Here is a 144,179-nt window from a genome sequence, read left to right on the forward strand (position 1 = left end):
TGATTAAAAATGCCTTATGAAATATGATATCATGCCTAATAAATTTATTTTTTTAAGTAATGCATAATGATCATGCTTAATGATGCATTTTTTGATTTGACATAAAAGTGACTTTAAAAAATGATGTATGTTTTGATTTGACATAAATGAAATAGGCATGCTTATATGAAATAGTGAAGTGTCATGCTTGACAATTGTATGCTTAATGATGCATAAAGTTGTAATGAAAATATTAATATTTTAATACTATGATTTGATGATTTTATGCATGACATTGTAAAGTTGTATATAATGATGCATAATGATTAAATTGTGTAATAAAAATATTAATCATTTTGAAACCATGTTTTGGTGTCATGCATATTAATCATGCTAAATAAATCTCGAAATTATGCATGATGAATCTTACGATTTTTGGATTATTGATTTTTTCCATAATGAAAGTACCTTATTGATCTTTGTTGTAATAAATCTTACTCTTTCGGTTTTAAACATGATACATGTTTTTATTTGGCATAAATGAAAAAAAATCATATGTTTTGAAACAATAGAAAAGAGGGAAACATTCTTGAAAATTATTTTGCTCAATCTTATTGATTTTGATGAATCCATTTGTATCATTTTTGTGAATCTCTTGGATTTTGATAATGATTTTGATGATTTAAATTTGAATAAATTTTTATCGAAATCACGATCTTGATCTTTTGAAATTTATAACATGAAATCCTTTATGAATCAAGATTTTTTTCTATTTAAAAGGAGATTTGTCGAAATATTTCCTAGTTTTTTAGTATTCATGATCTTGATAATTATGTTTTGAAACTTTATGTAAACCAAGAATGTTCATCATGATTCTCTCTTTGAATATTTAAAAAGGAGAATTTTCTAGATGAATCATGATTTTGATGATTGAATATTTGATGTGCATGAATTGAGATCATGCTCTCCTACTATTCTTTTTGCTATTCACCAAAAGGAAGACTAATTCTAATAAACCATGATATGCTATATGAATTTTATTGTATTCATGAAGTAATATCTCATCACTAATTTTTGTTTATATTCCTTCATGTGATAATATGAATGTATGAAACACTTATGATATGATTTTTTATACAATTCCATGTATTCATGAAATATTTATCTTATCACCCAATTAATTCCTCTTGATACTCCTAATGTGATGAAGTGAAATTATGCATGAAATACAAATGGGGAGAAGTTTTGATCATGCATGGTAGGATATAATTTGACAAATTGATACCATCATGATATGAAACATTTATGATTTGCAATGATGTATGCAATACTTGTGCTTTCTAATTATGATGTGATGTATTACATATGATGTAAATATGATTTAAAATACTATGAGTTGTTGCTAAAATGATGTATTATAAATATTGATTTAATGTTTTGTATCATGAATACTCTAAATGATGAATGTTTGGTATCATGATCAAAATGTTGACAAATAGTTAAAAATTTTAGTATCATGTATGATATCCTCCCAATGTTGATCGATTTATTCAATATCGTGCATGAATGAATATAAGGTTTTTGAAAATGTGCATATTCTAATTTGAAAATATGATGATGCACAAATAAGATTGATACTTACCTTTGTCATAATTGATGTAAAGGGTCTTCCTTTCTTTTTGACAATGACAAAGGGGGAGATAGCTAGCTTGCACAAGTCAAAAAGATGCAAAAACTTGATTGCTAGCTTGCCTATCTTAAGTAACAAAGATTGCTAACTTGCTTATTTCAAAAAGCAAAAGTTGTCTTCTTGAACATCACTATCTTGCCTATCTCAAAATACAAAATATGCTAACTTGTTACGGAAGCAAAATTGCTAGCTCAAACATTGCAAAGGAAGCAAAAATTTGCTAGCTTGAAACTTGCATATCATAAAAATTGCTAGCATGTAGTCTAAAGAGAAGCAATTAGTTGTTATCTCAAGAAAAGCAAACATGCTAAACTTACACATCTTTAATTGCTAGATTGCATGATGATAAAATTTGATACTATGTTTTTCATGTAATGTATGGAACTTTTTATCTCTAAACACATAAGAGTAGGAACTTCTCCTTTTTGTTGATGATAAAGGGGGAGAAGTATGATGACATGACATGTTATGCATAAGTTTATGATGACATGTTCCTTGGATTCTTGAATCCAAGTGTTCTATCAATGGCATATTGATAGGGGGAGTTTGTGTTAGGATCGGAGCGACACTAAGAGGGGGGGGGGGTGAATTAGTGCAGCGGATTAAAACGTCGGTTTTGACAAATCTTTCGTACGATAAAAATCAAACTCGGAATAGCTTAACTTGAAAGCATATTCATAAAGTTGTGCAGTAAAGGTAATGAGGAAATAAAGCATGTAAGAAGGTTTGCAGTATTGTAAATAGCAATAATGAAATGCAAACCAGAGATCACGCCGATTATAAAGTGGTTCGGTCAAATGACCTACATCCACTTGCGAGGCCCTCTTTGATGAGGCTCCCACCTTCCACTAGCAAATCTCTTGAAAGTGAAGGGCAAATACCCCTCTTACAACTTTTTACAAGTGGTTCACTCTCATACAGATTTTCAGCAAGAAAGTGTTGAATCTCAGATTTTGATGATGAAGTCAATTGTCATTTGTTGCCTAACCTATATGTTGAGATAAGTGTGCAGGATTAACTACGATGAAATTAAGACATGCAGCAGGAGTTGCGCTGGAGTCATGACAATGATCATGTTGGGAGTTCGAGAGCTCGACGGAAGTTCGGACAGTCGTCGGATGTTCTGCGGGAACAAATCCGAGATATCCATAAGCATGCCAAAGAAGCTCGTCGGAACTCGCCAAGTGTATCGTCGCAAGTCCAGGAGTTTTCCGGAAGTCCACATGAGAATCACCGAGGGTTCATCGGATGATCGACAGAAGTTCGCCGGAAACTCGCCGGAAGAAGCGATTGACGCACCGGAGCAAGCTGCAGAAATTGTCTTAGAATTTATCATAGTTAGCACAATGATTAAGTTGGAAATGGGAGATGATCCCATTAGCTTAATCTTGGGGCAATTGGGTGTTAGAACCCTTGCAGATTCTAAACTTGGGGTTGATCTCTTTAGGGGATCGGCCTCCTTGGAACTCTATAGGGGTTCCTCCCTCCAAGTTGCTGCTCAAAGGCTGCAGAAAAGATTCATCTATTGCTTATCAAAAGAGATGGAATACATGGATATTTATAGGGCTTCTAAACCCTAACTCCTAATAGGACTCCTACTTAAGACTCTTACTTCTAACCAACTCCTAATAGGACTCCTACTCAAGACTCCTATTCCCTTACAACTCCTAATTCTTCTCTAAGAAAAACCTCCTACATGAATGCCCCTCTCAATTAGGACTCTCCTAGCTAGAGTCCTAACATAATGTCCCTCTCAATTAGGACTCTCCTAGATAGAGTCCTAACAGTTTTACATGAATGTCCCTCTCAATTAGGACTCTCCAAGCTAGAGTCCTAACAGACCCGCCCTCTTCAAATCAGCCTTGTCCTCGAGGCTGATGATTCGTGAATTATGGGAATTTGATCTTCAAGTCGTCATAGTTCTCCCAAGTGACATCTTCTATTGGTAGGTTCGTCCACTGTATTAGCACTTCATTAGTGGGTCGTCGTCGTCGAGTCACGATCCGTCGATCAATAATGGCACTTGGCTGGGTCTGGAGTTCTCTTTGGGTAGTCATATTTGGTGGGTGGCTTTGGGCTGTCTCCAAGCACCTATTTAAAACTTCCATCTGGCTCTTGGTTTGTGGGTGATATGTTGTACTCCTTTCTAATTTAGTACCCTGCATATAGAATAACTTTGTCCAAAATCTGCTCTTGAAATTGCAAGTAGAATTTGTCACAAGCACAATGCGTCCCTTATAACATAATTCTTTTGAGTCCCGATTGTAATGAGCCACGGAGCTTGGTGCTTCCTCTAATTTTTTTTGTATCTTACTGGTCTCCGAATCTTCTTGCCATTCCATCTTAATATCCTCAAGAAAGTCGTTGGTTGGAAGTAAAACGACCGAAAATTCAGCTTGCTCAAGTAGCTGCGAAAGCGCATCTGCAACAATATTCTCTTTCCACATTTTGTAAGTTATTTCATAATCAAATCCAAGAAGTTTTGTTACCCATTTTTGCTGCTCAGGGGATGGTATCTTTTGCTCCAAAAAGTACTTGAGGCATTTATGGTCGGTTTTATTTTGAAATCGTCGACCAATCAAGTAGGGTCTCCACCTCGTTGCTGCGCGCACAATGGCGAGCATCTCCTTATCATATGTTGACTTATTTTGATGGGAGGGAGATAATGCCTTGCTAGTATATGCGAGTGGTCGACCATCTTGCATGAGAATGACTCCAATTCTGACTCCAGATGTGTCGGCCTCAATAATGAAGGGTCGGTTGAAATCTGGTAGTGTTAGCACCTGCGTCGTCGTCATGGCTGCCTTAAGTTTGTCGAAGGCAGTGGAGGCTCTGTCCAACCATTGGAAGACATCTTTTTCTAGTAAGGAAGTAAGTGGTGCACTGATCTTTCTATAGTTTTTCACGAACTTGCGGTAGTAGCCTGTTAAACCCAGAAAGCCATGTAGCAATTTTATGTTTCTCGAGGTCGGCCAGTTTTGCATTACTCCAATTTTGAAGGGGTCCACTGCCACACCTTCCTCTGATATGATATGCCCAAGATATTCCACCTTTTGTTGAAGAAAGCAAAAATTCATGGTTGTTGTGTGTTCAAAAGGTGGTTTTCCGTATGTCTTCTTCGCATGCTCGTATTTGATGATACCCGGATCAAAGGTCCAGCTTTGTAAAGATTTGTGCTCCCTTTCATCTAGCAATTCATCTACTATTGGAATAAAGTATTTGTCCTTGATGATTATGCCATTGAGAGCTCGGTAATCAACACATATTCGCCTTGTTCCGTCCTTCTTGCATACAAGTAGCACCGGCGAAGAGTAGAGGTTGCAACTTGGCTGAATAACTCCTGTTTCGAGCATCTCTTTTATAATCCTTTCTATTTCATCCTTCTGGAGATGTTGATACTGATATGGCTGAGCATTTGCTGAAGATTTGCCTGGAAGAATCATTATACAATGATCATGCCAACAGGTAAGAGGTAGGTTGCGCGGTTCGTCAAATATATTTGAAAATTCAGTAAGCAAAGGAAGTAGATTTGGATCTTCAAATTCTGTTGGCTCTCCCTTAGTTTGCTGCTCAAGTTGTACCAAAAAACCGCTGTATACTTTATGCAAAACATTCTCCATTTGTTGTGTGCAAATCGTTGTTATGTCGCCCCCACGTTTCCCATGCAATGTCACCTGTTTCTCCTTACTGTAAAATTTCATAATTAGTTTCATAAAATTCCAGGAAATATCACCTAATGTCGTCAACCATTTAATTCTGAGCATGGCCTCATGATTATTAAGAGGGAGAAGGAAGAAATCTGCAATTATCTCTTGGTCCTGCAGCAATAGTTTCTCCTGCGGGTGCCTATGATCACAATTTAAAATCCGTCCATCTGTGACCTTAATATCAAACCTGCAGCGATTCTTGATAGGTAATGATATTCGAACAGCAAGCTTACTATTTAGGAAGTTAGTAGTACTTCCCGTGTCGATGAGAACAGTGATTGGTTGTTGTTTGAGAAGGCCTTCAACTTTCATCGTTTGCGGGTTTGAGTAACCAGCTAGTGTATGTACCGTAACTTCAGTCGGTTGTGGCTCTTCTTCTGCATCTTTTTCTTCAAGGCTCTCTTCTGAATGTTCAATGACCTCTTCTTCTATCGGTTCAATCATAAGAAGTCCCCCTTTACTACAGCGATGCTCACGGCTCCACTGCTCGTCACAATGCCAACATAACCCCTTCGTATATCGCTCCCGAAGCTCTTCTCTTATTAACCTCTTTGGTGTAGGGACTTGGTCGACAGTAGGGGGGGTTGAGGGCTTCAATATTACTGGTTGAGGAACGACCCTAGTCCTCCGAGCTTCATGGTTCAATTGCTCCTCTTGATGTCGTGCGAAAGAGATGGCTGCCATAAGCGTATACGGTTGTCGCGCTTTAACTTCTCCTCGGATCTCCGGCTTCAAGCCCTCAATGAAGGTCCTCAATAGCTATTTTTGAGACCAATCATGATTTTGATTAGATAACCTTTCAAACCTGGTTTGGTACTCCTGAATGGTGGAGGTTTGTCGGATCTTTGCTAGTTGTTCGTCAATATTCTCGTAATCGGTTGGTCTGAAGCGGATCAGTAGTCCTTCTTTGAATTTTTGCCATGAAAGGACTCCATAAGTATGTTCAAACTGTTTAAACCACTGTATAGCATCCCCTTCAAGATGTATAGCTGCAATTTTCACCAAAGATGCATCTGCGATTTTGTGGTACCGAAAATATCGCTCCGCGTGTGAGATCCAACCAATCGGGTCTCCTTCTTCCCATCTAGGGAAGTCCACTCTCATGCATGGATAGTTGAGGTTGGTCATAGAGCTTCTCCTCTCTTGGAAGTCATATCTTTGGGCTTGGTGCGATTGGGTAAAGCTCTCTCCTTGATGTGATTTCTTCGGGCTTAGTGGTCGGCCCAATCTGAGTTCGGTAAAGAGCATCCCAATCTTATCCTCCATTCGCGCCTCGAAGGCTTCGAATTTAGCATTGAATACCTCCTCAGATATCATAGTATATGCCGTCTAATCTGTGATATCAAGATCTCTCTTTTGTTGTCGGGTTAAAGGTATGTATTGGTTAAGAAAGGTGATGGTCGAAAGGGTTGGTAGATTGGTGGATGTAGGCTACGATTTAGGCTCGTTTTGTGGCTATTTTGGGTGCAGGTTGAGGGTGTGGTTTGGTAGAGTTTTAGGGCGGTAGTTAAAAGTTTTGGATATGTGGTAGATGGTAGCAAAGGTTTGGTAGAAATCAATGGAAGTTGCAGTAAGTATGTGCTGTCTTGTAAGAGTAGAATTGTCGTCGAAGAAACAACGGTTTCTCGACGTAATTCCCACCAAAAACGTGAGAGAATTGAGGAGGGAATTGATAGCAAAATCACAATTTATATGACAGCAAGGATATCTAATTTAATCAAGAAAATTTCGGCAGTATAACAGCAAGGAAATTGGTGCAAGTTGCAATTGCAGAATTCTCGTCGAAAGATTTCAGCAGGATACGACGAAAATTTGCAGCAACATAAAATCGTTTTTTGAGATGAATTTTCTTAATAGATTAATCTTAGATAGAAGCCAAGATGATATATGAAGTGTATAAGAAATTTCATTCAAAAAAGATTGCAAATAGATGGGTTAAGGCAATAATATGCGGCTGAAATTTTCTGCAGCATAGATTTTCAAGTGCAGCAGATTGGACATAAAAGATCAGTAGTTTATATTTCGAATTTTTCGATGAAACCAAAGGGAAATCTACTATTAGGAAGTGTCAAAGATGTCATAAAAATTTCGTAGAAATTTGGATAGAAAAAGCATAGTAGCAAGATCAAACATATGGTTTTATGCGGCTTGAATTCTGCAATTCAAGTGCAGCAGATTGGACATAAAAGATCAGTAGTTTATATTAAGAATTTTTTGATGAAACCAAAGGGAAATCCACTATTAAGAAGTGTCAAAGATGTCATAAAAATTTCGTAGAAATTTGGATATTAAAAGCACAGTAGCAAGATCAAACAGATGGTGCTATGCGGCTGGAATTCTGCAATGTATCTTTCGTCGTAGAGATGAAAACTTTGTGACGAAAAGTTTATGCAGCAATATAAGAACGATTTTTTTTTTTTTTTTTGATTTTCAAATAAGGATAACTAAATTGCAGCAGCAGTAAGGTAGGAAACCAGAACCTGTTGCAATTCACGGGGAGATCAAAGGATGATCCGCGGTGGTGGAGATGATGGCGGAATTCGGTGACGATCTTTTAAGCAATTGTGGGAATTGCTTGGGATGGTTGTAGAGGGTTGATGGATGGCTGTGGAAGGGCAGCGAGACGCCAAGAACGCTGCTCTGATACCAGGTGTTAGAACCCTTGCAGATTCTAAACTTGGGGTTGATCTCTTTAGGGGATCGGCCTCCTTGGAACTCTATAGGGGTTCCTCCCTCCAAGTTGCTGCTCAAAGGCTGCAGAAAAGATTCATCTATTGCTTATCAAAAGAGATGGAATACATGGCTATTTATAGGGCTTCTAAACCCTAACTCCTAATAGGACTCCTACTTAAGACTCTTACTTCTAACCAACTCCAAATAGGACTCCTACTCAAGACTCCTATTCCCTTACAACTCCTAATTCTTCTCTAAGAAAAACCTCCTACATGAATGCCCCTCTCAATTAGGACTCTCCTAGCTAGAGTCCTAACATAATGTCCCTCTCAATTAGGACTCTCCTAGATAGAGTCCTAACAGTTTTACATGAATGTCCCTCTCAATTAGGACTCTCCAAGCTAGAGTCCTAACATTGAGCCCTTGAAAAACCTAATTTGGGCCGAATGGATCTATCCATTCGGACCCTGATTGCTATGGGAGGTGCAACCGCCCAAACCAGGAGGTAGCTATTAGGATCGGAGCGGCACTAAGAGGGGGGGGGGGGGTGAATTAGTGCAGCGGTAAAGTGTGACAAACTTTTTATGATTTAAACACTTTGGAAAACTTCGTACGATAAAAGTAACGTTTTCGTTTGAAACTGTTTCGATTGTGTTTTAACTTGAAGAGATAAGTAAGACGGAGACAAAGAAGTAGAGCATTAAAGTGCAAATGGTTTGCAGTAATGTAATTGACAATAAGTAAATGCAAACCAGAAATCACGCCGATTTTACAATGGTTCGGTCAAATGACCTACATCCACTTGCGAGGCCCCTCTTCGATGAGGCTCCCACCTTCCACTAGCAAATCTCTTGAAATGGAAGGGCAAATACCCCTCTTACAACCTTTTACAAGCGTTTCACTCTCTTACAGATTTTTAGCAAGAAAGAAGGAGGTGAACACTAGCAAATTGAAAACAAGACTAGCAAAGACTTTTCTAAGACCTTTCTCTCAAATAATTGCTGCTCAAAAAGTTATCTTCTCAGCTGAGACTTGAGGGGTATTTATAGGCCTCAAGAGGATTCAAATTTGGGCTCCAAAAATTTGAATTCTCTTATGTTCCCGATGCTGGCGGTGCCACCGCCCAACCAAGCGATGCCACCGCCCAGTGCTCGGGTGTTGGGCGGTGCAACCGCCCAGCCCAGGAGGTGTCACCGCCCAGCTCTCGGGTGCTGGGCGGTGCCACCGCCTAGGCCAATTCAGCTCACTGGTTGGACTCCAAACTTGGCCCAAACCAGTCCAAACTCGGGCCCAATTGGCCCCTACTTGGGTTATAAGATTAACACCTAATCCTAATCCTAATTAATATGCTAACTACGAATTTAAAGACATTTTCTAAGCTATTACAAAGTCCGTAAGTCAAGACTTTTTCCGACGAGCTTCCGGCGAACTTCCGACGGTTTTCCGATAAACTCTCAGAAACCATTCTACAGACTCCCGGCAAGCTCCTCCTAGACTTCACGATTTGATCTTGACGAGTTCCAACGAGCTTCTTCGGCAAGCTCCGATCTTTCTTGGTGAGCTCCGCGAACTTCCAACGAACCATCCAGCAAGCTTCCGAAAAACCCTTCTACAAGCTCCCTACTCATTCTCGGCTAGTTCCGGCAGCATTCCCGACGAACCTTCGGACTTCTATCGAACTCTTGAACTCGCAATGAATCCTTCGTGCTTGACTCCGACACTTTGTTTTGCTTTATATCTTCATCGTTATCATAGTTAATCCTGCACACACAAGCTAAAACTCTACTCCGATCTAGACAATTATTACAACGCGAATTGACATTCTGTTGCCCGGCAAGTCATTGGTTGGCACTTCGTCCGATTCTTCGGTGCATCGTCCTCTCTTGTAGCTTGTTGCCCAATCGGCGGTTGACCTCCACAACCCCGATATCCTTGGCATAATTTCGCTCTCCTTGGCCCGATGCCCGACGTCCGAAGCCTTCTACTGTCCAATATCTTGATGTGATCTCCTCCGACGCAACGTCAATTCCTCCTGCGTTAACTGTCTAATCCTGATCGAGTAGACCTACATCACTCAAAATGTAGTTAAACATAAACATAATTATCAATTGGTTTCATCATCAAAATACGAGATTCAACAATCTCCCTCTTTTTGATGATGACAACCAATTGATGACGGAGTTAAACTTGACTCCCGGAGTTTAAACAAACTCCCCCTATCAATATGTCATATTGATATAACCTTGAATTCAAACTGAATTCAAGTCATTGCAATATTCATCATGAATACTTGCAACACGTCGTTATGAACTCATGCATAGACTTATGCATATCATGTCATCAACATACTTCTCCCCCTTTGTCATCAATAAAAAGGAGAAGTACAACTATTCTTTGTGTTTGTAATATAAGTTCAACTCATTGCATGAAAAACATAATATTAAGTTTTATCATCATGCAGTTTTGAAGCTAGAAAATTTAGCAAGTAATGCATCATGCTTAGGACATTCAAGCTATCAAGTTTTCGATATGCAAGTTTTACAGCATACAAGATAGCACTTTTGGTAATATTCAAGATAGTAAGTTCTACATCATGCAAGCTAGCAATATTGAGATGTTCAAGAAAGCAACTCTTGCTTCTTGAAATATGCAAATTTGTTAAGTTTTGCTAGATGTGCAAGTTAGCATTTTTGCCTCTTAAGATAGGAAAGATAGCACATTTGCTTCTTTGGAGATAGCAACTTTTTGCTTCTCTTTAGACTACAAGCTAGCAATTTTTACGATATGTAAGTTTCACAATATACAAGCTAGCAAAAATTTCGAAAGCAAATGCAAGATAGCTTTCTTGTGTAAGCTCATAATTCTTGCTTCCTATTGCAATGTGCAATTTGCAAATTTTGCTTCTTGAGATAGGCAAGATAGCACTTTTGCAATTTTTGTTTCTTAAGATAGGCAAGCTTGTGATGTTCAAAATAATAAGCTCTTTCTTCTAGAAGTGCCATTTTTGCTTTCTTTGCAAAGTGTAAACTAGCAAAATGTTTGAAAAAGTGATCAAGTTTTGTAACATACAAGCTAGCAAAAATGTCAAACTAGCAAGAGATAATGTTTTACATGAGGCAAGCAAACAATTTGGCAAATGTTACATTTGCATCTTCTCTTTTGAGAAGTGCAATTTTTGCTTTCATCTTGAATTTTGCAAGCTAGTTAGTTTGCCTCTTTTCATGATGTCCACGCTAGAAATTCTTGCTCCCCCTTTGTCATTGTCAAAAAGAAGGGAAGACCCTTATATCAATTTTCATATTATGACAAAGGTAAGTATCATTCTTATTTGTGCATCATTATATATTCAAATTAAAACATACACAATTTCAATAACCTTATTTTTCATGCACGATAGCGAAAAATAAATCAATCATCATTAATAAGCATATCATACATGATACTCAAACATTAAAATTTTCAAGCATTTATCAACATGTTGATCATGATACCAAACATTCATCATTTAAAGCATTCATGATACACATCATATGCAATAAATACATCATGTACATCATTATCATAAGTATTGCATTCATCATTTTAACTTTATGAATATTTCATCATCGCATGCATCATACCAAAACATTTCAAGCCATGCAAGCCATAAATACAAAGAAATCATGTCACGAAGGATAAAATCATTTGAATACCAAAAGACATGATTCATATAGTAAATATCTTCTTTAAATAAAATATCAAGAAAAATCATAGGAGTACAAAGAAGAGACCTTGTTTTAAAAGAAAAATCAAGTAATAACTCCAAGAACTCACAAGGAAAAATCATGATTCATTTAGAAAATCTCCTCTCAAGAGAATATCACGTAAAATCATAGAAGATAGATTAATGAGAAATTTTGATTTATAATAAAATCTCATGTATCGAATGTCGAGAAATCAAAATGATGATTTATATAAAAAAAATATCACAAGTTATATTCAAGAGAAAAATCATCATTCATTTTTAACTTATTCAATTTGTCACATCAATATTTCTTAGATATGCATGATACCAAAACATGGTTTTAAATCTTTAACATATAACATGCATAAATTGAAAGGAGAAGGGAAGAATTCAAACGTATAAAGATTTCAACCATCTCATAAACAAATGTAAGACCAAGTAATGAATCCAAAATTCCATGAATCAAAATAATCATCAAAGGTAATCTCATGTTATTCCAAGAAATCAATATCATGATTTTGATAAAACTCATTTCAAATTTAAATCATCAAAATTATCAAAATATCAACATTACATACAATAGACTATGAAAAGAAGAGGTATCTATCATGTTAACCGATCCCTTTGTTTGCAATAAGAAGATACTGTTGACCACCTCTATTTTGCTTGTGATTATACAAAATGGATATGGAAGGAGATTCTCCAGCGATTTGAACTCAATAGACTGCCGCAACCAAACTTGCACCAAGAACTAGGTGACCTTATGCAATGTTTCTCAAGAAAAAGGCCTCTTACACAATTGGCAAAGGTTATTTTTAGATGCGCTATTTGGTGGATGTGGACGAAGAGATGTAATAGAATCTTTGAATGTCAACACATAAACAATGCTCAGCTCTTGAAAGAGATTATTAGAGACACAAGATCCTGTATGGAGCATGATCTCAAAACCGAGCACTTCACCCGAAGAGAAAAAAATATTTTTATCAAATTTAATTTTGCTATTAGCTAAAGATCTTGGGAATAATGCCAAATAATGTACTCACAGGTAGTTATAGTCTACAGCATGTGTAGTCATAACTATCGCATTCGCACTCTATGAGTTACTTGGCTTTGTCTGTGACTTGTATAGATAAAGCTATTTGTAGAAACTTTACACATAATCAATTTACTTTTACTTACCAAAAAAACATTACTTTCAAGAGATTCAAAATGGTATACATAGATTTATCATAATAAACATCAAGATCAATAGGATAGAGAAAAATAATTTTTCAAGGAAAAAATATTTTCCTCTTTTTAGTTGTTTCAATTCATATGATTTTATTTCACTTATACCAAATAAAAACATGTATAATGTTTAAAATCGAAAGTGTAAGATTTATTACAACAAAGATTAATAGGCCACTTTCATTATGGTAAAAATCAATAATCCATAAATCACAAGATTCATATGCATAATTTCGAAATTTATTAAGCATGATCATTATGCATGACACTAAAACATGGTTTAAAAATGTTTAATATTTTCATTACATCATTATGCAATGGTTTCATTGAACATAATTTTGAATGATTCTTATAGATAACTAAAACTTCTTTAGTTTTAATTTATGTGATTGACTTTATATTAGCATGCTCAAGTTTTGTTTTTATGTCAAAAACATACATCATGTTTGAAAACCAAAGACAAGGTTTAAAATACCCCTCTTACAACCTTTTACAAGTGGTTCACTCTCTTACAGATTTTTAGGAAGAAAGAAGGAGGTGAACACTAGCAAATTGAAAACAAGACTAGCAAAGATTTTTCTAAGACCTTTCTCTCAAATAATTGCTGCTCAAAATGTTGTCTTCTCAGCTGAGACTTGAGGGGTATTTATAGGCCTCAAGAGGATTCAAATTTGGGCTTCAAAAAATTGAATTCTCTTATGTTCCACATGCTGGCGGTGCCACCGCACAGCTCTCGGGTGCTGGGCGGTACCACCGCCCAGCCTAGGCGGTGCCACCGCCTAGGCCAATTCAGCTCACTGGTTGGGCTCCAAACTTGGCCCAAACCAATCCGAACTCGGGCCCAATTGGCCCCTACTTGGGTTATAAGATTAACACCTAATCCTAACCCTAATTAATATGCTAACTACGAATTCAAAGACATTTTCTAAGCTATTACAAAGTTCGTAAGTCAAGACTTTTTCCGACGAGCTTCCGGCGAACTTCCGACGGTTTTTCGATAAACTCTCGGAAACCATTCTGCGGACTCCCGGCAAGCTCCTCCTAGACTTCACGATTTGATCTTGACGAGTTCCAACGAGCTTCTTCCGCAAGCTCCAATCTTTCTCGGTGAGCTCCGCGAACTTCCAACGAACCTTCCAGCGAGCTTCCGAAAAACCCTTCTACAAGCTCCCTACTCATTCTCGGCTAGTTCCGGCAGCATTCCCGACGAACCTTCCGACTTCCGTCAAACTCTTGAACTCGCAATGAATCCTTCATGCTTGACTCCGACACTTTGTTTTGCTTTATATCTTCGTCGTTATCGTAGTTAATCCTACACACACAAGCTAAAACTCTACTCCGATCTAGACAATTATTACAACGCGAATTGACATTCTATTGCCTGGCACGTCATTGGTTGGCGCTTCGTCTGATTATTTGGTGCATCGTACTCTCTTGTAGCTTGTTGCCCAATTGGCGGTTGACCTCCGCAACCCCGATATCCTTGGCGTAATTTCGCTCTCTTTGGCCCGATGCCCGATGCCCGACGTCCGAAGCCTTCTGCCGTCCAATATCTTGATGTGATCTCCTCCGGCGCAACGTCAATTCCTCTTGCGTTAATTGTCTAATCCTGATCGAGTAGACCTACATCACTCAAAATGCTGTTAAACATAAACATAATTATCAATTGGTTTCATCATCAAAATATGAGATTCAACAATAGCACCGCCTGAGTTAAGTCTCCCAGGGAGACTGGGCGGTGCAACCACCCCAGCCAGGAGGTGCAACCGCCTGGGCTCAATCTCCAAGCGAGACTGGGCGGTGCAACCTCTCTTGACAAGAGGTAGCACCGCCTGAGCTCGGTCTTCGAGCTCTGGCAGGCGGTGCAACTGCCCTAGTCAGGAGGTGCAACCGCCTGAGCTCGGTCATCGAGCTCTGGCAGAGAGGTGCAACCGCCCCTAACAGAGGTGGCACCGCCTAGAGGCTCAGTCTTCGAGCTCTGCCAGGTGGTGCAACCGCTCCAATCAGGAGGTGCAACCGCCTGATCACAGAAATCCGGGAATTGATAGTTTTGAGCTCCAAATTTGAATTGGGTTGGGGCCTATAAATACCCCACCCATTCAGCACTGAAAGGAAAGACTAACACTCGAAATCTTGACATCTTTCTGTGATTCTTAGAGCTCAAAATTGTTGTAAAGGCCAAAAGTTCTCCTCCCTCTGTTCTTTAAAGTTTTGAGTTGTAAAGAGAGGAGAGAAATTTTTTGTAAGGGTTGTCTCCTAAGCACGTCAAAAGAAGTGAAACTGTAAAAGGGTGGTTGGCCTTCGCCAATTGAAGGAAGGCCTCTAGTTGACGTCGGTGACCTCGTCGGTGGAGGAAGCCAAAAGTGGAGGAGGTCAAGATTGACCGAACCACTCTAAATTTCGGTTTGCATTTACTTTGAACATTTTATCTTTACTACAAACCTCCTAAATAGCTACTGCCTTCTGTGCTTTTACGAACGAGTTTCTAAGTTCAGAACTTTCCGAATCTGCGTTTAGACATAAATCGACTTTTTCATACGATCATTACATTTCAGTTTACGTTTACGTTTTGATTTCAATCATAACTGCAAACTGCCTTCTGCGCATTTATAAAACGTATCTCAAAGTTCAGTATCCTCAAAATTGGCATTTAGACGTAAACCGGTTTTATCGTACGAACGTCGCATTTCAGTTTGCGCTTGCATTCTGATTTTTTTATCATAAACTGTAAACTACCTTCATAGATTTACTTTAAAGTCATCTCGCTTAATCTTAAGTTAAAGTAATCTTAGAATCCGCTTTTACATCGAAATCGTTTTTAACAAACGAACGCAGCTTTTGGTTTTAATCGCAGAAAGATTTCCGCTGCACTAATTCACCCCCCCCCCCCTCTTAGTGCTCTTGATCCTAACAATTGGTATCAGAGCGGGGTTAACTCTCAAATGGATTAAAACCCAAGAGAGATGGCTTACGTCGGAAACCAAGAGGGCCATTCTATTACACGTCCACCCATGTTCAATGGGACGGACTACACCTATTGGAAGACCCGAATGAGGATCTTTCTTATTTCTATGGATTTTGAACTTTGGAATCTTGTCAAAAATGGTTTTTCGAAGTCTTCTCTTCCAATGATCGATTGGAATGATTTGGAGAAGAAAGCTTTCGCTCTTAATGCAAAGGCTATGAATGCCTTATTTTGTGCATTTGATAAAAATGAGTTTAATCGTGTTTCGATTTGTGAAACCGCATTTGATATTTGGCACACACTCGAAGTGACTCATGAAGGCACAAGTAGAGTGAAAGAGTCAAAGTTCAATCTTTTGCTACACTCTTTTGAACTTTTTCGGATGAAACCGAGTGAGACTATTGGTGACATGTTTACCCGTTTCACGGATATCGTCAACGGTCTAAAAGGACTCGGAAAAAGTTTTTCGGATTTTGAGCTCGTAAATAAGATTCAAAGATCCCTTCCTAAAAGTTGGGATCCTAAAGTCACTGCTATTCAAGAGGCGAAAGATCTAAACAACTTCCCTCTTGAAGAACTAATTGGGTCATTAATAACGTACGAAATGACTTACAAAGCTCATGAAGAGCAAGAAGACATCCTTCCAAAGAACAGGAAGGATATGGCACTTAGAACTTCAGAAGACCACTTGAGAGAAAACTCAAGTGATGAGGACTGTGACGATGTCTTAGCACTTCTAACAAGAAAATTTAAAAAATTCATTAAAAGAAATAAGTTTAAAAATGACACAAAAAACAAACTTGAACCCAAAAAGGACCAAGTCATTTGCTATGAGTGCAAAAAGCCGGGACACTACAAGAGTGATTGTCCCCAAATCAAAAAGAGAACACCAAAGAAGAAGGCGCTCAAAACAACATGGGATGATTCAAGCGCATCCGAAGAAGAGGAGTCCAACACCGAGCAAGTTGCTCATTACGCCCTAATGGCCATTGGAGAGGAGGTAACGAATTTAACAGATGCAGATTTATCTTTTGATGAATTATTAAATACCTTCCATGACTTATATGATGAATGCAAGATTATCAATAGAAAATACAAATTGCTAAAAAAGGAGCATGATAGTCTTACTTGTGATTTTGATAAGTTAAAAACTGAATATCATGATAGTTTAAATTCATACATCAAATGCCATGATCTAGAAACTCTCCAAAAAGAAAACTTGCTACTTAAGGACACCTTGAAGAAATTCGAGGTTGGTAGCAAGTCATTAAACATGATCCTTGCAAACAAGGGTCACGTTCCCAAAAGAAGTGGAATTGGATTTGTGAAAAGTCCTCACCAAAATCCAACTACCTTCAAAAGAGGCCCCATCTTACATGTTCGACACCAAAGCAAATGCAACTTTTGTTGCAAACTTGGACACAAAACACATTATTGTCCATTCAAGAAGATTAGTCCGAATAAATTAATTTGGGTCCATGATAAACTCAAGTGATGAGGACACAAAACACAAAACACATTATTGTCCATGATAAACTCTATGCAACATGATAAACAATGTAGATCTATCTTTGAGGCACCCAAAAGCAAATGGGTACCTAAAAATTATCCTTTCTTGTAGAAACCCATACCATCGCAAGCTAGGAGCAAGAGATGGTACCTTGATAGTGGATGCTAAAGGCATATGACCGGAGATCCATCTCAATTCTCTAAGCTCACTAGCATAGACGAAGGCTATGTCACCTTTGGAAACAACAAGGGTAAAATCATTGGCAAAGGAACCATAGGTAACAAATCCAACTTCTTTATTGAAGATGTTTTGTTAGTTGATGGTTTAAAACATAACCTCTTGAGCATTAGTCAATTATGTGATAAAAGATACATTGTTAGATTCGAATCTAATGCCTGCATCATTGAAAAACCACACAAAAATATGTCTATGATTGCATTAAAACAAAATAACATATACACTATTGACATCAATGATTTGTGTAATGAAATGTGTTTTTCGGCTTTGAATGAGGATGCTTGGCTATGACATAGAAGATTAGGACAAGCTAGCATGAAACTAATCACTCAAATATCATCTAAAGATCTTGTAAGAGGAAATCCTCATATCAAATTTATCAAAGATAATGTATGTGATGCTTGCCAATTAGGTAAACAAATTAAGGGTAATTTCAAATCAAAGAATCAAATAAGCACCTCTAGGCCCTTACAATTGATCCATATGGACTTGTTCGGACCAATCTCTACATCAAGCTTAGGAGATAGCAAATACGCCTTCGTCATTATGGATGACTATAGTAGATACACATGGACTTACTTCTTAAAACAAAAAAATGAATGCTTTAGATCTTTTACCAAGTTTTGTAAACTTGTTCAAAATGAGAAGGGTTCTATGATTTCGTCAATTAGAAGTGATCATGGTGGAGAATTTCAAAACCATGATTTCCAAGAATTATGTGAATTCAATGGATACAACCATAATTTCTCTACTCCAAGAAATCCTCAAAAAAAATGGAGCAGTAGAAAGAAAAAATCAAAATTTACAAGAAATGGCAAGAACCATGTTGAATGAACATAGCCTACCCAAATATTTTTGGGCCGAAGCCGTAAACACTGCATGCTATATTTTGAATAGAGTTCTAGTTAGACCCTTTCTCACCAAAACTCCTTATGAGTTATGGAACAACAAAAAACCCAATGTTTCATATTTTAAAGTCTTTGGGTCTAAATGCTTTATCTTGAATGAAAAAGATAACTTAGGAAAATTTGATGCTAAATCCAATGAAGGAATCTTTCTTGGTTATTCTTCAGTTTCTAAAGATTTTCGTATCTTCAATAAAAGAACATTAATTATTGATGAATCCATTCATGTTATTTTCAATGAGGTTTCCGAAATCAGGAAAAACGATTTTGATGATGATGTTAATTTTGATTCCTTGAATTTAAATGAAACCCCTTCTCCAAATAGCAACTTGGATGCATCCACTTCCGAAACATCCTTACCCAAGGATTGGAAGTATGTAGATGCTCATCCCAATGAGCTAATTTTAGGAGACATGTCAAAGGGGGTTCAAACACGGTCTTCTCTTAAAAAATTTTGTGTGGACGCCGCCTTTCTCTCCCAAATTGAACCCAAATGTTTGACGAAGCCATGAAAGATGATTCATGGATTATCATAATGCAAGATGAATTGAATCAATTTGAGAGAAATGAAGTGTGGAAGCTTGTTCCTAAGCCAAATGACCATTTAGTTATTGGTACTAAATGGGTCTTCAGAAACAAGCAAGATGAAAATGGTATCGTGGTTAGAAACAAGGCTAGATTAGTGGCTAAAGGTTTCAACTAAGAAGAAGGTATCGATTATGAAAAAACCTTCGCTCCTGTGGCTTAATTGGAAGCCATAAGGATGCTCCTTGCCTACGCTAGTAGTAATAATTTTAAGCTGTTTCAAATGGATGTTAAAAGCGCTTTTCTAAATGGCTTTATCTCCGAAGAAGTTTATGTTGAACAACCTCCTGGATTTGAAAATAATAGCCTCCCTAATCATGTGTTTAGATTAACTAAAGCTCTCTACGGTTTAAAACAAGCCCCAAGGGCTTGGTATTAGAGACTTAGTTCTTTTCTTATCGAAAATAATTTCACAAAAGGCAAGGTTGATACTACATTGTTCATCATGAATTTTGAAAATAATTTTCTCATTGTTAAGATTTATGTTGATGATATTATCTTTGGCTCTACGAATGAATATCTTTGTGAATCTTTTGCTAAAACTATGAGTCTTGAATTCGAAATGAGCTTAATGGGAGAATTAACATTCTTCTTAGACTTGCAAATCAAACAACTAAGGAATGGCATCTTTATTAGTCAAACTAAATATGCTATGAATTTATTAAAAAAGTTTAATATGAACAACTCAAAGGCTGTTAACACTCCTATGAGCACCTCCACTAAGTTAGAAATTGATGAAAGTGGAGAAAGCTTCGATCAAAAAACTTATAGGGTTATGATAGGAAGTTTACTTTACCTCACTGCAACTAGACCAGACATCATGTTCAGTGTAGGACTTTGTGCTAGATTTCAATCAAACCCTGAGATATCTCATCTCAAAGTAGTTAAAAGAATACTTAGATATCTTAATGGTACCACAAATCTAGGATTATGGTACCCAAAATCAAAGAATTTTGAGTTAATTGCTTATGCTGATGCAGACTTTGCTGGCTGTAAACTAGATAGAAAAAGCACATCAGGATCATGTCAATTTTTAGGACATGCCGTTGTTTCCTGGTCATCTAAGAAACAAAACTCGGTTGCACTATCAATAACCGAAGCTGAATATATTGCAGCAAGTGCATGCTGTGCACAAGTTGTATGGATGAAAAACACCTTAGAAGATTACAAAGTTAATCTTAAAAATATTCCCATTAAATGTGATAACACACGTGCTATATGCTTGACTAAGAATCCTATACAACACTCAAGAACAAAACACATTGATATTAGACATCACTTTATACGAGATCATTACTAATCATGACGTAACCATAGAGTTCATTGATACTAAATATCAACTAGCTGACATTTTTACAAAACCTCTAAGTGAAGAACAATTTGATTTCATAAGAAGAGAATTAGGAATGTTGATGTGTCCAAATAGATAAACTCGTCAAAATCATTTTTCTGACTTTATTGAATGATCAAATCACTTGATTGCCATGTGTTGAAATGTTTTAATTTTTGAAAAACTGTAGCATAATCTTGTCCGAATGCATGAAAGAATAACCGTTTTCGATCATTGGAATGATTTGCTTAACAATTGGAATGACAAAAATCAAATACACTCTTATGAAAAATATTTTGAAATGGATTTGATAAAATGACTTTCCTCCTTCATGCACAAAGGATTATAATAAAAAAAAGGAGAAGAAGTATTCAAAGCATTATACGAATCATGCCTTCCTTTATATGCTTGATAACCTGCTTATATTGTTCTCCTAGTATCACATCTACCATGCTTTTTGTTGATGACAAAGGGGGAGAAATATATGAATTGATGCTATAAACACTGATGCTATGATTATATCATGCCTGCATCATCAAGAGATATATGAACAGATGCCATATATAGAAATGCAACACTTGCTAAAATATTTGAAATGTGTACATCATGTAATGATATCAAAATCTTACTTCACAGCTTTACATGTTGATATCTTACAATATGATGAATTGCTTCAATTACATTCATTCAAATTGTTATGTAAGAATGAATGTCAAGCATTGACATCATCTTCAGAAATGTTACTTGAATTCTTAGGTCTTGAATTCAAGAATGACTTATCTCAAGTATGGCATGTAGATAGGAGGAGCTAAGGTTAACTTCATTATCAATTGATTGTCATCATCAAAAAGGGGGAGATTGTTGAATCTCATATTTTGATGATGAAGTCAATTGTCATTTGTTGTCTAACCTATATGTTGAGATAAGTGTGCAGGATTAACTACGATGAAAGTAAGACATGTAGCAGGAGTTGCACTGGAGTCATGACAATGATCACGTTGGGAGTTTGAGAGCTCGACGGAAGTTCGGACAATCGTCGGAGGTTCTGCGGGAACAAATCCGAGATGTCCAGAAGCTTACCAAAGAAGCTCGTCGGAACTCGCCAAGTGTATCGTCGCAAGTCCAGGAGTTTGCCGGAAGTCCGCAGGAGAATCACCGAGGGTTCATCGGATGATCGACGGAAGTTCGCCAGAAACTCGCCGGAAGAAGCGATTGACGCACCGGAGCAAGCTGCAGAAATTGTCTTAGAATTTATCGTAGTTAGCATAATGATTAAGTTGGAATGGATCTACCCATTCGGACCCTGATTGCTGTGGGAGGTGCAACCGCCCAAGCCAAGAGGTAGCACCACCTAGGCTAAGTCTCCCAGGGAGACTGGGCGGTGCAACCGCCCCAACCAGGAGGTGCAATCGCCTGGGCTCAGTCTCCAAGCGAGATTGGGCGGTGCAACCTCTCCTGACAAGAGGTAGCACCGCCTGAGCTCGGTCTTCGAGCTCTGGCAGGCAGTGCAACCGCCCCAGTCAGGAGGTGCAACCGCCTGAGCTCGGTCTTCGAGCTCTGGCAGAGAGGTGCAACCACCCCTGACAGAGGTGGCACCGCCCAGAGGCTCAGTCTTCGAGCTCTGCCAGGCGGTGCAACCGCTCCAGTCAGGAGGTGCAACCGCTTGATCCCGGAATTCCGGGAATTGACAGTTTTGAGCTCCAAATGTGAAATGGGTTGGGGCCTATAAATACCCCACCCATTCAGCACTAAAAGGAAAAACTAACACTCAAAATCTTGACATCTTTCTGTGATTCTTAGAGCTCAAAATTGTTGTAAAGGCCAAAAGTTCTCCTCCCTCTGTTCTTCAAAGTTTTGAGTTATAAAGAGAGGAGAGAAAATTTCTGTAAGGGTTGTCTCCTAAGCACGTCAAAAGGAGTGAAACTATAAAAGGGTGGTTGGCCTTCGCCTATTGAAGGAATGCCTCTAGTTGACGTCGGTGACCTCGTCGGTGGAGGAAGCCAAAAGTGGAGTAGGTCAAGATTGACCGAACCACTCTAAATCTTGGTTTGCATTTACTTTGAGCATTTTATCTTTACTGCAAACCTCCTAAATAGCTACAGCCTTCTACGCTTTTACGAATGAGTTTCTAAGTTCAGAACTTTCCGAATCTGCGTTTAGACGTAAATCGACTTTTTCATATTATCATTACATTTCAGTTTATGTTTACGTTTTGATTTCAATCATAACTGCAAACTGCCTTCTGCGCATTTATAAAATGTATCTCAAAGTTCAGTATCCTCAAAATTGGCATTTAGACGTAAACCGGTTTTATTGTACGAACGTCGCATTTCTGTTTGCGCTTGCATTATGATTTTTTTTATTCTAAACTGCAAACTGCCTTAGTAGATTTACTTTAACGTCATCTTGCTTAATCTTAAGTTAAAGTAATCTTAGAATCTGCTTTTACATCGAAATCATTTTTAACAAACGAACGCAGCTTTCGGTTTTAATCGTAGAAAGATTTCCGCTGCACTATTTCACCCCCCCCCCCCCCCCTCTTAGTGCTTTTGATCCTAACAGAAAGAAGGAGGTGAACACTAGCAAATTGAAAACAAAACTTGCTAAGACTTTTCTAAGACCTTTCTCTCAATCAATTGCTTCTCTAAAAGTTGTAATCTCAATTGGGATTTGAGGGGTATCTATAGGCCTCAAGAGGATTCAAATTTTGGCTCCAAAATTTGAATTCTCTTTGGTTCCCGATGCTGGCGGTGCCACCGGTGCCACCGCCTATCAGTGGCGGTGCCACCGCCTGTCAGTGTCTGACACTGACAGTGGACTGGCGGTGCCACTGCCCAGCCAAGCGGTGCCACTGCCTGGTTCTCGGGTGCTGGGCGGTGCCACCGCCAAACACTTCGGTTCACTGGTTGGGCTTTAAGTCAAGCCCAAACCAAGTCTAATTTTGGGCCCAGCTGGCCCCTAACCAGGATATAGGATTATCTCTTAATCATAATCCTAATTACATGTGAACTACATAACTAAAAATATCCTAAGCAAGTTTTCAACTACGAACGTCGAGTCTTGTTCCGACGAGCTTTTCGACGAACTTCTTACGACGAACTCCCATCAAGCTCCCGATCTTGTGATGACTTTAACGAGTAGCCAAGCCTTCTCGGTGATCTCTGCGAACCTCCGACGATCTCTTCGGTGAACTTCCAAAAATTCCGATAGGTTCTCGATTTCTTCTCGGTTGGTTCCGGCAGCATCTCCGACGATTCTTCGGTCTCTTAAACGTCCATCGAACTTGACTCCGGTATTCTTGCTTTGTGTTTTCTAGTTATCATAGTTAATCCTGCACACTTAACTCAATAATATGGATTAGATCAATTAACCCATCAATTGATTTTATCATCAAAATTCGAGATTCAACAGTTTGGTTAAACTCTGAGGAGTTAAGGTTAACTCCATTAGTCATCAATTAGTTATCATCATAAAAAAGGGGGAGATCGTTGAATCTTGGATTTTGATGATGAAACTAATTGATTGTGTTTAGATGTTTAACTGCATTTTGAGTGATGCAGGTCTACTCGATCAGGATTAGACAGTTAACGCAAGAGGAATTGACGTTGCGTCGGAGGAGATCACGTTAGGATATTGGATGGTAGAAGACTTCGGAGGTCAGGCATTGGGCCAAGAGCAGAATTGCGTCAAGGATATCGGGGTTGCGGAGGTCAACCGCCAATTGGGCAACAAGCCACAAGAGAGGACGATGCATTGAAGAATCGGACGAAGCGCTAACCAATGACGTGCCGGGCAACAGAATGTCAATTCGCATTGTAATAATTGTCTAGATCGGAGTAGAGTTTTGGCTTGTGTGTGCAGGATTAACTACGATAATGATGAAGACATAAAGCGAAACAAACTGTCAGAGTCAAGCACGAAAGATTTGTTGCAAGTTCAAACTTTTGGAAGTTCGCGGAACTAGCCGAGAATGAGTAGGGAGCTTGCCGAAGGGTTTTTCGGAAGCTTGCCGGAAGGTTCGTTGGAAGTTCGCGGAGCTCACCGAGAAAGATCGAAGCTTACTGAAGAAGCTCGTTGGAACTCGCTAAGATCAAATCGTGAAGTCTAGGAGCTTGCCGGGAGTCCGTAGAATGGTTTCCGAGAGTTCGTCGGAAGACCGTCGGAAGTTCGCCGGAAGCTCGCCGGAAAAAGTCTTGACTTGCGGACTTTGTAATAGCTTATAAAATGTCTTTAAATTCATAGTTAGCACATTAATTAGGGTTAGGATTAAGTATTAATCCTATAACCCAAGTATGGGCCAAATGGGCCCGAGTTCGGACTGGTTTGGACCAAGTTTGAAGCCCAACTAGTGAGCTGAAATAGTGTAGGTGGTGGCACCTCCAGATTAGGCGGTGGCACCGCCCAGAACTCGAGAACTGAGCGGTGGCACCGCTGGACTGAGCGGTGGCATCGCCAGCCTCGGGAACCCAAGAGAATTAAAAAATTGGAGCCCAAATTTGAATCTTCTTGGGGCCTATAAATACCCCTCAATTCTCAGCTATGATTACAACCTTTGAGAAGCAAGAGATTGAGATAAAAGTCTTAGGAAAGTCTTTAGCAAGTTTTTGTTTTCAATTTCTTGAGTGTTCACCTCCTTCTTTCTCTTTGAAAATTTGTAAGAGAGTGAACCACTTGTAAAAGGTTGTAAGAGGGGTATTTGTCCTTCCCCTTCAAAGTGATTTGCTAGTGTAAGTTGGTAGCCTCATCGAAGAAGGCTTCACAAGTGGATTTAGGTCACATGACCGAACCACTATAAATCGGTTTGCATTTATCTTATTGTCATTTATATTACTGCAAACCATCTTCACTTTAAGGCTCTACTTCTTTGTCTGCTTCTTACGTATCCCTTCAAGTTAAAACGCAATCGAAACGGTTTCAAACGAAACGTTGCTTTTATTGTATGAAGTTTTCGAAAGTGTTTAAATCGTCAAAAGTTTATCGTACTTTACCGCTGCACTAATTCACCCCCCCCCCTCTTAGTACCACTCCGGTCCTAACACCGTCGATCTCTCAACAATCTTCCAGCGGACTCTTGGCAAGCTCCTGGACTTCATGATAATTTTCTTGGTGAGTTCCGATGAGCTTCTCTAGCAAGCTCCGAGACTTCTCGGTTGGTTCCGACAGAACTTCGGACGAACGTTCGGACTTCCGACGAACTCTCGAACTCCCAACGAAATCGCATCCTTAACTCCGGGGCTTCATTTTGCTTCATGCCTTGCTATCGTAGTTAATTCTGCACATGTAAAATACACTTCTATCTAAACAATTAATACTAAGCATTAATCATGTTGTCCGGCATATCATTGGTCCCTCGATGCTTTGTCTGATTCTTCGGTGCATCGTCCTCTCTTGTGGCCTATTGCCCAATCGGCTAGTTGACTCTGTAACTCCGATATCCTTGGCGCAATATCTGCTCTTCTTGGCCCGATGCTCGAATCCATGGCCCGAAGCCTTCTATCGATACGTTGACCGATCCTCCGTTTCGACGTCCAATCTTCTGACTTGTTTTCCTTTGGCACAACATGATTCTTCCTACTTTAATTGTCTCATCCTGATCGAAGCATCCTACGTCACTCAAAACACAGATTAAATCATAAACACTCATCAATTGTTTTCATTATCAAAATTTGAGATTCAATAGATTGGATTGTTTACAGTGAAGTAAAGTAAAATGTAGTAAAGAGAATAAGCCGTAAGGAAAGAACACACCGGAATTTAAAGTGGTTCGATCATTGTGACCTACATCCACTTCCGATTCCTCCTCCATCGAGGTCACTAGTGTCCACTAATGGTCTTTCTTTAATAGGCGAAGACCAACCACCTCTTTACAGTGCTTTCTCCTTTACAGGGTTTAGGAGATAACTCTTATAAGCCTCACACCTCTTCTTGGATGATTACAACGCTAAAGAGAAAGAGGAGGTCTCTTGCACTTTTATAACACTTTTTACACCCCAACACTTAAAGATTTTTCTACACTTAGATACCACTTTATTACCCTTTCATGCAGAAAATGGTGAGGTATTTATAGGCCCCAATGGCTTCAAAATTGGAGCAAAAAAATGTCTCATCTCAGATTTTCAGGGTACTAGCGGTACCACCGCTAGTATTGGATGGTACCACTGCCTGACACTCTGACATTTGGCAGTACCACCACCGAGTCTGGTGGTACCATCGCTTGATAAAGTCTCGGATACTGAGCTCTGGTGGTACCATCGCCTGACAAGGCGATACCACCGCCTGATAGTAATAACTACCGGTGATACCACCGCTCAGTCTGGGTGGTACCACAGCCCAGACCACTTGGGAGAACTCCCATCAAATTCTCGATCTTGACTTCGACACTTCATTTTACTTTATGCCTTGATCGCTATCATAGTTAATCCTGCATACTTTTCTTAACAAATAGATTTGATCAAATAATTTACCAATTGATTTCATCATCAAAATCGGAGATTCAACAATCTCCCCCTTTTTTATGATGGTAATCAATTGATGATGAAGTTAACATTAACTCCTCTTATCTATATGTCATGCTTGAGAAAAGAAACTCTTGAATTCAAGGCATTTGAATTCAAGCATCAAACCGATAAGTTATATGCATTTAAACTTATCGACATGAACATCATGATACCAATCATAATTTACCATCTCAAAATATGATACCACGTATTTATCACAATACAAATGATGTCAAGGCATGACATCATTTTTAAGTATAATATAGAATGATGATAGACTATCATCATTTTCAAGTATGATATGAATTTCAAATATGAAATTTAGCAAGATTCAAATTTTAAAGATGACAACTCATTAATCTGATGCATGATATCAATTGTACATAGGAAATTAAGCGTGATAATCACAGTGATACACACTTATCATTTTGATACGAAATTAAGCATGATTTTAAGAATGAAATATTTTCAAGTATTCATGCCACATTATGATATGTTTCAAGCATTCATGATACATTTCGGCGTAGTGGCCTAATACGTCCGTAATCGATGAGTCGAGTGAATTATTACAGAGATAATAATTCACTGAGTTAGAAGGAGTTCTGACAGGTATGACTCATGGCCAGCTCGATATTGGGCCTAGAGGGTCACACACATATGGTAGGTATTGCGATGAGTAGAGGTTCGGATATGAGATATCCAACGGAGCCCTTGCCTTATTGGATATCCAATAAGCCCCTGAATTATTGGATCTCATGGACGAGATCAAATAAGAGCCCACGAGAGATTATTGGATAGAGATCCACTAATCTAAAAGGCTTGGGTTATTGGATGCAGATCTAATACCCACTAGAGGAGGATCCATTAGGGTTTGATAGGGGAGATCTATAAATAGGAGGGATTCAGAGCCTCATATGCTAGAGCCTTTGCTTGCCTCTCCTATTCTCTTTCCCCTTTCCACCTCAGAGTAGGCTTGGAGTTTTGAGGAGTGTCATCGTAGCCTTGCTGTGTGGATCACTACTAGAGAGGAGGACGCTTGACCTCCTTCACCCTCTCCTAAAGATTTGTAAGGAAACAGTGATATATGATCTCCCTAGGTAACACAATCTACTCTTTACGCAGTTTTAAGTTTCGCGAATTTTGCACACCAATCTTTACACGACGACGAACATCTCTTTGGGAATAGGAGATTTTGTTTTTCTTGTTCTTCCGCTACGCATGTGATGTCGCCCCCAAGATTTCCCAACAATAGGTGCCCTGCAAGCCAATCACGTGAGTGATGACACGTATGGCATGATATGCATTCTTTTTTTTTATTATATATTTGGCATTTTATCACTTTATATTGCTTGTTGCATGAATATATATATTGTGATGTTCATGGATCTATACAATGGGAATCAGATCATGATAAAATCATGATAGTGAAATCGATTCACCTTTAAATACAAACCCTAAATAATCCCGATTATAGGTTACTCGAGAGAAATATCGAGCTAACCGAAGAGACTGGTGTACTATATACCTATTCATATAATTGAGGTAGCTGGTCTTATAGCTGCTCGTGTGGGGACACTAAGGGTACAATGCATGTGCTAATTGGAGAATGAGTTCATTGATTGATCCGCTCACGAAATGTTGGATGGTTGATGATGCTTTATTGTCAGACAATGATTCCATAGTCCTAATGATATATTTGGTCCTTAGACCTGAGATACTAAGGATTTCTTATATGAGTACTTCACTCTTTGATACCGGACTTATAAGCCAAGAAATTTTTAATTTAGTATAGTCGATCATCGGGAATGGTAGCTAACCTTACGAGGGCTATTAAGTGTCAATAGAGGATCATGCGCTCTCGGTGTCATGAAAAGAATATCACATGTGTTCTCACTCAGACAAATCCCTAGCCACGATCTTTCGAATTGAGAGAGAAAGAGTTCTCTAGGAGAATCCGATTAGAGCGAGACTAGAGTAAAAACCATATGGATCTGACAGCACCATACCTAGTATACGATCTTTTGGATATTAGATAGATGAGGGATAATAGATACATGGTAACTAAGGACAAATAGGTCCAATGGATTGGATTCCCCTATATCATTAGGGGACTACGATGTAGTGGCCTAATACATTTGTAGTTGATGAGTCAAGTGAATTATTATGAAGATAATAATTCACTAAGCCAGAAGGAGTTCTGATAGGTATGCACTGTCGTTTCCTTTTCAATGTTATGCAATTGTACCAAGAATCCGATGTGTGTCTTCCGAAGAACCCTCTCCATCCGATGGCTAGTGATAGTTGTAACCTTACCTCCGCATCTTCTCTTGAGGATCACCTACTTTCCATTAATAAAAAACTTCATAATTAGTTTAGAAAAATTCTAAGAAACATCACTTAGGATTGATAGTCATTCAATTCCAAGCACCACTTCATAGTCTTCTAAGGGTAGTAAAAACAAATCCACAAGCAATTCTTGGCCCTGTAAAGTTAGTTTTATCTTTGAGCACATGCTATCACATGTTAAAATTCGTCTATCGGCGACCTTTACTTCAAATTTGTCACAACATTCGATGTGGTAAGGTAACACGGCCAGCTCGATATTGGGCCTAGAGGGTCACACACATATGGTAAGTATTGTGATGAGTATAGGTTTAGATATGAGATATCCGTTGGTGCCTCTATCTTATTGGATATCCAATAAGCCCTTGAGTTATTGGATTGTATGGATGAGTTCTAATAAGAGCTAATGAGAGATTATTGAATAGAGACCCACTAATCTAAGTAGCATGGGTAGTTGGATGGAGATCTAGTACCTAATATGGTAGGATCCATTAGGGTAAGTTGACAAGGGGCCTCTATAAATAGGAGGGAACCAAAGGGCCATGGGCTAGGTTCTGTTGAATCTCGAATTTTGATGATGATATCGATTGGTGAATTAATGATCTAATCCATGTGTTAAGATAAGTGATGTAACTATGATAGTAACAATGGCAAAATGATTAAAGAAGAATCAAAGTTGGGCTAGAGTCAATAATCAAGCATTAGGCCGGATGAATCTCAGGATACACCGACAGATTAGACGATGCAGTGAAAGCTCACCAGAAATTCGTCGAGAGTTTGCCGAAAGCTCACCGGAAGTTTGTCAAAAGCTCATTGGAAGTCTATTAAGAGTTCACTGAAAGCTCGCCGGAAGATTGTCGAGAGTTTGCCGGAAGTTCACCGAGAGTTCGGTTGAACAATAGACATGTCGGGCAACTTAGATTACATGTATCATAATTGTTTTAGCCTTAACTATCATAGTTAAGACTTTAATTTGAGTTGGTTTTGGGAAAAATCCTACTAACTCAATTAGGGGTCAACTAGGCCAAAAATATGGTTGAATTGGACTAGTTGGATGACCCATTTAGCCAATTGGAGCCACGTTAGGTGGTGGCACAACCTAGACTAGGCGGTGGTACTTCTTAAAGCTCAGCCTCCCAAGTAGTCTGAATGGTGGTACCACTAGAGCCCGATCTCTGAGGCTTTGTCAAGCGATGGTACCATCCAAACTAGGTAGTGATACCACCCAGTGTCAGTTTATAAGCAATAGTACCACCCAATAATGGTGATGGTGCCACTAGTACCCCTGAAACCCAGGATGAGAAACTTTTTGGCTCCATTTTTGAAGCATTGGGGCCTATAAATACCCCACTCTTTCTTGCATGGAAATATATGAAAGAGTAAACAAAAATCTTGAGATTTTGGGTTGTAAAATTATTAGGTATTCTCCTCCTCCATTTCTAGTTTTGTGATCATTCAAGAGAGATGTGAGGCTTGTAAAAGGTTGTTTCATAAACCTATAAAAAAGAGAAAGTGTTGTAAGAGGGTGGTTGGTCTTCACCCATTGAAGGAAGACCATTAGTAGACGTTAGTGGTCTCAACATAGGAGGAATCGGAAGTTGATGTAGTGATATAGGTCACGACGATCGAACCACTGTAAATCTAGTGTGATATCTTCCTTGTCATATCTATTATACTTTTTCTTTATACTTCCTATTGACTTGGCTGCTTACTCCACTTCACACTCTCTTTATATTAAATATATTTCTTATACACATTTAACTGAAACAAAGTTTTCTGACTCAATGTAATTTTTAGAAAATCACTAATTCACCCCCCCCCCCCCCCCTCCTCTTAGTGCCGACTTGATTATAATAGTTGGTATTAGAGCCAAAATTTTCTCATTTGGTTTAACACCTAAGAGAAATTGCTTTTTCTGATAATCATGAGGGTCTTTCTATCACTCGTCCTCTGATGTTCAATGGGACGGACTATATGTATACAGTCTCTGGGATGTTAGATGGATGAAAGACTATAGGTACACGATAATTAAGGACAGATATGTCCAAATGATTGGATTCCCCTATATCATTTGGGGACTATGACATAGTGGTCTAGTACGTCTGTAGTCAATAAGTCGAGTGAATTATTGACAAATGGAGACTGATCATGAATGTACCTGAAGCTTTTTCAAGCTTTTGTTTCGCCCTCTATATAAGTTACTCTTTGCAGTTCCTCTTCCAGTGCCTATCTTTGTCGCAGTGGAAGCATTAGCCTTTGTCCTTTGCTGGGTCTTTATTATCAATCTTTGCTTTACCCGATCTGCCCTTGCCCTTGCCCTTCTTAAGGGACTTTTTTGCCTTTCTTTTCTTTATGGTCTCACCAGTATAGAGAATTGGCTTCTCTTTCTTGATAGTGCTCTCTAGCTCCCTTAATATATTGAGGAGCTTAGGGAGAGTCACCTCAAGCTTCTTCATATTAAAATTTATTATGAACTGTGAAAAGGAATCTGGTAGGGACTAAAGCACAAGATCCACACACAAGTTATCCTCTAGAACCATTCCTAGACCTATGAGTTTCTCTATCGACTTAATCATTTTTAGGACATGGTTTTGAACCGATGTCCCCTTAGTCATCTTAGTATGAAAGAGGCTATTGGATATCTCATATCGTTGAGTCCTTTATTACTCAAATAGTTTACAAACATGTACGAGAATAGATCTAGCACCCATCTTTTCATGCTATCTTTGTAACTCAAGAGTCATGGAGCCTAATATGTAACACTGAGCAAGAGTGGAGTCATCTCTGTACTTCACGTAACGAGTGATCTCATCCTCGCTTGCCTCTTCCTTGGGCATAGGCATCATTGTATTAAGGACATACGCGATTTTCTCCGTCATGAGAACAATTCTTAAGTTGCAGAGCGAATTTGTATAATTCGGACCAATGAGGCGATTAATATCAAGTATGTCATGTAAGGGATTTAAAAGCAATATTTTCTAAAAATAAAGATATAGCAGAAATAAAGAACATACAGATTTTGTAGAAAAATAAATAAATAAGATATAAACTTCTATCTTAATCTCCTCCCACTATTTTCTCGCAAAATACATAACTCCCTCCGGTATGTGAATCAAAGACCCCCGACGGATCTCTAGTGGGGATCGGGATCCAATCGATGTCTTAACGTAATCTTGAGGGACTCAACCAATCACACTAAGCTCATAAAGGTAGGCAACTCTTTTCGATCACAACTCCTTATGATTCCCATCCTGTACGGCCTTCGAACCACCATGGTCTCAAGGGACTCAACCAATTATGATGTTTAGTTAAGTCAACATCATTGTTACAAGATGAATTTGATTTGATGATATACCCTTAAGGGACTCGACCAAGCATACCATGTCCTTAGGTCACCGGTGATATCTCTATGTTGTAGGCAAGATAGCAAATTGTGATATAGGTGAGCCTCGAGGGACTCGACCAACTCAACTTACGTCAAGAATCGGTCCCTACTTATAACCATGGAAGGCCACGTGGGTCAATCTAATTGCCTCACGTTTATCGATTTAATATTATTGAGAGATGAGATATTGATTTGGTCTCCTAATATGAGATGTCATGTATATACATATTTAATATATATCTACATCACATGCAAATATACATATCTAGTATGTGTATAAGTAATCACACATCACATGAGCAATCACAATAGATGATCATGGGCCATAGCCTAAGGTGATAAGGCTCGAGCCAATGGGCCTAATCACTCACATCAAGATCTATGTATAGCGGCGTATCTTTATGTCCTATGACCGTCCATCTCGTCCTCGTCGATTACGTCGGTATCTTGACGTATCCCCATGTGTCGCGATCATCCATCTCGACCTCGTGGGTCCCGCTATCGCTTCCATGCTCCCACTGCATCTCCTCCTATGATTGTAACTTAATCATAGGCACGTAGGCCCGACAATAAATGAAAAAAAATTGGTGGCTTATAGGCCCCAATAATAATAATACTCACAAGTACACACACATCACACGGTCCATGATCATCTGTTCACATCTTACATCAGATGTAAATATCATTATGTAGGACTACTAGATAATATTAATAGTTACTTAAACCTTTAAATTAACTTTTTTTTTTAATTGGGGACATACAGGAAATTTTTTGAATTATGAGAGGTATTTTCATAATTTGGACAAAGGACATAATTTAAAATTTTTTAAATTTCGAGGGGCAAAACTATCTTTTGCCCATAAAAACCCTATTGCCCTTCCCCTACACTAGCGATAGCCATTGCACCGGGGGGAGGGGATGCCACCCATGCTCGTAGGCAGCTCGCTTGCGATCGGTGTGCCCGCGGGCGGCATCGCGCCTACAGGTGGGCTCTCTCGTGAGCGGGTACCGTCACCCCCGCAAGCGATTTTGCCTGCGGACGTAGCGCCTGCTACCTACCAACCACCTGGACGTAGTGGCCAGGCCTCGGCCAAGGCTGCAAGTAGCCATTGGCCAACCTACGAGGGCAGCAATAGTTGTTGCCCCTCTCGCCTTTTGCGTCAACAATTTTGATGTTCAAAGCTTTTTTAAACACAACATATATAGTTCAAAATCAATCTTTCACACAAACAACCTGGCTTTGATACCACTATAGGGAAATCTATAGGTAACATTGCATGCGCAGCGGAAGAACAAAAAATAAAATTTCTAGATTTTCCAAAAAGGTATTCGTCATTGTGCGAAGATTGGTGCACAAAATCTGTAAAATCGAAAACTTCATATATGAAATATTGTGTTTTACATAGAGAGATCGTATATTTCTGAATCCCTACAAATCTGTAGGAGAGGATAAAGGAGGTCAAGCGTCTTCCTCTTTAGCGGTGATCCACACAACAGGACTATGACGATGCTCCTCAAATCATTGCCCAAATCTCTACACCTGCAATTTGAGGAGGAGAAGGGGAGAGGATAATAGGAGGTGGTAACCAAAAACCTCTAGCCTATGAGTGTTAGGTTCCCTCTTATTTATAGAGGCCTCCTATCAATTAACCCTAATGGATCCTGCCCTATTGGGTATTGGATCTCCATCCAACTACCTAAGCCTCTTAGATTTGTGAATCTCTACTCAATAATCTTTTATTGGCTTTTATTGGAACTCATCCATAAGATCCAATAATTCAAGGGCTTATTGGATATCCAATAAGATAGAGGCTCCGGCGAATATCTCATATCCGAACCTCTACTCTCCGCAATGCCTACCATATATGTATGACTCTCTAAGCCCAATATTAACCTGGCCATGAGTCATACCTGTCAGAACTCCTTCTGGCTCAGTGAATTATTATCTCCATAATAATTCACTTAACTCATCGACTGTAGACATACTAGGCTACTACGCCATAGTCCCTAGATGATACAAGGGAATCCAATCTTTTGGACCTATCTATCCTTAGTTACTATGTACCTATAGTCCCTTACCCATCTAATATCCTAGAGACCATATACTGGGCATGGTATAGTCAAACTCATACGGTTTCTACTCGAGTCTCACTTTAATCAGATTCTCTCAAAGAACTCTTTCTCTCTCAATCCGAATGACCCTAGCAAGGGATTTGTTTTAGCAAGAATACATGGGATATTCCTCTTATGACTCCGAGAGTGGATGATTCTTTTTCGATACTCAATTATTCTTGTAAGGTTGGTTGCCACTACCGATGGTCGGCTATGCTAGATCTGTTGAATCTCGAATTTTAATGATGAAGTCAATTATAAATTATTAAATCTAATCTATATGTTGAGAAAAGTGTGCAGGATTAACTACGATAGCAGTAAGACATAAAGTAGGTGTTGCGTTGGAATCAAGATCGAGATCTCGTTGGAAGTTTAAGAGTTCGTCGGAAGTCCGGACGTTCGTCGGAAGTTCTGCCAAAACCAACCGAGAAATCCAAGAGCTTGCCAAAAAAGCTCTTCGGAACTCACGAAGAAGATCGTCGTAAAGTCCAGGAGCTTGCTGGGATGCCGCTAAAGCATTGGCGAGAGTTCGTCGGTTGTTCGCCGAAAGAGAAATTGATGCACCGGAATAAGAAGTGCTATGATTATGTTTAATTATCATAGTTAGATCATAAATTAAGTTATGATTGAGAGGTAATCCCACTAATTTAATTAGGGGGCCAATTTGGCCCTTAACAGGGCTGAATTGGGCCAAATTGGGCAGCCCATTCAACCCCTGAATTCTTGGCCGGTGGTGGCATCGCTTGGAAAGCAGTGCCCTAGGTTATCTGGGCGTGGTACCGCTGGCAGTTAATGCTATCATCGGTGGTACTGCCCCTATCAAGTGGTGGTACCGCCAGAGCTCGGTCTTCGAGCTCTGTCTAGCGGTGGTACCGCCTAGTGTTAGGTGTCAAGCGATGGTACCACCCAGTAATGATAATGGTACCGCCAGTACCCCGAAAATGTAGGAAAAGACACTTTTTGGCTTCAATTTTGAAGTCATTAGGGCCTATAAAGACCGCACCCTTTTCTGCATGAAAGGGCATGAAAGCATTGGCATAATCTTGAGTTCTTGAGTCTTAAAGTATTGTAAAAGTGAGAAAAGTTTTCCTCCTTCATCTATTAGCCTTGTAACCATCCAAGAAAGCGGAGCGAGACTTGTAAGGGTTGTCTCCTAAACCCAACAAAAGTAGAAAGAACTGTAAAAGGCGGTTGGCCTTCGCCTATTGAAGGAAGGCCTTTAGTGGACGCCGATGACCTTGTCGGAGGAGGAATCCAAAAGTGAATATAGATCACATTGACCGAACCACTCTAAATTCTGGTTTGCTTTTCATTTGTGTAATTTACATTACTGCAAATCTCCTTAATCTTCTCTTGTACTTTTATGGAAGCTTTCAAGTTCAAATTCTCTCCGAAATGGATTGAATCAAAACCATTTTCGTCAGAATCAATTTTAATCAAAATAAAGACTTTTGAAATCGGAAATGTTTTCCACTGTACTAATTCACCCCCCTCCCCCCCCCCCCCCCCCCTCTGTTAGTGCTGCTCTTGATCTTAACCATTGGTATCAATGCAAGGTTCACTCTCGTTTGGTTTAAAACCCAAGAGAGATGGCATTTGCTAGTAACTTAGAGGGTCATTCAATTACACATCCGCCTATGTTCAATGGGATGGATTACACTTATTGGAAGACTAGAATGAGGATCTTCCTAATTTCAATAGATTTTAAATTATGAAATATTATAGAAAATATGTTTCAAAAGTCTTCTCTTCCATTGAACAATTTGAATGAGTTGGAGAAGAAGACTTTCGCTTTAAACACAAAGGCTATGAATACCTTATTTTGTGCCATAGATAAAAACGAGTTTAATCATGTGTCCATTTGTGAAACTGCTTTTGATATTGTACACATACTCGAAGTGACTCATGAAAGCACTAGTAGAGTCAAAAATTAATCTTTTAGTGCATACTTATAAGTTGTTTCGAATGAAATCGAGTGAGACTATTGGAGACATGTACACTCGATTTATGGATGTTGTCAATGGTCTAAAAGGACTTAGTAAAGGTTTCTTGGATTTTAAATTTGTTAATAAAATTTTAAGATCTCTTCCAAAGAATTGGGACCCTAAAGTCATGGCCATTCAAGAGGCAAAAGACCGAAATAATTTTCCGCTCGAAGAACTAATTGAATCACTAATGACCTATGAGATGACTTATAAAGCTCATGAAGAGATTGAGGACACCCTTCTAAAGAACAAGAAGGATATGATACTAAAAACCTAAAAAGACAACTTGAAAGAAAACTCAAGTGATGAGGACATTGATGAAGACTTGACACTCTTAACAAGGAAATTCAAAAAATTTATAAAAAGGAACAAATTTAAAAATGACACTAAAAATAAATTTGAACCCAAGAAAGATTAAGTAATATGCTACGAATGCAAGAAGTCAGGGCATTAAAAGAGCGAATATCCCCTAGCCAAGAAGAGTCAACCAAAGAAGAAGGCTCTTAAAGCAATATAGGATGACTCAAGTGCATCCGAAGAAGAGGAGTCAATCAATACCGAGCAAGTTGCTCACTATGCACTAATTGCTATTGGAGATGAGGTGAGTTGTTCATTTAATGCAAATTTATCCTTTGATGAACTATTAAATGTCTTTCATGATTTATTTGATGAATACAAATTAATTAGTAAAAATATAAATTATTGAAAAAAGAGCATGCTTCTCTTGTTAGTGATTTCGATATATTAAAAGTTGAGCAAAATGATAGTTTAGCTCCATGTACGAAATATGATGAACTAGAAATACATAGAAAGGAAAACTTGCTACTCAAAGAAACCTTAGAAAAATTTGAGGTTGGTCGCAAGTCTTTGAACATGATCCTTGCCAACAAGGGTCATATTCATAGAAAATACGGAATCAGATTTGTGAGTAGCTCTCACCAAAATCCAACCACCTTTGTTAAAAGCCCTACTTTGCATATTTCATCCCAAAACAAATGTAACTTTTGTTACAAATTTGGGCATGTAGCTTATCATTGTCCATTCAAGAAATGTAGTCCACATAAATTGATTTGGGTTCCTAAAAGAATATCAAATGACTCATTGAAAGATGATAAGATATGTAGATCAATTTTTGAGGCACCCAAGGTCAAATAGGTACCTAAAAATCATCATTTTTTGTAGAAAAATGTACCATCACAAGCTAGGAGCAAGAGTTGGTATCTTGATAGTGGATGCTCAAGGCATATGACCGAAGATTCATCTCAATTCTCTAAACTCACTAGCATAGACGAAGGATATGTCACCTTCGGAGACAACAACAAGGGTAAAATCATTGGCAAAGGAACCATAGGTAATAAATCCAACTTCTTTATTGAAGATGTGTTATTGGTTGATGGCTTAAAGCATACTCTCTTATGCATTAGTCAATTGTGTGATAAAGGATATATCATTAAATTTGAATCCAATGCTTGCATTATTGAAAAACCACGTAAAAACACATCTATAATTGCCTTGAAACAAAATAATATATACACTATCAACATTAATGATCTATGTAATGAAATATGCTTTTCGATTTTGAATGACGATGCTTGGCTTTTGCATAGGAGATTAGGTTATACTAGAATGAAACTAATATCTCAAATTTCATCTAAAGAACTTGTAAGAGGAATTACTCATATCAAATTTATCAAAGATAATGTGTATGATACATGTCAACTAGGAAAACAAATAAAATGTAGCTTCAAACCTAAGAACAAAATAAGCACCTCTAGACCTTTGCAATTGATCTATATGGACTTGTTTGAACCAATTGCTATATCAAGCCTAGGAGGTAGCAAATACGCATTCGTCATTGTGGATGATTTTAGTATATACACATGGACTTATTTTTTGGCACACAAAAGTAATTGCTTTAGGTATTTCTCTATGTTTTGTAAACTAGTTTAAAATGAAAATGGTTTTATAATTTCATCAATACGAAGTGATCATAGTGGTGAATTTCAAAACCATGATTTTCAAGAATTTTGTGAATCTAATGGATACAACCACAACTTCTCTACTCCAAGAAATCCTCAACAAAATAGAGTAGTAAAAAATGTTACGTGATATACTCTAGAACTAAACATATTGATATTAGGCATCACTTTATACGAGATTATGTTAATAATCATGATATAATCTTAGAGTTTATTGATATGAAACATCAATTAGCCGATATTTTTACAAAGCCTTTAAGTGAAGAACAATTTGATTTTATTATAAGAGAATTAGGAATGTTAATTTGTCCGAATGTATGAATTTGTTAAATTTTGTTTTTGGACTTTCTTGATTCCTTGGATCACCCACTTAAATCATGATCTTATAGTATGCACAATGAGCCATATGCATTTTCCCATACAAGTTTTATATGATATTTGAGTGCGAATCTTCTCCTCTTATGATGCGAATAAGATGCTTGCTTAGATGTTATAACTCTTACTTTGATGTCAAAACTCTGTGTTAAAAATTTTATGATATTGTGATCTCTATATCATACAAATGATGCATTATCGAATTTTTAATATTGTGAACTTTTGAATGCTACAATGCAATTATAATGATATTTCATGCAAAGAGTGATGAAAGGCTATGCCGAAATATTTTATCATGCACAAAGTGATTATGCATTTAAATATCTTGATGTTTGATACATGGAAGTCATTGACAAATGCATCTCTCACGGATTTCACTCTTGTGAATTTTTAATGAGAAATGGATTCGATGTAATGCTCTTCTCACTATGAAGTTATATTCGTGAATTTCTCCTTCATGTGATACTCCTCTCCCATGAATTTTTCCTTATTCTTCTCATGAAAGATGAATTTTTTGAATTCCAATGGATATCTTAATCCTTGAAAGATAAATTTTGGTGTGTGATAATTATTTGCAAGATTGAGGATTTGATTTCATATGGATATCTCGATCCTTTTCATGAATCCCTTCTCTTTGTCAAAATTAAAGCATGTTTTAATGAAAACTTATTTATCATTTTTAATTTGATTCAAATTATTTCACAAATTTAGTTCCTAATGAATTACCTTCTTACCTTCTTTCCTCTTCTTCATGCAAAATTGTGATGACAAAGGGGGAGAAGTTGATGGAATCTATCGCTATAATATTGATAATATTTAATGATGAGAACTTTTGAGTATGAAACTTGCTTGAATTTTTTTTTACCACACTTGCATTGTTGAATTATTCTCATTTTTGTTGATGACAAAGGGGGAGAAATAATACCAAAATGTAGTAAATTGATGACAAATGTATGTAATGTATTTCATCATATATACTTGAAATATTTGCTTGATAAATTTCTTTCATTATGATAAGATATCTAGAGCTTAACTTGCTATTTTATAATTAATATCATGCCATAGAATGATGATATGCTATCTTTGTCATCTTTTATATTTGAGATGTCATGCCTTGACATCATTTTGATAAAAACTTGGAATTGTATGTTAGATCATGATAGGAATCATGATGTTCATGTTGATAAGTTTAATGAACTTATATTATCAGTTTGTTTCTTGAATTCAAAGGCCTTGAATTTAAGAATGACTTTTCTCAAGTATGACATATAGATAAGGGGAGTTAAGGTTAACCCGTCATCAATTGGTTGTCATTATCAAAAAGGGGGAGATTGTTGAATCTTAGATTTTTATGATGAAATCAATTGTAAATTGTTTGATCTAATCTATATATAGAGAAAAGTTTGCAGGATTAACTACGATAACAGTAAGACATAAAACAGGTGTTGTGCCGGAATCAAGATCGAGATCTCATTAGGAGTTCAAGAGTTCGTTGAATGTTCCGACGTTCGTCGGAAGTTCTACCGAAACCAACCGAGAAGTCCAGAAGTTTACCAAAGAAGCTTATCGGAACTCGCCAATAAGATCGTCATAAAGTCCAGGAGCTTGCTGGGAGTCCATCGGAGCATTGTCGAGAGTTCATCGGATGTTCGTCGGAAGTTCATCGGAAGTTCACCGGAAGCTGGCCGAAAGAGCAATTGACGCATCGGAACAAGAAATGCTATGATTATGTCTTAATTATCATAATTAGATCATAAATTAAGTTAGGATTGGGAGATAATCCCACTAACTTAATTAGGGGCCAATTGGGCCCTTAATAGGACCAAATTGAGCAGCCCATTCAGGCCTTGAATTCTTGACTGGCGGTGGCACCGCTTGGAAAGCAGTGCCCCAGGTTATCTACGCGATGGTACCATTGGCAGTTAATGCCGCTAGTGGTGGTACTGCCCCTGTCAGGCAGTGGTACCACCAGAGCTCGGTCTCCGAGCTCTATCAAGCGGTGGTACTACCTAGTGTTAGGTGTCAAGCGGTGGTACCACCAGTACCTCGGAAATTCGGGATGAGACACTTTTTTACTTCAATTTTGAAGCCACTAGGGCCTATAAAAACACCATCCTTTTCTACATGAAAGGGCACGAAAGCATTGGCATAATCTTGAGTTCTTGTAAGGGTAAGACTTGTAAGGGTTATCTCCTAAACCCGGCAAAAAGAGAAAGAGCTATAAAAGGTGGTTGGTCTTCACTTATTGAAGGAAGGCCTTTAGTGGATGCCGGTGACCTCATCGGAGGAGGAATCCAAAAGTGAATGTAGGTCACATTGACCGAACCACTCTAAATTCTAGTTTGCTTTTTATTTGTGTAATTTACATTACTGCAAATATCCTTAATCTTCTCTTACACTTTTACGAAAGCTTTCAAGTTCAAATTCTCTTTGAAATGGATTGAATCGAAACCATTTTCGTCGAAATCGGTTTTAATCGAAATAAAGACTTTTGAAATAGGGAAAGTTTTTCGCTGCACTAATTCACCCCCTCTTAGTGCCGCTCTTAATCCTAACAAGATCTAAATCTTTGTTAGAACCCTTGTAGATTCTAAACTTGGGGTTGATCTCTTTAGGGGATCGGCTTCCTTAAAACTCTATAGGGGTTCCTCCCTCCAAGTTGCTGCTCAAAGGCTGCAGAAAATATTCATCTATTGCTTATGAAAAGAGGTGGAATACATGACTATTTATAGGGCTTCTGAACCTTAACTCCTAATATGACTCTTACTTAAGACTCATACTTCTAACCAACTCCTAATAGGACTCCTACTCAAGACTCCTACTTATAACCAACTCCTAATATGACTCCTACTCAAGACTCCTATTCCTTTACAACTCCTTATTCTTCTCTAAGAAATAACCTCCTAACCCTAGCAGGCCACTTCACCTATTTAATAGGGGTCGACTTAGGTAGGTTTTACATGAATGTCCCTCTCAATTAGGACTCTCCTAGCTAGAGTCCTAACAAACCCGTCCTCTTCAAATCAGCCTTGTCCTCGAGGCTGACGATTCATGAATTTTGGGAATTTGATCTTCAAGTCATCATAGTTCTCACAAGTGGCATCTTTTGTTAGTAGGTTTGCCTACTGTATTAGCAATTCAGTAGTGGATCGTCATCGTCGAGTCACGATCCGTCGATCAATAATGGCACTTGGCTGAGTCTGAAGTTCTCCTTGGGTAGTCATATTTGGTAGGTGGCTTTGGGCTATCTCCAAGCACCTATTTACAACTTCCGTCTGGCCGTCAGTTTGTGGGTGATATGCCATACTCCTTTTCAATTTAGTACCCAGCATATGGAATAACTTTGTCCAAAATCTGCTCATGAAGATGCTAGTAGAATTTATCATAAGCATAATATGTCCCTTATAGTGTAATTCTTTTGAGTCCCAATTGTAATGAGCCATGGGGCTTGGTGCTTCCTCTAATTTTTTTATAATCTAACTAGTCTCTGAATCTTCTTGTCATTCCATCTTAATATCCTTAAGAAAGTCGCTGGTCGGAAGTGAAACGGTCGAAACTTCAACTTGCTCGGGTAGCTACGAAAGCGCATCTGCAAGAACATTCTCTTTCCCCTTTTTGTAAGTTATTTCATAATCAAATCTAAGAAGTTTTATTACCCTTTTTTGTTGCTCAGGGGATGATATTTTTTTCTCCAAAAAGTACTTGAGGCTTTTATGGTCGGTTTTAATTTGAAATCGTCGACCAATCAAGTAGGGTCTCCACCTTGTTACTGCGCGCACAATGGCGAGCATCTCCTTTTCATATGTTGACTTATTTTGATGGAAGGGAGATAATGCCTTGCTAGTGTATGTGAGTGGTCGACAATCTTGCATGAGAATGGCTCCAATTCCGACTCTAGATGCGTCGGCCTCAATAATGAAGGGTCGGTTGAAATCTGGTAGTGTTAGCACCGGTGTCGTCGTCATGACTGCCTTAAGTTTGTCGAAGGTAGGGGAGGCTCTGTTTGACCATTGGAAGATATCTTTTTTCAGGAAGAAAGTAAGTGGAGCACTGATCTCTCCATAGTTTTTCACGAACTTGCAGTAGTAGCCTGTTAAACTCACAAAGCCAAGTAGCAATTTTATGTTCCTCGAGGTCAGCCAGTTTTGCATTGCTCCAATTTTGAAGGGGTCTACTGCCACACCTTCCTCTGATATGATATGCCCAAAATATTCCACCTTCTTTTGAAGAAAGCAAAAATTCATAGTGGTTGTTGTGTGTTCAAAACGTGGTTTTCGGTATGTCTTCTTCGTATACTCGTATTTGATGATACCTAGATCGAAGGTCCAGCTTTATGAAGATTTGTGCTCCTTTAGCAACTCATCTACTACTGGAATAGGGTATTTATCCTTGATGGTTATGCCATTGAGAGCTTGGTAATCAACACATAATCGCCATATTCCATCCTTCTTTCGTATGAGGAGCACCGGTGAAGAGTATGGGCTACAACATGGCCGAATAACTCCTGTTTTGAGCATCTCTTTTATAATTCTTTCTCTTTCATCCTTCTAGAGATGTGAATACTGATATGGCTAAGCATTTGCTGGAGATTTGCTTGGAAGAATCGTTATACAATGATCATTGCCGACGGGTAAAAGGTAGGTTGCGCGGTTCATCAAATATATCTGAAAATTCAGCAAGCAAAGGAAGTAGATTTGGATCTTCAAATTTTGTTGGCTCTCCCTTAGTTTGCTGCTCAAGTTGTACCAAAAAGCCGCTACATGCTTTATGTAAAACCTTCTCCATTTGTTGTGTGCAAATCGTCGTTACATCGCCCTCATGTTTCCCGTGCAGTATCACTTGTTTCTCTTTACTATAAAATTTTATAATTAGTTGCATAAAATTCCAAGAAATATCACCTAATGTCATCAACCATTTAATTCTGAGTATGGCCTCATGTTCATCAAGAGGGAGGAGGAAGAAATATGTAATTATCTCTTGGTCCTACAACAACAGTTTCACCTGAGGGCACCTATGATCTCACTTCAAAATCCGTCCGTTGGTGACCTTATCGACAAACCTGTTGCAATTCTCAATAGGTAAGTTTATATGGACAGCAACCTTACTGTTTAGGAAGTTATTAGTGCTACCTGTGTCGATGAGAACAGTGATCGGTTGTTGTTTGAGAAGGCCTCCAACTTTCATCGTTTGCGGGTTTGAGTAACCAGCTAGTGTATGTACCGTAACTTCGGTCTGTTGTGGCTCTTTTTCTGCATCTTCTTCTTCATGTTCAAGGCTCTCTTTTGGATGTTCAATGACCTCTTCTATCGGTTCAATCATAAGAAGTCCCCCTTTACTACAATGATGCTCACGGCTCCACGGCTCGTCACAATGCCAACATAACCCCTTCGCATATCGCTCCCGAAGCTCTTCTCTTGTTAACCTCTTTGGTGTAGGGACTTGGTCGACAGTAGTGGGGGCTAAGGGCTTCAATATTACTGGTTGAGGAGTGACCCTAGTCCTCCGAGCTTCATGGTTCAATTGCTCCTCTTGATGTCGTGCGAATGAGATGGCTGCCATAAGCGTATACGGTTGTCGCGCTTTAACTTCTCCTCGGATCTCTAGCTTCAAGCCCTTAATGAAGGTCCTCAATAGTTGTTTTTGAGACCAATCATGAGTTTGATTAGATAACCTTTCAAACCTGGTTTGGTACTCTTGAATGGTAGAGGTTTGTCGGATCTTTGCTAGTTGTTCGTCAATATTCTCGTAATTGGTTGGTCTAAAGCGGATCAGCAGTCCTTCTTTGAATTGTCACCATGAAAGGACTTCATAAGTATGTTCAAACCAGTCAAACCACTGTAAGCATCCCCTTCAAGATGTATAGCTATAATTTTCACCATAGATGCATCCGCGATTTTATGGTATCGAAAATATCGCTCCGCGCGCAAGATCCAACCAATTGGGTCTCCTTCTTCCCATCTAGGGAAGTCCACTCTCATGCATGGATAATTGGGGTTGGTCATAGAGCTTCCCCTCTCTTGGAAGTCATATCTTCGGGCTTGGTGTGATTGGGCAAAGCTCTCTCCTTGATGTGATTTCTTCGGGCTTAGTGGTTGGCCCAATCTGAGTACGGTAAAGAGCATCCGAATCTTATCCTCCATTCGTACCTCGATGGCTTCAAATTTAGCATTGATTACCTCCTCAGATGCCATAGTATAAGCCACCAAATATGTGATGTTAAGATCTCTCTTTTATTGTCGGGCTAAAGGCATGTATTGGTTGAGAGAGGTGATGGTCGAAAGGGTTGGTGGATTGGTGGATGTAGGCTACGGTTTAGGATTGTTTTGTGGCTATTTTGGGTGCAGTTTGAGGGTGTGATTTGGTGGAGTTTTAGGGCTGCGGATGAATATTTTGGATCTATGGTAGATGGTACCAAAGGTTTGATAGAAATCAGTGGAAGTTGCAGCAAGTATGTGCTGTCTTGTAAGAGTAGAATTATCGTCGAAGAAACAACGGTTTCTCGACATAATTTCTAACAAAAACTTGAGAGAATTGAGGAGGGAATTGATAGCAAAATCACAGTTTATATGAAAGCAAGGATATCTAATTTAATCAAGAAAATTTTGGCAGTATGACAGCAAGAAAATTGGTGCAAGTTGCGATTGCAGAATTCTCGTCGAAAAATTTCAGCGGGTTACGATGAAAATTTGCAGCAACATAAAATCATTTTTAGAGATGAATTTCTTAATAGATCAATCTTAGATGGAAGCCAAGATGATCTATGAAGTGTATAAGAAATTTCATTCAAAAAATATTGCAAATAGATGGGTTAAGGCAACAATATGCGGCTGAAATTTTCTGTAGCACAGATTTTTAGGTATAGCAGATTTGACATAAAATATCAGTAGTTTATATTGAGAATTTTTTGATGAAACCAAAGGAAAATCCACTGTTAGGAAGTGTCAAAGCTATCATAAAAATTTCATAGAGATTTGGATAGAAATAACGTAGTATCAAGATAAAAAAATAGTGCTTTGCGGCGGAAATTTTACAGTGCAGATTTTCAAGTATAGCAGATTAGATGTAAAATATCAATAGTTTATATTAAGAATTTTTTGACAAAACCAAAGGATAATCTGCTGTTAAGAAGTGTCAAAGATGTCATAAAAATTTCATAGAGATTTGGATAGAAAAAAATATAATAGCAAGATCAGACAGACGGTGTTATACGGTTGGAATTCTGCAATGTATCTTTCGTCGTAGAGATGAAAACTTTATGACGAAAAGTTTATGCAGAAATATAGGAATAGTTTTTTTGAGATTTTCAAATAAGGATAACTAAATTAGAGCAGCAGTAAGGTAGAAAATGAGAACCTGTTGCAATTCACGGGGAGATCAAAGGATGATCCGTGGTGGTGGAGATGACAACAGAATTTGATTACGATCTTTTAAGCAATTGTGGGAATTGCTTTGGATGGTTGTGGAGGGTTGATAGATGGCTGTGGAAGGGTAGCGAGATGCCAAGAATGCTGCTCTGATACCAGGTGTTAGAACCCTTGCAGATTCTAAACTTGGGGTTGATCTCTTTAGGGGATCGGCCTCCTTGGAACTCTATAGGGGTTCCTCCCTCCAAGTTGCTACTCAAAGGCTGCAGAAAAGATTCATCTATTGCTTATGAAAAGAGGTGGAATACATCACTATTTATAGGGCTTCTAAACCTTAACTCCTAATAGGACTCTTACTTAAGACTCCTACTTCTAACCAACTCCTAATAGGACTCCTACTCAAGACTCCTACTTATAACCAACTCCTAATAGGACTCCTACTCAAGACTCCTATTCCTTTACAACTCCTTATTCTTCTCTAAGAAATAACCTCCTAACCCTAGCAGGCCACTTCACCTATTTAATAGGGGTCGGCTTAGGTAGGTTTTACATGAATGTCCCTCTCAATTAGGACTCTCCTAACTAGAGTCCTAACAATCTTCCAAACCTATAAGTCTGGCATCAAAGAGTGGAGTACTCATACAGGACATCCTTTATGTCTCAAGTCTAAGGATCAGATACTCCACTAGGATAACAGAATCGTTGTCTGACAATATAGTATCATTAACCATCTAGCATTCCATTAGTGGATCAATCAGTAAACTCATTCTTCAACGAGCACCTGCACTATAGCCCTAGTATCCCCACTTGAGCAGCTAAGAGATCAGCTGCCTCCATTATATGGATGGGTATAAAGTACACTAGTCTGTTCGATTATCTCGATATCCCTATCGAGTAATCTATGACCAGGATTATTTAGAGTATGTGTTTAAAGGTGAATCGATCTCATTATCGTGATCTCATCATGATCCGATTCCCATTGCATAAATCCATAGACATCACAATATATATATATATATATATAATGATAAAATGCTAAAATATAATAAGCAAAAAGAATAGTATCATGTCGCACGTGTCATCACTCATGTGATTAACTTATAGGACACCTATGACTAGTAGTCGAGGGCTAGGAGGCAACGATGGTGGGTGTGAAGCTGGTGATTCTAACCGGAAGTGACGAGGGGGTGGTCTGCTAGTTGTCACCGACGAGGGGTGGTCAGCAACGATGGCCCTTTCTCGCTCAACCATTGGCGAGCAGGATGGGGGTGCTCGATGTCGGCTGTTGCTTCAGGGACAAGCTCGATAATGAGTTCTTGGAGGAGGCAACAAAAGTTATCAAGTCCGAATCCTAGGTGGGCTCTGAGTCCAACTCCACAGGGGGGATCGAGGATATTGTGAGTGTTATTGCAAGGCATTTGGGGGGATCACAAACGAGAGGGGATCCATAAGCTATCATCGTTGTTCGAGGCATTCGGGAGGGTGACACGAATGGGGCCGGCATGAAGTGTTGGCGATCTAGAAGTCGATCCTGATCGACAAGCGACATGGATGGGGATCCACGATAGTGCTTGGGATTTGTGTTCCGAAAGTCGAAACCGGGCGCATAGATTTGGGGCTGTGCAAGGTGGCTAGCGGCATCGTCTCTAGTGGATACGCGGTTGAGGGCAGCTACGACGGGAGATGGGATGTGAGGAATTACAATAAGAACACTAAGGATCGTTGCGTTGATACCAAATGGTGGGATTCTTAGGGTTTTATCTTAGAAAAAGGGGAAGAAAGGGATAAGATCACTTCAATAGGGTTAACCTCCTTAATCACTTCTAGGGGATCGACCTCCTGGGTCTACTAAAGGCTGAAAAGTATTTTTTTTGATAACCAACATAAATAGATACATCAATATTTATAGAGTTTCACCCCTTATTTCACTAGGACATTGGACTCCTAATCAAAATAACAAATCTCAAATAGGCTCCTAGTGGATTAGAAGACTTAGTTGACTCTTACTGAAACTATATAACTCAAAAAATATATTCTTTATATTAATTTAGGACTCAGAAAATATAGGATATCTAAAAATCATTCTGACATTTAACTTACAGCTAAACAATGTATTTCATGAGTCCACCTCTATGCTAATCCACTGATTTGAGTTTTTGACTCTAATCATTGGGGCAGCAAAGCTTTGAGTTCAAAAGTATTGAGATTCTAAGCATTCGAGCTCTTTTTATGCATCAGAATTAGTCACAAGTTGGACGAGTATCAAACATGAAAATCTGAAAGTTCACAGCGTTATCTTTAGCAGTATGATTCTCGGAACCAAACGTGATGTGATGTACAAGAATAATAAGTATAGGATTACTATTAAAAGAAGACACATTTGTGCGATCCGACACCCATCTGAGTATATTCAAATAGTCAAAAGAAAGACCCGTAACGTATTATATATACACTCTTCGCGGAGTTGGTGTACGCCGAGCAGAAGAATGACTCGTGAAACGTGAAGTCCGCGCACATGCCCTTTTCACATTTTGCCACCCACCCTTTGCCTTCTCCGATGAGTCCTCAGCGTCTCTGCTTTGACACCCTAATCGTGTGCATGCCATTCCACATACCCTCCCACCTGTGCCCCTTTCTTTTGCATAATTTCGGAGAAGCAAATCTTCTACTAATGCTCGTTGTTCACGCGTGAAGCCCGGTGCAACATGTTTATATATGTGGATACAATTAAGTAACGTTGGGAATTTAATTGCATGCACAATGGTATAAGCAACAATGCTCAAGGAATAAAATGAGTTCTTTTTATATTTTGTATTCTGAAATGAACATGTTACATATTTATCAATGAGATATTAATCAACGACACCTAGTTTTTCCAATCTGTAAATATGTAAACGTAACTATATGTTATTTAGGTCTAGTAGAAGAATGATCAAAGTCAACCGGTGCATGCTTTTTTAGGCTAGATGAGTAATATAGTTATATTCATCATAAATGTAGTATTAATCAATTGAGTAGCCAACCAACTAGAGGAAAAGGTTTGAAAGTAACTTATCGATACATTATCAAATTGCATTTCTTGATTTTCCCTAAATAAATAAATAAATTCTGATCCGCTGCATTCCCTACTTACAAATTTGAAATTAGAACTGCATGAGGAATTTATAGGCTTGAACTACATCCAAGAGTTTTTATAACATAATTTTATATTGATGAAAAAATTAATATTTATATATTCTGAAAATTGTGTTATCGTCATTGTGCACCATTCGATGTTAACTTTCCAAATATCTGAAATTGAAAATAAAAAATGAACTATATTACATAAGATCCATTCTTGAATAACATAAATACTGCTAATGGTGTTGAGTTAGGGTTAATACGGGGAATTCAACATAAATATAAAATACATAGGAGATTACTATTGGGAGAGGGAGAGGAAGAAAACTTAGAAGATCGAGCTTTTGGGATCCCAAACCTATTGAACTACGATAAAGAAAGAATCGATTATTATTGAGCTGATAGCTTATAAGTTCAGCCTATAATGAGCTTTAATAGTCCATAGCCCATCTCTTTTATAACATAAACCTAGATCTAATAAGGGGGGTGTGGTAACTACAAAAAAGAGGGAGAAAACTACAGCAGCAGAGTCAGAAAATTGCAATAGCAACTTAGATTCAAAAAAGAAGAGAAAATGGCAAAAAAACAAGAGGAGAAAAGGGAAGAAGATAAGAATAATGCAGATAAACTGTTCTCAATTATACAGGTTGTATTCTCATCTAAGGTGTGATCATATCCATGGTAAATTCTTGCTGTGATTACTTTGGGAGAATTTGAATACTGTGCATAATAACGTAATCATTGTATCCTAGTTATTCTCTTGAGATTATTGTTTGGATTTTGAGTAAAAGACTCTGAGATTTATATATTTATTATTCTTATAGTGGATTATCTCTGGTTTGCCCCGTGGTTTTTACCGTTCATGTTGGAAGGATTTTTCACATAAATCTTGATGTTATATTTGATTGTGATTTTCATTTAATTCCGTTGTGTGTTACGGCTGTTTAATCTCGTATTTTGATGATGAAACTACTTGATATATGTTTATGATTTAATCTGCGTTTTGAGTGACGCAGGATGTTTCGATCAGGATGAGACAATTAAAGCAGCAACATCATGTTATGCCGGAGGAACATGTCAGAAAATTGGACGTCGGGCCGGTGGATCAGTCGACGTATCGACAGAAGGCTTCGGGTCGTGGACTCGGGCATCGGGCCAAGAAGAGAGGGTATTGTGCCAAGGATATCGGAGTTGCGGAGTCAACTGACCGATTGGGCAATAGGCTGCAGGAAAGGACGATGCGCCGAAAAATCGGACGAAGCGTCGAGGGATCAATGACATGCCGGACAACTTGGTTAATTGCTTACGATTAATTATCTCGATCGAAGTTTCCATTTTACATGTGTAGGATTAACTACGATGAAAGTAAGACATGCAGCAGGAGTTACGCCGGAGTCATGACAATGATCACGTTGGGAGTTCGAGAGCTCGACGGAAGTTCGGACAGTCGTCGGAGGTTCTGCGGGAACAAATCCGAGAAGTCCAGAAGCTTGCCAAAGGAGCTCATCGGAACTTGCCAAGTGGATCGTCGTAAGTCCAGGAGTTTGCCGGAGGTCTGTAGGAGCATCATCGAGGGTTCGTCGGATGATCGACGGAAGTTCGCCGGAAACTCGCCGGAAGAAGCGATTGACGCACCGGAGCAAGCTACAGAATTTGTCTTTGGAAATAATCGTAGTTAGCACATTGATTAAGTTAGAAATGGGAGGTGATCCCATTAGCTTAATCTTGGGGCAATTGGGCCCCTGAAGAACTCAAATTGGGCCGAATGGATCAACCCATTCGGACCCAGGTTGCTGTGGGAGGTGCAACCGCCCAGGCAGGGAGGTAGCATCACCCAGGCTATGTCTCCCAGCGAGACTGGGCGGTGCAACCGCCCCAGCCAAGAGGTGGCACCGCCCCGGGCTTAGTCTCCGAGCGAGACTGGGCGGTGCAACCTCTTCTGTCAAGAGGTAGCACCGCCAGAGCTCAAGTTTCGAGCTCTGCCAGGCGGTGCAACCTCTCCAGTCAGGCGGTGCAACCGCCTGAGCTCGGTCTTCGAGCTCTGGCAGAGAGGTGCAATCGCACCTGATAGAGGTGGCACCGCCCAGAGGCTTAGTCTTCGAGCTCTGCTAGGCGGTGCAACCGCCCCAATCAGGAGGTGCAACCGCCTGATCCCGGAATTTTGGGAATTGACATATTTGAGCTCCAAATTTGAACTGGGTTCGGGCCTATAAATAACCCTCCCACTCAGCACTGAAAGTATAGAAAACACACTCGAAATCTTGTTGTCTTTTTGTGATTCTTAGAGCTCAAAACTGTTAGTTCTCCTCCTTCTGTTCTTCAAAGTTTGAGTTGTAAAGAGAGGAGAGAAAACTTCTATAAGGGTTGTCTCCTAAGCCCGCCAAAAGGAGTGAATCTGTAAGAGGGTGGTTGGCCTTCGTCTATTGAAGGAAGGCCTCTAGTTGACATCGGTGACCTCATCGGTGGAGGAAGCCAAAAGTGGAGTAGGTCAAGATTGACCGAACCACTCTAAATCTCGGTTTACATTTCCTTTGAGCATTTTACCTTCACTGCAAACTTCTCAATAGCTACTGCCCTTTGCGATTTTACGAATAAGTTTCAACGTTTAGAAGTAAATATGCGTTTAGACATAAATCTGCGTTTAGACGTAAATCTGCTTTTTCGTATGATCATCATATTGCAGATTGCATTTACGTTTTGAGCTTTACCAATACTGCACACTGCCTTTATACTCCAGCTTAAACTGCGTCTTATCTAATCAAGTGATTTACGAATCAACATAGAGATGTAAATCAGTTTCTTCGTACGAACGTCGGATTTCAGTTTGCGTCGATATTCTGGTTTTCATCATAGCTGCAAACTGCTTGCTTAGTTTGACTTTAACCTTGATTAGTATCAACTTTCATACAGAAATTGTTTTTATCATTCGAACGCAGCTTTCGATTTTAATCGCAGAAAGTTTTCCGCTGCACTAATTCACCCCCCCCCCCCCCTCTTAGTGCTCTCGATCCTAACAATTGGTCTCAGAGCCCGGTATTTCTCAATTCGGACTTACACCCGAGAGAAATGGCTCTTCATGGCTTTCAAGAGCGCTTTTCGATTTTTCGTCCACCGTTGTTTAACGGATTGGACTACACCTATTCGAAGACCCGAATGAGGATCTTTCTTATTTCTATGGATGTTGAACTTTGGAATCTTGTCAAAAATGGTTTTTTAAAGTCTTCTCTTCCAATGATCGAATGGTCGGATTTAGAGAAGAAGCATTTTTCTTTAAACACAAAGGCTATAAATGCCTTATTTTGCGCTTTGGACAAAAATGAGTTCAATTGGGTTTTTTTGTGCGAAACGGCTTTCGATATTTGGCGCACTCTTGAAATCAAGCACGAGGGAACTAATAGAGTCAAAGACTCGAAAGTTAATATTTTACTGCATGATTTCGAGCTTTTTCAAATGGAGCCAAGCGAAACCATTGGTGACATGTACACCCGTTTTACGGATGTAGTCAATGGTTTAAGAGCTCTTGGCAAATGTTTTTTGAATTCTGAACTTGTGAATAAGATTTTGCGTTCTCTTTCTAAGAAGTGGGATTCAAAAGTAACGGCTTTACAAGAAACAAAAGATTTAAATATTTTTCCACTTGAAGAACTAATTGGTTCATTGATCACATATGAAATGACGTGCAATGCACGTGAAGAACTTAAGAACCACCTTCCAAAGAACAGGAAGGATTTGGGACAGAGAACATTTGAAGACCACTCGAGCATAAGCTCAAGTGATGGTGAACTTAAACTACAAATGAAACAAAAATTAAAAAGTAAAAAGAACGGAACTACTTGCTTTGAACGCAAGAAGAAGAACAAAAATTGGGATGAATCGAGCTCCTTCAAAGATGAGGAGAAAATCAACAAAGGCGAGGTGGCAAACTACGCCTTTACGCCTTTCAACGCTGAGGTAATCAAAATGCCTTTAATTTACTTTGAAATTACATGATGCTTTTCATAAAGCATTTTTCTTTTTTATTTAATTTTCTTGAAAATTGCATGTTTAATAATTTTATAATGAAAATACAAACAATTAGGAATCATGCTTATCATTCTAGTAATTTTGAAAATAATTAAGAAAATTGCATGTTTATGATAAACAAAATGATTTTGATTAAAAATACCTTATGAAATCATGCTATATGTGGTTGAGAAGTAATAATGTGTATCATGTTGATTTCTATTGTTATTTCTCGATTTTGAGTATATGAAATCATGTTTAATTTAAAGTTATGATTAATGAGTATATATTTTTGAAATTATGTATGATGATTCTTGATATTTATGGATTATCGATTTTCATGATAATAACAATGGCTTTAAAAAAAAAAAAATTGATGCATGTTTTCATAAATGAAAAGGCATGCTAACATGAAATCGACCACTTAAAATGAAACATTTAAAAAGGGGGAAAATATATTATCAATGAAATCATGAATCTATTTATGTTATAAATTTTGTGAGCCATAAAAATGATTTTGATGATTTAAATTTGAAATGAGTTTTATCAAAATCATGATCTTGATTTATCAAATTGAATGAATTGAAAATGAATGATGACTTTTCTATTGAATGATTGTGACTTGTATTCCTTGTATTCATGATATGATTTTTATGCAATTCTTTGTATTCATGAAATATTTATCTCATCACCCAATTATTTCTTTTCAATATTCCTCAAGTGATGATATGAATGCATGAGATATTCATGAATTTATTTTGATGTATACAAATGAGAAGTTTCGATCATGCATGGTAGGATGCAATGTGACAAATTAATACCAGGATGAATTGAAATAATATGAATGATGATTTGGAATAATGCATATAATAATGAGTTTATATGTTTTGAAAATGTGCATGTTTTAATTTGAAAATATAATGATGCACAAATGAGATTGATACTAACCTTTGTCATGATTTAAAAATTGATGTAAAGGGTTTTTCCCTTCTTTTTGACAATGACAAAATGGGAGATAGCTAGCTTGCACAATTCAAGAAGAAAGCAAAAATTGCACTTCTCAAAAGAGAAGAAATTGCTATCTTGAATATCACCAAGAAGTGCTATCTTGCAAATCTCAAGACACACAAATGCAATCATGCAAAATTTGTAATTTTGCACATCATTAAAATTTATGATGCTTTGGTGATTATGCATATTCTAAAATGTTATAAAATTCACTAGCTTGCATGATGTAGAACTTAGCTATATTGAACATCACCAAGGAATGCTATCTTGCCTATCTCAAGAAGCAAAAAGTTAACTTGCACATCTAGCAAAACTTATATTTCAAGAAGCAAGAGTTGCTTTCTTGAACATCTCAAAATTGCTAGCTTGCGGGCCTTAAAATGTAGAAATTTTTTGCTAGCTTGTATATGGTAAACTTGCTATCATACTACCATGATGATGAGCATGCCTTATCTTCATGAGTATATTTGAAAAACTATGGCAAAAATATGTCCGAATGATTAAACGTGTTAAAATTATTTTTCGAACTCTTTTGATTGAATGATCAAATCACTTGATTGCCATAATGATTTTACACAATTACTTGCCATGATTACATGTTGGAAATTATGTGCTTGAATATAAAAATTTCCATGATAATAAGCATGTTTTACCTTCATAATTGTAATTGAATATCTCTAGTAAAACCCTGTCCGAATGTATGAAAGTGTCAAATTTCATTTTCGGATTTTCTTGATCCTAACAATTGGATTTTCTTGATACATTATCCTCTTCCGAACTTAACAAGCATATGTCATATAAAGTTTAATTCACATCATTGATTTTTGATATATGGAATCATCTAGCAAATGCACTTATCATGTGAAAAATATTTTTCGAGAAACATATTTGATGATTCCCTCTTATAAAAGGAAGATATTTTTACATACAAGGATTTGACTCACTTACATATCTTAATCCTTGCAAAAATGAAGTGTGCTTTAATATCTTATCAATTTGAACTTCACATATGGCTTTCCTCCTTCATGTAAAAATATAACAAATAAAAAGGAAGAAGCAATAAAAGCTATCTCCATGTCATGTTTTCCTCGAGATGTTTGCATAATTGGTATCCTATCACTCACCGTTGGAAAATGACATAAACCAACTTATGGCATCGCACTTATATTTAAAATTTGCTTATATCGTTCTCCTTATTGTTGATGACAAAGGGGGAGAAATATATAAATTGATACTATGAGTGCCATATTTGAAGAATATGAATAGATGTCATCAATGCCATATTATGATGAGATATCAAAAGCAGCATTCATATAAATAGGTACTATAAATGTCATATCATGTTAAGATATCAAGAACTTGAATCGCAATTTTACATATTGATATCTTACCATTTGATGATTTAAACTTACATCACAAACACTTGATTGTGGTACTTCTCCTTTTTGTTGATGACAAAGGGGGAGAAGTATGTTGATGACATGACATGTTATGCATAAGTTTATGATGACATGTTGCTTGGATTTTTGAATCCAAGAGTTTCTATCAATATGGCATATTGATAGGGGGAGTTTGTTTAAACTCTAGGAGTTAAGGTTAACTCCGTTTATGATGACATGTTGCTTAGATTTTTGAATCTAAGAGTTTCTATCAATATGACATATTGATAGGGGGAGTTTGTTTAAACTCCGGGAGTTAAGTTTAACTCAGTCATCAAGTGGTTGTCATCATCAAAAAGGGGGAGATTGTTGAATCTCGTATTTTGATGATGAAACTACTTGATATATGTTTATGATTTAATCTGCATTTTGAGTGACGCAGGATGATTCGATCAGGATGAGACAATTAAAGCAGCAACATCATGTTGTGCCGGAGGAACATGTCAGAAGATTGGACGTCGGGCCGGTGGATCGGTCGACGTATCGACAGAAGGCTTCGGGTCGTGGACTCGGGCATCGAGCCAAGAAGAGCGGGTATTGTGCCAAGGATATCAGAGTTGCGGAGTCAACTGACCGATTGGGCAATAGGCTGTAGGAAAGGACGATGCGCCGAAGAATCGGACGAAGCGTCGAGGGACCAATGACATGCCGGACAACTTGGTTAATTGCTTAGGATTAATTATCTCGATCGAAGTTTCCATTTTACATGTGCAGGATTAACTACGATGAAAGTAAGACATGCAGTAGGAGCTGCGCCGGAGTCATGACAATGATCACGTTGGGAGTTCGAGAGCTCGACGGAAGTTCGGACAATCGTCGGAGGTTCTGCGGGAACAAATCCGAGAAGTCTAGAACTTGCCAAAGGAGCTCATCGGAACTTGCCAAGTGGATTGTCGCAAGTCCAGGAGTTTGCCGGAAGTCCGCAGGAGCATCACCGAGGGTTCGTCGGATGATCGACGGAAGTTCGCCGGAAACTCGCCGGAAGAAGCGATTGACGCACCGGAGCAAGCTGCAGAATTTGTCTTAGGAAATAATCGTAGTTAGCACATTGATTAAGTTAGAAATGGGAGGTGATCCCATTAGCTTAATCTTGGGGCAATTGGGCCCCTGAAGAACTCAAATTGGGCCGAATGGATCAACCCATTCGGACCCAGGTTGCTGTGGGAGGTGCAACCGCCCAGGCAGGGAGGTAGCACCGCCCAGGCTATGTCTCCTAGCAAGACTGGGCGGTGAAACCGCCCCAGCCAATAGGTGGCACCGCCCCGGGCTCAGTCTCCGATCGAGACTGGGTGGTGCAACCTCTTATGTCAAGAGGTAGCACCGCCAGAGCTCAAGTTTCGAGCTCTGCCAGGCGGTGCAACCTATCCAGTCAGGCGGTGCAACCGCCTGAGCTCGGTCTTCGAGCTCTGACAGAGAGGTGCAACCGCCCCTGACAGAGGTGGCATCGCCCAGAGGCTCAGTCTTCTTGCTCTACCAGGCGGTGCAACCGCCCCAGTCAGGAGGTGCAACCGCCTGATCCCGGAATTCCGGGAATTAATAGATTTGAGCTCCAAATTTGAACTGGGTTGGGGCCTATAAATACCCCACCCATTCAGCATTGAAAGTATAGAACACACACTCAAAATCTTGCTATCTTTCTGTGATTCTTAGAGCTCAAAACTGTTAGTTCTCCTCCTTCTGTTCTTCAAAGTTTGAGTTGTAAAGAGAGGAGAGAAAACTTCTGTAAGGGTTGTCTCCTAAGCCCGCCAAAAGGAGTGAATCTGTAAGAGGGTGGTTGGCCTTCGCCTATTGAAGGAAGGCCTCTAGTTGACGTCGGTGACCTCATCGGTGGAGGAAGCCAAAAGTGGAGTAGGTCAAGATTGACCGAACCACTCTAAATCTCGGTTTGCATTTCCTTTGAGCATTTTACCTTCACTGCAAACTTCTCAATAGGTACTGCCCTCTACGATTTTACGAATAAGTTTCAACGTTTAGACATAAATCTGTGTTTAGATGTAAATCTGCGTTTTGACGTAAATCTGCGTTTAGACGTAAATCTGCTTTTTCGTATGATCATCATATTGCAGATTGCATTTACGTTTTGAGCTTTACCAATACTGCACACTGCCTTTATACTCCTGCTTAAACTGCGTCTTATCTAATCAAGTGATTTACGAATCAGCATTTAGACGTAAATCAATTTCTTCGTATGAACGTCGGATTTCAGTTTGCGCCGATATTCTAGTTTTCATCATAGCTGCAAACTGCCTGCTTAGTTTGACTTTAACCTTGATTAGTATCAACTTTCATACAGAAATTGTTTTTATCGTTCGAACGCAGCTTTCAATTTTAATCGCAGAAAGTTTTCCGCTGCACTAATTCACCCCCCCCCCCTCTTAGTGCTCTCGATCCTAACAACGACCTGCTTATATTTGTTCGTATATAAAGTTCCCTCTTTTGTTCATCCCATCAGCTAGTATCAGAGCAAGGTTTTGGTGATTTAACTTTTTGTGTTCGAATATTGAGGCCGGTAGTGTTTCCTGCATAATTAGCTTGAATGGAAATAATTGGATAATATAGAAATCAAGAATGGAAGATTTCTTTTATTACAAAGATTTGTATGGACCTTTGCAAGGGGATAGTGCAAACCTCACAACTATAATGAGCAGAAGAGGTTAGACTGAAAAATGATAGGATCAAAAGCGGTACTAAGAGGGGGGTGAATTTGTGCAGCGGTAAATAACATCGGCTTAAAAACTTCGTTACGATAAAATCAATTTCGTAAAGATGTTAACTTGAAAGCATGTTCATAAAAGAGTAGTGGATGTAAAGAGAAAGTAAGGAGGTTTGCAGTTAAAGTAAATTGTATAAGTAAAACATAAACCAGATTTTAGAGTGGTTCGGTCGTCGTGACCTACATCTACTTCATCGATTCCTCTTCCGTTGAGGCCACCGGCATCCATTATTAGTCTTCTTTCAATAGACGAAGACCTACCACCTTTTACACCCCTTTTCTCCATTACTCAGGTTTAGGAGACAACCTTATAAGCACTCACTCCTCTCTTACAGAATTCTAAACTTAGAGTAGAGGAGGAAATTTCTAAAGAGATTACAGCAGCGTTTCTTCACTTTTAAACTCTTTGTGCTTGTGTTCTTTAACTAGGGATGAGAGGGGTATTTATAGGCTTCAAGTTGATTCAAACTTGGAGCCTAAAAACATCTTATCCCGGGTTTCCCGGGCATGGGCGGTACCACCGCTTGTGTTGGGCAGTACCACCGCTAGTGTCAGTCTGACACTAACATTGTACTGGGCAGTACCACCGCCTGGGGGGCTATTCTGGGTGGTACCATCACCCAAACTAGTGGTACCACCGCCTAGCACCCTACCAGGGGTGGTACAACCGCCCAAACTGGCGATATCACCGCCTGACATAGTCTCTGAGACTGTGCCATGGCGGTGCCACCTCATGGGTCACTATTTGAGCCTCTCATTAGGCCCAACACAGTCCTTATATGGGCCTAGCTAGCCCCTAATTGGGTTGGCCCAAATCCAAACCCAATTACGTGCTAACTATGATTCCTAAGACATTTGCTAAACTAAATAAGTCCCTATGTCTTGGTTTCTTCCAGCGAGCTTCCGGTGAACTATCAACGATCTCTCAGCAATGTTCCGACGGACTCTTGGTAAGCTCCTTGACTTCATGATGATCTTCTTAGCGAGTTCCAATAAGCTTCTTTGGCAAGCTACATGACCTCTCAGCTAGTTCTGCTAGAACTTCCGACGAACGTCCGAACTTCCGATGAACTCTCGAACTCCTAACGAAATCACGTCCTTGACTCCGGGACTTCATTGTGCTTCATGCCTTGCTATCGTAGTTAATCCTATATATGTAAAAACATACTTCGATCTAGATAATTAATACTAAGCATTAATCATGTTGTCCGACATGTCATTGGTCTCTCGACGCTTCGTCTGATTCTTCGGCGCATCATCCTCTCTTGCGGCCTTTTGCCCAATCATCTAGTTGACTCTTCAACTCCAATATCCTTAGCATAATATCCGCTCTTCTTGGTCCGATGTTCAAATCCATGGCCCGAAGCCTTCTGTCGATACGTCGACCGATCCTCCAGCCCGACGTACAATCTTCGACATGTTTCCCCTAGCACAACATGATTTTTCCTACTTTAATTGTCTCTCCCTAATCGAAGCATCTTACATCACTCAAAATGCAGATTAAATCATAAACACTCATCAATTGGTTTCATTATCAAAATTCGAGATTCAACAATCTCCCCCTTTTTTATTATGACAACCAATTGATGACGGAGTTAACTAAACTCCCGGAGTTTAAATAAACTCCCCCTATCAATATGTCATATTGATAAAACCCTTGGATTTAAAAATCCAAGCAAACATGTCATGATAAAATCATGCATAACATCAACATACTTCTCCCCATTTATCATCAACAAAAATGAGAAGTTCAATTCTCATGTGTTTGATGTTGAATCTCAGATTTTGATGATGAAGTCAATTGTCATTTGTTATCTAATCCATATGTTGAGATAAGTGTATAGGATTAACTACGATGAAAGTAAGACATGCAGCAGGAGTTGCGCCGGAGTCAAGACTATGATCACGTTGGGAGTTCGAGAGTTCGACGGAAGTCCGAACGGTCGTCAGAGGTTCTACGGGACCAAATCCAAGAAGTCCAAGAGCTTGCCAAAAGAAGCTCGTCGGAACTCGCCAAGTGGATCGTCGCAAGTCCAGGAGTTTGCCGGAAGTCCGCCGGAGCATCGCCGAAGGTTCATCGGATGTTCACCGGAAGTTCGCTAGAAGCTTGTCGGAAGAAGCGATTGACGCACCGGAGCAAGTTATAGTAAATGTCTTAAGAAATGTTGTAGTTAGCATGTAGATTAAGTTAGGAATAGGAGGTAATCCCATTAACTTAATCTAGGGGCAATTGGGCCCTTGATAGACCCAAATTGGGCCGAATGGATCAACCCATTCGGACCAAAATTCTTGCTAGGCGATGGCACCACCTAGGAGAGGGTCTCCCAGGAAAGCTGGGCGGTGCAACCACCCCAGACAGGCGGTGGCACCGCTTGGGCTCAGTCTCCGAGCGAGACTATGTAATATCCCTCACTTTTGAACATTATTAATAAAGATTTATTTATAAATCGGAGGACTTATATGTAAATATAGAAATTTCAAGGACTAAACTATTAAGTTACAAAAAAAAAAAAAATCAAAAATTTTGGTTTTATCCCTCCGCCTCCCACGCTCTCTATTTCTCGAGAAACAAAGAGAGGAGCGGTGGGGCGTCAGGAGAAGAAGAGAGGAAGAAGAGGGAGAAGAGAAGAAAAGAAGAAGAAGAAGAGAGGGAAGAGGGAGAGGAAAGAGAGATAGCTGCAGCAGCTAGGGCTGCAGCACCTCTGTTTCGTGTAGGAGGAAACAGAGGAGTTCATGTGTGGGGCATCGGGGAGGAGAAGGGAAGAAGAGGAGAAGAAGAGAAGCAGAAGTAGAAGAAAAAGAAGAAGAAGAAGAAGAAGAAGAAGAAGAAGAAGAAGAAGAAGAAGAAGAAGAAAAAAGGAGGTGGTTGTGGCAAGGGCTGCAGCGAGGAGTTGAGGGGCGTTGGGGAGGAGAAAGGAAGAAGAGGAGAAGAAGAAGAGGGAAAAGAAGAGAGGAGGAAGAAGAGGGAGAAGAGAAGAATAGATGAAGAAAAAAACAAGAGAGGGAAGTGGGAGACGAGCGAGAGGTGGCAGCAGCTAGGGCTGCAGCATCTCTGTTTCCTGCAGGCGGATACAGAGGAGACGATGTGTGGGGCGTTGGGGAGGAGAAGAAGAAGAAGAGGAAAAAGAAGAAGAGAAAAAGAAAAAAAAGAAGGATGGTTGCGGCATGGGCTGCAGTGAGAAGGTGTGGGGTGTCGGGTAGGAGAAGGGAAGAAAAGGAGAAGAAGAAGGAGAAGAAGGAGAAGAAGAAGAAGAGGAAGAGAAGAAGTAGAAGCGGGTAAAGAAGCAGGACCTCTGTTTCCTGCAGGAGGAAACAGAGGAGAGGAGGTGCTGTTCGTCGGGGAGAAGAAGGCGAGGAAGGGAAAGAAGAGAAGAAGAAGAAGAAAGGAAGGAGAAGGAAGAGGATAAGGGAAAGAAAATGTGATAGCTGTGGTCGTGGCTACGATTGTGGTAGTGGAAGTAGCGATGGCTGCGATAGCTGCGTTTGAAAAAGAAAATGAAGGATTGAGAGTAAGAGAGAGCATGTGACTATGCCTCTATGTTTTGTATGAGCTATAGTTGTGGAGGAAAAAGAGAAAACATATATAGAAAATGAAACAGGGAGAGGACACAGAGGAAAAGTAGAAGGATTTGGGCTGACACCTTCTTTGGATCTTCGGATCAAAATATTTGAAAGGCAAGTGTTCCGATCCTTCCTATTGCAAGCTTTCTAATCTTTCCTATTGCAAGTGTCCTGATCAATCATTACTGCAATTTTATCTCTACATTTGCTTTGAATATGAGGAACTTTGAATTGTTCTAGCCTTGCATTTGATATATCTCCTGTTTAGACGTAACGATTTGAATCTGTGCAACTTCTGATATTATGATCTTTCTACCTTGTTATGGTTATAACTTCATGTATTGACCTCTGATTTGGACAAAACTTATTTGATTAGAATATAGACTCATAAACCTTTCTTTTGATAGCTTATTTTAAGAATTCAGAGTAAGTTTTCCTATCCAAACTTCTATTTCAAATGAGCCTACAGATTCTGCAAAACAGGGATCGTAATTTCTGACCTTTTGATACCGAGCTGCCTATAAGTCGATGTTTGAAACTCCAATTTGTTCAAAACTAATTTCATTATAAACTAGACTATAGATCTTTCTTTTGATATATGGATTGAAAGATTTGGAGTCCAAACACCTACCCAATTATCTGTTGAATATGACCTTATGAATTCTGTCAAATAGAGATTTTGTTCTCTGACCCTTGTTTACCAAATTATTTGTAACTCTCTGTTAGATAGTTCAATTCATATGAAGCTTATTTTATCTGAAAATATATTGAAATATCTTTCCAATGATATATTTCTGAGAAAATTGGAGCACGATTGATAGTTTGAATCATTTATTCAATGTGCCTCTTGAATTCTACCAGAAATCGAGCTTTGGTCGATTTCGCATATTCTGATTTCATTCATTTGGAAATTGATATCCTTTAGCTTTCTTATTCAATTGAGCTTTATATTACAACTTTGAATTCTTGTATGCTCTTGTCCTTAAAATTATTTGCATTCTTGAAAACTATTGTGTAACGTTTATGCTATATCGTATTGACTCATATAAGCACATGTATATCCCATTGTTCCGCATTTACTTTCGATATGTGCCTATTCCTGTTTCATTCCTTTGAACATTGAATTCATCTAACCTTCTTATTTGAATTGAGTTATATGTGATTGCTTGGAATCCTTGAATTTTCTTGCTTTCATTTCCTTTCAAACCTGAATACAATTGTGAAAGATTATTGCTTACTTCGTATTGACTCGTAAAGGCACATGTATATTTTGTTATTCCGCGTGTGCTTCCGATATGTGCTATTTATCATTCATACTATCCTTTTGTACTCTGGTGTTTGTGGGATATTGTGAACCATTGCTAGATATGGTGAAGGGAGTTATGCATGTTGAATCTCGGATTTTGATGATGAAACTAATTGATTGTGTTTAGATGTTTAACTGCATTTTGAGTTATGCAGGTCTACTCGATCAGGATTAGATATGCAGGAGGAATTGACATTGCGCCGGAGGAGATCACGTTAGGATATTGGATGGCAGAAGGCTTCGGACGTTGGGCATCGGGCCAAGAGCGGAATTGTGCCAAGGATATCGGGGTTGCGGAGGTCAACCGTCGATTGGGCAACAAGCCGCAAGAGAGGACGATGCGCTGAAGAATTGGACGAAGCGCCAACCAATGACGTGCCGGGCAACAGAATGTCAATTCGCGTTGTAATAATTGTCTAGATCGGAGTAGAGTTTTGGCTTGTGTGTGCAGGATTAACTACAATAACGATGAAGACATAAAGCGAACCAAAGTGTCGGAGTCAAGTGCGAAGGATTTGTTGTGAGTTCGAGAGTTCAACGGAAGTCCGAAGGTTCGTCGGGAATGCTGCCGGAACTAACTAAGAATGAGTAGGGAGCTTGCCGAAGGATTTTTTGGAAGCTCGCCGGAAGGTTCGTTGGAAGCTCGCCGGAAGGTTCGTTGGAAGTTCGCAGAGCTCACCGAGAAAGATCGGAGCTTGCCAAAGAAGCTTGTTGGAACTCGTCAAGATCAAATTGTGAAGTCTAGGAGCTTGCCGGGAGTCTGCAGAATGGTTTCCAAGAGTTTATCGGAAGACCGCCGAAAGTTCGCCGGAAGCTCGCCGGAAGAAGTCTTGACTTGTGGACTTTGTAATAGCTTAGGAAATGTCTTTAAATTTGTATTTAGCACATTAATTAGGGTTAGGATTAGGTGTTAATCCTATAACCCAAGTAGGGGCCAATTGGGCCCGAGTTCGGACTGGTTTGGGCCAAGTTTGGAGCCCAACCAGTGAACAGAAATAGAGTTGGCGGTGGCACCGCCTAGAACCCGAGAACCAAGCGGTGGTAATGCTGGACTGAGCGGTGGCACTACTGGACTGAGCGGTGGCACTGCTAGACTGAGCGGTGGCACCGCCCAGCACCCGAGATAAGTGTGCTGGTGAAGTTAATTGTCATTTGTTATCTAATCTATATGTTGAGATAAGTGTGCAGGATTAACTACGATGAAAGTAAGATATGCAGTAGGAGTTGCGCCGGAATCAAGACAATGATCACGTTGGGAGTTCGAGAGTTCGACGGAAGTTCGGACAGTCGTCGGAGGTTCTGCGGGAACAAATCCGAGAAGTCCATGAGCTTGCCAAAGAAGCTCGTTGGAACTCGCCAAGTGGATCGTCGCAAGTCCAGGAGTTTGCCGGAAGTCCGCAGGAGCATCACCGAGGGTTCATCGGATGATCGACGGAAGTTCGCCAGGCCTAGTTGGCCCCTAACAGAGTTGATGGGATTACCTCCCAATCCCAACTCCAATTATGTGCTAACTACAATTCCTAAAACATATTCTAAGTATTTTAGTTCTGGTACATCAATTGCTCTTCCGACGAGCTTCCGATGAACTCCCGGCAATGTTCTAACGGACTCCCAGCAAGTTCTTGGACTTCACAACGATCTTCTTAGCGAGTTCCGATGAGCTTCTTTGGCAAACTCTTGGACTTCTCGGTTAGTTCCGGCAGAACTTCCGATGAATGTCTAGACTTCCGACGAACTCTCGAACTCCCAACGAAATCGTGTTCTTCACTCTGGGACTTCATTTTGCTTTATGTCTTGCTATCATAGTTAATCATGCACACATAAAAACAACTTCAATCTAGACAATCATTATAAAGCTTTGAATTGTTGAATCTCGTATTTTGATGATGAAACTACTTAATATATGTTTATGATTTAAACTGCGTTTTGAATGATGCAGGATGCTTCGATCAGGATGAGACAATTAAAGCAGGAAAATCATGTTGCTCCGGTGGAACATGTCAGAAGATTGGACGTTGGGCTGGTGGATCGATCGACGTATCGACAGAAGGCTTCGGGCAGTGGACTCGGGCATCAGGCCAAGAAGAGCAGGTATTGTGCCAAGGATATCGGAGTTGCGGAGTCAACTGGCCGATTGGGCAATAGGCTACAAGAGAGGACGATGCGCCGAAGAATCAAACGAAGCGTCGAGGGACCAATGACATGCCGGACAACTTGGTTAATTGCTTATGATTAATTGTCTCGGTCGAAGTTTTGTTTTAAGTGTGTAGGATTAACTATGATAGAAGAAAGACATGCAGCAGGAGTTGCGCCGGAGTCAAGACAATGATCACGTTGGGAGTTCGAGAGTTCGACGGAAGTTCGGACAGTCGTCGGAGGTTCTGCAGGAACAAATCCGAGAAGCTCGTTGGAACTCGCCAAGTGGATCATCGCAAGACCAGGAGTTTGCCGGAAGTCCGCAGGAACATCACCGAGGGTTCATCGGATGATCGACGGAAGTTCGCCGGAAACTCGCCGGAAGAAACGATTGACGCACCGGAGCAAGCTGCAGAAATTGTCTTAGGATTTATCGTAGTTAGCACAATGATTAAGTTGGAAATGGGAGGTGATTGTTGAATCTCGTATTTTGATGATGAAACTACTTGATATATGTTTATGATTTAATCTGCGTTTTGAGTGACGCAGGATGCTTCGATCAGGATGAGACAATTAAAGCAGGAAAATCATGTTGTGCCGAAGGAACATGTCAGAAGATTGGACGTCGGGCCGGTGGATCGGTCGACGTATCGACAGAAGGCTTCGGGCCGTGAACTCGGGCATCGGGCCAAGAAGAGCGGGTATTGTGCCAAGGATATCGGAGTTGCGGAGTCAACTGGCCGATTGGGCAATAGGCTGCACGAGAGGACGATGCGCCGAAGAATCGGACGAAGCGTCGAGGGACCAATGACATGTCGGACAACTTGGTTAATTGCTTAGGATTAATTGTCTCGATTGAAGTTTTGTTTTGTTGTGCAGGATTAACTATGATAACGATGAAGACATAAAGCGAAACAAAGTGTCGGAGTCAAGCGCGATGGATTTGTTGCGAGTTCGAGAGTTCGACGGAAGTCCGAAGATTCGTTGGGAGTTCGCGGAGCTCGCCGAGAAAGATCGGAGCTTGCCGAAGAAGCTCGTTGGAACTCGCTAAGAACAAATCGTGAAGTCTAGGAGCTTGCCGGGAGTCCGCAGAATGGTTTCTGAGAGTTCATCGGAAGACCGCCGGAAGTTTGCCGGAAGCTCGCTAGAAGAAGTCTTGACTTACGGACTTTGTAATAGCTTAGAAAATGTCTTTAAATTCATAGTTAGCACGTTAATTAGGGTTAGGATTAGGTGTTAATCCTATAACCCAAGTAGGGGCCAATTAGGCCCAAGTTCGGACTGGTTTGGACCAAGTTTGGAGCCAAACCAAGTGAGCTGGAATAGTGAAGATGTGCCACCTCTCCAGCTTGGAGGTAGCACTGCCCAGGCTATGTCTTCCTGTGGGGTTGAGAGGTGCAACCGCCCCAGCCAGGAGGTGCAACCGCCTGGGCTGTGGGGTTGAGAGGTGCAACCGCCCCAGCCAGGAGGTGCAACCGCCTGGGCTGCAAGGCTGGGAGGTGCAACCGCCCCAGCCAAGAGGTTGCACCGCCAGAGCTCAAGTTCCGAGCTTTGCCAGGTGATGCAACCACCAAGCTCAGTCTTCGAGCTCTGGCAGAGAGGTGCATCAGCCTGAGCTCAGTCTCGAGCTCTGCCAGGTGATGCATTCACCAAGCTCAGTCTTCGAGCTTTGGCAGAGAGGTGGATCAGCCTGAGCTCAGCTTGGAGCTCTGCCAGGTGATGCAACCACCGAGCTCAGTTTCGAGCTCTGCCAGGTGATGCATTCACCAAGCTCAGTCTTCGAGCTCTGCCAGGTGATGCAACCATCGAGCTCAGTCTTCGAGCTCTGGCAGAGAGAAGCAATCGGCAGAGCTCTGTCTTCGAGCTCTGCCAGGCGGTGCCACCTCTCCAGTCGAGAGGTGCAACCGCCTAATCCCAGAATTCTGGGATTTGATCGATTTGATCGTTTTGAGCTCGAATTTTGAATTGGTTTGGGGCCTATAAATACCCCACCCATTCAGCACTGAAAAGACACAGACCTATACCGAAATCTTGATCTTTTCTGTGATTCTAAGAGCTCAAAAGTGTTGTAAAGCCTTTAAGTCTCCTCCTTCTGTTCTTGAAGTTTTCAATTGTAAAGTGAGGAGAGAAAGGTCTGTAAAGGTTGTCTCCTAAGCCTGTCAAAAGGAGAGAAATTGTAAGAGGGAAGTTTGGCCTTCGCCCATTGAAGGAAGGCACCTAGTTGACGTCGGCAACCTCATCGGTGGAGGAAGCCAAAAGTGGAGTAGGTCAAGGCTGACCGAACCACTCTAAATCTCTGGTTTGCGTTTATTTTCGAGCACTTTATCATTACTGCAAACCTCCCTCATCACTACTGCTCTCTGCGCTTTCACGAACAAGTTCTAAGTGCTGTTCTTCCAAATCTGCATTCAGACGTAACTTCGTATTTTCATACATTACAGTTTACGTTTACGTTTGATTCTGCAGAACTGTTTTCCGCGCTTTTACAAACGAGCTTCCTTGCAGTTTACACTTACATTTTAATCCTATTAATAACTGCAATCTGTCCTCTACGATTTTACGAACAAGTTTCAACATTTAGACGTAAAACTGCATTCAGACGTAAATCGACTTTCCTCGCTCAATCATCAGATTTCAGTTCACGTTTACGTCTTGATTTCAACTGCATACTGCCTTCTGCGAGTATACAAACGAGTTTCAAAGTTTAGACGTAAATCTGCGTCTAGACGTAAAACTGCGTTTAGACGTAAATCTGCGTTTAGACGTAAAACTGCGTTTAGACGTAAAACTGCGTTTAGACGTAAATCTGCGTTTAGACGTAAAACTGCGTTTAGACGTAAAACTGCGTTTAGACGTAAAACTGTGTTTAGACGTAAATCTGCGTTTAGACGTAAATCTGCATTTAGACGTAAATCTGAGTTTAGACGTAAATCTGCGTTTAGACGTAAATCTGCGTTTAGACGTAAATCTGCGTTTAGACGTAAATCTGAGTTTAGACGCAAAACTGCGCTTAGACGCAAAACTGCGCTTAGACGCAAAACTGCGCTTAAACGCAATCTGCGCTTAGACGCAAACTGCACTTAGATACAAACTGAGAATTTGCTTTTGCATCATAATAGTTTTTGAACGAACGCAGCTTTTGGTTTTTAAATTATTGTAAGATTTCCGCTGCACTAATTCACCCCCCTCCTCTTAGTGCTCTCGATCCTAACAATTGGTATCAGAGCGGGGTATTTCTCATTTCGGATTTACACCCGAGAGAAATGACTTTTCAAGAGGGCTGTTCGGTCTTTCGTCCACCGTTCTTTAACGGATTGGACTACACTTATTGGAAAACTCGAATGAGAGTTTTCTTAATTTCTCTAAATCTGGATTTATGGAATATCATTGAAAACGGTTTTCAACTTCCCTCCAAACCGATGAACGAATGGTCGGTTTTGGAGAAGAAGAATTTTTCTTTAAACGCAAAGGCTATGAATGCCTTATTTTGCGCATTGGACAAAAATGAGTTCAATCGGATTTCTACGTGTGAAACGGCTTTCGATATTTGGCGCACTCTTGAAATCACGCACGAGGGAACTAGTAGAGTCAAAGACTCGAAAGTTAATATTCTACTGCTTGATTTCGAGCTTTTTCATATGAAACCAAGCGAAACCGTTGTTGACATGTACACCCGTTTTACGGATGTCGTCAATGGTTTAAAATCACTTGGTAAAAGCTTTTCGGATTTTGAACTCGTTAACAAAGTTTTGCGCTCACTTTCTAAAACTTGGGATTCAAAAGTAACTGCTATTCAAGAATCGAAAAACTTGAACCATTTTCCACTTGAAGAACTAATTGGTTCATTGATCACATATGAAATGACGTGCAATGCACGTGAAGAACTTGAGAACCACCTTCCAAAGAACAGGAAGGATTTGGAACTCTGGACAAATGAATGCCACTTGAGCGATGACTCAAGTGATGAGGACAATGATGAACAAACCAACCTTCCAAAGAACAGGAAGGATTTGGGACATAGAACATTTGAAGACCACTCGAGCATAAGCTCAAGTGATGGTGAACTTAAAATGAAACGAAAATTAAAAAGCAAAAAGAATGGAACTACTTGCTTTAAACGCAAGAAGAAGAACAAAAATTGGGATGAATCGAGCTCCTCCGAAGAAGAGAAAGTCAACAAAAGCAAGGCGGCAAACTACGCCTTAACAGCCTACAATGATGAGGTAATCGAAATCCCCCTAATTTACTTCGAAATTACATGATGCTTTTCATGATGCACTTTTCTTTTTCTTTAAATTTTGTTGAAAATTATATTTTTAATAATTTAACCATGAAAATGCAAAAATATGATCATGCTTGTAATCTTGAAAATGATAATGAAAATTGCATGTCTTATGTTAATGCAAGATAGAAATCTAATGATTTTACACCTAGTGAGATTAATATTATGTGCTTGAGAAGCAAGAATGTATATTTTGATGATTTTCATATTGCTTTTCAATGACGATACATGGCTTTTGTCTGGAAGGCTTGATATTTTTCATTGTCTTTGTTTATTAAATATAATGTATGGTTTTGACATAAGAATAAAGATTTGAGCATGCTATTATAAAGTCAATCATAAATTAAAATTAAAGAAGTTTTAGGCATTTATAGGAATCATTCAAAATTATCTTCAATGAAACCTTGCTTAATGTTGCAATGAAAATATTAAAGTTATACTTGATGATTTCAGATTTGACAAATGCTACACTTTAAATATGAATCATTCTTCAATCAGATTAAATGCTTCAATCATTTTCTAACTCTAGAGTTCTCAATTTTGGTGAAATACAAGTGATAAATTCATATCTTGTAAATCACTTGAATTATGAATGAGTTTTTTCTTTTTTATGATGTGTTAAAAGAATCACTTAAAAAGAAAACGTTTTTCCCATTTTATCGAGATTAATGATTTCATGATATTATGTGAATCTCGAAACTGATTTTGATGAAATAGTAATAACGATATTCATGTTATGAATCTTAAAAATGATAATATGCTTCATGTGATAATATGAATACATGAAACACTTATGATATTCTGTGTATTCATAAAATATTTATCTCATCATCCAATAACTCTTCTTGATATTCCTTATGAGATGAAATGAAATAATGCATGAAATACAAATGAGGAGTTAATGATCATGCATAATAGGATGTAATGAATTCTAGATACCATCATTTGAATATCTATGATCATGCTGCCAAAATGATATATCATGAATGCTTGAATATCATGTTTGATATGCTCATGATGATGATTGATTTTTCGGTATCATGCATAAATTTTTTGAAATGTAATGTTAATAAATTTGTGCATTGAAACTATAATGATGCACAAATAAGAATGATTACTTACCTTTGTCATGATTTAGAAATTGATGTAAAGAGTTTTTCCCTTGTTGACAATGACAAAGGGGGAGATAGCTAGCTTGTACAAGTCAAGAAGATGCAAAAACTTGATTTGCTAGCTTACCTATTTTAAGAAGCAAAGATTGCTAACTTGCTTATTTCAAGAAGAAAAATTGTCTTCTTGAACATCACTATCTTGAATATCTCAAGAAGCAAAACTTGCAATTTGCACATTGTAATAGGAAGCAAGAATCATGAGCTTACACAAGAAATTTATCTTGCATTTGCTTTCGAAATTTTTGCTAGCTTATATATTGTGAAACTTGTATATCGTAAAAATTGCTAGCTTGTTGGTCTAAAGAGAAGCAAAAAGTTGCTATCTCAAAAGAAGCAAATGTGCTATCTTGCCTATCTCAAGAGGCAAAAATGCTAACTTGCGCATCTAGCAAAGTGAGCAAAATTTTCAAGAAGCAAGAGTTGCCTTCTTGAATATCTCTATTTTGCTAGCTTGCATGATGTAGAACTTGCTATCTTGAACATTACCAAAAGTGCTATCTTATATGCTATAAAACTTGCATATCTAAAACTTGATAGCATGAATGTTCTAAGCATGATGTAACACATGCTAAATCTTCTAGCTCCAAGATTGCATGATGATAAAACTTGATACTATGTTTTTCATGCAATGAGTTGAACCAATATCACACACAAACACTTGATTGTGATACTTCTCCTTTTTGTTGATGACAAAGGGGGAGAAGTATGTTGATGACATGACATGTGATGCATAAGTTTATGCATAAGTTCATGTTGACGTGTTGCAAGTATTCATGATGAATATTGCAATGACTTGAATTCAGTTTGAATTCAAGGTTCTATCAATATGGCATATTGATAGGGGGAGTTTGTTTAAACTCCGGGAGTTAAGTTTAACTCCGTCATCAAGTGGTTGTCATCATCAAAAAGGGGGAGATTGTTGAATCTCGTATTTTGATGATGAAACTACTTGATATATGTTTATGATTTAATCTGCGTTTTGAGTGACGCAGGATGCTTCGATCAGGATGAGACAATTAAAGCAGGAAAATCATGTTGTGCCGAAGGAACATGTCAGAAGATTGGACGTCGGGCCGGTGGATCGGTCGACGTATCGACAGAAGGCTTCGGGCCGTGAACTCGGGCATCGGGCCAAGAAGAGCGGGTATTGTGCCAAGGATATCGGAGTTGCGGAGTCAACTGGCCGATTGGGCAATAGGCTGCACGAGAGGACGATGCGCCGAAGAATCGGACGAAGCGTCGAGGGACCAATGACATGTCGGACAACTTGGTTAATTGCTTAGGATTAATTGTCTCGATTGAAGTTTTGTTTTGTTGTGCAGGATTAACTATGATAACGATGAAGACATAAAGCGAAACAAAGTGTCGGAGTCAAGCGCGATGGATTTGTTGCGAGTTCGAGAGTTCAACGGAAGTCCGAAGATTCGTTGGGAGTTCGCGGAGCTCGCCGAGAAAGATCGGAGCTTGCCGAAGAAGCTCGTTGGAACTCGCTAAGAACAAATCGTGAAGTCTAGGAGCTTGCCGGGAGTCCGCAGAATGGTTTCCGAGAGTTCATCGGAAGACCGCCGGAAGTTTGCCGGAAGCTCGCTAGAAGAAGTCTTGACTTGCGGACTTTGTAATAGCTTAGAAAATGTCTTTAAATTCATAGTTAGCACGTTAATTAGGGTTAGGATTAGGTGTTAATCCTATAACCCAAGTAGGGGCCAATTAGGCCCAAGTTCGGACTGGTTTGGACCAAGTTTGGAGCCAAACCAAGTGAGCTGGAATAGTGAAGAGGTGCCACCTCTCCAGCTTGGAGGTAGCACTGCCCAGGCTATGTCTTCCTGTGGGGTTGAGAGGTGCAACCGCCCCAGCCAGGAGGTGCAACCGCCTGGGCTGTGGGGTTGAGAGGTGCAACCGCCCCAGCCAGGAGGTGCAACCGCCTGGGCTGTGGGGTTGAGAGGTGCAACCGCCCCAGCCAGGAGGTGCAACCGCCTGGGCTGCAAGGCTGGGAGGTGCAACCGCCCCAGCCAAGAGGTTGCACCGCCAGAGCTCAAGTTCCGAGCTTTGCCAGGTGATGCAACCACCAAGCTCAGTCTTCGAGCTCTGGCAGAGAGGTGCATCAGCCTGAGCTCAGTCTCGAGCTCTGCCAGGTGATGCATTCACCAAGCTCAGTCTTCGAGCTTTGGCAGAGAGGTGGATCAGCCTGAGCTCAGCTTGGAGCTCTGCCAGGTGATGCAACCACCGAGCTCAGTTTCGAGCTCTGCCAAGTGATGCATTCACCAAGCTCAGTCTTCGAGCTCTGCCAGGTGATGCAACCATCGAGCTCAGTCTTCGAGCTCTGGCAGAGAGAAGCAATCGGCAGAGCTCAGTCTTCGAGCTCTGCCAGGCGGTGCCACCTCTCCAGTCGAGAGGTGCAACCGCCTGATCCCAGAATTCTGGGATTTGATCGATTTGATCGTTTTGAGCTCGAATTTTGAATTGGTTTGGGGCCTATAAATACCCCACCCATTCAGCACTGAAAAGACACAGACCTATACCGAAATCTTGATCTTTTCTGTGATTCTAAGAGCTCAAAAGTGTTGTAAAGCCTTTTAAGTCTCCTCCTTCTGTTCTTGAAGTTTTCAATTGTAAAGTGAGGAGAGAAAGGTCTGTAAAGGTTGTCTCCTAAGCCTGTCAAAAGGAGAGAAATTGTAAGAGGGAAGTTTGGCCTTCGCCCATTGAAGGAAGGCACCTAGTTGACGTCGGCAACCTCATCGGTGGAGGAAGCCAAAAGTGGAGTAGGTCAAGGCTGACCGAACCACTCTAAATCTCTGGTTTGCGTTTATTTTCGAGCACTTTATCATTACTGCAAACCTCCCTCATCACTACTGCTCTCTGCGCTTTCACGAACAAGTTCTAAGTGCTGTTCTTCCAAATCTGCATTCAGACGTAACTTCGTATTTTCATACATTACAGTTTACGTTTACGTTTGATTCTGCAGAACTGTTTTCCGCGCTTTTACGAACGAGCTTCCTTGCAGTTTACACTTACATTTTAATCCTATTAATAACTGCAATCTGTCCTCTACGATTTTACGAACGAGTTTCAACATTTAGACGTAAAACTGCATTCAGACGTAAATCGGCTTTCCTCGCTCAATCATCAGATTTCAGTTCACGTTTACGTCTTGATTTCAACTGCATACTGCCTTCTGCGAGTATACAAACGAGTTTCAAAGTTTAGACGTAAATCTGCGTCTAGACGTAAAACTGCGTTTAGACGTAAATCTGCGTTTAGACGTAAAACTGCGTTTAGACGTAAAACTGCGTTTAGACGTAAATCTGCGTTTAGACGTAAAACTGCGTTTAGACGTAAAACTGCGTTTAGACGTAAAACTGCGTTTAGACGTAAATCTGCGTTTAGACGTAAATCTGCATTTAGACGTAAATCTGAGTTTAGACGTAAATCTGCGTTTAGACGTAAATCTGCGTTTAGACGTAAATCTGAGTTTAGACGCAAAACTGCGCTTAGACGCAAAACTGCGCTTAAACGCAATCTGCGCTTAGACGCAAACTGCACTTAGATACAAACTGAGAATTTGCTTTTGCATCATAATAGTTTTTGAACGAACGCAGCTTTTGGTTTTTAAATTATTGTAAGATTTCCGCTGCACTAATTCACCCCCCCCCTCTTAGTGCTCTCGATCCTAACAGTGATCCCATTAGCTTAATCTTGGGGCAATTGGGCCCCTGAAAAACCTAAATTGGGTCGAATGGATCTACCCATTCGGACCCTGATTGCTGTGGGAGGTGCAACCGCCCAAGCCAAGAGGTAGCACCGCCTGGGCTAAGTCTCCCAGGGAGACTGGGCGGTGCAACCGCCCCAGCCAGGAGGTAGCACCGCCTGGGCTCAGTCTCCGAGCAAGACTGGGCGGTGCAACCTCCCTTGATAGGATGTAGCACCACCTGAGCTCGGTCTTCGAGCTCTGGCAGGCGGTGCAACCGCCCTAGTCAGGAGGTGCAACCGCTTGAGCTCGATCTTCGAGCTCTGGCAGAGAGGTGCAACCGCCCCTAACAGAGGTGGCACCGCCTAGAGGCTCAGTCTTCGAACTCTACCAGGCGGTGCAAACGCCCCAGTCAGGAGGTGCAACCGCCTGATCCCGGAATTCCGGGAATTGACAGTTTTGAGCTCCAAATTTGAACTGGGTTGGGGCTTATAAATACCCCACCCATTCAGCACTGAAAGAACATAACTTACACTCGAAATCTTGATCTTTTTCTGTGATTCTTAGAGCTCAAAATTGTTGTAAAGGCCAAAAGTTCTTCTCCCTCTGTTCTTCAAAGTTTTGAGTTGTAAAGAGAGGAGAGAAAATTTCTGTAAGGGTTGTCTCCTAAGCCCGTCAAAAGGAGTGAAACTGTAAAAGGGTGGTTGGCCTTCGCCTATTGAAGAAAGGCCTCTAGTTGACGTCGGTGACCTCGTTAGTGGAGGAAGCCAAAAGTGGAGTAGGTCAAGATTGACCGAACCACTCTAAATCTCGGTTTGCATTTACTTTGAGCATTTTATCTTTACTGCAAACCTCCTAAATAGCTACTGCCTTCTGCGCTTTTACGAACGAGTTTCTAAGTTCAGAGCTTTTCGAATCTGCGTTTAGACGTAAATCAGCTTTTTCATATGATCATTACATTTCAGTTTACGTTTACGTTTTGATTTCTATCATAACTGCAAACTGCCTTCTACGCATTTATAAAACGTATCTCAAAGTTTAGTATCCTCAAAATTGGCATTTAGACGTAAACCGGTTTTATCGTACGACGTCGCATTTCAGTTTGCGCTTGCATTCTGATTTTCATCATAAACTGCAAACTGCCTTCGTAGATTTACTTTAACATCATCTCGCTTAATCTTATGTTAAAGTAATCTTAGAATCGGCTTTTACATCGAAATCGTTTTTATCAAACGAACGCAGCTTTCGATTTTAATAGTGAAAGATTTCCGCTACACTAATTCACCCCCCACCTCCCCCCCCCTCTTAGTGCTCTTGATCCTAACAATTGGTATCAGAGCCCGGTATTTCTCATTTCGGATTTACACCCGAGAGAAATGGCTCTTCATGGCTTTCAAGAGGGCTTATCGGTTGTTCGTCCACCGTTGTTTAACGGATTGGACTACACTTATTGGAAAACTCGAATGAGAGTTTTCTTGATTTCTATGAATTTAGATTTATGGAATATCGTTGAAAACGGTTTTTAATTTCCCTCTAAACCGATGAACGAATGGTCGGATTTGGAGAAAAAGTATTTTTCTTTAAACGCAAAGGCTATGAATGCCTTATTTTGCGCTTTGGACAAAAATGAATTCAATCGGATTTCTACGTGTGAAACGGCTTTTGACATTTGGCGAATACTTGAAATCACGCACGAGGGAACTAGTAGAGTCAAAGACTCGAAAGTTAACATTTTATTGCATGACTTTGAGCTTTTTCGAATGCAACCAAGTGAGACTATAGGCGACATGTACACCCGTTTCACGGATGTCGTCAATAGTTTAAGAGTTCTTGGAAAATGTTTTTCGGATTTTGAACTCGTAAACAAGATTTTGCCTTCTCTTTCTAAGAAGTGGGATTCAAAAGTAACTGCAATACAAGAAGCTAAAAACCTAAACAACTTACCACTTGAAGAACTAATTGGTTCGTTGATAACATATGAAATGGTGCACAATGAACATGATGAACATGATGGACAAAATCACCTTCTAAAGAACAAGAAGGATTTGGAACTCCGGACAAATGAATACCACTTGAACGATGACTCAAGTGATGACGACAATGATGAACTTGAACTTCGAACACTAAATCTTAATAAGTTTATTAAACAAAAATCTAAAATAAACAATAAACTTAAACGAAGGAAGAGGCTAAAGAAGAAGAAAACAAAGTGGGATGAATCGAGCTCCTCCGAAGACGAGGAGAAAATCAAGAAAGGCAAGGTGGCAAACTACGCCTTAATCGCTTTCAATGATGAGGTAATCGAAATCCCCCTAATTTATTTTGAAATTACATGATGCTTTCATGATGTATTTTCTCTCTTAGTTTATATTTAATTTTCCTAAAAACTACATGTTTAAAAAAAAAAAATTATGATCATGCTAAGTAATTTCGAAAATGATAATATTACATATTTTATGATAAACAAATAAAATGATCTTGATTGAAAATATGAAATCATGGTTAAGAAGTAATAATGTATATTACGTTGATTTCCATTGTTACTTCTAGATTTTGATTAAAAATCATGTTTGATTTGAAGAAATGCATAATGATGAAATTAAATATTTTGATTAACAATTTTATGCATGAGATTTTAAGCTGATGATAAGCATGTGTTATTTTCATGAGTGTATTTGAAAAAACTATGGCAAAAATGTGCTCGAATGCATGAACTTGTTAAGATTATTTTTCGGACTTTCTTGATTCAATGTTCAAATCACTTAATTGCCATTACATGCCTTAATAACATGTTGGAAATTATGTGTTTTGGATACATAAATTTTTATGATCATGAGCATGTTCTATCTTTATGATTGAACTTGAAAATCTATAGCAAAATCTTGTCCGAATGCATGAAAGTGTTAATTTCATTTTCGGATTCGCTTAACAATTGGTATCCTAACAATCGGATTTTCTCATACACTTATTATATGAAAAATATTTTTCTGAAATGGATTTGATGAAATGATTTCTGCTTATAAATTCCATCTTGAAATATGAATGATAGTGTTTTTGTTTGCAAAGATTTGTTTCACATATATATCTCCTATGATTCATCTGTAGAGAAAGAATTTATAAATCATAATATAATGAGATTTCTTATGCAAATATAAAGTGCTTTTGTGATTCTTTGCTAAAGAAAATGATTATTAAAATCATGATCTTGATAATTATAACATAAAGTTCTTTATAAATCGAGATCGTTCATTATGCTCCCTACATTTATCAAAAAGGAATTCTTCAAATGAAATGTAACTTGTCTTTTGATTTCTCAGAATTCAATGAAGTGTCATATTGATATCTTGATACTTGAAATATTTAAAAATGTGATCTTGATAAGAATGTTTCAAGTTGCTCTTGTACTATATCTTTTCAAATGAATCATGAGCCTTGATATCATATATTTCATAAAATATAAATAACAAGATTTCTTTGCATTGTTGTCTTGTATGCTTCATGTGATAATATGAATACATGAAACACTTATGATATGATGCAATTCCTTGTATTCATGAAATGTTTATCTCATCACCTAATAATTCTTCTTGATATTCCTTATGTGATGAGAAGAATACATGAAATATCCATTAATTTGTTTTGATGTATACAAATAAGAAGTTTCGATCATGTATGGTAGAATGTAATTTGACAAATTTGGTACCATCATGTTGCAAAATAAATGATGATTAGGAATCATGCATTAATGATGATTGTATATTTTATGATTTGGGAAGATGCATGCAATGATGAAATATTCATGAATTTGAAATGATGCATGCAATACTTATGACAATGATGTATATGATGTATTGCATATGATATGTATCATGAATGCTTTAAATGATGAATGTTTGGTATCATGATCAACATGTTGATAAATGCTTAAAAATTTTAGTATTTGAGTATCATGTATGACATACCCATTAATGATGATTGATTTATTTTTCGGTATCATGCATGAAAAATAAGGCTTTTGAAATTGTGTATGTTTTAATTTGAATACATAATGATGCACAAATAAAATTGATACTTACCTTTGTCATAATCTGAAAATTGAAAAAAAGGGTCTTCCCTTCTTTTTGACAATGACAAAGGGGGAGCAAGAATTTCTAGTGTGGACATCATGAAAAGAGGCAAACTAGCTAGCTTACACAATTCAAGAAGAAAGCAAAAACGACACTTCTCAAAAGAGAAGAAAGAGCTTGTTATCTTGAACATCACAAACTTGCCAAACAAAAATTGCAAAAGTGCTATTTTGCCTATCTCAAGAAGCAAAACTTGCATATCGTAAAAATTTGCTAGCTTGCAACTTGCATATTTCAAAAAGCAAGAGTTGCCTTCTTGAACATCTCTAAATTGCTAGCTTGCAAGTTCTAAAATGTTGTAACATTGCTAGCTTGCATGTTCTAAAAGTGCTATCTTGTATGCTGTAAAACTTGCATATCTAAAACTTGATAGCTTGAATGTTCTAAGCATGATGTAACATTTGCTAAATTTTTTGGCTTCAAAACTGCATGATGATAAAACTTGATATTATGTTTTTTCATGCAATGAGTTGAACCAATATTACAAATACTTGATTGTGGTACTTCTCCTTTTTGTTGATGACAAAGGGGGAGAAGTATGTTGATGACATGACATGTTATGCATAAGTTTATGCATAAGTTCATGATGACGTGTTGCAAGTATTCATGATGAATATTGCAATGACTTGAATTCAGTTTGAATTCAAGATTCTATCAATATGGCATATTGATAGGGGGAGTTTGTTTAAACTCAGGGAGTTAAGTTTAACTCCGTCATCAAGTGGTTGTCATCATCAAAAAGGGGGAGATTGTTGAATCTCGTATTTTGATGATGAAACTACTTGATATATGTTTATGATTTAATCTGCGTTTTGAGTGACGCAGGATGCTTCGATCAGGATGAGACAATTAAAGTAGGAAAATCATGTTGTGCCGGAGGAACATGTCAGAAGATTAGACGTCGGGCCGGTGGATCGGTCGACGTATCGACAGAAGGCTTCGGGCCGTGGACTCGGGCATCGGGCCAAGAAGAGCAGGTATTGTGCCAAGGATATCGGAGTTGCAGAGTCAACTGGCCGATTGGGCAATAGGCTGCAGGAGAGGACGATGCGCCGAAGAATCAGACGAAGCGTCGAGGGGCCAATGACATGCCGGACAACTTGGTTAATTGCTTAGGATTAATTGTCTCGATTGAAGTTTTGTTTTAAGTGTGCAGGATTAACTACGATAGAAGAAATACATGCAGTAGGAGTTGCGCCGGAGTCAAGACAATGATCACGTTGGGAGTTCGAGAGTTTGACGGAAGTTCGGACAGTCGTCGGAGGTTCTGCGGGAACAAATCCGAGAAGTCCATAAGCTTGCCAAAGAAGCTCGTTGGAACTCGCCAAGTAGATCGTCGCAAGTCCAGGAGTTTGTTGGAAGTCCGCAGGAGCATCACCGAGAGTTCATCGGATGATCGACGGAATTTCGTCGAAAACTCACCGGAAGAAGCGATTGACGCACCGGAGCAAGATGCAGAAATTGTCTTAGGATTTATCGTAGTTAGCACAATGATTAAGTTGGAAATGGGAGGTAATCCCATTAGCTTAATCTTGGGGCAATTGGGCCCATGAAAAACCCAAATTGGGCCGAATGGATCTACCCATTCGGACCTTGATTGTTGTGGGAGGTGCAACCGCCCAAGCCAGGAGGTAGCACTGCCTGGGCTAAGTCTCCCAGGGAGACTGGGCAGTGCAACCGCCCCAGCCAGGAGGTAGCACCACTTGGGCTCAGTCTCCGAGCGAGACTGGGCGGTGCAACCTCCCCTGACAGGAGGTAGCACCGCCTGAGCTCGGTCTTCGAGCTCTGGCAGGCGGTGCAACCGCCCTAGTCAGGAGGTGCAACCGCCTGAGCTCGCTCTTCGAGCTCTGGCAGAGAGGTGCAACTGCCCCTGACAAAGGTGGCACCGCCCAAAGGCTCAGTCTTCGAGCTTTGCCAGGCGGTGCAACCGCCCCAGTCAGGAGGTGCAACCGCCTGATCCCGAAATTCCGGGAATTGACAATTATGAGCTCTAAATTTGAACTGGGTTGGGGCCTATAAATACCCCACCCATTCAGCACTGAAAGAACATAACTTACACTCGAAATCTTGATCTTTTTATGTGATTCTTTGAGCTCAAAATTGTTGTAAAGGCCAAAAGTTCTCGTCCCTATGTTCTTCAAAGTTTTGAGTTGTAAAGAGAGGAGAGAAAATTTCTGTAAGGGTTGTCTCCTAAGCCCGTCAAAAGGAGTGAAACTGTAAAAGGGTGGTTGGCATTCGCCTATTGAAGGAAGGCCTCTAGTTGACGTCGGTGACCTCGTCGGTGGAGGAAGCCAAAAGTGGAGTAGGTCAAGATTGACCAAACCACTCTAAATCTCGGTTTGCATTTACTTTGAGCATTTTATCTTTACTACAAACCTCCTAAATAGCTACTACCTTCTGCGCTTTTACGAACGAGTTTCTAAGTTCATTGCTTTCCGAATCTGTGTTTAGACGTAAATCGGCTATTTCGTATGATCATTACATTTCAGTTTACGTTTACGTTTTGATTTCAATCATAACTGCAAACTACCTTCTGTCCATTTAAAAAACATATCTCAAAGTTCAGTATCTTCAAAATTGGCATTTAGACGTAAACCGGTTTTATCGTATGACGTCGCATTTCAGTTTGCGCTTGCATTCTGATTTTTATCATAAACTGCAAACTGCCTTCGTAGATTTACTTTAACGTCATCTCGCTTAATCTTAAGTTAAAGTAATCTTAGAATCGGCTTTTACATCGAAATCATTTTTATCAAACGAACGCAGCTTTCGATTTTAATAGTGAAAGATATCCGCTGCACTAATTCACCCCCCCCCCCTCTTAGTGCTCTTGATCCTAACATGAATCATATTGTCCGGCATGTCATTGGGTCATCAACGCTTCGTTCGATTCTTTAGTGCATCGTCCTCTCTTGCGGCCAATTGCCCAATCGGCTAGGTGACCTCCGTAATTCCGATATCCTTGCCGCAATATCCGCTTTTCTTGGCCCAATGACTGAATTCACGGCTCGAAACCTTCTATCAATACGTCGACCGATCCTCCGGCCCGACATCCAATCTTTTGACATGTTTGCTCCGGCCCAATATGATTCTTCCTGCTTCAATTATCTCTCCTTGATTGAAGTTTCCTGTGTCACTCAAAACGCATATCAAATTATAAACACTTATCAATTGCTTTCGTCATCGAAATACAAGATTCAACAATCTCCTCCTTTTTGATGGAGTTAACCTTAACTCCCCCTATCAATATGCCATATTCATAGAACCTTGAATTCAAGCTGAATTCAAGTCATTGTAAATTTTATCATAAATATTTGCAACACGTCATCATGCATAACATGATCATACTTCTCCCCCTTTGTCATCAACAAAAAGGAGAAGTTACAACTATCAGGTATTTGGACATAGAAGTTCAAATCATTGTAATATAATCATAATCTTTAGTTTTATCATCATGCAAGCTAGCAAATTTAGCATCACTTTACAACATGCATAATCACCAAATCATCATTAATTTTAAAGATGTGCAAGATTGCAAATTATGTAAGTTTGTATTTTTGTTTCTTAAGATAGGCAATCTATCAATTTTTTGGTGATGTTCAAGATAGCTAGCTCTTTCTTCTCTTTTGAGATGTGTCATTTTTGCTTCCTTTGCAAAGTGCAAGCTAGTAAAATTTTACATGCAAGCTAGCAATTTGGCAAGTGTTACTTCTCTTTGAAGTATGAAGGCGAGCAAGTTTTTTGAAAAATAATGCAAAATAACAAGTTAGTAAGATACAATATTTTACATGAAGCAAGCTAACAAGTTTTGCATTCTTTTGCGATATATATGTTTGCAATTTTTGCTTCTCTTTAGATGTGTTAGCAAGCAAGTTTTTCTCCTTACAATTTGTGAGCTAGCAAATTTTACACATGAAAGTTGGCAAGATTTATGCATCATTTTGAGATGAGCAAGCTTTCGCTTCTTCTTGAAGTATGCAAGCTAGCTAGCAAGATAGCAAAATTTGCTTCCCCTATGTCATTGTCAAAAAGAAGGGAAGAATACAATTTTGTATCTCTTTTTCCTTTTACATCAATTTCTAAACCATGACAAAGGTAAATAGCATAGATGAAAATTAAAGTCATGTCGAAACAATTTTTCATCATGAATATTTCATCATTGCATGCATCATTATCATAAGTTGAAGTATTGCATGCATAATATCAAATCATCATTCATAATTACATCAATGTTTCAATCATTATTTCAATCATGAAAAATTAAGTCTAAAATTCGAGAAATCAAGAGAAACCATGATCCATTTTAACAAATCTCCTCTTAAATAATTAACGAAAAGAATTCTTAGGAGATCATGATATAGATAATCAAATGAAATTTTAAGTCATGAATTTTGAAAAAGATATTCTCTTGAATAAATCACAAGAGGAAATGTAGGAGAAAAAAATTTTAATTCATACATAAGAAATCTTATGATTTACATAGAAAAATATCCTCTTTAGTAGAATACCAAGAAAAATCGTAGGAGTACAAAGAAGAGATCTTGATTAAAAAAAATCTCAAGTAATTCCAAATAAATCAAGATCATGATTTTGATAATACTTATTCAAATTCAGATCGTCAAAATCATCAAAATCTTAACCTTTCTTTCAAGAGATTCAAAATAGCATAAATAATTTTATTGGTCTCTTAGTGAAAAATTGATAAAATAGAGAAAAAAGAAATTTTTAAGAAAAATGCTTTCCTCATTTTGTTTCAACTTATTGATTGATTTTACATATGCATGTTCTTTTCTTTTAAAAACATGCATCATTCATTAATACCAGAAAAGAACTTTCAAAATATCACAAAAATTATCATGCATAAGTTCGAAATATAAACTCGTTAAGCATGCTTTCAAATCATTATTATATTTTCATTAAGACTTCAATCATGGTTTCGTTGAACATAATGTTGAATGATTCTTAAATATATCTAAACCTCTTTAGTTTTAATTTGTGTGATTGACTTTATATTAGCATGCCCAAATATTTGTTCTTATGTCAAAACCATGCATCAATGGAAAGATAAAAAATCATCAAGATCAAAAAGTGTAACGCATAATTTCAAAACATATGATTTCAAATCATTACTTCAAGTCCTCATGCATAAAAATCATCAAGTATGATACAAACATTTTTGTTTATTTATCATAAAACATGTAATTTTCATGATCATTTTCAAAATTACTAGAAAAATAAGCATGATCCCAATTTTTTAGTATTTTCATTATATTATTAAACATGTAATTTTCAAGAAACATAATTTTTCTAAACTAAATAACTCATGAGAAGCATTATGTAATTTTGAAATAAGGCAAAGGGGTTTTGATTATCTCATTGTATAAAGCCATTAAGGCATAGTTTGCTACCTCGCCTTTGTTGATTTTCTTTTCGTCTTCGGAGGAGCTCGATTCATCCTAAAGTGCTTCCCTCGTGTTGCATTCATAGCAAGTAGTTGTATTCTTTTTGTTCTTTACTTTTTGTTTCATGAACTTTTTAAATTTCATAGTGAGGAGTTCAAGTTCACCATAACTTGAGCTTATGCTCGAGTGGTCTTCAATTGTTTTAAGTCTGAAATCCTTCTTGTTCTTTGGAAGGTGGTTCTCAAATTCTTCACGTGCATTGTGTTAGGATCGGAGCGGCACTAAGAGGGCGGGGGGTGAATTAGTGCAGCGGTAAAGTGTGATAAACTTTTGACGATTTAAACACTTTCGGAAACTTCATACGATAAAAGTAACGTTTTCATTTGAAACCGTTTCGATTGCATTTTAACTTGAAGAGATAAGTAAGACGGAGACAAAGAAGTAGAGCATTAAAGTGCAAATGGTTTGCAGTAATGTAAATGACAATAAGTAAATGCAAACCAGAGATCATGCCGATTTTATAGTGGTTCGGTCAAATGACCTACATCCACTTGCGAGGCCCCTCTTCGATGAGGCTCCCAACTTCCACTAGCAAATCTCTTGAAGGGGAAGGGTAAATACCCCTCTTACAACTTTTTACAAGTGGTTCACTCTCTTACAGATTTTCAGGAAGAAAGAAGGAGGTGAACACTAGCAAATTGAAAACAAGACTAGCAAAGACTATTCTAAGACCTTTCTCTCAAATAATTGCTGCTCAAAAAGTTGTAATCTCAATTGAGATTTGAGGGGTATTTATAGGCCTTAAGAGGATTCAAATTTGGGCTCCAAAATTTGAATTCTCTTTGGGTTCCCGATGCTGGCGGTGCCACCGCCTGTCACTGTCAGACATTGACAGTGCTGGGCGGTGCCACCGCCAGACCCTTCGGTTCACTTGTTGGGTTTCAAATTTAGCCTAAACCAAGTCTAATTTTGGGCCCAATTGGCCCCTAACCAGGATATAGGATTATCTCTTAATCCTAATCCTAATTACAAGTGAACTACATAACAAAACACATCATAAGCAAGTTTTCAACCGCGAACGTCGAGTCTTGTTCCGGCGAGCTTTCCGACGAACTTCTTCCGACAGACTCCCAGCAAGCTCCCGAACTTGTGATGACTTTAACGAGTAGCCGAGCCTTCTCGTTGATCTCCGTGAACCTCCGACGATCTTTTCGGCGAACTTCCGAAAATTCTGACAAGTTCCCGATTTCTTTTCGGTTGGTTCTAGCAGCATCTCCGACGATTCTTCGAACTCTTAAACGTCCATCGAACTTGATTCCGGTATTCTTGCTTTGTATTTTATGGTTATCGTAGTTAATCATGTACACTTAACTCAATAATATGGATTAGATCAATTAACCCATCAATTGATTTTATCATCAAAATCTGAGATTCAACAATCTCCCCCTTTTTTATGATGACAATCAATTGATAACGGAGTTAAACATAACTCCCCCTATCTTTATGCCATATTATGAGAAGATGAAAACACTTGAATTCCATCCATTGAATTCAAGCATAAACCGATAAGTTCTAACCGTAGAACTTATCGTTATTCTCATTAAGCAATAGTAAATACAAGACTTCGATGAAAATCATTTTCAAGTCGAATGATAAGAGACAATTTTTACTACGGCAGGAGATAAAGATTTTCAACATGAATTTCATGATATAAATGTAAGGCATGCTTTCAATATGATCAATCAATCTTGCGATATTCTCAAAGATTTTGCACATGAATTTCATGATATAAATGTAAGGCATGCTTTCAATATGATCGATCAATCTTGAGATATTCTCAAAGATTTTGCAAGGCATATAAGACATTCATATCACACAAGCTTTTACAATTCATATAAGTCATGCTATTAAAATGGTACAAGTCATCACTTTTCTCCCCCTTTGTCATCAACAAAAAGGGAATGAGACTTGAAGCACATAATTTGTGATTATAACATTAGGAATTCAGCATTGATCATAAAAATTTTATCATTCAAAATTAAGTATGCTAAAATATTTATGTAGAGTTTATCTTAAAGGAATATTCAGCATTTATCCATTTTATCAAATCTCTTCTTTCTATAAATAACAAAAATTGTAGATGTACAAGGAAGAGATAGCGATAAAAAATTTCAAGTAGTAACTCTAATAAGCCAAGATCATAATTCAAATACAAATCCATTCAAATTCAATTCGTCAACTTGAAACTCATAATCAAGCCATCAAAATCAATTTCGAGATTCACAAGATATCATAAAATCATTAATCTTGATCAGATGGGAGTGGTGTTTGACTCATGATAGGATGATAATTTAACATGTCATTTAGAATCGAAAGAGAAGGATCAGGTTCATCGAGGAACGGAGAGAGGATGAAAAACTTTACGGAAAAATCCATTCAAACAAGTTTATTCTTAGGGACAATTTAACATACCTAATTCCCTTCTAATGAATTCAAATTGATCTTCATTCAAAGCTTTTGTAAATATATCTGCTAATTGATGCTTTGTGTCAATGAATTCTAGAACAACATCATTGTTAAGGACATGATCGCGTATGAAATGATGCCTAACGTCGATGTGCTTAGTTCTAGAGTGCTGAATTGGATTTTTAGTAAGACATATGACACTAGTATTATCACATTTTAAGGGAATGTTTTTAAAGTGAATTCCATAGTCTTCTAATGTATTTTTCATCCAAACAACTTGTGCATAGCATGCACTTGTAGCAATGTATTCGGCTTCCGCCGTAGATAATGCAACTGAATTTTGTTTCTTGGAATTCTAAGAAACAAGTGCATGTCCTAAAAATTGGCATGTTCCGGATGTACTTTTTCTATCTATCCTGCATCCACCAAAATCGGCATCTGCATAAGCTATTAAATCGAATTTTTCAGATTTTGGATACCACAGTCCTAGATTTGGAGTTCATTTAAGATACCTAAATATTCTTTTAACACTTTTAAGATGAGATAATTTAGGATTTGATTGAAACCTAGCGCAAAGTCCTACACTAAACATAATATTCGGTCTAGTCGCGGTGAGGTAGAGTAGACTACCTATCATTCCCCTATATGTTTTTTGATCGAAATTTTCACTATTTTCATCTATATCTAACTTAGTCACTGTACTCATAGGGGTGTTTATTGCTTTTGAATTATCCATGTTAAATCGTTTTAACAATTCTAATGTATATTTAGATTGGTTAAGAAATATACCATCACTAAGTTGTTTGATTTGTAATCCCAAAAAGAAAGTTAATTCACCCATTAAACTCATTTCAAATTCATAACTCATACATTTGGCAAATGATTCACATAGTGATTCATCCGAAGAGCCAAAAATAATATCGTCAACATAAATTTACACAATAAGAAAATTATTTTTAAAATATTTAATAAACAATGTAGTATCAACCTTGCCTTTAGTAAAATTATTTAAAATAAGAAAGGAACTAAGCCTTTCATACCAAGCTCTAGGAGCTTGTTTCAAGCCATAGAGAGCCTTAGTCAATTTGAATACATGGTTAGAAGAAGAGATTTTTCAAATCCGGGAGGTTGTTCGACATATACTTCTTCGGAAATAAAATCATTCAAGAAAGCACTTTTGACATCCATTTGAAATAGTTTAAAATTATTACTACTAGCGTAGGCAAGGAGCATCCTTATGGCTTCTAATCAAGCCACGGGAGCGAAAGTTTCTTCGTAATCGATACATTTTTCTTGGTTGAAACCTTTGGCCACTAATCTAGCCTTGTTTCTAACCACGATACCATTTTCGTCTTGCTTGTTTCTAAAGACCCATTTAGTACCAATGACTAAATGGTCACTAGGTCTAGGAACAAGCTTCCATACCTTATTCCTCTCAAATTGATTCAATTCCTCTTGCATTGCGATAACCCAAAAATCATCTTTTATGGCCTCGTCAATGCATTTAGGTTCGATTTTAGAAAGGAAGGCGGCGTTAGCACAAAAATTCTTGAAAGAGGAACGAGTTTGAACCCTTTTTGATGTATCTCCTATAATTAGCTCCTTTGGATGAGCATCTATATACTTCCATTCCTTGGGTAAGGAAATTTCGGAAGAAGGTGCATCCAAGTTGCTATTTTGAGGAGGGGGTTCATTTAAATTCAAATTATCAAAACCAAGATCATCATCAAAATCATTTTTCTTTAAATTAGAAATTTCATTAAAACTACATGAATAGACTCTTCTATTACTAAGGTTCTTTTGTTAAAAACCCGAAAAGCCTTAGAAACGGAAGAGTAACCAAGAAAGATGTCTTCATCGGATTTAGCATCAAATTTTCCTAAGGCATCCCTTTCATTCAAAATAAAGCATTTACAATCAAAAACTTTAAAATAGGAAATATTTAGTTTTTTGTTATTCCATAATTCATAGGGAGTTTTTGATAAGGATGGTCTTATTAGGACTCTATTCATGATGTAGCAAGCCGTATTTATGGCTTCAGCCCAAAAATACTTAGGTAAACTATGTTCATTTAACATAGTTCTTATCATTTCTTATAGGTTTCTATTTTTTTTTCGAACTACTCCATTTTGTTGGGGATTCCTCGGAGTGGAGAAGTTGTGATTGTATCCATTAACCTCACAAAAATTTTAAAAATCATGGTTTTGAAATTCGCCACCATGATCACTCCGAATTGATGAAATCATGAAACCTTTTTCGTTTTGAGTGAGTTTACAAAATTTAGAGAAACACTTGAAGCAATCACTTTTGTGAGCTAAGAAATAGGTCCAAGTGTATCTAGTATAGTCATCCACAATTACAAACGTATATTTGCTTCCTCCTAGACTTGTCATGTCAATTGGTCCAAATAAGTCCAAATGAATCAATTGTAATGGTCTAGTGGTGCTAATTTGAGTTTTTGGTTTGAAACTAGTTTTTATTTGTTTACCTAGTTGACATGCATCGCATACTTTGTGCTTAATAAACTTTATATTTTGAATTCCTCGCACTAAATCTCTAGATGAGATCTTAGATATTAGTTTCATGCTTGCATGGCCTAGTCTCCTATGCCAAAGCCAAGCATCATCATTTAAAGCAGAGAAGCACATTTCATTACTTAGTTCATCAAGGTTGATGGTGTAGACATTATTTTGTTTTAATGCAATCATAGTTATGTTATGGTTTGGTTTTTCAATAATACACACATTTGATTCAAATCTAACGATATAACCTTTATCGCATAATTGACTAACACTCAAGAGATTATGTTTCAATCCATCAACTAGTAAGACATCATCAATAGAAAATTTTAATTTGTTACCTATGGTTCTCTTGCCAATGATTTTGCCTTGGTTGTTGTCTCCGAAGGTGACGTACCCTTCTTCTTTGCTAGTGAGCATAGAGAAATGAGATGGATCTCCAGTCATATGTCTTAAGCATCCACTATCTAGATACCATCTCTTGCTCCTAGCTTGTGATGGTGTATGTTTCTACAAGAAGGGATAATTTTTAGGTACCCATTTTCTTTTGGGTGCCTTAAAAACTTGTTCATCATATTGCATAGAATTGATCATGGTTCCTTTAGGAACCCAAATTAGTTTGTTCGGACTAATTTTCTTGAATGGACATTTATAAGTTTTATGTCCATATTTACAACAAAAGTTGCAATTGCTTTGGTGCCGAACTTGTAAGACGGGGCCTTTAATGAAGGTGGTTGGATTTTGGTGAGGACTTCTCACAAATCTGATTCCACTTCTTTTAGGAACGTGACCCTTATTTGTAAGGATCATGTTCAAAGATTTGCTACCAACCTCGAATTTCTTCAAGGTGTCCTTAAGTAGCAAGTTCTCCTTTTGGAGAGATTCTAGATCATGGCATTTTATACATGTAGCTAAACTATCATGATATTCAGTTTTTAATTTATCGATATCACAAGTGAGACTATCATTCTCCTTTTTTAGCAATTTATATTTTTTACTAATTGTCTTACATTCATCAAATAACTCATGGAAAGCATTTAACAATTCATGATAAGGTAAATCTGCATTAATTAAATCCGTTACCTCTTCTCCGATGGCCATTAGGGCGTAATGAGCAACTTGCTCGGTGTTGGACTCCTCTTCTTCGGACGCGCTTGAATCATCCCATGTTGCCTTGAGCGCCTTCTTCTTTGATGTTCTCTTTTTGGCTTGAGGACAATCGTTCTTGTAGTATCCCGGTTTTTTGCATTCATAGCAAATCACTTGGTCCTTCTTTTGTTCGAATTTATTTTTTGCATTATTTTTAAATTTGTTCTTTCTTAAATATTTTTTAAATTTTTGAGTCAAAAGTGCAATGTTATTGTCATTGTCCTCATCACTTGATGTTCCTTTCAAGTGGTCTTCTTGTGATTTGAGTGTCATATTCTTCCTGTTCTTTGGAAGGGGGTTCTCGAGTTCGTCATGAGCTTGACATGTCATTTCGTAGGTCATTAGAGACCCAATGAGTTCTTCAAGAGGGAATGTTTTAAGGTCTTTGGCCTCTTGAATGGCCGTAACTTTTGGATCCCAACTTTTAGGGAGGGATCTTAAGATTTTAGTTACTAGTTCAAAGTTAGTAAAATCTTTACCAAGAGCTTTGAGTCCATTGATGGCATCCGTAAACCGGGTATACATGTCTCCGATGGACTCACTTTGTTTCATTCGGAAAAGTTCGTAAGAGTACACAAGGATGTTGATTTTGGACTCTTTCACTTGGCTAGTGCCTTCATGAGTGACCTTAAGAGTTCTCCAAATATCAAAAGCCGAATCACAAATTGAAACACAATTAAATTCATTTTTGTCTAGAGCACAAAACAAGGCATTCATAGCCTTTGCATTTAAGACAAAAACATTCTTCTCCGATTCATTACATTCGCTCATCAGAAGAGAAGATTTTTGAAATCCGTTTTCAACAATAGTCCAAAGCTCGAAATCCATAGAAATGAGGAAGATCCTCATACGAGTCTTCCAATAAGTATAATCCGACCTATTAAACAAGGGTGGACGTGTGATAGAATGACCCTCATGTATGCTAGAGTAAGCCATCTATCTTGGGTATCAAACCAAATATGAGAGTGAGCCTAGCTCTGATACCAATTGTTAGGATCGGAGCGGCACTAAGAGGGGGGGGGGGGGGGGTGAATTAGTGCAGCGGTAAAGTGTGATAAACTTTTGACGATTTAAACACTTTCGGAAACTTCGTACGATAAAAGTAACGTTTTCGTTTGAAACCATTTCGATTGCATTTTAACTTGAAGAGATAAGTAAGACGGAGATAAAGAAGTAGAGCATTAAAGTGCAAATGGTTTGCAGTAATGTAAATGACAATAAGTAAATGCAAACCAGAGATCACGCCGATTTTACAGTGGTTCGGTCAAATGACCTACATCCACTTGCGAGGCCCCTCTTCGATTAGGCTCCCACCTTCCACTAGCAAATCTCTTGAAGGGGAAGGGTAAATACCCCTCTTACAACTTTTTACAAGCGGTTCTCTCTCTTACAGATTTTCAACAAGAAAGAAGGAGGTGAACACTAGCAAATTGAAAACAAGACTAGCAAAGACTTTTCTAAGACCTTTTCTCTCAAACAATTGCTGCTCAAAAAGTTGTAATCTCAGTTGAGATTTGAGGGGTATTTATAGGCCTCAAGAGGATTCAAATTTGGGCTCCAAAATTTGAATTCTCTTTGGGTTCCCGATGTTGGCGATGCCACCGCCTGTCACTGTCAGACATTGACAGTGCTGGGCGGTGCAACCGCCAGACCCTTCGGTTCACTTGTTGGGCTTCAAATTTAGCCCAAACCAAGTCTAATTTTGGGCCCAATTGGCCCCTAACCAGGATATAGGATTATCTCTTAATCCTAATCCTAATTACAAGTGAACTACATAACCAAACATATCCTAAGCAAGTTTTCAACCGCGAATGTCGAGTCTTGTTCCGGCGAGCTTTCTGACGAACTTCTTCCGACGGACTCCCAGCAAGCTCCCGAACTTGTGATGACTTTAACAAGTAGGCAAGCCTTCTCGGTGATCTCCATGAACCTCCGACGATCTCTTCGGCGAACTTCCGAAAATTCCGATAGGTTCCCGATTTCTTCTCGGTTGGTTCCGGCAGCATCTCCGACGATTCTTCGGACTCTTAAACGTCCATCGAACTTGACTCTAGTATTCTTGCTTTGTATTTTCTGGTTATCATAGTTAATCCTGCATACTTAACTCAATAATATGGATTAGATCAATTAACCCATCAATTGATTTTATCATCAAAATCCGAGATTCAACACATTGCACGTCATTTCAGAGGTCATCAAATACCATATAACTTCTTCAATTGGTAAATGGTTTAAGTTCTTTGATTCTTGTATTGCTGTTATTTTGAATCCCAATTTTTAGAAAGCGATCGTAAAATCTTATTAACGAGTTCAAAATCTGAAAAAATTCTACCAAGTGCTTTTAAACCATTAACGACATCCGTAAAACAAGTGAACATGTCTCCAATAGTTTCGCTTGGTTTCATATGAAATAGTTCAAAATCATACATTAAAAGATTGACTTTAGAATCTTTTACTCTACTCGTGCCTTCGTGTGTGATTTCGAGAGTGTGCCATATTTCGAAAGTCGTTTCACAAGTAGAAACCCGATTAAACTCAGTTTTATCCAAAGCCTAAAATAGAGCATTCATAGCTCTAGTATTTAAGGAAAAAATCTTCTTCTCCAAATCATTCCAATGGTTAATTGGAAGAGAAGACCTTCGAAAACTGCTTTCGACAATATTCTATAAATTCAAATCCAACGAAAGCAAAAAAACTTTCATTCAAGTTTTCCAATATGTGTAGTATGTCCGTTGAACAAGGGAGGATGAATGAGAGAGTGACCCTCTTGAAAACCGAAAAGAGCCATTTCTATTTGGTTGTTAAACCAAATATGAAAAACGAGGCTCTGATACCAACTGTTAGGAACAAGTCAGCACTAAGAGGGAGGGAGGGGGGGGGGGCAGTGAATTAGTGCAGGGGTAAAAATTACATCGGTTCGAAAATCTTCGTATGTTAAGACCGATTCCAACAAAAACTATTTCATAACGATCTTAGCTTGAAACACATTCATAAATATATTAAAAGCAGTAAGCAAGTAAAGTAGTTTGTAGTTAAAGTAGATTGCTCTAGACAAAATGTAAACCAGATTTTATAGTGGTTTGGTCGTCATGACCTACATCCACTCCGTCGATTCCTCTTCCGTCAAGGCCACTAGCATCCACTATCGGTCTTCCTTCAATAGGCAAAGACCAACCATCTTTTACAATTCGATTCTCCTTTTACGGGGTTTAGGAGAAAACTCTTACACCCCCACTTACTCCTCTCTCAAATTATTCTAACACTTAGAACTTTTGAGAGGAGTTCACACAAGATTGTAGCAGCGTTTCTTTCTATTTTTACTCTCAAGTCTTGTGTTTTTGAACTAGGGATGAGAGAGGTATTTATAGGCTTCAAGTTGATTCAAACTTGGAGCTAAAAAATATCTTATCCCGGGTTTCTCGGGTATGGGCGGCACCACCGCCTGGCATCCTAATAATGAGCGGTACTACTGCCTGACAAAGCTCAAAGACCGAGCTCTGGTGGTACCATCGCTTGATAGGGGCGGTACCACCACCGGCGGCATTTACTACCGGTGGTACCACCGCCCAGACCAGCTAGGAGACTGACCCTCTCAAGGCCAGGCTTTCAGCATCCTGGTTGGGCCTTGAATCCGGCCCAAACCAGCCCAATTGGCGCCTAATAGAGTTGATGGGATTACCTCCCAATCCTAACTCCAATTATGTGCTAACTACGATTCCTAAGACATATTCTAAGCATTTTAGTTTCGGTATGTCAATTGCTCTTTTGGCGAGCTTCCGACGAACTCCCGACAATGTTCCGGCAGACTCCCAACAAGCTCCTGGACTTCACGACGATCTTCTTGGTGAGTTCCTATGAGTTTCTTTGGCAACCTCTTGGACTTCTCGGTTGGTTCCGGCAGAACTTCCAACGAACGTCCGGACTTCCGACGAACTCTCAAACTCCCAACGAAATCGCGTTCTTGACTTTGGAATTTCATTATGCTTTATGCCTTGCTATCGTAGTTAATCCTGCACACATTAAAACAATTTCAATCTAGATAATCATTACAAAGCTTTGAATCATGTTGTCCGGCATGTCATTGGGTCATCGACACTTCGTCCGATTCTTCGGCGTATTATCCTCCCTTGCGGCCTATTGCCTAATTGGCCAGTTGACCTCCGCAACTCCGATATCCTTGGCGCAATATCTGATTTTCTTGGCCTGATGCCCGAATTCATGGCTTGAAGACTTCTGCCGATACATCGACAGATCCTCTGGTCCGACGTCCAATCTTCTAACATGTTTGCTCCGGCCCAACATGATTCTTTCTGCTTCAATTATCTCTCCTTGATCGAAGCTTCCTACCTCACTCAAAATGTATATCAAATCATAAACACTTATCAATTGGTTTTATCATCAAAATGTGAGATCCAATAAGGCTAGAGAAATATGTCAGAAGATTGGACGTCGCATCGAATGATCGATCGACGTATCGACAGAAGGCTTTGGGCCACGGTTTTGGACATCAGGCCAAGAAGAATGGATATTGTGCCAAAGATATTAGAGTTGCGAAGGTCAACTGGTCGATTAGATAATAGGCCACAAGAAAGGATGATGCGTCAAAGAATCGGATGAAGCATCGATGGACCAATGACATACCGGACAACATGATTCATACTTACTAATAATTGTCTAGATCTAAGTGTGTTTTACATGTGCAAGATTAACTACGATAGCAATGCATAAAGCAAAATGATGTCCCAAAGTCAAGAACGCGATTTCATTGGGAGTTCGAGAGTTCGTCGGAAGTCCGAACATTCATCGGAAGTTCTGTCGGAATTGATCGAGAAGTCCAAGACCTTGCCAAAGAAGCTCATCGGAACTCGCTAAGAAGATTGTTGTGAAGTCCAAGAGCTTGCCGAGAGTCCGCTGAAACATTTTCGAGAGATCGTCGGAAGTTCACCGAAAGAATCGCTAGAAGCTCATCGGAAGAAACTAGACTTACGGACTTGCTTAGCTTAGTATATGTCTTAGAATTCATAGTTAGCACATAATTAGGATTGGGCCAACCCAATTAGGGGCCAGTTGGGCCCATGTATGAACTGTGTTGGGCCCAATGAAAGGCCCAAACAGCGACCCAAGAGGTGACATTGTTATGGCATAGTCTCTAAGACTATGTCAAGCGGTGGTACCGCCGGTCTGGGTGGTGGTACCATCGATCTGGGTGGCGGTACCGCCTAGATAGCCTCTGAGAGGCTGTAAGCATTGGTATCGCCCAATGGCAGGGTGCCAAGCGGTGGCACCACCCTTGTCAAGAGGTGGTACCGCCCAGTGTCAGACTGACACTAGCGGTGGTATCGCCCAACATAGGCGGTGGTACCACCCATACCCAGGAAACCTGGGATGGGATATTCTTAAGCTCCAAGTTTGAATCAACTTGAGGCCTATAAAAACCACTCTCATCCTTGACACACAACTGAGAGCAAAAAAGAAAGAAAACTCTATTGTAATTGTGTGTGAAACTCCTCTCAAAGTTCTAAGTGTTAGAATAGTTTGAGAGAGGAGTAAGTGGGCATGTAAGGGTTATCTCCTAAACCCAGTAAATGGAGGATCAAGCTGTAAAAGGTTGTTGGTCTTCGCCTATTGAAGAAAGACTGATAGTGGATGCTGGTGGCCTCGATGGAAGAGGAATCAGCGGAGTGGATGTAGGTCATGACGATCGAACCAATATAAAATTTGGTTTGCATTTTCTTTCTTGTAATTTACTTTTATAGCAAATAGCCTTTCCTCCTTACTGTGCTTTTACTACGCCGACACTTACGATGAACCATTGAATTTCAAGTTATCTTCCAAGTTCGGTTTTTATCGTACGAATCATTTTTTGAATCTGTGATTTTACCGTTGCACTAATTCACCCGTGCCAACTCGTTCGTAACAGTTCGGATTAAGAGAGAAAGTGTTCTCTAGAAGAATCTGATTAGAGTGAGACTCGAGCAGAAACCATATGTGTTTGACAACACCATACCCATTATATGGTCTCTAGGATATTAGATGGAAGGACTATAGGTATACGGTAACTGAGGAAAATAGGTCCAATAGATTGGATTCTCCAGTATTGTCTTGGGACTATGGCTCAGTGGCCTAGTACATCTGCAATCGATGAGTCAAGTGAATTATTATGGAGATAATAATTCACGAAGCCCGAAGGAGTTCTTACAGGTAAGACTCACGGCTAGGTCGATATTGGGCCTAGAGGGTCACATACATATGATAGGCATTTCGACGAGTAGATGTTCAAATATGATATATCTACCAGAGCTCCTATCTTATTAGATATCCAATAAGCCCCTGAATTATTTGTTGAATCTCGGATTTTGATGATGAAGTCAATTGTCATTTGTTATCTAATCTATGTGTTGAGATAAGTGTGCAGGATTAACTACGATGAGAGTAAGACAAGCAGCAGGTGTTGCGCCGGAGTCAAGATCATGATCACGTTGGGAGTTCGAGAGTTCGACGGAAGTTCGGACGGTCGTCGGAGGTTCAGCGAGAACAGATCCGAGAAGTCCAGAAGCTTGCCAAGCGAAGCTCGTCGGAACTCGCCAAGTGGATCGTCGCAAAGTCCAGGAGTATGCCGGATGTCCGCAGAAGGATCACCGAGGGTTTATCGGATGATCGACGGAAGTTGGCCGGAAACTCGCCGGAAGAAGCGATTGACGCATCGGAGCAAAGCTGCAGAAGTTGTCTTAGAGTTAATCGTAGTTAGCATGATGATTAAGCATGAAAATGGGAGGTGATCCCATTAGCTTAATCTTGGGGCAATTGGGCCCCTGAAAAGATTCAAATTGGGCCGAATGGAGTGAACCATTTGGACCCAGATTGCACCAGGAGGTGCAACCGCCCCAGCCAGGAGGTGCAATCGCCTGGGCTGTGAGGTTGGGAGGTGCAACCGCCCCAGCCAGGAGGTGCAACCGCCAGGGCTGCGAGGCTGGGAGGTGCAACCGCCCCAGCCAAGAGGTGCTACCGCCCAGAGCTCAGTCTTCGAGCTAGACTGGGCGGTGCAACCTCCTCTGCCAAGAGGTAGCACCGCCAGAGCTCAAGTTTCGAGCTCTGCCAGGCGATGCAACCACCGAGCTCAGTCTTCGAGCTCTGGCAGAGAGGTGCATCAGCCTGAGCTCAGTCTCGAGCTCTGCCAGGTGATGCAATCACCGAGCTCAGTCTTCGAGCTCTAGCAGAGAGGTGCATCAGCCTGAGCTCAGTTTCGAGCTCTGCCAGGTGATGCAACCACCGAGCTCAGTTTCGAGCTCTGCTAGGTGATGCAACCACTAAGCTCAGTCTTCGAGCTCTGCCAGGTGATGCAACCATCGAGCTCAGTCTTCGAGCTCTGGCAGAGAGAAGCAATCGCCTGAGCTCAGTCTCCGAGCTCTGCCAGGCGGTGCCACCTCTCCAGTCAAGAGGTGCAACCGCCTGATCCCAGAATTCTGGGATTTGATCGATTTGATCGTTTTGAGCTCGAATTTTGAATTGGGTTGGGGCCTATAAATACCCCACCCATTCAGCACTGAAAAGATACAGACCTACACCGAAATCTTGATCTTTTCTATGATTCTAAGAGCTCAAAAGTGTTGTAAAGCCTTTAAGTCTCCTCCTTCTGTTCTTCAAGTTTTCAATTGTAAAGTGAGGAGAGAAAGGTCTGTAAAGGTTGTCTCCTAAGCCTGTCAAAAGGAGAGAAATTGTAAAAGGGCAGTTTGGCCTTCGCCCATTTAAGGAAGGCACCTAGTTGACGTCGGCAACCTCATCGGTGGAGGAAGCCAAAAGTGGAGTAGGTCAAGGCTGACCGAACCACTCTAAATCTCTGGTTTGCGTTTATTTTCGAGCACTTTATCATTACTGCAAACCTCCCTCATCACTACTGCTCTCTGCGCTTTCACGAACAAGTTCTAAGTGCTGTTCTTCCAAATCTGCATTCAGACGTAAATTCGTATTTTCATACATTACAGTTTACGTTTACGTTTGATTCTGCAGAACTGTTTTCCGTGCTTTTACGAACGAGCTTCTTTGCAGTTTACGCTTACATTTTAATCCTATTAATAACTACAATCTGTCCTCTACGATTTTACGAACGAGTTTCAACATTTAGACGTAAAACGGCATTCAGACGTAAATCGGCTTTCCTCGCTCAATCATCAGATTTCAGTTCACGTTTACGTCTTGATTTCAACTGCATACTGCCTTCTGTGAGTATACAAACGAGTTTCAAAGTTTAGACGTAAATCTGCGTCTAGACGTAAAACTACGTTTAGACGTAAATCTGCGTTTAGACGTAAAACTGCGTTTAGACGTAAATCTGCGTTTAGACGTAAAACTGCGTTTAGACGTAAATCTGCGTTTAGACGTAAATCTGCGTTTAGACGTAAATCTGCATTTAGACGTAAATCTGAGTTTAGACGCAAAACTGCGCTTAGACGCAAAACTGCGCTTAAACGCAAAACTGCGCTTAAACGCAATTTGCGCTTAGACGCAAACTGCACTTATATACAAACTGAGAATTTGCTTTTGCATCATAATAGTTTTTGAACGAACGCAGCTTTTGGTTTTTAAATTATTGTAAGATTTCCGCTGCACTAATTCACCCCCCCCCCCTCTTAGTGCTCTCGATCCTAACAATTGGTATCAGAGCGAGGTTAACTCTCTAAAGGATTAAAACCCAAGAGAGATGGCATACGCCGGAAACCAAGAGGGGCATTCGATTACACGTCCACCCATGTTCAGTGGAACGGACTACACTTACTGGAAGACCCGAATGAGGATCTTTCTTATTTCTATGGATTTTGAACTGTGGAACCTTGTTGAAAACGGATTTTCAAAGTCTTCTCTTCCAATGATCAATTGGAATGAGTTGGAAAAGAAGGCTTTCGCTCTTAATGCAAAGGCTATGAATGCCTTATTTTGCGCACTTGATAAAAACGAGTTTAATCGTGTTTCAACTTGCGAAACTGCTTTTGATATTTGGCACACACTTGAAGTGACCCACGAGGGCACAAGTAGAGTGAAAGAGTCAAAAATCAATCTGTTGCTGCATTCTTTTGAACTTTTCCGAATGAAACCGAGTGAAACCATTGGCGACATGTTTACCCGTTTCACGGATGTCGTCAACGGTCTAAAAGGACTCGGAAAGAGCTTTTCGGATTTTGAGCTTGTTAATAAGATACTAAGATCCCTTCCTAAAAGTTGGGATCCTAAAGTCACTGCTATTCAAGAGGCAAAAGATCTGCGAAATTTCCCTCTTGAAGAACTAATCGGGTCATTAATGACCTACGAAATGACCTGCAAAGCTCATGAAGAGCAAGAAGACATCCTTCCAAAGAACAGGAAGGATATGGCACTTAAAACTTCTGAATGCCACTTGAGAGAAAACTCAAGTGATGAGGATTGTGACGATGACTTGGCACTTTTGACAAGAAAGTTTAAGAAATTCTTCAAAAGAAACAAGTTTAAAAACGATGTGAAAAATAAACTTGAACCCAAGAAGGACCAAGTAATCTGCTACGAATGTAAAAAGCCGGGATACTACAAGAGTGATTGTCCCCAAGTCAAGAAAAGAACAACAAAGAAGAAGGCGCTCCAAGCAACATGGGATGATTCGAGCGCATCTGAGGAAGAGGAGTCCAACACCGAGCAAGTTGCTCATTACGCCTTTATGGCCATCGAAGAGGAGGTAACGGATTTATTAGATGCTGATTTATCTTTCGATGAATTATTAAATGCCTTCCATGATTTATTTGATGAATGCAAAGTTATAAATAGAAAATACAAGTTGCTAAAAAAGGTACATGATAATCTTACTTGTGAGTTTGATAAGTTAAAAGTCGAACATCATGGTAGTTTAAATTCATGTATCAAATGTCATGATTTAGAAACTATACAAAAAGAAAACTTGCTACTTAAGGACACCTTGAAGAAATTCGAGGTTGGTAGCAAGTCATTAAACATGATCCTTACAAACAAGGGTCATGCTCCCAAAAGAAGTGGGATTGGATTTGTGAGGAGTCCTCACCGAAATCCAACTACCTTTGTAAAAGGCCCCATCTTACATGTTCAACACCAAACCAAGTGCAACTTTTGTTGCAAATCTGGACACAAGACACATTGTTGTCTATTCAAGAAAATAAGTCCAAACAAATTAATTTGGGTTCCTAAAGGAACCATGATAAACTCTATGCAACATGATAGAAAATGTAGATCTATTTATGAGGCACCCAAAAGCAAATGGGTACCTAAACATCATCCTTTCTTGTAGAAAACTAAACAATCGCAAGCTAGGAGCAAGAAATGGTACCTTGATAGTGGATGCTCAAGGCATATGACCGGAGATCCATCTCAATTCTCTAAGCTCTCTAGCATAGACGAAGGATATGTCACCTTCGGAGACAACAACAAGGGTAAAATCATTGGCAAAGGAACCATAGGTAACAAATCCAACCTCTCTATTGAAGATGTTTTACTAGTTGATGGTTTAAAACATAACCTCTTGAGCATTAGTCAATTATGTGATAAAGGATATATTATAAGATTTGAATCTAATGCCTGCATCATTGAAAAACCACACAAAAATATATCTATGATTGCATTAAAACAAAACAACGTATACACTATTGACATCAATGACTTATGTGATGAAATGTGCTTTGCCATTATGAATGAGGATGCTTGGCTATGGCATAGAAGATTAGGTCATGCTAGCATGAAACTAATCAATCAAGTATCATCTAGAGAACTTGTAAGAGGAATTCCTCATATCAAGTTCATCAAAGATAATGTATGTGATGCTTGCCAATTAGGTAAGCAAATTAGGGGTAGCTTCAAAGCTAAGAATCAAATAAGCACCTCTAGGCCCTTACAATAGATCCATATGGACTTGTTCGGACCAATCTCTACATCGAGTCTAGGAGGTAGCAAATACGCCTTTATCATTATTGATGACTACAGCAGATATACATGGACCTACTTCTTAAAACAAAAAAATGAATGCTTTAGACATTTTACCAAGTTTTGTAAACTTGTTCAAAATGAGAAGGAATCTATGATTTCGTCAATTAGAAGTGATCACGGTGGAGAATTTCAAAACCATGACTTCCAAGAATTCTGTGAACTCAACGGATACAACCATAACTTCTCTACTCCAAGAAATCCTCAACAAAATGGGGTAGTAGAAAGAAAAAATCGAAATTTACAAGAAATGGCAAGAACCATGTTGAATGAACATAGCCTACCCAAATATTTTTGGGCCGAAGCTGTAAACACTGCATGCTATATTTTAAATAGAGTCCTAGTAAGACCCTTACTCACCAAAACTCCTTATGAGTTATGGAATAACAAAAAACCCAATGTCTCATATTTTAAAGTCTTTGGGTGTAAGTGTTTTATCTTGAATGAAAAGGATAACTTAGGAAAATTCAATGCTAAATCTGATGAAGGAATCTTTCTTGGTTATTCTTCGGTTTCTAAAGCTTTTCGCATCTTCAATAAAAGAACCTTAATTATTGAAGAATCCATCCATGTTGTTTTCAATGAGATTTCAGAAATTAAGAAAAATGATCTTGATGATGATGTTAATTTTGATTCCTTTAATTTAAACGAAACCCCGTCTCCAACTAGCAACTTGGTTGCATCCACTTCCAAAACATCCTTACCCAAGGATTGGAAGTATATAGATGCTCATCCTAAGGAGCTAATCCTAGGAGACACATCAAAGGGGGTTCAAACACGATCTTCTTTTAAAAACTTTTGTGCCAACGCCGCTTTTCTCTCCCAAATTGAACCCAAATGTGTTGATGAAGCCATGAAAGATGATTCATGGATTATCGCAATGCAAGATGAATTAAATCAATTTGAGAGAAATGAGGTGTGGATGCTTGTTCCTAGGCCAAATGACCATTTAGTAATTGGTACTAAATGGGTCTTTAGAAACAAGCAAGATGAAAATGGTATCGTGGTTAGAAACAAGGCTAGATTAGTGGCCAAAGGTTTCAACCAAGAAGAAGGTATCGATTACGAAGAAACCTTCGCACCTGTGGCTCGATTGGAAGCCATAAGGATGCTCCTTGCCTACGCTAGTTGCAATAATTTTAAGTTATTTCAAATGGATGTTAAAAGCGCTTTTCTAAATGGTTTCATTTCCGAAGAAGTTTATGTTGAACAACCTCCTGGATTTGAAAATAATGGCTACCCTAATCATGTGTTTAGATTAACTAAAGCTCTCTATGGTTTAAAACAAGCCCCAAGGGCTTGGTATGAGAGACTTAGCTCTTTTCTCATTGAAAATAATTTCATAAAAGGCAAGGTTGATACTACATTGTTTATCAAGAATTTTGAAAATGATTTTCTCATTGTTCAGATTTATGTTGATGATATTATCTTTGGTTCTACAAATGAATCTCTTTGTGAATCCTTTGCGAAAACTATGAGTCATGAATTCGAAATGAGTCTAATGGGAGAGTTAACATTCTTCTTAGGCCTACAAATCAAACAACTAAGCAATGGCATCTTTATTAGTCAAACCAAATATGCTGTGAGTTTGCTAAAGAAGTTCAAAATGAATAATTCAAAAGCCATTGACACTCCTATGAGCACCTCCACTAAGTTAGAAATTGATGAGAATGGAGAAAGCTTCGATCAAAAAACCTATAGGGGTATGATAGGAAGTTTACTTTACCTCACTGCCACCAGACCAGACATCATGTTCAGTGTAGGACTTTGTGCTAGATTTCAATCAGACCCTAAGATATCTCATCTCAAAGCAGTCAAAAGAATACTCAGATATCTTAATGGAACTACCAATCTAGGATTATGGTACCCAAAATCAGAAAATTTTGAATTAACAGCCTATGCTGATGCGGACTTCGCTGGCTGTAAACTAGACAGAAAAAGCACATCAGGATCATGTCAATTTTTAGGACATGCCCTTGTATCCTGGTCATCTAAGAAACAAAACTCGGTTTCCCTATCAACAACCGAAGCTGAATACATTGCAGCAAGTGCATGCTGTGCACAAGTTGTATGGATGAAAAACACTTTAGAAGATTACAAAGTGAATCTTAAAGATATTCCCATTAAATGTGATAACACGAGTGCAATATGCTTAACTAAAAATCCTATACAACACTCAAGAACAAAACACATTGATATTAGACATCACTTTATACGAGATCATGTCACTAATCATGATGTAACCATAGAGTTTATTGATACCAAACATCAACTAGCTGATATCTTCACAAAACCCCTATGTGAAGAACAATTTAATTACATAAGAAGAGAATTAGGAATGTTGATATGTCCGAATACTTAAACTAGTTAAAATTATCTTTCGGATGTTATTACTATTACATGCCTTGACAACGCTTGATCAAATAACATGTTGCAAATTATGTGACAAATATTTTTAACCAAAAGCATGTAAAAAGTTTATTTTTCGGTTTGTATGCTAAAAATGGAATGTTCCCGTACACTCTTATGAAAACTCTTTGGAAAATGACTTTCCTCCGTCAAGCAAAAACAATAAAGAGATATATGTGTCATGACTTCCTTTATATGCTTGATAATGCTATCATGCTTTTTGTTGATGACAAAGGGGGAGAAACATATGAATTGATAAACACTATGTCATAGCTGAACTGCCATAATCATATCTATGTCATAGTTGCAAATACTTGAGTGATGCTATAAACAATGTTATGCCATCCTTGCATCACCAAGAGATATGTGAACATGTACTATAGTTTGCATCATATCTTGATTTGATATTGTGAAGAAAATGCAAACTTACTAGAAAATCTCAAATGTGAGCATCATGTAAAAAGTCCTTCGTAGCTTTATATGATTACACGATGAATGGTTACAAACACTATCATACAAACTTAATGATGTATGTCATGCCTTGACATCATTCTTGAAGAGATACATCATGATAGGCATCATGATGGGAGCATTGATAAGTTTAACTGATCTAACTTATCAATACGTCACTTGAATTCTTAGGTCTTGAATTCAAGGTTGACTTATCTCAACTATGGCATATAGATAGGGGGAGTTAAGGACAACTCCTTTATCAATTGATTGTCATCATCAAAAAGGGGGAGATTGTTGAATCTCGGATTTTGATGATGAAGTCAATTGTCATTTGTTATCTAATCTATGTGTTGAGATAAGTGTGCAGGATTAACTACGATGAGAGTAAGACAAGCAGCAGGTGTTGCGCCGGAGTCAAGATCATGATCACGTTGGGAGTTCGAGAGTTCGACGGAAGTTCGGACGGTCGTCGGAGGTTCAGCGAGAACAGATCCGAGAAGTCCAGAAGCTTGCCAAGCGAAGCTCGTCGGAACTCGCCAAGTGGATCGTCGCAAAGTCCAGGAGTATGCTGGATGTCCGCAGAAGGATCACCGAGGGTTTATCGGATGATCGACGGAAGTTGGCCGGAAACTCGCCGAAAGAAGCGATTGACGCATCAGAGCAAAGCTGCAGAAGTTGTCTTAGAGTTAATCGTAGTTAGCATGATGATTAAGCATGAAAATGGGAGGTGATCCCATTAGCTTAATCTTGGGGCAATTGGGCCCCTGAAAAGATTCAAATTGGGCCGAATGGAGTGAACCATTCGGACCCAGATTGCACCAGGAGGTGCAACCGCCCCAGCCAGGAGGTGCAACCGCCTGGGCTGTGAGGTTGGGAGGTGCAACCGCCCCAGCCAGGAGGTGCAACCGCCAGGGCTGCGAGGCTGGGATGTGCAACCGCCCCAGCCAAGAGGTGCTACCGCCCAGAGCTCAGTCTTCGAGCTAGACTGGGCGGTGCAACCTCCTCTGCCAAGAGGTAGCACCGCCAGAGCTCAAGTTTCGAGCTCTGCCAGGCGATGCAACCACCGAGCTCAGTCTTCGAGCTCTGGCAGAGAGGTGCATCAGCCTGAGCTCAGTCTCGAGCTCTGCCAGGTGATGCAATCACTGAGCTCAGTCTTCGAGCTCTGGCAGAGAGGTGCATCAGCCTGAGCTCAGTTTCGAGCTCTGCCAGGTGATGCAACCACCGAGCTCAGTTTCGAGCTCTGCCAGGTGATGCAACCACTAAGCTCAGTCTTCGAGCTCTGCCAGGTGATGCAACCATCGAGCTCAGTCTTCGGGCTCTGGCAGAGAGAAGCAATCGCCTGAGCTCAGTCTCCGAGCTCTGCCAGGCGGTGCCACCTCTCCAGTCAAGAGGTGCAACCGCCTGATCCCAGAATTCTGGGATTTGATCGATTTGATCGTTTTGAGCTCGAATTTTGAATTGGGTTGGGGCCTATAAATACCCCACCCATTCAGCACTGAAAAGATACAGACCTACACCGAAATCTTGATCTTTTCTGTGATTCTAAGAGCTCAAAAGTGTTGTAAAGCCTTTAAGTCTCCTCCTTCTGTTCTTCAAGTTTTCAATTGTAAAGTGAGGAGAGAAAGGTCTGTAAAGGTTGTCTCCTAAGCCTGTCAAAAGGAGAGAAATTGTAAAAGGGCAGTTTGGCCTTTGCCCATTGAAGGAAGGCACCTAGTTGACGTCGGCAACCTCATCGGTGGAGGAAGCCAAAAGTGGAGTAGGTCAAGGCTGACCGAACCACTCTAAATCTCTGGTTTGCGTTTATTTTCGAGCACTTTATCATTACTGCAAACCTCCCTCATCACTACTGCTCTCTGCGCTTTCACGAACAAGTTCTAAGTGCTGTTCTTCCAAATCTGCATTCAGACGTAAATTCGTATTTTCATACATTACAGTTTACGTTTACGGTTGATTCTGCAGAACTGTTTTCCGTGCTTTTACGAACGAGCTTCTTTGTAGTTTACGCTTACATTTTAATCCTATTAATAACTGCAATCTGTCCTCTACGATTTTACGAACGAGTTTCAACATTTAGACGTAAAACTGCATTCAGACGTAAATCGGCTTTCCTCGCTCAATCATCAGATTTCAGTTCACGTTTACATCTTGATTTCAACTGCATACTGCCTTCTACGAGTATACAAACGAGTTTCAAAGTTTAGACGTAAATCTGCGTCTAGACGTAAAACTGCGTTTAGACGTAAATCTGCGTTTAGACGTAAAACTGCGTTTAGACGTAAAACTACGTTTAGACGTAAATCTATGTTTAGACGTAAAACTGCGTTTAGACGTAAATCTACGTTTAGACGTAAATCTGCGTTTAGACGTAAATCTGCATTTAGACGTAAATCTGAGTTTAGACGCAAAACTGCGCTTAGACGCAAAACTGCGCTTAGACGCAAAACTGCGCTTAAACGCAATCTGCGCTTAGACGCAAACTGCACTTAGATACAAACTGAGAATTTGCTTTTGCATTATAATAGTTTTTGAACGAACGCAGCTTTTGGTTTTTAAATTATTGTAAGATTTCCGCTGCACTAATTCACCCCCCCCCCCCTCTTAGTGCTCTCGATCCTAACATTATTGGATCCTATGGATGAGATCCAATAAGAGCCAATGAGAGATTATTAGATAGAGATTCACTAATCTAAGAGGCTTGGGTAGTTGGATAAAGATCTAGTACCCAATAGGGTAGGATCTATTAGGGTTAAGTTAACATATGACCTTTATAAATAAGTGGGAACCAAAAGCTCATAGGAAAGATCTTCTCTTGGTTATCATCTCCTATTCTCCTTTCCCCTTCTCCTTCTTAGATAGCAGGCCTGGAGATTTGAGAAGCATCGTTATAGCCATGCTATATAGATCATTGCTAGAGAGGAGGGCGCTTGACTTCCTTCCTCCTCTCCTACAGATCTATAGGGATTCAGGGATATACAATCTCCCTGGGTAAAACACAATCTTTCATATACGCAGTTTTTGGTTTTGTAGATTTTGCGTACCAATCTTCGCACGACAATGAACACAATCATTAGGAAATTTAGGGATTTTTAATTTTTTGTTCTTCCATTGCGCATGTGATGTCGCCCCTAGATTTCCCAACATTGGTATCAAAGCCAAGTTGTTCATGCAAAAGATTAATTTTGAACTGCCTATGTAATCAAAACAAATAGTTAAGTTAGGAATTAATTTTTTCCTTCAATGCCATTGTACTTTAGGAAATCTTAATATATTTCTTTATTTGTTATTACAAATTAGGAAATAACTATTAAGCATTTCAAATAGGGTGATATCATATTTGTTAGTATATTAAATAGAAATAATTTATATTAAATAAATATAAAAATTAAAATAAATTTCTTTTAATGGAGGCTCACCTCCTCCTATTTAAGGGAAGAAGGGATTTCTCTCTTTCATTCCTCACCTAGTCGAGCCTAACAGCGGAGGAACAAGGAGTTAACGAGAGATAGGTTTCCCTGCCTTTCTTAAAAATAAAAGTTTTAGTTTTTATTTTGATTCTTTAAATGTTGAATGTTTTGTAGTTTGAAAATAATTATCAATTCTTTAATTGTCAAAATTTTTATTATTGTATTAAAATCTATTAGCTGAAGTTTTCTTTATAATGTTCTTTGACCCATGCTTAATGCTTTTATTTTTAGATTTAAACATGTTAAAATTTTATATATTTTATGTATTAAATATATGATATTTTCAAGCATTACAACTCATCTTTAATATTATCTAGATTAGAATTTCTATTAGATTAAAATATGTTATCTAAAATTTCGATATTCTTTGATTTGAAATTTAAAATGTGCTATTCTGAATGATTTAAAATTTATTGGACTAGAATATGTTGAAATTATATATGTGTTGAAAGTATAATTTCTATTTGAATTTATAAGGTTTTTTTTTGTATTAAATCTTATCTATCGATCTATCTTTTAGTGTATTATTATATTTTTATTTATATAATTATTAGTGAATATATGTTGTGGTATGAAATTGAATATGAATTAGATTGAAATTGCTCACAAGCTAGGCCTAACCAATAGGTCAGGCCATAGCCCATTGGCCAGGCCTAGTTAGTAGACCAGGCCCAACCCGTAGGCTAGGCCCAACCCATAGGTTAGGCCTTGGCCCGTAGGCTAACCCAACCGAACCATCATAGGCGATCACATGCGACGCACATGACCAGTCCATGGGTTAAGGCAGGGCCAGCCTAGTGTGATATATGCCCAATCATGTGTAATGCACATAATCAGTATATGGGCTAGCCTAGTCTAGCCCAATATTATTATTGGAATTTGAACATAAATAATAATTGAACTAAACTAGGCTTGATTAGTCTAGATCGATGTAGAGTGATTCCGAATTGATTGACTTATTCAAATTAGTTTAACCTAAATTAAACCTAATCTAGTCTAAATTATACTAGTCTAGGGTGATTCCAGACTAGTTAAATGAGGATTTTAGATCGGTTTAGTTAGGTTATAGTAAATCGAGTTCAATCGGATTGATTAAACTAGGGTTTAAGTCAATTGAGGGCTAATTTATATTATTTGATATTGATAATATTTGAAAAAGATGTTTTAAATATGTTATTCCATCCCAATATAGACATGACAAGTGTGAGATTATGTTATTTTCCTGCCAAGAGCAGGTAGGGTGATTCCCTTCGAGGATTAGCGGGTCGTTAGACGTGACGGTTGGACGGTTCCTCTATCCACTGTTAGGAGTGTGATATGAGCTTTTCTCCATCCATTGTTGGGAGAACACAAACTCATCTTGTAGGATAAAGCCTCACTATCTGCTGTTGGGGGAGTGCTCCTTCGGATATTTGATATATGCCAATAGGATGATTGAATTTTGATCATTTATTTATTTTGAGTTGACTTTTGGGGTTCCTACTCAGTGTTTCTGAATTGTCTTTATTTTTTATTTTTAAAGCAACCTCCCTCTAATACTAAATCAGATTCCAGTGGAGAGCGGACCTTCCTCTACCACTAGGGAGAGCCACTTAGATGATTCTTGAAGTTAACATCACTATGTTTACTTTTCTACTTATGATTTGATGAATAAATGAATTATAATAAATGTTTATAAATGGTGAATAAAGTGATGTTTATCTACTTGGCTTTGAATGTGTGGAAAGATATTAAAAAACAAAAATCTAGGATGTGACAGCGTGTGTTGTGTTTTAGGAAGACTTTTATCGTCAAAATCGTTGACGCAAAAGGTGAGAGAGGGCAACAACTATTGCTACCCTCACAGGTTGGCCAATGGTTGCTTGCAGCCTTGGCCGAGGTTGTCACACCCCTCAAAATATCGATAATATTAAAATTTTCATCACAAACTAATCCAAGATCCTAACTAACTTTTGAGGATACTGAAAAATATTCTATCAAATTCACATCTATAAAACCTATGCAGTTTATAATCATATATCATCTCACTCGATAATTCATATTTATGGCAACCCAAGCCAACTTAACAAATATGAACAACATTTATAAATTCATAAGCTAAGTAATTTATACAATCATAACTCCAACCATTTACCACAAGTTCATATCATCGTAAACTAGACTTAACATTTTGAAATTCCAAATAAGAGAGATCTTCTAACACTTTTACAAGGTATATCCATTTCGTTTCATCGACAACATTTCATTACATACAAAATATGCTTATACAACAATAACATAATAACCAACAAGACTTGCCCATAATTCTGAATAGCTCTCCATTGCCTCAACCCAATTCAAACATCTCAAAGAGTGACAAGCTGACCTGAAAGATTTTATATAACAACGGAGTGAGCTAAAAACAACTCAGCAAGTGACAAAGTATATTCAGAACAAAAAGAACGATCTAAAAGAAGTAAGGTATCATAGTGCAAGACAGATTACAAGAATTCTCAAGGATACCATCTCATTAGATACAAAATCAAGTGTCATTTCAATCGAAACATATTTGGTTCCAAAAAAAATGGAGTATAGAGTAATTGGAGCATATCAATAGTGTAGGAAATGTTCCGGAGCATATCAATGGCATATGGAATATTTCGAAGCATCCCAATAACAGATGAAATATTTCAGAGCATATCAACAACGAATGAAACATTTCAGAGCTTATCAATGGCGTAAGAAATGTTTCAGAGCATATCAATGACAAATGGAACATTTCGGAACATATCAATGGCATATAGAATATTTCAAAGCATATCAATGGTGTAGGAACATTTCATAGGCATAGGGAGCATTTCGGAACATATCAATAGTGTAGGAAATATTTCAGAGCATATCAACGGCATATGAACCATTTCAAAGCATATCAAAGAACGAATACGAAACAAAAGCTAAAACATCGTATTTGACGTTGCATTCATATCTTTCTTATCTTTCTTATCTAGCGCATACATAAATACATAACCAAAGCTCTGGATATCATATCAAACATACAAAAGGTGTAGTTGGACCACTGACAGAATGTGATTCATCCATTTCTGAATGACCACCAGATAGAAGTCTCCCACGTCTAGGAGCTCCATCCACCCACGTCTAGGCGAAGTTAGAAGGGGCCGGCAAAGCATCGCAAGCTCTATGCATAACTCCCTTTACCATTTCTGGCAAAGGTTCACATTAACCCACAACACCAAAGTACAAAAGGGTAGTATGAACAATAAATAGCACATATCGGAAGCACACGCAGAACAACAAAATATACATGTGCCTTTACAAGTCAATACGATGCAAGCAATAATCTTTCACAAATGTATTCAGATTTGATAGGAAATGAAAGCAAGAGTACACACCGATTCCAAGTCATATATAGTTCAATTCAAATAAGAAGGTTAGATGAATTCAATATCCAAAGGAATGAAACTAAGATAGGCACATATCGAAAGCAAATGTGGAATAATGGGATTTACATGTGCCTATATGAGTCAATACGATATAGCATAAACGTTACACAATAGTTTTCAAAGTAGTAATATAAAAAGCTCAATTAAATAAGAAAGCTAAAAGATATCAATTTACACAATATGTTTCAAGAATGTAAATAACTTATAGACAAGAGCAAACTAAAATTCAAACATTAATATAAACCTCAATTGATTGAAGGAAACTAAATAAAATCTATTTCCAAATGAATGAAAACAGAATATACGAAATCGACCAAAGCTCGATTTTTGATAGAGTTCGAGAGACACATTGAACAAATACTTCAGAGTATTAATTATGCTCCAATACCCACAAGAAAGCTATTATCGAAAGATATATCAATCTATTTTATGTTGAAACGTGTTTTGTATGAATCAAGGTTTCCAACAAAGAGTTACCATTGATTTAGTAACCAAAGGTCAAAAATAAAATCACTGTTTTGCAGAATTCATAAGGTCGGATTCAATAGATAACAGGATAGGCATTTGAATTCTAAAATTTTCAATCTATATATCAAAAGAAAGATCTACAAGTCTAGTTTCAAATGAAGTATTTCGGTACTAATCAGAATTTCCAACAGGGACTTATAGGAATTTTAGTATCAAAAGGTCAGAAATTCTGATCCCTATTTTGCAGCATCCATAGGCTCATTTGAAACAGAATTTTGGTAAGTATTCGGTGTCCAAAATTTTCAATATTAGTGTCAAAAGAAATGTATAAGAGTCTAATTTCAAAGAACAAGGTTCTGCCTAAATCCACATTTGGTGCTAAAAATTATGGCTGAAACAATCTATTGGGGTCAATTTATCGAAAAATTCCAAATCCATGGTTTTGTGTCTAACAAGAGAAATATCAGGTTCTAAGCAGAAATCTTTCAGATTATTCAGAATTAATATAAGAACAGAGACTAATATTTCTATAATATAGGGTTAGAACACTTACCTTTGAGAATTATGACCCCAAATGGGAAGATTTGAGCAAAGAAAACCTCAAAGACCAAAATTTCTCTTCTTCTTCTTTCCCTTTTTTTTTTCTTCTTCTTTCTCTCTTCCTTTGTTCTCTGTTTCCTTTAGAACAAAGGCAGAGAGGCTTAAGCAGTGGGATTTGTAATTTTATGTATTTTGTAGTTTAGTCATTGTATTATTATATTTACGATTAGGTCCTTAGGATTTACATATAGGTCCTCATATTTATTTTTTTTTTCTCTTTGAATAGATCTCCAAATATTATGAATAAGTTCTCATATTTATACTTTAGCTCTTTTATCAAATTTAAAATGGATTCTTACATTACAACTTGAAATTTATACGAAAATTTAGAAATGAGGGATGTTACAAAGGCCCGGCCACCTGCACGTAGCACCCAACCGCTTGCCACCAGCAGCATGCGGGCCGCAAGTAGGCAGCTGTGGGGGCAACGGTGCCTATGGGCACTGCGCCGTGCCTGTGGGCACTGCGCCCATGGGCAGAGGCGCCCACGAGCAGAGCTGCTCGTGGGGGCAACGGTGTCGCACGTGGCACCTGCCTGCAGGGTCGATGCCACCCGTAGGCAGGGGTGACACCCCCTCCCCCCGGAGTAGTGGTCGTCGTCGACGACCACAATGCAACAGTAGGGAAAGAGGGTTAGGGGTTTTTTTTGGGCAAAAGATAGTTTTGCTCCTTGAAATTTCTGATAGTTTTTTTGGGCAAAAGATAGTTTTGGGAAAGAGGGTTAAGGGTTTTTTTTTTGGGGCAAAAGATCCTTTTTTATAAATTACAAAAATACCTTTCATAATTCAAAATATTTCCTGAATGTCCCTAATTTCAGAAAAAAATATTAGTTAATTAAAAGATTTAATTAACTATTATTATTATCTAGTAGTCATATATAATGATGTGTACATGTGATTTATGATATAGATGTATGATCATGGATCATGTGATGTGTGCACTTATGATTATTACTATTATTGGGGCCTATGAGCCACTACTTTATTTTTTATTTATTGTCGGGCCTACGTGTCTATGATTACGTTGTAATCACACGACGAGGCATAGCGAGAGCATGGAAGCGATAGTGGGACCCACGAGGCCGAGAGGGACGATCGCGATGCATGGAGATGCATCGAGATACCGACAAAACCAACGAGGATGAGATAGACGATCATAGGGCATGGAGATGCACCGCTGCACACATAGATCTTGATGTGAGTGATTAGGCCCATTGGCTCGGGCTTGATCACATTAGGTTGTGGTCCATGATCATTTGGTGTGATTGCTTATACACCTGCTAGATTTGTATATATATTTGCATATGATATAGAAATATTAATAAGTTTGTGTGTGACATGTCATATTAGGAGACCAAATCAATATCCCCACTCTTGATAATATTGTTGAATCTCAAATTTTGATGTTGAAACCAATTGACAGTGTTTATCTGATCTACAGTTTGAGTGACGTAGGAAGCTTCGATTAGGGAGAGACAATTAAAGCAGGAAGAATCATGTTGTGCTGGAGTAGAACATGTCAAAAGATTGGACATTGAGCCAGAGGATCGGTCGATGTATCGACAGAAGGCCTCGCACAATGGGATCGGGCATCGGGCCAAAAAGAGCGAAAATTGCATCATGGAAATCCGAGTTGCAGAGGTCAACTGACCGATTGGGCAATAGGTCGCAAGAGAGGATAATGCATTGAAGAATCAGATGAGGTATCGATGAACCAATGACATGCCAGACAACATTTGATTTAGCTTTGTAATAATTATCTAGATCAAAGTAGGTTTTAGGCGTAATTAGGTTGGAATTGGGCTAACTCAATTCGGGTCCAATTGGGCTATGTTGGGCCAAGTGAAAGGCCCAAACAATGACCCGAACTAGTGGAACCATCGGTGGCAAATTCTTTGAGACTATGTTACGCGGTGGTACCGCCCAGACTTAATCTCCGAGACTATCAAGCGGTGGTACCACTAGACTAGGCAGTGGTACTGTCTAGTGTCAATGCTATAGGCGGTGGTACCACCCAACACTAGCGGTGGTACCGCCAGTACCTAGAAGAAATGGGATGAGATCATTTTTGGCTCCAAGTTTGAATCTATTTGGAGCCTATAAATACCTCTCTCATCCCTGGTTAACACACACAAGAATTGAGAGTAAAAAAAGAAGAAAACATTATTGTAATCTTGTTAGAACTCCTCTCAAACTCTAAGTGTTAGTAAAGTTTAAGAGAAGCGGTAGTGGGGGTGTAAAGGTTCTCTCCTGAGCCTGTCAAAAGGAGAATAGAGTTGTAAGAAGGTGGTTAGTCTTCGCCTATTGAAGGAAGACCATTAGTGGATTCCGGTGGCCTCGACAATAGAGGAATCGGGAGTGGATATAGGTCACGATGACCGAACCACTATAAAATTTGGTTTGCATTTACTTCTTGCAATTTACCTTTACTGCAAACTGTCTTACTTTACTTTCTCATTATACTCTTCCATATGTTTTTAATTTAAACTCATATTTTGGATATCAATTTTAATAGTATAATGTTTTTCGAACCGACATCATTTTTATTTGCTGCACTAATTCACCCTCCTCTTAGTGCCGACTTGATCCTAACAGTTGGTATCAGAGCCATGTTTTTCTCATTTGGTTTAACACCCAAGAGAAATGACTCTTTTCGACTTTTAAGAGTGTCACTCTATCATTCGTCCTCCTCTGTTCAATGGGATAGACTACACATATTGGAAAACTCGAATTAGAGTTTTCTTAATTTCTTTATATTTCAATATATGGATATCATTGAAAATTATTTTCAAAAGTCTTCTAATCTAATGAATGAATGGAATGATTTGGAAAATAAAACTTTTTCCTTGAATGCTAGAGCTATAAATGCTCTATTTTGTGCCTTAGACAAAAATGAATTTAATCGTGATTTTATTTACGAAATCGCTTTCGATATTTGGCACACTCTTGAAACCACACGCAAAGGCACTAGTAGAGTAAAAGATTCTGAGATAAATTTTTTAATGAGTGATTTTGAATTATTTCATATGAAACCAAGCGAAACCATTGGAGACATGTATACACCCGTTTTACGGATGTCGTTAATGGTTTAAAAGCACTTGGTAAAAGTTTTTCGAATCTTCAACTTGTTAATAAAGTTTTACGATCTTTTTCTAAAATTTGGGATTTGAAAGTAATGACAATACAAGAATCAAAGGACTTAAACTATTTTTTAATTGAAGAACTTATCGGGTCTTTGATGACCTATGAAATGACTTGTATTGAACATGAGAACTACCTTCCAAAGAACAAGAAGGATTTGACACTTCAAACAATAGAATATCACTTGAGTGATGACTCAAGTGATGATGTTGATGACGTTGAACTCTTCACAATAAAGCTTAAAAAAATCTTAAAACAAGAATCAAAAAACAAAAATGAATCTAAAAAGAAGAAGCTACAAAAGAAGAAGAAAACACACAATGTGGCTTGGGACGAATCAAGTTCATCTGAAGATGAAGAACAAACCAACAAATGTGATGTGGCAAACTATGCCTTAACGGCTTTTGACGATGAGGTAACCAAAACCCCTTTTCTTTATTTTGAAATTACTTGATGTATTTCATGAGTTATTTTTAAATTAGTTAAATATATATATATGTAAATTGTTAAAAAAATTGGAATCATGCTTATCCTTCTAGTAATTTTAAAAATGATCATAAAAATTATATGTTTTATGATAAAAGAATAAAATGTTAAACTTAAATCTAATGCTGAAGATAAATCCTATGTATGTTTTTAAGAAGAAATAATGTGTATTGATGATTTAATGATGCATAGTGATTTGAAATCATGTTTAATGAGTTTATATTTCAAAATGATGCATGATGATTTTTATGATATTTGCCATAATGAAAGTTCTTTTTCGGTGTTAAACATTGATGCATATTTTTATTTGGCATAAAAAAAACTTAGGCATTTTTGTATAAAATTAATCATATGAATTGTAACAACTAAAAAGGGAATGCATTTTGAAAATTTCTCTATCTCTATCTTATCATTTTTTTCAACAAGAAAATTATAAATCTATGAATCTCTTAAAAGTAATTTTGATGATTTGACGATTTGAATGAGTTTTATCTATATCATGATCGATCTTGAATTCTTGGAATCAAAACTTGATAGTTTCTTTATATGAATCAAGATCCCTCACTTTTTATTCTCGAATGATTTCTTACATTTTATTAAAGAAAATATTTATCAAAATGAATCATGTCTTTTGGTATTCATATGATCTTATCTTTCATAATATGATTTTTTACTATGCAAGTATATCTCATCACCAAACTTTTCTTATTATCCTTTATGTGATGATTTGAAAATTGATGTAAAGGGAAATGAATTGTACTATTGTATTGTTATTCCTCTCTTTTTGCCAATAACAATGAGGGTAAAAGAATTGCTAGTGTGTATATTTCAAAAAAGAATGTAAATTTGCTAACTAGCACAATTCAAGAAGAAGCAAATCATACTAGCGTGCATATCGCAAAGAGAGGCAAACTTGTTAGCTTACTCATCTCAAAAGAGAAGCAAGAAATTATCTTGCAAATCTCAAGAGAAGCAATGTTTGCTAAGGTACACATTTCAAAAAGATGCAAAAACAAGCTATCTTGTACATTTCAAAAATTGCTAGCTCAAGATACAAAATTTGGAAACTTACACATTGCAAAAGGAAGAAAACTTGCTAGCCTACAAACTTTAAGAAAATGCACAAACAAGCTATCTTGGACTTCTCAAAAGAGAAGAAAGAAACTCACTAGCTTGAATGTTATAATGTGATGAAAAATTTGTTAAATAGCTAAGCTTTCATATCTCTAAAACTTGATAGTTCCACTTCTCCTTTTTGTTGATGACAAAGGGGGAGAAGGTATGATGATATGAGAATCATACATGGTAGGATGTAATATACTTTAATATTTTGATACCATGATGATTTTAAATATTTATGATGATGCATGCAAAACTTATGATAATGATGCATGCAATGCAATGATATGATTAATTGGTTCTTTCAATATTCATGAAGCATGCAATGGTAAAATACTTATAATTCTATAAATTATAAAGTTCAATCAATATGGCATATGCTAGTCATAGGTGCCCTACAAGCCAATCACGTGAGTGATGACACGTGTGACTTGACACACAGTTTTTTTGTTTATTATATTATGGTATTTATTACTTTATATTTCTTGTTACATATGTGCATATAAATATTGTGATGTCCTTTGATCTATGCAATGAGAATCGGATCGTGATGAGATCACGATAATGAGACTGATTTACCTTTAAACACATATCCTAAATAATCCCGATCATAGGTTACTCGAGAGGGACATCGAGATAACCGGACAGACTAGTGTATTATATACCCGTCCATATGATGGATGCAGCTGGTCTCATAGCTGCTCGTGTGGGGACACTAAGGATACAATACATGTGCTAATTGGGGAATGAGTTCACTAATTGATCCGCTTATGAAATTCTGAATGGTTGATGATGCCTTATTATTAGATAGCGATTCTGTAGTCCCAGTGGTGTATCTGGTCCTTAGACTTGAGACACAAAGGATGTCTTGTATCAGTACTCCACTCTTTGATATGGACTTATAGGTTTGGATGTCTCAAATCTAACATAACCAATTATCGGGAGTGGTAGTCAATCTTACGAGGGCTATTGAGTATCGATAGAGGATCATCCACTCTTGGTGTCATGAGAGTAATATCTCATATGTTCTTGCTTAGACAACTCCCTAGCCAGGGTCATTCAGATTAAGAGAGAAAGAGTTCTCCGGGAGAATCCGATTAGAGCGAGTTTCAAATAGAAACCGGATGGGTCTGATAGCACCATGCCCGGTATACGATCTCTAGAATATTAGATGGATGAGGGACTATAGGTACATGGTAACTAGGGACAGATAGTTCCAATTGATTGGATTCCCTTGTATCATCTGGGGACTACGGCGTAGTGGCCTAGTACATCCATAGTTGATGAGTCAAGTGAATTATTATGAAGATAATAATTCACTAAGCCAAAAGGAGTTCTGATAGGTATGACTCACGGCCAGCTTGATAATGGGTCTAGAGGGTCACACACATATGGTAGGCATTGTGATGAGTAAAGGTTCATATATGAGATATCCGTCGGAGCCCCTATCTTATTGGATATCCAATAAACCCTTGAATTATTGGATCCAATGGATGAGATCCAATAAGAGCCCATAAGAGATTATTGGATAGAGATCCACTAATCTAATGGGATTGGATAGTTGGATGGAGATCCAATACCTAATAGGAAATGATCCATGAGGGTTAAGTTGACAAGGGACCTCTATAAATAGGAGGGTTTCAATAGTATTATAGGCTCGAGCTTTTTGCTTCCTCTTCTATTCTCCTCCCCCTCTCCACCTCAAAGCAGACCTAGAGTTTTTAGGAGTGTCATCGCAGCCATGCTGTGTGGATCACCACTAGAGAGGAGGTGTTTGACCTCCTTCACCCTCTCCTAGAGATCTGCAGGGGACATACGATCTCCCTAGGTAACACAATCTATCTCACACAAGGTTTTCTATTTCATGGATTTTTATGCACCAATCATCGCATGATGATGAACATATCTTTGTGAATTGGGGATTTTGTTTTTTGTTCTTCCGATGCGTATGTGATGTCGCTCCTAAGATTTCCCAACAGTAGTATCAAAGCCAGGTTGTTCGTGCGAACATTGGTTTTGAACTACGTGTGTTATGTTTTAGAGAAACTTTTGATATTAAAATCGTTGACACAAAAGCAAGAAAGGGTAGCAACTGTTGCTGCCCTCGCTGCCATTTGCATGCAGTAGGCTTGTTGCCAACGGTCAGTAGACTATGGGGGTCGACAACCCGTTGGTGTAGCCCTGCAACCGCTGGCGCTACCACTGGCAGCCTGCGTGTAGAGGCGCCATGGGGCAACGGCACTTGTGGCCGCTGCGCTCATGTGTATCGGTGCTGTGGGGTAGTGGCGCCTGCGGCTGTTACACCCGCGGGGTTAGGCAACGTAAGGCTGTGGCGCCTACAAGCGCTACGCCCATGGACAGAACCGCCCGACGGGATAGCACCGCATACGGGTGGTGCCCCGTGGGCAGAACTGCCCACGGCGATGGCGCTGCCCGTCGCCCTGCCACACAGGCCATCGCTGGTAAGGTGGTGGCGACCGCAGCAAGGAAGAGGGAGAAAGGGGCTTAGGGTTTTCTAGGCAAAAGATAGTTTTGCCCCTCAGAATTTCAGAAATTCTAGATTCTATCTTTTACCTAAATTATGAAAATGCCCCTTAGAATTCAAAAAATTTCATACATGTCCCTGATTTCAAAAAAAAATTAATTAATTAAAAGATTTAATTGATTATTATTTTTTATTATTAACTAGTAGTCCTACATGATGATGATTTATATATGTGATTTATGATATGTGGACGAATGATCATGGACCATGTGATGTGTGTACTTGTGATTATTATTATTGGGGCCTACGAGCCTCTATTTTATTTCTCGTTTATTGTCAGGCCTACATGCTTATGATTAAGATGTAATCATATGAGGAGGCATAGCGGGAGCATGGAAGCGATAGCAGGACCCATGAGATGGACGATCGTGATGCATGGAGATGCGTCGAGATGCCGACAGAACCGACGAGGACGATATGGACGATCACAAGGCATGGAGATGCACCGCTATACACATAGATCTCGATGTGAGTGATTAGGCCCACTAGCTCGGGCCTAATCATATTAGACTATGGTCCATGATCATCTTGTGTAATTGCTCATGTGATGTGTGATTGTTTAAACACCTACTAGATATGTATATATATATATTTGCATGCGATGTAGATATATATTAAATATATATGTGTGTGACATGTCATATTAGGAGACCAATTCAAAGAAACACCTCTCTCGATAATGTTAAGTTTGTAAACATGAGGCAATTAGATTGACCCACATGGCCTTCCATCGTTATAGGTAGGGACCGATTCTCAATATAGTTTGAATTGGTTGAGTCCCTCGAGGGTCACCTATATCGTGATTCACTATTTTGCCTATGACATAGAGATGTCACCGGTGATCTGAGGACATAGTATGCTTGGTCGAGTCCCTCGAGGGTATATTATCGAATCAGACTCATCTTGTAACAATGGTGTTGACTTAACTGAACATCATGGTTGGTCGAGTCCCTTGAGACCATAATGATTCAGAGGCCGAACATGATGGAAATCACAAGTTATGATCGGCAAGACAAAAATCACAAGGAGTTGTGATCGGCAAGAGTTGTTAGGATCGAGTCGGTACTAAGAGGGGGAGGGGGGTGTGAATTAGTGTAGTGGATAAAAATGTCGGTTTAAAAATCTTCATATGTTCAAAAATCGATTTCGGAAAGATGTTAACTTGAAACACATTCGTAAGAGTGTGCAGCTAGAGTAATGAGGAAGTATAGCAGTTTGTAATAAATGTAAATAGCAAAGCAGAAATGCAAACTAGATTTTATAGTGGTTTGGTCGTCGTGACCTACATCCACTCCCGATTCCTCTTCCGTCGAGGCCAGCGGCATTCACTAATGATCTTCTTTTAATGGGCGAAGATTAACTACCCTTTTACACCCCTCTTCTCCTTTTCATAGGTTTAGGAGACAACCTTTTATAACCCTCTTTTACAAGGTATTGTTAGGATCGAGAGCACTAAGAGGGGGGGGGGGTGAATTAGTGCAGCGGAAATCTTTCAGCGATTTAAAAACGAAAGCTGCGTTCGTCCGATAAAAACGATTTCGATGTAAAAGCTGATTCTAAGATTGCTTAAGATTAAGCGCAGTTTACGTCTAAGCACAGTTTACATCTAAACTCAGTTTGCGTCTAAATACAGTTTGTGTCTAAATGTAGTTTTGCGTCTAAACACAGTTTTACGTCTAAACGCAGTTTTGCGTCTAAACTCAGTTTACGTCTAAACGCAGTTTTACGTCTAAACGCAATTTGCTTATAAAAGTAGTTTACGTCTAAAACACAGTTTTATGTCTAAACACAGTTTGCGCAGTTTGCGTCTAAACACAATTTTGCGTCTAAACTCAATTTATGTCTAAACGCAGTTTTACGTCTAAACGCAGTTTGCGTCTAAACGTAGTTTTACGTCTAAACATAGTTTTACGTTTAACAGAAGTTTACGTCTAAAACACAGTTTTATGTTTAAACATAGTTTGCGCAGTTTACGTTTAAACGCAGTTTTACGTCTAAACGCAGTTTGCGTCTAAACGCAGTTTTACGTCTTAACGCAGTTTTATGTCTAAACGTAGTTTGCGTCTAAAACAGTTTCAAAGGGATCTAAACTTAGAAGCTAGTTCATAAAAGCGCAGAAGACAGTTTTGCAGAATCAAAACACAAACGTAAGCTGATCGTACGAAAAACACAGATTTACGTCTGAATGCAGATTCGAAAAGATCAGCACTTAGAACTTGTTCGTAAAGGCGCAGAGAGTAGCAGTTATGTAGGAGGTTTGCAGTAATGATAAGGTACTCGAAATAAAAGCAAACCAGAGATTTAGAGTGGTTCGGTCAGTCTTGACCTACTCCACTTTTGGCTTCCTCCTCCGACGAGGTCACCGACATCAACTAGCTGCCTTCCTTCAATGGGCGAAGGCCAACTGCCCTTTTATAGTTTCACTCCTTTTGATGGGCTCAGGAGACAACCCTTACAGAACCTTTCTCTCCTCACTTTACAATTCAAAAGCTTAAAGAACAGAAGGAGGAGACTTAAAGGCTTTACAACAATTTTGAGCTCTTAGAATCACAGAAAGAATCAAGATTTCAGTGTAGGTCAGTGTTCTTTCTGTGCTGAATGGGTGGGGTATTTATAGGCCCCAACCCAGTTCAAATTTGGAGCTCAAAATGATCAAATCCCGGAATTTCGGGATCAGGCGGTTGCACCTCCTGACTGGAGAGGTTGCACCGCCTGGCAGAGCTCGGAGACTGAGCCCAGGCGGTTGCACCTCTCTGTCAGGGGCGGTTGCACTGCCTGAGTCTGGCTCGGAGACTGAGCCCCAGGCGGTGCCACCTCCTGACTGAGGCGGTTGCACCTCTCCTGCAAGAGCTCGAAGACCGAGCTCAGGCGGTGCTACCGCTGTCAGGAGAGGTTGCACCGCCCAGTCTCGCTCGGAGACTGAGCCCAGGCGGTGCCACCTCCTGCCTGGGGCGGTTGCACCGCCCAGCTTCGCTGGGAGATCCTCTCCTGGGCGGTGCCACCTCCAACCCTGGCGGTGCCACCTCTTTCACTATTTCAGCTCACTTTGTTTGGCTCCAAACTTGGCCCAAACCAGTCCGAACTTGAGCCTAATTGGCCCCTACTTGGGTTATAGGATTAACACCTAATCCTAACCCTAATTAATGTGCTAACTATGAATTTAAAGACATTTTCTAAGCTATTACAAAGTCCGCAAGTCAAGACTTCTTCTGGCGAGCTTCCGGCAAACTTCCGTCGGTCTTCCGATGAACTCTCGGAAACCATTCTGCGGACTCCCGTCAAGCTCCTAGACTTCACGATTTGATCTTAGTGAGTTCCAATGAGCTTCTTCAGCAAGCTCCGATCTTTCTCGGCGAGCTCCGGTAGCATTCCCGACGAACCTTCGGACTTCCGTCGAACTCTCGAACTCGCAACAAATCCTTCGCGCTTGACTCCGACACTTTGTTTCGCTTTATGTCTTCATCGTTATCATAGTTAATCCTGCACAATTAAAACAAAAATTCGATCGAGACAATTAATCCTAAGCAATTTAACCAAGTTGTCCGGCATGTCATTGGTCCCTCGACGCTTCGTCCGATTCATCGGCGCATCGTCCTCTCCTGCAGCCTATTGCCCAATCGGCCAGTTGACTCCGCAACTCCGATATCCTTGGCACAATACCCGCTCTTCTTGGCCTGATGCCCGAGTCCACGGCCCGAAGCCTTCTGTCGATACGTTGACCGATCCACCGGCCCGACGTCCAATCTTCTGACATGTTCCTTCGGCACAACATGATTTTCTTGCTTTAATTGTCTCATCCTAATCGAAGCATCCTGCGTCACTCAAAACGCAGATTAAATCATAAATATATATCAAGTAGTTTCATCATCAAAATACGAGATTCAACAATCTCCCCCTTTTTGATGATGACAACCACTTGATGACGGAGTTAAACTTAACTCCCGGAGTTTAAACAAACTCCCCCTATCAATATGCCATATTGATAGAACCTTGAATTCAAACTGAATTCAAGTCATTGCAATATTCATCATGAATACTTGCAACACGTCAACATGAACATATGCATAAACTTATGCATCACATGTCATGTCATCAACATACTTTCATCAACATACTTCTCCCCCTTTGTCATCAACAAAAAGGAGAAGTATCACAATCAAGTGTTTGTGATATTGGTTCAACTCATTGCATGAAAAACATAATATCAAGTTTTATCATCATGCAATCTTGGAGCTAGAAGATTTAACAAGTGTTACATCATGCTTAGAACATTCATGCTATCAAGTTTTAGATATGCAAGTTTTATAGCATATAAGATAGCACTTTTGGTAATGCTCAAGATAGCAAGTTCTACATCATGCAAGCTAGCAAATTAGAGATGTTCAAGAAGGCAACTCTTGCTTCTTGAAAATTTTGCTCTCTTTAGACCAACAAGCTAGTAGTTTTTACGATATACAAGTTTCACAATATATAAGCTAGCAAAAATTTCGAAAGAAAATGCAAGATAGCTTTCTTGTGTAAGCTCATGATTCTTGCTTCCTATTGCAATGTGCAAATTGCAAGTTTTGCTTCTTGAGATATTCAAGATAGTGATGTTCAAGAAGACAATTTTTCTTCTTGAAATAAGCAAGTTAGCAATCTTTGCTACTTAAAATAGGCAAGCTAGCAATCAAGTTTTTGCATCTTCTTGACTTGTACAAGCTAGCTATCTCCCCCTTTGTCATTGTAAAAAAGAAAGAGAGAATACAGTTTTGTAGTTCTTTTTTCCTTTTACAACGATTTCAAAATCATGACAAAGGATGAATAATCAAGTTATGAATGTCAAGACAATTTTTCATCATGAATATTTTATCATTGCATGCATCATTATCATAAGTTGAAGTATTACATGCATGATATCATATAACCATTCATAATTACATTAATGTTTCAATATAACAATTTCTTCTCAAAATGTGTAACTTGGCACTCATAGCATTTTAAATCATGATTTACATCATATGCAATACATCACATCATAATTAGAAAGCACAAGTATTGCATGCATAATTGCACATCATAAATGTTTCATTTCATGATGGTATCAATTTTGTCAAATTATATCCTACCATGCATGATCAAAACTTCTCCCTATTTTATCATTGAAAACAAGAAGAAAGTAGGGGGAAGAGCATAAAAGTGTTAAATATTTCAATCATTTCAAGGCATTTACATCATAGATCAAGTCATTATTTGTGATTCATCATAAAGCAAGTTAGTTTTCAATCATCACATAAGGCATTTAAGGAATTTTTGAAACATAGGAGAATGATTAATTTAAGCATACAATGTTTCAATCCAATTCAAGTCATGAATATCAATGCTTTCATATTGTGAGTATCAATTCATGAATACCACAAGATATTATTTATGACTTTAATTTTGCAAGATCAAGATTATGATTTAGATAAAACTTATTCAAATCAAATCATTAACTTGAAATTCATAATCAAGTCATTAAAATTAATTTCGAGATTTACAAAATATCATGAAATCATTAATCTCGATCAGATGGGAAAAGCATTTTTTTAAGAGATTCTTTTTCATCTAAGCATGCCTTAGTCTTTATATGCCAAATTAAGATAAGCATGAAAGTTCAAGACATAAGGCAAAGAAATCTTGTATTATGAAATATATGATATCAAGGCTCATGATTCATTCGAAAAGATATAGTACAAAGAGCAACTGAAAACATTCTTATCAAGATCACATTTTAAAATATTCCAAGTTTCAAGATATCAATATGACACTTCATTGAATTGCATTTCATTTGAAGAACTCCTTTTTGATAAATGTAGGGAGCATAATGAACGATCTTAATTTATAAAGAGCTTCATGTTATAATTATCAAGATCATGATTATGATTATTCTCTTAAGCAAAGAATCACAAAAGCACTTTATTTTTGCATAAGAAATCTCATTGTATTATGATTTATAAATTCTTTTTCTGCACATGAATCATAGGAGATATGAATGTGAAACAAATCTTCGCAAGCAAAAACACTATCATTCATATTTCAAGATGGAATTTATAAGCAGGAATCATTTCATCAAATCCATTTTAGAAAAATATTTTTCATAAGTGTATGAGAAAATCTGATTGTTAGGATACCAATTGTTAAGTGAATCCGAAAATGAAATTAACACTTTCATATATTCAGACATGATTTTTGCTATAGATCTTGAAATTAAATCAAGAAGATCAAACAAGCTCATGATCATGGATAACTTAAAATCTCATGCATAAAATTGTTAATAACCATTTAATATTACATCTTTATGCATTACTTTAAATCAAACGTGATTTCATTCAATAATGTTAATCAAACATGATACACATTATTACTTCTTAACCATGATCAAAATCATTTTGTTTGTTTATCATGCAATATTATCATTTTCGAAATTATCAGCATGATCATAATTTTTGTATTTTTATTTTTAAACATGTAATTTTCAAGAAAATTAATTCTAAACTAAAAAAGAAAATATATCATGAAAGCATCAAGTAATTTTAAAATAAACCAAAGGCATTTTAATTACCTCAACGTTGTAGGCTGTTAAGGCGTAGTTTGCCGCCTCGCTTTTGTTGACTTTCTCGTCTTCGGAGGAGCTCGATTCATCCCAATTTTTGTTCTTCTTCTTGCGTTTAAAGCAAGTAGTTCCATTCTTTTTGCTTTTTAATTTTCGTTTCATTTGTAGTTTAAGTTCACCATCACTTGAGCTTATGCTCGAGTGGTCTTCAAATGTTCTATGTCCCAAATCCTTCCTGTTCTTTGGAAGGTTGGTTTGTTCATCATTGTCCTCATCACTTGAGTCATCGCTCAAGTGGCATTCATTTGTCCAGAGTTCCAAATCCTTCCTGTTCTTTGGAAGGTGATTGTGTTCAACATGTTCATCATGTGCATTGTGCACCATTTCATATGTCATCAATGAACCAATTAGTTCTTCAAGTGGTAAGTTGTTTAGATTTTTAACTTCTTGTATTGCAGTTACTTTTGAATCCCACTTTTTAGAAAGAGAACGCAAAATCTTGTTTACGAGTTCAAAATTCGAAAAATATTTTCCAAGAGCTCTTAAACTATTGACGACATCCGTGAAACGGGTGTACATGTCGCCTATAGTCTCGCTTGGTTGCATTTGAAAAAACTCAAAATCATGCAATAAAAAGTTAACTTTCGAGTTTTTGACTCTACTAGTTCCCTCGTGTGTGATTTCAAGAATTCGCCAAATGTCAAAAGCCGTTTCACACGTAGAAATCCGATTGAACTCATTTTTGTCCAATGCGCAAAATAAGGCATTCATAGCCTTTGCGTTTAAAGAAAAATACTTTTTCTCCAAATCCAACCATTCGTTCATCGGTTTGGAGGGAAGTTGAAAACCGTTTTCCATGATACTCCATAAATCCAGATTTAGAGAAAGCAAGAAAACTCTCATTCGAGTTTTCCAATAAGTGTAGTCCAATCCGTTAAAGAACGGTGGACGAAAGATCGAAAAGCACTCTTGAAGAGTCATTTCTCTCGGGTGTAAATCCGAAATGAGAAATACCCTGCTCTGATACCAATTGTTAGGATCGAGAGCACTAAGAGGGGGGGGGTGAATTAGTGCAGCGAAAATCTTTCAGCGATTTAAAAACGAAAGCTGCGTTCGTCCGATAAAAACGATTTCGATGTAAAAGCCGATTCTAAGATTGCTTAAGATTAAGCGCAGTTTACGTCTAAGCACAGTTTACATCTAAACTCAGTTTGCATCTAAATACAGTTTGCGTCTAAACGTAGCTTTGCGTCTAAACACAGTTTTACGTCTAAACGCAGTTTTGCGTCTAAACTCAGTTTACGTCTAAACGCAGTTTTACATCTAAACGCAGTTTGCGTATAAAAATAGTTTACGTCTAAAACACAGTTTTATGTCTAAACACAGTTTGCGCAGTTTGCGTCTAAACACAGTTTTGCGTCTAAACTCAGTTTACGTCTAAACGCAGTTTTACGTCTAAACGCAGTTTGCGTCTAAACGTAGTTTTACGTCTAAACGGAGTTTTACGTTTAACAGAAGTTTACGTCTAAAACATAGTTTTATGTTTAAACACAGTTTGTGCAGTTTACGTTTAAACGCAGTTTTAAGTCTAAACGCAGTTTGCGTCTAAACGTAGTTTTACGTCTAAACGCAGTTTTACGTCTAAACGTAGTTTGTGTCTAAAACAGTTTCAAAGGGATCTAAACTTAGAAGCTAGTTCATAAAAGCGCAGAAGACAGTTTTGCAGAATCAAAACACAAACGTAAGCTGATCGTACGAATAACACAGATTTACGTCTGAATGCAGATTCGAAAAGATTAGCACTTAGAACTTGTTCGTAAAGGCGCAGAGAGCAGCAGTTATGTAGGAGGTTTGCAGTAATGATAAGGTACTCGAAATAAAAGCAAACCAGAGATTTAGAGTGGTTCGGTCAGTCTTGACCTACTCCACTTTTGGCTTCCTCCTCCGACGAGGTCATCGACGTCAACTAGCTGCCTTCCTTCAATGGGCGAAGGCCAACTGCCCTTTTACAGTTTCACTCCTTTTGATGGGCTTAGGAGACAACCCTTACAGAACCTTTCTCTCCTCACTTTACAATTCAAAAGCTTAAAGAACAGAAGGAGGAGACTTAAAGGCTTTACAACAATTTTGAGCTCTTAGAATCACAGAAAGAATCAAGATTTCGGTGTAGGTCTGTGTTCTTTCTGTGCTGAATGGGTGGGGTATTTATAGGCCCCAACCCAGTTCAAATTTGGAGCTCAAAACGATCAAATCCCGGAATTCCGGGATCAAGCGGTTGCACCTCCTGACTGGAGAGGTTACACCGCTTGGCAGAGCTCGGAGACTGAGCCCAGGCAGTGCCACCTCCTGCCTGGGGCAGTTGCACCGCCCAGCTTCGCTGGGAGATCCTCTCATGGGCGGTGCCACCTCCAACCCTGGCGGTGCCACCTCTTTCACTATTTCAACTCACTTGGTTTGGCTCCAAACTTGGCCCAAACCAGTCCGAACTTGAGCCTAATTGGCCCCTACTTGGGTTATAGGATTAACACCTAATCCTAACCCTAATTAATGTGCTAACTATGAATTTAAAGATATTTTCTAAGCTATTACAAAGTCCGCAAGTCAAGACTTCTTCTGGCGAGCTTCCGGCAAACTTCCGGCGATCTTCCGATGAACTCTCAGAAACCATTCTGCGGACTCCCGTCAAGCTCCTAGACTTCACGATTTGATCTTAGCGAGTTCCGATGAGCTTCTTTGGCAAGCTCCGATCTTTCTCGGCGAGCTCCGGTAGCATTCCCGTCGAACCTTCGGACTTCCGTCGAACTCTCGAACTCGCAACAAATCCTTCGCGCTTGACTCCGACACTTTGTTTCGCTTTATGTCTTCATCGTTATCATAGTTAATCCTGCACAATTAAAACAAAACTTCGATCGAGACAATTAATCCTAAGCAATTTAACCAAGTTGTCCGGCATGTCATTGGTCCCTCGACGCTTCGTCCGATTCTTCGGCGCATCGTCCTCTCCTACAGCCTATTGCCCAATCGGCCAGTTGACTCCGCAACTCCGATATCCTTGGCACAATACCTGCTCTTCTTGGCCCGATGCCCGAGTCCACGGCCCGAAGCCTTCTGTCGATACGTCGACCGATCCACCGGCCCGACGTCCAATCTTCTGACATGTTCCTTCGGCACAACATGATTTTCTTGCTTTAATTGTCTCATCCTGATCGAAGCATCCTGCGTCACTCAAAACGCAGATTAAATCATAAATATATATCAAGTAGTTTCATCATCAAAATACGAGATTCAATAGGTATCCCTCACACACCTCCCTTAGAACTCTCTCTAAGCTTTAGGAGGAGGGAACTCAACTTTCTAATAGGGTTTACAACTTTAGAATCAAAGGGTTTTGCTCAACTTTCTTACTACTCCATGCAGGAATAGCAGAGTTATTTATAGACCCCCAATGGCTTCAAAACTTGGAGCTAAAATTCAAATCCCTGAGATTTCAGGGTATGGGCGGTACCACCGCCTACAGCATGACACTGGGCCGTACCACTGCCTGACAGTCTCTCGGAGATTGTGTTTGGGCAATTTTCAGGTGGTACTACCGCCTGACAGTCTCTCGAAGACTGTGTTTGGGCGGTACCACCGCCCAGACCGACGGTACCAGCACCTGACATAGTCTCGTAGACTATGCTACGACAGTTCCACTGGTTGGGTCACTATTTAGGCTTTCCACTTGTAATATCCCATTAGTCCCACATCGGAAGTGGGGAATGTGTATGATTAGCTTATAAGGGCCTGATGAGTGTACTGCGTAACCTCCCGCTTAAGCATTTTGGTCCGCCGTTGAGGACCAAAATGGAGTTATTGGCCAGTTAACTCATCAGACCCGAGTCGTGACATTTGGTATCAGAGCCGACCTAGCATTAGGGCAGGGTGAGAGGGCTGCAGTGGGAAAGGGCTACCCGTGGATGGAGTCAGAGAACTCATCACGGCGTGGAGCCACCATTGAGTTAAACCTCACATGCACTATACTAGGGTTCGATCTGGGTTATGTTCGACCTTGACGAGGACGTCAAGCTAATTGAGTTGGGGATAGTGTAGTGTAATATCCCATTAGTCCCACATCGGAAGTGGGGAATGTGTATGATTAGCTTATAAGGGCCTGATGAGTGTACTGCGTAACCTCCCGCTTAAGCATTTTGGTCCGCCGTTGAGGACCAAAATGGAGTTATTGGCCAGTTAGCTCATCAGACCCGGGTCGTAACATTTGGTATCAGAGCCGACCTAGCATTAGGGCAGCGTGAGAGGGCTGCAGTGGGAAAGGGCTACCCGTGGATGGAGTCAGAGAACTCATCACGGCGTGGAGCCACCATTGAGTTAAACCTCACATGCACTATGCTAGGGTTCGATCTGGGTTATGTTCGACCTTGACGAGGACGTCTTGGTTATGTTCGACCTTGACGAGGACGGTTTAAGCATTTTGGTCCACCGTTGAGGACCAAAATGGAGTTATTGGCCAGTTAACTCATCAGACCCGAGTCGTGACAAGTGTAGTGTAATATCCCATTAGTCCCACATCGGAAGTGGGGAATGTGTATGATTAGCTTATAAGGGCCTGATGAGTGTACTGCGTAACCTCCCGCTTAAGCATTTTGGTCCGCCGTTGAGGACCAAAATGGAGTTATTGGCCAGTTAGCTCATCAGACCCGGGTCGTAACATTTGGTATCAGAGCCGACCCGTGGATGGAGTCAGAGAACTCATCACGGCGTGGAGCCACCATTGAGTTAAACCTTACATGCACTATGCTAGGGTTCGATCTGGGTTATGTTCGACCTTGACGAGGACGGTTTAAGCATTTTGGTCCGCCGTTGAGGACCAAAATGGAGTTATTGGCCAGTTAACTCATCAGACCCGAGTCGTGACAAGTGTAGTGTAATATCCCATTAGTCCCACATCGGAAGTGGGGAATGTGTATGATTAGCTTATAAGGGCCTGATGAGTGTACTGCGTAACCTCCCGCTTAAGCATTTTGGTCCGCCGTTGAGGACCAAAATGGAGTTATTGGCCAGTTAGCTCATCAGACCCGGGTCGTAACATTTGGTATCAGAGCATTAGGGCAGGGTGAGAGGGCTGCAGTGGGAAAGGGCTACCCGTGGATGGAGTCAGAGAACTCATCACGGCGTGGAGCCACCATTGAGTTAAACCTCACATGCACTATGCTAGGGTTCGATCTGGGTTATGTTCGACCTTGACGAGGACGTCAAGCTAATTGAGTTGGGGATAGTGTAATATCCCATTAGTCCCACATCGGAAGTGGGGAATGTGTATGATTAGCTTATAAGAGCCTGATGAGTGTACTGCGTAACCTCCCGCTTAAGCATTTTGGTCCACCGTTGAGGACCAAAATGGAGTTATTGGCCAGTTAACTCATCAAACCCGAGTCGTGAGAGGTGGTATCAGAGCATGATTTGAGAATCACTAAGAATATTATCTTTATTTGAGGTTTATTGACTGTCATTAGAGATTGATCAAAGAATATGGTGGCGGAACGATGGATGATGCAGATAGAGAAATTATTTGATGCCTTAAGTTACTCTGATGAACGAAAGGTTTTTCTTGCCACCTTTATGCTGGAAGGAGAAGCTGAACACTGGTGGAGAATGATTAAGAGGATGTCTGAAATCAAACATTAGCCAATGAATTGGAAGTTATTCCAAGAAAAGTTTAACGACAAATATTTTTCAGATTGCATGAGAGAGCAAAAAGAATTGGAGTTCTTAAATCTTATCCAGGGAAGTATGACGGTTACAAAGTATGAATCTAAATTCACTGAGCTCTCTAGGTTTGCCACACATATGACTGATGATGAATCTAGAAAGGCAAGAAGGTTTGAAAGGGGATTGCGGCCGGCAATAAGAAGCCGAATGTCAGCTTTAAAATTACAAACATATGCTGATACGGTAGAAAGAGCCTTGAAAATTGAAAGAGACATGGAGGAAATTCAAGAAATCATTGGCAAGAACAAAAGGGGCAAATTTACTAGCAATAGCAAGAGAGAAAATGAATATGAAGATAGTAACAAGAGGTTTAAGACATCTGGATTTGAGAAAAGGAAACCATTGGGGAGGACTCAGTTATGTGCAAAATGCGGATTAAATCATGAAACAAGTCGGTGTTTTCGGGTGACTGGAGCATGTTTTGGTTGTGGAAAGCTAGGTCATCAAATAAGAGATTGCCCACTGAACAAGAAGAAAGAGCCACTGCCTCCTAGACCCTCAGTCCATGCTAGAGTGTACGCTATCACTGAACAAGATTCTAAAGCTTCTAAGTCAGTGGTGGAAGGTATTCTTCATGTTTCTAAAAGAAATGCAAAAGTTTTGTTTGATCCCGGCTCCAACTTATCTTTTGTTTCACAATACTTTGCTTGTCACTTGGATATTCTACCTAAACCCCTGGATTATATGTTATATGTAACAACTGCTGTTGGAGATTCATTGGCAACAAACTTAGTCTACCCATCTTGTTTGATCTCTATTGGAGACCACGAACTCCTTGCTGATTTGATTCTCCTAGAGATCCAGGGTTTTGATATTATACTTGGCATGGATTGGTTATCTTCTCATCACGCTAGTATTGATTGTTACAAAAAAATAATTACTTTCTGCATACCTGATCAGCCTATATTTTTCTTTGAGGGCATTAAGCATGATTTGCCTCCTTGCTTGATATCAGCACTTCAAGTTTATCGTCTTATGCAGAAAGGTTGTTTTTGTTATATGGTGTGTGTAAAGGAGCATTCAAATCAGGAAACCCACCTAGATGAAATTTCAATGGTCAAAGAATTCCCTGATGTATTTCCAGATGACTTGCCTGGTTTACCTCTAGATAGAGAGGGTGAATTTGCTATTGATCTAGTTCCCAGTACAACCCCAATATCTAAGCCTCCCTACAGAATGGCACCACTCGAGCTAGAAGAGTTAAAGAAGCAAATACAAGAATTATTAGATAAGGGTTTCATACGACCCAGTGTATCTCCATGGGGTGCTCCGGTACTATTAGTGAAGAAGAAGGATAGAACATTGAGGCTTTGTATTGATTATAGACAGTTGAATCGGGTGACCATCAAAAACAAATATCCCATACCTAGAATTGTTGATTTGTTTGATCAACTGCAGGGTGCACAAGTATTCTCTAAGATTGACCTGAGGTCAGGTTACTATCAGTTGAAGATCAAGGAGGAGGATATTTCAAAAACAGCTTTCAGAACTCGATATGGTCATTATGAATTCTTAGTGATGCCTTTTGGTCTGACAAATGCCCCTGCAGCTTTTATGGAACTGATGAATAGGATATTTCAACCGCTCTTGGATATCTGTGTAATTGTATTTATTGATGACATATTGGTGTATTCAAAGAGTAATCAGGAGCATGAGGAACACTTGAGAGATGTGTTGTCCATACTAAGAGAAAAGAAGTTGTATGCGAAGTTTAGCAAATGTGAATTTTGGTTGAATGAAGTTGCTTTCTTAGGCCATGTGATTTCAGGGAAGGGTATATCTGTTGATCCAAGGAAAATAGAAGCTGTAGTTGAATGGGAAGTACCAACAAATGTAACAGAGGTTAGAAGTTTCTTGGGCTTGGCAGGTTATTACAGGAGATTTGTGGAGGGATTTTCTCGAATTGCTCAACCTCTCACCAAACTCACTAAGAAGAATATGAAATTTGTATGGGGTGATGACTGTGAGCAAAGCTTTCAAGAGTTAAAAAGAAGATTGACTAGTGCCCCTATTCTCACTATTCCAAGTGGTAGTGAGGGATTTGTAGTTTATACTGATGCTTCAAGAAAGGGCCTAGGATGTGTTTTGATGTAGGAAGGGAGAGTAATTGCTTATGCTTCTAGGCAACTTAAAGGTTATGAATTGAATTATCCAACTCATGATTTGGAATTGGCAGCAATTATTTTTGCTCTAAAGATTTGGAGACATTATTTGTATGGTCGACAGTTTGAAATCTTTACTGATCACAAGAGTTTAAAATATATTTTCACTCAGAAGGAGTTAAACATGAGGCAGCGAAGATGGATAGAACTTCTGAAGGATTATGATTGTGCCATCCGTTATCACCCGGGCAAAGCCAATGTTGTAGCTGATGCACTTAGTAGGAAATCTACAAGTTTTATGGCTAGTTTGGTCATGAAGCAATGGAAGTCATTAGAAGAAAATTTTGATTTGAAAGCTTTGAGCAAAGAGCAAGACTCGATGATATTGATGGCCTCCATTCAAGTGCAATCTGATCTTATTCAACAAATTAAGGAAGGACAATTACGAGATCCACATTTAATCTATTTGAGGAATGAAGTAGAAAAGGAATTAAAGCCATAATTTCAAGTTTCAAATGATGGTCTATTGAGATTTGGGGAGAGGGTATGTGTACCAAATGAACCAGATATCAAGAATCAAATCCTAAAGGAAAGTCATACTTCAAAGTACACCATACATCCTAGGAGCACTAAGATGTATAGAGATCTTCAAAGTCATTATTGGTGGGAAGGCATGAAGAAGGAAATTGCAATGTATGTTTCAAAATGTTTGACTTGTCAGCAAATCAAAGTAGAACACCAAAGACCTGGAGGGTTGTTACAACCTTTAGATATTCCAGAATGGAAATGGGAATGCATTACTATGGATTTTGTTTCAGGACTACCCAGAACCTCTAAAAAGCATGATGCTATTTGGGTTATCATTGATAGGTTAACAAAATCTGCACATTTCCTACCGATTAATATGACTTATTCGCTTGATAGACTTGCAGATTTATATGTTAATTAAATAGTAAGACTTCATGGTATTCCAAAGGAGATTATCTCTGATAGAGACTCCAGATTTCTCTCTAGATTCTGGAGAAGATTGCAGGAGTCGATGGGCACTAAAGTTAAGTTTAGTACTGCATATCATCCTCAGACTGATGGTCAGTCAGAAAGAACAATTCAAACACTTGAGGATTTGCTTAGAGCCTATGTTATGGATTGGAAAGGTGAATGGGATAAGGATATTTCACTTGTTGAGTTCACGTATAATAATAGTTATCATTCAAGTATTCAGATGGCTCCTTATGAAGCTTTATATGGGCGAAAGTGCATAACACCTATATGTTGGGAGGAAGTTGGTGACAGAAAGCTGTTAGCACCGGACAAGGTACAAGAAACTACCGAGAAAATTCAAGTTATAAGAAAAAGGCTAAAAACTACTCAGAGTCGTCAAAAGAGTTATGCCGACAATAGAAGGCGAGATATTGAGTTTGAAGTCGGAGAATTTGTATTCTTAAAAGTCTCCCCTTCCAAAGGCATTATAAGGTTTGGGAAGAAAGGAAAATTAAGCCCAAGATTTATTGGACCTTTTGAGGTTCTTGAGAGGGTTGGTTTTGTCGCTTACAGGATTGCCTTACCACAAGCATTGAGCCATGTCCATGATATATTTCATGTCTCGATGATTAGAAAGTATATGTATGACCCTTCTCACATCATTAAGTATGAGCTGGTGGAGATCAATAAAGATTTATCCTATGTGGAAGAGCCTATTCAGATTATTGATAAGAAAGAAAAAGTCCTAAGGAATCGGGTCATTCCACTAGTTCAAGTAATTTGGAGACATCATTCTGGAGCGGAGACAACTTGGGAGCTAGAAGAGGAAATGAAAAAGGTGTATCCTCGTCTTTTCATCGAATAGAGGTACGATAAATTTAGAAGACTAAATTTTTCTTTTAAGGGGGGGGAGAGTGTAACACCCCTCATTTCCGAATGTTCGTATAATTTTGGTGATAATGTAAGCATCTATTTTAATTGACAAAAGAGATAGAGTATGGATTAGAGGTAACTTATTTTTAAGATTTGGGAGATCTGTTCAAAAAAAAAAAAAAAAATCTGAGGACCTATATGTAAACCCTAAGGACCTAATCGTGAATATGATAAAAACAAGGACTAATCTGCAAAATGCACCAAATGACAAATCCCACCGCTTAAGCTTCTCTGCCTTCGTTCTTAAGGAAGCAGAGAAGGCAGCTCGTGGGTGATCAGGGAAAGAAAGAAAGAAAGAAGAAGAAGAAGAAGAAGAAGAAGAAGAGAAACAAAAATTGGGGCTTTTTGGGTTCTTGCTTTAATCTTTTCATTGGGGGTCAAAATTCTCAAAGGCAAGTGTTCTAACCCCATCCTACAGAAGTATTAGACTCTGTTTTTATGTTGATTCAAAATAAATTGGAAGATTTCTATTTAGAAACTGATATGTCTCTCTTTGGACTTAAAACCATGGATTCTGAAATATTTTCGGTATACTGACCCCTATACACTGTTTCGGCTATAAGATTTAGCACAACATGTGAATTCAGGCAGGAACTATTTTGTTTGTAATTAGACTCTTATGTCATTCTTTTGACACCGATTTTGTAGAATTTGGACACCGAATACCTACCCAAACATTTTTCTCAATTGAGACTATAGACGCTGTAAAACAGAGTTCAAGATTTTTGACCTATCGATACTAAAATACCTATAACTCCCTGTTGAAAATTCTGATTTATACCAAACTAATTTTATTTGAAACTAGATTTGAAAATCTTTCTTTTGACATACAGTTTGGAAATTTTGGAATTCAATTGCCTACCCTATTATCTGTTGAGTCCGACCCTATAAATTCTGCAAAACAGTGATTGTGATTTTGACCTTGTGTTACCAAATCTGAGGTAACTCTGTGTTGGGAGCCCTGTTTCATATGAAATCTGTTCCATCCGAATATAGATTGATATATGGTTCGACCATAGTCTTCTTATGAGTATTGGAGCATAATTGTTATTCTGAAATATTTGTTTGATGTGCCACTGGAATTCTGTCCGAAATCGAGCTTTGATCGATTTCGTGTATTCTGTTCCATTCCTTTGGATACTTGAATTCGTCTAACCTTCTTATTTGAATTGAGCTAACTATAATTGGATTCCCTGTACACTCTTGCTTCCATTTTCCTTTCTAAAATGATTACATTTGTGAGAGATTTGTATCCTTGCGTCATTTGTTTTTAAAAAGGCACATGTAAGCTTCGTTGTTCCGCGTGTGCTTCCGATATATGCTACTTATTGTTGAAACTGCCCTTTTGTATTCTGGTGTGTGGGATTGTCTGGACCTTTGCCAGAAATGGTAAAGGGTATGCGCTATTTGCCCGCTTTGTGGGGTCCCGTTATGTGGGATATTCTGGACCTTTGCCAGAAATGGTAAAGGGTATGCGCTTGTTGCCCGCTTTGTGGGTATGTGATTAGAGCCTGCGATGCTCTGCCGGCCCCCTTTGACTTCACCTAGACGTGGGTGGATGGAGCTCTCAGACGTGGGAGACTTTTGTCAGGTGGTCATTCAGAAATGGATGAATCACATTCTGACTAAGATCCCACTACACCCTCTATATGTTTGATATGACATCCAGAGTTTTGGTGAGTTATTTCTGTTCATACTCTGGATAAGATTGATATGATTGCAATGTCAAGGACGATGTTTGAGCTCTTGTACGATATGTGTACCTATATGCTCTGAAAGGCTTCATTCATTGATGATTTTGCTTCGAAATGTTCCATATGCTGTTGATATGCTTCGAGACATTTTATATGCCATTGATAAGCTCTGATATGTTTCCTTTGTTTCTGATATGCTCCAATTACTCTATGCCCCATCTGTCAGGAACCAAATATGCATGATTGAAAGGACAAACTGTGATTCTGCTCCTAATGATATTATGTCTACGAAATCGTATATTATGCTTTGTGTTTTGAAACTATATCTCTTTGGAAATTGTACCCTTTTGATATGGATATGTTAGTCACTTGCTGAGCTCATTATGCTCACCCCGTTTGTTGATAAATTTTTCAGGATAGCGTATCGCTTGCTTAAATGTTAAGAATGGGCTGAGGCAGTGGAAAGTTTTGAAGACGTTGGGCAGAACTTTTGTTAGCATATATGTGTTGAATCTCGGATTTTGATGATGAAGTCAATTGTCATTTGTTATCTAATCTATGTGTTGAGATAAGTGTGCAGGATTAACTACGATAAGAGTAAGACAAGCAGCAGGTGTTGCGCCGGAGTCAAGATCATGATCACGTTGGGAGTTCGAGAGTTCGACAGGAAGTTCGGACGGTCGTCGGAGGTTCAGCGAGAACAGATCCGAGAAGTCCAGAAGCTTGCCAAGCGAAGCTCGTCGGAACTCGCCAAGTGGATCGTCGCAAAGTCCAGGAGTATGCCGGATGTCCGCAGAAGGATCACCGAGGGTTATCGGTTGATCGACGGAAGTTGGCAGGAAACTCGCCGGAAGAAGCGATTGACGCATCGGAGCAAAGCTGCAGAAGTTGTCTTAGAGTTAATCGTAGTTAGCATGATGATTAAGCATGAAAATGGGAGGTGATCCCATTAGCTTAATCTTGGGGCAATTGGGCCCCTGAAAAGATTCAAAGTGGGCCGAATGGAGTGAACCATTCGGACCCTGATTGCACCAGGAGGTGCAACCGCCCCAGCCAGGAGGTGCAACCGCCTGGGCTGTGGGGTTGGGAGGTGCAACCGCCCCAGCCAGGAGGTGCAACCGCCAGGGCTGCGAGGCTGGGAGGTGCAACCGCCCCAGCCGAGAGGTGCAACCGCCCAGAGCTCAGTCTTCGAGCTAGATTGGGCGGTGCAACCTCCTCTGCCAAGAGGTAGCACCGCCAGAGCTCAAGTTTCGAGCTCTGCCAGGCGATGCAACCACCGAGCTCAGTCTTCGAGCTCTGGCAGAGAGGTGCATCAGCCTGAGCTCAGTCTCGAGCTCTGCCAGGTGATGCAATCACCGAGCTCAGTCTTCGAGCTCTGGCAGAGAGGTGGATCAGCCTGAGCTCAGCTTGGAGCTCTGCCAGGTGATGCAACCACCGAGCTCAGTTTCGAGCTCTGCCAGGTGATGCAATCACCAAGCTCAGTCTTCGAGCTCTGCCAGGTGATGCAACCATCGAGCTCAGTCTTCGAGCTCTGGCAGAGAGAAGCAATCGCCTGAGCTCAGTCTTCGAGCTCTGCCAGGCGGTGCCACCTCTCCAGTCAAGAGGTGCAACCGCCTGATCCCAGAATTCTGGGATTTGATCGATTTGATCGTTTTGAGCTCGAATTTTGAATTGGGTTAGGGCCTATAAATACCCCACCCATTCAGCACTGAAAAGATACAGACCTACACTGAAATCTTGATCTTTTCTGTGATAATAAGAGCTCAAAAGTGTTGTAAAGCCTTTAAGTCTCCTCCTTCTGTTCTTCAAGCTTTCAATTGTAAAGTGAGGAGAGAAAGGTCTGTAAAGGTTGTCTCCTAAGCCTGTCAAAAGGAGAGAAACTGTAAGAGGGAAGTTTGGCCTTCGCCCATTGAAGGAAGGCACCTAGTTGACGTCGGCAACCTCATCGGTGGAGGAAGCCAAAAGTGGAGTAGGTCAAGGCTGACCGAACCACTCTAAATCTCTGGTTTGCGTTTATTTTCGAGCACTTTATCATTACTGCAAACCTCCCTCATCACTACTGCTCTCTGCGCTTTCACGAACAAGTTCTAAGTGCTGTTCTTCCAAATCTGCATTCAGACGTAAATTCGTATTTTCATACATTACAGTTTACGTTTACGTTTGATTCTGCAGAACTGTTTTCCGTGCTTTTACGAACGAGTTTCTTTGCAGTTTACGCTTACATTTTAATCCTATTAATAACTGCAATCTGTCCTCTACGATTTTACGAACGAGTTTCAACATTTAGACGTAAAACTGCATTCAGACGTAAATTGGCTTTCCTCGCTCAATCATCAGATTTCAGTTCACGTTTACGTCTTGATTTCAACTGCATACTATTAGGATCGAGAGCACTAAGAGGGGGGGGGGTGAATTAGTGCAGCGGAAATCTTACAACGATTTAAAAACCAAAAGCTGCGTTTGTTCAAAAACTATTATGATGCAAAAGCAAATTCTCAGTTTGTATCTAAGTGCAGTTTGTGTCTAAGCGCAGATTGCGTCTAAGCGCAGTTTTGCGTCTAAGCGCAGATTGCGTCTAAGCGCAGTTTTGCGTCTAAGCACAGATTTACGTCTAAATGCAGATTTACGTCTAAACGCAGATTTACGTCTAAACGCAGATTTACGTCTAAACGCAGTTTTACGTCTAAACGCAGATTTACGTCTAAACGCAGTTTTACGTCTAAACGCAGTTTTACGTCTAAACGCAGATTTACGTCTAAACGCAGTTTTACGTCTAAACGCAGATTTACGTTTTAAACGCAGTTTTACGTCTAAACGCAGTTTTACGTCTAAACGCAGATTTACGTCTAAACGCAGTTTTACGTCTAAACGCAGTTTTACGTCTAGACGCAGATTTACGTCTAAACTTTGAAACTCGTTTGTATACTCGCAGAAGGCAGTATGCAGTTGAAATCAAGACGTAAACGTGAACTGAAATCTGATGATTGAGCGAGGAAAGCCGATTTACGTCTGAATGCAGATTTGGAAGAACAGCACTTAGAACTTGTTCGTGAAAGCGCAGAGAGCAGTAGCAATGGAGGAGGTTTGCAGTAATGATAAAGTGCTCGAAAATAAACGCAAACCAGAGATTTAGAGTGGTTCGGTCAGCCTTGACCTACTCCACTTTTGGCTCCCTCCACCGACGAGGTTGCCGACGTCAACTAGGTGCCTTCCTTCAATGGGCGAAGGCTAACTGCCCTTTTACAGTTTCTCTCCTTTTGACAGGCTTAGGAGACAACCTTTACAGATGTTTTCTCTCCTCTCTTTACAACTCAAACTTGAAGAACAGAAGGAGGAGGAAAACTAGCAGTTTTGAGCTCTAAGAACCACTGAAAAGATCAAGATTTCAGGTCAGTTCTTGCTCTATTCAGTGCTGAATGGGTGGGGTATTTATAGGCCCCAACCCAATTCAAAATTCGAGCTCAAAACGATCAAATCGATCAAATCCCAGAATTCTGGGATCAGGCGGTTGCACCTCTCGACTGGAGAGGTGGCACCGCCTGGCAGAGCTCGAAGACTGAGCTCTGCCGATTGCTTCTCTCTGCCAGAGCTCGAAGACTGAGCTCGATGGTTGCATCACCTGGCAGAGCTCGAAGACTGAGCTTGGTGATTGCATCACCTGGCAGAGCTCGAAACTGAGCTCGGTGGTTGCATCACCTGGCAGAGCTCCAAGCTGAGCTCAGGCTGATCCACCTCTCTGCCAGAGCTCGAAGACTGAGCTTGGTGAATGCATCACCTGGCAGAGCTCGAGACTGAGCTCAGGCTGATGCACCTCTCTGCCAGAGCTCGAAGACTGAGCTCGGTGGTTGCATCGCCTGGCAGAGCTCGGAACTTGAGCTCTGGCGGTGCAACCTCTTGGCTGGGGCGGTTGCACCTCCCAGCCTTGCAGCCCTGGCGGTTGCACCTCCAGGCTGGGGCGGTTGCACCTCCCAACCCCACAGCCCAGGCGGTTGCACCTCCTGGCTGGGGCGGTTGCACCTCCCAACCTCGCAGCCCTGGCGGTGGCACCTCCAGGCTGGAGAGGTGGCACCTCTTCACTATTCCAGCTCACTTGGTTTGGCTCCAAACTTGGTCCAAACCAGTCCGAACTTGGGCCTAATTGGCCCCTACTTGGGTTATAGGATTAACACCTAATCCTAACCCTAATTAATGTGCTAACTATGAATTTAAAGACATTTTCTAAGCTATTACAAAGTCCGCAAGTCAAGACTTCTTCTAGCGAGCTTCCGGCAAACTTCCGGCGGTCTTCCGATGAACTCTCGGAAACCATTCTGCGGACTCCCGGCAAGCTCCTAGACTTCACGATTTGTTCTTAGCGAGTTCCAACGAGCTTCTTCGGCAAGCTCCGATCTTTCTCGGCGAGCTCTGCGAACTCCCAACGAATCTTCGGACTTCCGTCGAACTCTCGAACTCGCAACAAATCCTCCGCGCTTGACTCCGACACTTTGTTTCGCTTTATGTCTTCATCGTTATCATAGTTAATCCTGCACAATTAAAACAAAACTTCAATCGAGACAATTAATCCTAAGCAATTAACCAAGTTGTCCGACATGTCATTGGTCCCTCGACGCTTCGTCCGATTCTTCGGCGCATCGTCCTCTCGTGCAGCCTATTGCCCAATCGGCCAGTTGACTCCGCAACTCCGATATCCTTGGCACAATACCCGCTCTTCTTGGCCCGATGCCCGAGTCCACGGCCCGAAGCCTTCTGTCGATACGTCGACCGATCCACCGGCCCGACGTCCAATCTTCTGACATGTTCCTTCGGCACAACATGATTTTCCTGCTTTAATTGTCTCATCCTGATCGAAGCATCCTGCGTCACTCAAAACGCAGATTAAATCATAAACATATATCAAGTAGTTTCATCATCAAAATACGAGATTCAACAATCTCCCCCTTTTTGATGATGACAACCACTTGATGACGGAGTTAACCTTAACTCCCGGAGTTTAAACAAACTCCCCCTATCAATATGCCATATTGATAGAACCTTGAATTCAAACTGAATTCAAGTCATTGCAATATTCATAATGAATACTTGCAATACGTCAACATGAACTTATGCATAAACTTATGCATCACATGTCATGTCATCAACATACTTCTCCCCCTTTGTCATCAACAAAAAGGAGAAGTACTACAATCAAGTGTTTGTGATATTGGTTCAACTCATTGCATGAAAAACATAATATCAAGTTTTATCATCATGCAAGTTTGCTAATATCAACATGAAAAATTACGATGTAAGCTTTTGATATCATAACGCAAACATTTCAAGTGTTTATCAATTGTAGCATTTCATCACATGGTAAGATATCAACGCGTAAAATTACGATACAAGCTCTTGATATCTTAACGCATGATGCAAACATGGCATAATGCAAGTTTGGCAATCATAGCATCAATTCATATATCTCTCACCCTTTGTTATCAACAAAACGGAGAACGATATAAGCAAATTTTAAACATAAGTGCTTGTAATTATTCATGTCATAACTAGGTTCATGTCATTTTCCAACAGTGAGTGATAGGATATCAATTATACAAACATCTCAAGGAAAACATGACATGGAGATAGCTTTGAAAACTTCTTCCTTTTTTTTTGTTATTATCTTTTTGCATGAAGGAGGAAGACTATTTGTGATACATGCTATTTGTGAGTTTACTTTGAGTGAAGTTAGAATCGATGAGAGATTAAATCATGCTTCATTTTTACAAGGACCAAGATCTGTATGTGGAATAAATCCTTGCAAGTAAAAACACTTTCATCCATATTCATCAAATCCATTTTTCAAAAAATATTTTTCACATGATGTGTGTATGAGAGATGTATTTGCTAGTTAATTACATATGTCAAAAATCAATGATATGAACTAAACTTGATATGACATATGCTTGTTAAGTTTGGAAGAGAGTGAACTTGATATGTTAGATTCAAGAGAATCCGAAAATGAAATTTGACTCTTTCTTCCATTCGGACAAGGTTTTGCTATAGATATTCAATTACAATCATGAAGGTAAAGCATGCTTGTTATCATGGAAGTTTTGTATTCAAGCACATAATTTTCAACATGTAATTGTGTAAAATCATTATGCCAGTCAAGTGATTCAATCATAAAGATAAGACATACTCATCATCATGATAGTATGATAGCAGGTTTACCATATACAAGCTAGTAGAAAATTTGTACATTTTAAGGCCCGCAAGCTAGCAATTTTGAGATGTTCAAGAAAGCAACTCTTGCTTCTTGATATATGCAAATTTGTCAAGTTTTGCTAGATGTGCAAGTTAGCATTTTTGCCTCTTGAGATAGGCAAGCTAGCAATCAAGTTT

Source organism: Musa acuminata, chromosome BXJ2-9, assembly GCF_036884655.1.
Source record: "Musa acuminata AAA Group cultivar baxijiao chromosome BXJ2-9, Cavendish_Baxijiao_AAA, whole genome shotgun sequence".
NCBI lineage: Eukaryota > Viridiplantae > Streptophyta > Magnoliopsida > Zingiberales > Musaceae > Musa > Musa acuminata.